Below are 135323 nucleotides of genomic sequence, written 5' to 3' on the forward strand. Positions count from 1 at the left end.
TTTTTTTCTTCTTTGTTATCTGTTTTCTTTGCTAGATTGGCTGCTTCTATTAATTTAGGGAATTCTTTAAATACTTCTCTTAGTTCTTTTAGGATTTCCAGGGTTTCTAGGATGGAGGGGAATTCTTCATTAGCTGTCAAAGTAGGGTCCGTATTCTGTTTACGAGGTGCGGAGACGGGTTGGGGTTCTTGATTTCTTTGATGTTTTCTGGTTATCTCTGCGTAGGAGGGTCTTCCATTTATTGTTGTTAGCTTGGGGAATTTACTGCAACCTTTCCATGCAGCTGTGTGACCTGTTTCTTTGCAGTTTACACAAACTGGGTCTTGAAATTTTTCTGTAATACTGCAGCTCCTGGTTGGGTGTGTAACACCGCATTTAATACATTTTGGTGCTAATCTACAGTTCCTGGCGGAATGATGAAATCCTGCACAGTTGTAGCAAATTGTTGCAGTTGTTTTTCTTCTGTAGCTTTCTATTGTGATTTTTAGATGGAGGAGGGTTTTTTCGTTGTAGATGTTGAGATAACTTCTTGATCTCAAGTAGGAAAATTGTATACAGGGTTTTCAGCTTGTAGTTTCTAAGTTGAGATATTCTTATTATGCTGTAGTTTCTTTCTTCAAGTTCTTTAGTGATTTCTTCCTTATCTGTATCTATGGGGAGTCCTTTCAGTATTACTTTTATTGACCTTTCTTCATAATTTTCGGATAGCGAATTCTTATTCTCTGTTAATAGTTCAATGACCTTATTTCTCTCTTCTTCATTAGCTGGTTGGATTGCAATCATATTTCTAATCAGTTTATTTTCTGTCTGGGGGGATTTTCTGTGGATTTCTTGAAGTGTGATGTTGTAGTTACTTGTGAATTTTAGGGTGATAGTAGCAGGTCTATTGTTGGTTATTTCTTGGCTATCTTGGTTTTAGCTCAGGATTTCATACCTATTTCAAGTGTTCATGCTTTCAGATTTTTCTTCGGTTTTCCTAATTTCAGCAGCTTTTTTCGGGTTTACTGGTTGGAAGTTTTCATTGTTGGTATCATATTTCTTGTGGTTTGCTTGAGATGGGTTGTCAATATCCATTTGTTTACTTTCAGTTATAGCTAGGTCTATTTCAAAGTTGGGGTATTTGTCGCTGGTGTTTTTGCTTAATTTGTATTTTTACATCCATGTTTCTACTTTCTTTGCATATTTGGTAGGAATTATTTTAGAGGAATTCTGTTTGGTTTTTTTCTTTGTAGTTAGAATAGCTACTTGCCCTGGAATATGCAATAGTACTTGGTCTGCTGTCTATTCCCGATGGTACTGTGTGGCTATATGAGTAGTTACTTCCCCTTGGGGAGCGGTCCTCATTGTTTTTAAATCCTATACTTTTGATTGACGGTCGAGCGCCTTTACTGCTCATAGAGTCCCTAGGGAAGGCACCTCGAAGTGAGGATGAGATTCTTCCGGCATGGTGGTTGGATCTCGCCACCCTGGAGGGTACACTAATAGGTGGGAGATCTGGCTCCTCCCATCGATGACGGGACGTACTTCCTTCGGGGAGGGTTGTACCGTGGCCGGTGGCGGCCCTTAGGACTCAACCACAGTTCCCGCCAATGTTGCTGTTGCGGAGGTCCGGTCATTCAGTTTTATGGTTTAAATCCGTGTGCCTTCGGGCGGGTCGGAGAGTTAGATGGTTGACTTACTGCTCATAGAAAAATTACTTGAGCAACTGCTCTCGCAACGTCCGTCCCCTTCCATGACTGGAGATGGAATATGAATGTGTCACGACTTCCGACTTGAGAGTGCATGTCTTTTATAGTTCCGGGAGGCGGGGCTAGAATCTTCCAGACCAATCAGGGCATATATGGGTGTATCGCGGTTCCTAGTGGATGGATCATGAAAATTTTCAAACTTTAAAGTTGCCAAATTCATCGCCAAGTTGCCAAATGGTCGCCACGTTCGTCGCCAAGCTCTGAGGTCATTGACACTGCACCCGCTCAGGACACACAGGACAGATCGTACAACGGTTTTTCTTACGATGACACCAGTCGTACTGGGAAGCAAAATTACAGGTTTGTAGCATTATATATAAAAATTCCGAATTGAAGGCATATGGCTTGACAAAATCTAACCATTATAACTTTCTTCTTCCTCTAGAAATTGCAATACTCCATTAAGACACTGGATATTACATAAAAAAATTTTAGTTTGATTTTCTAGGGAATTCTTTTCAAACAATATAAGCTTTGAATGCTGTCCATATCTTCTTTATCCTACTTTTCCCTTGTTCTACTGAATGATTCATTGTAATGTTGGTCTCTCTCTACATATGTAATTATACTTTATATATCGGTAAATATTATTTCTAGAACTCTAGATTTCTTTTCTTGAATGCAATGTTGATATGCAATATAATTTCGAACGTAATATCGCCAAAATATATAATCTGTTTATTATTATTAATTGGTTTATCATGAAGTCTTGAATATCTAGCATTACAACTTCTATTAATACATATGTTTAAATATTTTAGAAACCATAATACATTGATTAATGACGTCCAGGTTAATGATTAGTCCCTGATTATTAAACTTGAAATTTCAATTAAATAAGTTTGTGTTCAATAAGTAATCATATTTCAAAAAACTAAACTCTTCCGTTTAGACATTTTCAAAACTCAGCAAAAAATGCTTTCATTCATATGATATTATTTTCATAGCATTGCTTAAAATTAGCAATGCAATTAGTCTGAAAAGTGCTTATCTTTTTCAGTAAGCATTAAATCTAAAAATGATTTAAAATTATCCAATAATGGGGGATTATATGAGCTATTCTTAAAGTAGTAAAATTCAAATTTCTGTATCAGTTTTAATGATTATTTATTTGTTTCTCTTTTAAAAAGTTTTAGAATTTGTCTTAATTAAAAATTAAATTTTGTTAAAAATGTTTAAATTAAAGAAATTGTGATTTTTTCACATGATTCCCTTAAAATTAAGCTCGCTTTTTTTCTTTTGAAAAATTGCAATATTATTTTTATTTTGGTTTAGCTAATTAACTTTTATTTAAAAGATTTTATCTATTCGTTTCTCACCTCCATGTATTTTTTCATGCTCTTTTGCTCTTTTAAATATGTAAAATACAATTGAGAATTATTTAAACTACAATATATATATAAAGTTTCAACAAATCTCATAACAATTGCAAATAAGTCAAAATTTTCAAAAAAATATGTGTCTGAAGTGCAATCAAGAGTTAAAAAATTGTTATTAAAAGTAAGTTAATGAAAATTTTATAGTGGAAGAAGTAAATTCAATTTAAAAAATAAATAAGAGAGTGAATAATCTAAACTACTACCAATATTTTTCTGGAAGATTTCTAGAAATTAACTGAATGGAAAATTGTTATTATAAATATCGACAACCTTAATGCTCAAAGTTATGCATCTGAGGAATTTTATCAATCAATTCAAAAGAATCAATTTTTACTTTATTGAAGTTCGTATAATTTGGTTTCTTTTATGTAAAAGGCATTAAAGGATTGTCTTGATAAATGTTTATTTAAAATATTTGCTAACAAATCAAAATCAGTTGAACTCAAATTTGAAATTCATAGATTATATATTTTAATGGAACAAAGAGAGGTCAAATTCCCCAAAAACATAAGGATACATTTTGTATGAATTGTGATGTGCTGAAATGACTAGTCTTTTACGCAATTAAATTAAAACTGTTTTTTTATTTAAACACTTGTTAAGCCCAGACTATGTCTCAGTTTAAATTTATTTTTTGTTCTGCCTTGACGATAAATTTGTACTATTTTAACTTTCGCATACTTTCGAAGAGTGTCGATTAATAATTCATTATCAAAGTCGAAAACTAAAATTTTGATCTTATATATAATCACTCTAAAAAAAATCTTATTTTCTGTCTACATGATTTAAGTTATATGCTGCAATAGGTGCTTTTTGCAAGATACATCTGACAAGATAAATGAATTTCATTTCAAATTTGTGAATGAATTTCTAAAATAGAGATCAAAATGATTTCTAAAATACGTTTCTTTCAGTTATATGATGACCTCTAAAAAAGTGCTATCTTTGCGATGAGAATAATATGTAGAATGCTTTTATTGTATTATGGAAAAATAAAATATTATTTATAAAAATAATCATCTTTTAAATATATTTTTAAATTTGAAAATAAAGACATGGCAGATAAAAAAGGGGCATTTGATCTGACAGATCGTCTTACTGAATATAAGGCAATTAGTAGTCATTCTAATGAAATTTAAAATGTAGATAGAATTACATAACATTTCTTTCCTAGTCTAATTTCAATCTAGAAAATCTACTTATTTCAAAATTTCAATATTTTTTCTATCAAAGTATTTATTTGTTATTTATGTACCGATATTTGGCAAACCTTATCAAAAAGAATCGCTTATTTCCAAAAGATTCTAGAAATTTTGCAATGATGTTAAATGACACTGAAAATAAACTAAAGATAAAGCCATATTTTAGTTTGAATCCAATACTTTTCCATTGCCTTATTCAAATATCAACAAAATTTTAATGTTTAAAAGTCCTTATTTCCTGTTCCTTAAATCATAAATTAACTTCATTGTGTTTCCTTATAGTGGCAATAAGGCAATTTTAGGAATTCTTAAGTTTAACTTAAATAACATTTTTGCATTCTACCCATTAAATAACATTTTTGCATTCTACCCATTAAATAACATTTTTGCATTCTGCCCATTAAACTTACCGCTACCGGATATTTGTGTATCTGTTTCCAGAGGAAGCGAGGAAGCCCATTAAGGAAAAGATTTTCATTTTACTCTTCATTTTAGAACATCTCCTTCTGGAATTCCTTCTAGTAATTGGATAGGAAAATTTTATTTGGGTACTTCCGTTTTCATAGACACGGGGTTGTTTGCACGTGATTTTTAATTTTATGATATTTTACGCAAAGAAATTTTTGTTATTTATGTTAAATTCTTAATAATAAGTAATTTATATAAGAGAACGAAAGAAGATGATGACCAATTATAGAACATATCCCTAATATGAGATATTATTGTATATTTTTTCAGTACTAGCTGCCTTCGAAAACCAGTTGGTTCGCACGGATTAATGACTGCTAAAAACTTCAATTAAATATTTTTTTTGTAATTGGGTCTTAATAGCATTCTTGGCAAAACATTTTTGCAATTCATATTTTAAAAGTCATAAAAATCATACTGTTTTAGATGCCTTATACTATTGCGTTCCTCGGATTAAATAAGAAAAGAGTATTTTCTTTGATTTCATATTGTCTTACCTAAAATTTGAGTTTTAATTTTATTTCATTTTTAGCTTAATTAAAACTTGAGCTATTTTTTTTTTTTACCAAAGCTTAAATAAATTTTGTCTAAAATTTATATCACAAAATAAATTTTAGGCAAAAGCAAAACGAAAGGAAATTCTAAATATTTATTACAATCAATCCTGAAACCAATTTTGAATATTTATTACAATCAATCCTGAAACCAATTCTGAATATTTATTAAAATCAATCCTGAAACCAATTCTGAATATTTATTACAATCAATCCTGTACTAAAATTCGTATTAGCAAAAATGAACCAAATCTTTTAAATTTGATCATCATCAAATTTGATCAATTGAAAAAAGCTAAATGAAATATTAAAAAAAACATTGAAAATGATTTTAGTTTCACTTTGACAATTGAATAAATTCTTTTAAAATATTCTTAAAATACAAAAAAAGTAAATAAAAGTAGACAAATTATGCGGCAAAAATAAAGTGGTATCACGGAAAAAATAATTTTTGAATTTTCGGATGATGTAAAAATCATCTTTACGCTACAATACTTTCAAAAATCACACATCAGCACTAAAATTTCGCAAAACTTTTAATTAACTAAAATTATAATAAACATTTCAAAAAGCTCGAATTGCATATTTTCACCATTTAAAGATAGATATATATCAATTTTAATACTTTAAATCACATTATATAGCATGTTGAACGCAAACATACACATTCATATTTATTATTAGAAATAGAGTCAGAATCGCCACCTGTTGATATTAGCATTGGATTCTGCCTGCTTATTGTATACGTAGCATGATCTATAGCAAAATTATCCGCTTCCAGTAATAAATATATTTTTACTCTCCATATGGTAAAGATACAGATATATCTCGTACTAGTTACTTTCCTTTTTTACGGTTTCTTAATTTAACTATTTAATTACACCCTAAAATTCATGAAAATTCTTCAAGAATTATTATATAAATAAATTTATGCTCTGAAAAGTGATAATAAGATGAGATGAATGTACATAAAACTTTAGTCCAATATTGGGAGAATATGTATCAAAATACTATTTCTGAATATGAAAGCATAAAATGAAATAATAATGTTTGCTGTAACCAACGTTTTAAAGTGCAATTACAAAAGACATTTCTCTAGAAACAGTTCTTGAGTAAGGTTTTGTTGATGGAAATATTATTAATGTAATTAATATAAATAACATTTCATTTAAAATTACTCTTAAAATTCTTCATGATTGAGTAGCTGAAAAGGTTTCATTCATAGAAATAATAAAAATTAAAGCATGCAGTTAAAATATGTTTGTAATATATATCTTAATTGAGGAAAACTTGACTACAAATAGAATATTTATAGCAATGTATAAGAGTCAATTCATGGTAATGTAATAAAGTCGAAACAGATCAAATATCATTCCAATTTATTTCTTCAAGCTTCTGTCAATCTGTAGCAGCAAATAGAATGTGATATTTAAACAAAAGCCAATGTAAACATGCTCATTTACTTTATTACCGAGTATCTTTATTTACTGAGTTTATTTACTTAATTGCAAAGTATATTTATAACTGCAGAATTTATGTATAATTTTACTTGTAGTTATTTTAATGCAAATTTAGTTTCATAAATATTAATTTTCGAATTTATATATACAAGGCTATCAAATGTATGTTGAAAAAATGCATGTTAATATCAATAATTTTATATTTTTGTTTTTAAGAATTAAATATATAGCTCATAGACGCTTTTTCAATTTTGTTGATTTTTTTTTTTTTTTTTTGTACTTTACTTGGAATACTAAGAAATATATTTCTATTTTTGAAGTTCAATGTAATTGTAACATTTGGTTTCCGGTATTTAATATCTGATTTGTTTACATTTTTTTCGATGTTTTATATGAAGTTTGTTTGTGTTTTGTTAGATATATTTCTTTTTTTAATTGGTTCTCCTCGTAAAGTTAAAATTCCTGTAAAATTCTCCCTTTCTTTTCAAAAACTTACAGTTTTTTGTAACCATTTATTAGATGTTTCTTTAGTATATTTGCTTTAATAATTATCTCTTTGAATATTTTAAAATTGTCAAACTATGTTAAATACTAAGCGTTCGACAACTTTACTTTTCCTGATTTCCTTACAAAATGATTATAATTTCTTCAATACTGTTGTGAATTTTGTTTATTTTATTCCAATGCCACTTTTCTGGCCTAATGTTATTGAATTATTCACCCCTATGAGGGCCAATTAATGCTTGAAACGTAAAAGGTTCATTTGACACATAGATTTTATATGAATGAATAAACAGACTTGTTTGCATACACATAATGCGAAATGGATAAATGAATGATATTCTATTTAAAATTTAATATTTATAATAATTTTTGTCATTGTCGGTCGAATGGAAAAGGATAATTATTGAAAATTGGCAGAATAAAATGCTTATATAATGGAGAGATATTTTGAAAATCAAATAAATTTTTAGCAAATACGTTTATTTTCCAAATAATCTCTGAATGGCCTACTGACGAAGTCTCGGTTTTGGAATAGAAGGGTAGCAAATATTCATGCAAAATTCACATTTTTTTTCCGACAGATATTCGTGTAAAATTAACATTTTCTTTCCGGCAGATATTTTAGTAAAATTCGCATTTTCTTTGTTGCAGACATTCCTGTAAAATACACATTTTCTTTCAGGAGTCTTATTGTTTCTTTCTGGATCTTTTCAAAGAAATTCGAGACCCAATTTCAAAAGCATATCTATTACGTAGACAGGTTAAATCCGTCCCTGATTTAACGTCTTTTTGTTGATGTATAAAGAAAAATATACCGGTGTCTTTATCGCCTGATTACCACTTAAAATTGCGACATTTCTTCCAAAATCTACTTCATGTGGCATCAAAATAAAACGATTATTTAAATACAAATAATTAAATAATTAAATTTTTTCATTAATCGTTTGGCGAAACTTTCAAAAATATATAAGAGTAATAACTTTGTAATATAAATCGGTTCAAATAATTATCTGTAAGGCCGCAGATTTCTATTGTGAGCACATACATATGCAAAACATAAATTATTGTATATTTGTTGAATTATTAAATAGTTTTCAACCAAAAACAGTGTTTTACTTATTACCATGATCTGTGTGCTATAATAAATTACAGAAATCAGGAAATTTCAAAATGTCAGATTCATTTAAGCAAATTTCGGAATAAATACCTTCTAAAACATTTACTTTGAATATTTCACTTTAAAAGTCCGATTGATAATTTACTCCAAAGTATAACTGGAGAAAGAAGTTATTTTATTGACAGATTTGGCTTCGGGTTGTTTAACGAGAAGGCAAATCCAACCTGGAATCCTCTCACTTCGATATCCTTCTGAAAAGAGAAGATTAATATCTATTCATTTCAATCAAAATTAAACTTCTCATCTAAAAGTTTCACTTCCTTCTGGGGTTTAAGAATGTAATCCTTGATGGAGGTTTGAAAATATTTCAGACATGAAAGCGATTATTGACTAAAGAGTACTTAACGCTCCGATTCATTCAAGAGTTTGAATGCTCATTTTTCGATATTTTCTTTAATGGTATTTATTGAGGAATGTTTCAATGACTCTTGATGTATTCCATCATGTAATTTACTTCAGTTGGATCGAGTTTTTAAAATTCCTGTAGTTCCTCTTAATCCTATTTTAGATGTGTTACATTTTGAAAATAAGATTCAGTTTCCTTATATCTGCTAAAAATAAATTCACAGATTTTTGACAATTTTCATCACAAAACATTTACCTGTTAAAATAATATCTTAAATGTGGTATAAAATTAATTATATATTATATCATGATTATCAAATTGCAACAATAATTTATAAAGAATTTCCAGATTTACTCTATAAGTAGTCTATACATGACCCTTTAGGCTATTGTTTTCTGATATAATGATCTATAATCTTGTAGTAATAATAGCAAGTAATGAACCAATCTCTACCGTTAACTTCAGTAGCTGTTGAAGTAAACTACTTTGTGAACACACATGATCCAAAACTACATAAGTTATCATCAAATGATGAATTGAACAACCTGGTAGTATAAATCCAGGAATATTTTGATATACCTACGTATGCTGATTATCTTCAACAAACACAGAAATTGAAAACATATATGAAGTATTATAACTGTGGGTATCAATGTATCACTACCCACAATGCAATCTGGCCGGCAAGAACTTAATATTTCTTTCTCAACTCGAGAGTGAAATAACTTCAACTTCGCCTGTTATTCTTTTTAATTCTTATTTTTGTTGTATGAATAAATATGTTGTTCCTTGTTAAAAAGGCCGTTGCGTCGTTTCTTGAAGCTCTGAACATTTTAAGTGGAGTAATCATTCCCATACCCCACAAGTGGTGACCCGGACGTGATATGAACACGCAACCTTCTGATCTGTTTCGATAGGCCATGAATAAGCCATGGTCATAAGATAAGAAGTTTTTGGAATAGATCATTCCTATATTTGGGTTGCGGCTATTAGTTTTCAATAAATATAACTATATGTGTATTCAAAAGGAACATATAGATTAATAGCTTTTATAGTTCCTTACATTTGTCTCTAATTTAATAAATGATGATGAGTTTAACCGCCAAACGTTTTGGTTAACTTTCCAGGAGAGACAAATTAAGCAATTAGAACTAATTTCTTAATTTAAAAAATAATTGCATTCTAGAAAATTAAAGATTTTAAGCCAATAAACTGAAATAGAGAATTTGTTTCCAAAATAATATATCTGTGCTCAATTTTTCGGCAATGTTGTTCTTTTAATTTATTTTTCTTAATGAGTTATTATATATTTTATATGTTTAACATTTAATAATGTCTGTTCCTTCCATGTATACTAGTGAGTAATTGACAAAATAGATATCTTTGTCGATGTCAATAATGTATAACAGTAATAAAATTCATAATTACTTATTTTATTTCAGAGAAATTGATTTTTTATAACCCAGTTGTAATTGTTTTGATCCAGTACATATGTTGTTCTAATACAATTGCTCTTGAACATACAATTCTAATAATTTCTCCAATGATAGGATTCTGCAATGGTATAAATATTCTCTACTAAAACTTTTCATTCTTACTGAAAGAAATCATTCAATAAATCATGTTAAATCCTATTGGATAAAATAACTAAAAATATTTCTATTCCAACACAGATTGCAGAGAAAATACTTTTACATATCAGAATCCACTTCTTTTTTTCTCTAATTTAAATACTAGTAAACCCATTGAGAACTGAGAGAAAGATTGTCCAGAAATAAATCTGATCTTATCTTTACATGAAGAACTGAATGAAATTTTACTTTTTTTTTATTTTTGTATGCCTAGAAATATTAATTATAAACTCAGCATTGAATAGAGTCATTCATTTGTATAATAGAAAGGCGTATTTGTCTAATTAAATGAAGTAAAAATTCTATTTCTTGTTAATAAGTGTAGTGTCTAATTACACGCTTAAGAGCTTATTTTTATTTATAGTAATGATAAAAATAGGTGCTTTTAAAAATTAAATAAATAAAAATGGTTGCTTCTGTTTTATTTGGTGCTAATTTCAATCAATTTATGAGTTTTCATTAAATCTTTTACATCTTTTTATTACATCTCTCTTTCATTTATTTCCTTCGATTCCATCTTTTTGGAAAGAAACTGAAATTTTTAGGATTCTAATTCAAGAATGCAAATATACAACCGTTAAAAATCATATAAAATATGAATTAAATGACAACTAGCAACCAAGGTATTTATACTTAAATACTCCATCTAAAAATATATATCCTGTTTAAGAATATCCTTTAAATATCATAGCATATATTCATCGAAAAATGTGATTAATATATGCATATCATTTTTCGATTAATATCAAATAATCAAAACAGTGTGCTCATTTTTAGAATTAATTGTTAAAACTGCAATATAAACGTTTTAACATAATTGAATACAAAACAATTTAAGACTGTATAATAAATAATCTAAAGAATAAAACTACAGGCAAGAATACAAAAAGATAAAATTGATCGACAAAGACATTTTGAGATTTTTAAAAAATTAATTAATATGTACATATATGTATGTCAGTTAATAGTTACAGAGTTATTTTATTAAAAAAGGACTCGCATTTTGATATGAACACCAAAGCATATATATTTCAGCTTAACGATTTGCGTTTGTTCTTTCAAAATATTTGAATTGTTCTCATATGTCAATACAATCGTCAGTGGAGTAATAAATTACGCCAATTCTATCTTAAAAGATTTATTTTTATCAAAAAACGCCAATTCTATCTTAAAAAATTTATTTTTATCAATTCATTTATATAACAGTTTCTTCAAATATAAGATTTTATTGTTCTGAAACCAAAATGAATTACCGTTTAAATTAAATTTTTCAGAACAAGCTACATATTAGAAGTTTACTTTGTAAGAATTGATAACTTTTTCTTGGATTCGCTACCTTATAACACATTACTTAACCTTTTCCTTAACTTGAAACAAGTTAATAACCTCCTTCATGCTGTTGATATTTATTAACAACCAATTAAAACGGATATTTAAAGGCTTTGTGTCATAAAATTAAAGATTTACATATTATTACAAGCACTAATAGATTTACTTCAAATACAATTTTGTATTCCTGTCTCTAAATAGATGCATTTTTTTATCTATATACGGAAAAAAAATAATTCCAATTAATCGTATCGCATTTAAATAACTATTAATGTGATAACAGTGAATGCCATACTTTTCAGATTACAGATGTGATAATATAATTCAATATTGTGATAATATTGGTTTAGAATATTTGTTTCCTCGTGATAATTTTTTAAACTTGTTCAACCAAACTTTTTATACATTTTTCTGTTCCGTACACACATGATGGGACATTTCTTCCAACTTTTCTATTTCGAATAGTTGGAGCTAACCTGGCGTCAGTAACCCAACACCAACTAACCAATCGATCCATATCGTCTATAATATTCATATAATTTGGAATAATGATTTTGCCAAGAAATATATAATTTTTCATATGGGTAAAATATTTTGCAGCTTAATAAAATATAATTTTTAAATTTTTTCATGGCCTTTATTTCTATTGGTAATTTCTATAACGATTCTAAACCATTGCGTTGTCTCTTTTGCTCCAAATGCTTAAACGAAAAATTCATTGAAATAACATTCATAAGCATGCAATATGAATACTCAGATCCTTTGAATGAAATTAAAAATTAGATTTTCAATGAAGCCATTTTCATAATAATTGAAAACTTTGTTCCTACTCTTGATCAAAGTTTTCTATTGATATGAAATGCCTTAGTGAAGATAAATATTTTGGGAATAAAGTTATCAATTGAAAACTTTGTTCCCAAAAGATTTTGAAATATTTTCTGCAACTATATTGAGACATTTTGAACAAAAAATATTTTTATGTCATTCACTTTATATCATTTATTTGATTTGACCTTATGATTTCTAGGAAGCACCTCAAAAATGAGATCCGAATCTTCCGGATGGTGCTTGGTTCTAGCTTCTTGGTGGATACAGATATGGGGCGACTCGGCTACCTTCTAAGGATAATTTGAAGTGCTTCCTATGGGAGGGGTTGTACCATGACCCTTAGAACTCGATCGTAGTTCTCGCCAATGCGTTCGCGGCTTTCAATCATTGAATTTATCCTGTTGGAGGGAAGGAATATCCACTTTTGGTTATCATGAAATAATGTTCTGTAATTTATAATTTCTGGAAAAATAGACTCATTATTTGATGCGGGAACTTAAATCTTAAATATCTGTAGAAAATTTGTGCTTCCTTTAGGTATTGTTACAAATTTCTAATATTGTTTCCCTGCGCTTTTAGTCTCATAGTGAGAAAAACAGATTCATAGATATTTTTAATAAATTGCTCAATATATGCCAGATCAATACCCTCAATCCCTGGCAATAAACTTGACGAGCATTTCGCGGATTTGTGATAATTTAGCAGTTTTGATGACATAAATAAAAATTCTAGAAAATACAAGAAATATAGTGATATCTCTATTAGGGACCGGATTCAAGATTCTTCAAGAAAATTCCTTGCCTGTCACGGAGATTGTATAAGCGAGGGAGAAATTCTCTCTTTGGAGTTTTGCGACTCTATAGCTAAACTGTGAGCGTACTGGTGTTGTTGCTGTTGTTTAGTAATGATTTTTTTTGTTTCTTTATGTGCTATTTATTTATGAAAGTGTTATCATTGTGTAAGGTTTGTCTGTGTTTTACTACCTTGTTGCATGTTTTCTTCGGGGATAAGGAGTAATTATCTATTAGAGATCTTGATGTCCCTCAAGACTTATACCCACAGGATGGATTTCCAAAACCGTATTTTATTTTCGCATTTTTACAATATGATCTAAGAAACCTAGTCAGAATCAACTTGGCAATAAAAAATATCAGCTCATTCGTTATCTTATCTGAATTCCTATTATTTAAACTATTTTATTCGAATATCTGATTTTATGAAATGGGAAATAATAAATTATTGGAAATAAAATAACTGTAAAATGTGTTTAGAGCACAATTTACTGATAAACGACCCATAAATTCAATATTAGAATATCTGATGATGTAATATCGCTTAAATAATAAATATAGAGCACTTAAGAAATTTATATACAAAAAGTGGACTTTCTTTAACTAAGAGCTATTAAGCAAATGATAAATGTACGATATATTTTGAGACTTCTCAAGAAATCTGTCTATTCTGTCCTTCAAACCCATCTGCGTGAGCATCTCTAGTGACGAAAGCACATGCCATAGTATTCAATCGATCACACTTAACGAAAGAGGAAAGAATTTCCCAATGATATTCAGGCATCACAGGCTTCCATCGTAGTTTCATTGAACTGGCTTTTAGGGCCTTTCAGTATTGATAGAGTTAATCGTTCACTAATAACTAGTAGCCACTATAAATAGCTACATATTTTAAATTGGGATTTTTTTTTAATTATATGAAAAATTATATTAATACATTGGCTGAATCAATAAATAAAAAAAATTACTAAGTCCACAGGAATTAGAAAAAAAATTTAATTACAAACTTTTTAAGTAATTTTTCCTGTTCTATCAATTATATATAGTAAAATATTTTTGGCACAAGATTCTGAATTTTAAAAAAAAAAATCTTTTTTTTGTAACCAAAATTTACTGAGTTGTGATGCTTCAAAAATCACTACTTTAGACCAATCTAATGGTGAAGAAAATTCCTCTGATCAAACAGCGGTACTTTTGCATAAAGAAATAAAAAAGAAATTCAGAAATAGGTTTAAAATAATGAAATTCAAATTCATTCGAATAATTTATTGTAAAAGGATTTCTTAACGTATATCAGTGTCATGAATATTTTATTAAGTATGATTCATAGGGTGAATGGATATTAAAAACATTTATACAGTATATTTAAAAATCTATATTATAAATTTAAATTCTGTACTGCATATTCTTTAAACAATATAAATGATAAATTCTTTATGACATTTAAAACCCATTTCCAAATCGAAATTTGTACATACCTCTAAATGCTCAGAAATTAGTGATTGGGCCATGGTTAAAGAATGCAAATAACTTTAACCATCGTAATTAAACTGGCATATAGAATTTCCTTTAACTTTTGCAGGAAATGAATAATTCATTATTTTCTTATTAGTCAATCACTAATTTTAGATTCACAATTAACCCAAATTTATAGTTAGTTATTGACTGGTAAGGCAACGAGAGAAAACTCTGAATAATTACAGAATGCACAAATTGATTCATGTGCATGCAATGTTAGTCTAACAAATAAATTTATACGCTTAACCAAAACAAGTACAATAATCAAATAATCACCTCCGGAAGTTTTTGGTATTTATTATGGTAATTTTTCTCAGCCTAAATACAGTGTCGGGTAACCAAATTACCTACTCTCTTTACGAGTTAAGTGAAGTGAACCATTAATGGCTTGAAACGACAGTGAAAGCATTCATACTATCGATTTCAGGGATTGGAATATTGTCTGAAAAGAAAGAAAATGCGGTAGACTTGATGTAAACAGAAAAAAAACGTGAACGCAGTGATTTCTTTATCTATTATCAGCTTAAAAGGTTTCGCTACACTTTTTATTTGATTTATTGCATTAAAATATTCTTTTGAAGTGCATGAGCACTACTAGGTATTGAAAGAACTCTTGAAAAATATATTTAAAGTGAAACTTTTATTCAAACTTTGATAACTCTGGCTCTATATAACGTTGGGAAAAGATTAATATCTAATGGAGTGCTTATATATTTGTGTTTAGATTATTTGGAATGAAAACTTGTATTTTTTTTTCAAATTTTATACCCAAGTATTATATGTATGTGTATGTTTCATAACGATAAATCACTCTGTGGATGTACGGATAAATAAGTCAGACACGCTGCATAAAAGAAAATGGCACTTCATTCCACGAGTATTTTCGAAAACATGGAACATCGATTGTAAAATCGCGGCTAAGGTTTCTTCAAAGAATAACATTTACAGACACTGGCAACAAATCGCTTAATGGAAAACAGTAGTTGCCATAAAGTTAAAATAATTTTTAAAAAACTATCTTTACAATCAAAACTGAAAAGAGAAAAATCAATTGAATCACTTCAGCCTCAAAAATTTATATAGCTTTTTTTTATTGACAGGGCGTGAAATGTTCTAGAAGAATCTTCATATTCCAGTTCCATACCGAGATAGAGTCAAAATTGTGGCATTTTCCAGAGCCTTTATTTTCCTATGCCAGAAAATGGCATCAAATCATTTATTCAGAATTCCATAAGAATCCCTGTAAATGTATCTACCTTATTATGAGATTGGCATGATAGGAAAACTGTATTAGAGAATCATAACAGTATTTAATACTATATTTTATATCATGTAAACAGATTAATCCGTATCTCTCAAAAATAACGTAATTTTAATAAAAAAATGTGCATTCTAATCATTTTATTGAACATCAGAAATAAATATGCAAGCACATTTAACTCATAAATGAACTACATTTGTTGTTTTTTGTTACATTTATTATTCTTTGAACTATTACAAATTTTAAGCTGAAAAAATACTAATGAACGAAAAAAAGCAAGATTCCGGTAATAATAACACTATCTTTAACAATTTATTTTAAAGGAAGTTTTAATAAAATCTTATATTACAATTGATAAAAAAAAACATATTTAAAAAAATTTTCAAGGTAATATAATTTCTCATATAGGCTTGTAATGCTTCCTAATTTGACAACTCTCTTTTTAATTTCTCGTATGTGATGTACAAAGAGAAAATATTCAAACGTCATATTCGAAATTAGTAGAATCTTCATTTTTCAGATCTTTCTAAGTTCGAAAAGCTAAATTTTTGAGCTAGATCCCTCTATTTATTCGTTTACATGTCTGTGAACATATCTCAAAACCGAGTTGCGCTATATAGATGAAATTTGTGTGAGATCCTTAGACCAAATATGTAGATTTCTATCAAATTTTGAACGAAATCCATTTGAAGGAAGTCTCTAAATCCGGATGTCCGTGAAAACATGAACATGATAAATATAAAATTATGAGAAATACATGGATAAAATGTAAAAAATAGATTTAACATTCCAAGTTTTGATCAGCATCAAATATGAATCAAATCCTACAAGCGATTGTCCGTCTATCTGTCTGTATTTTCTCTTGCATGTATGAAAGCATACTTCATTGATTAATAAAGTAGCAATTTAAATAAATAAAATTTTATATCTGATATTGATATTAAAATTTTAATTTTGTGTCAAATTTTTGTTAGTCAATCTGAACAAAGCCATCCAAAATGAAAACTAAGTGCACATATTACGAAGTACAAAACATTCTGTTTTGGAACTTTAAAATTAAAAATGTAACTAATAAACTAGTTCTCTACCTTGTCCAAAGTCCAAGGTTTTATGCGAGACGAATTAGAATAACACCTTTATTGAAGACAGGAGAGAAAGTTCGTGGAAGACTACTCACGCTGGGGGGGGTGGGTCCCCCATCCTATTCTTCTTGCTTCCAACGTTGCACGTTTATTCTTTATTAAACTAGATTGTAGGATTCTCAAGAACTGAATGATAACATTTCAAAAATTATCCTAATCAGAGGCCGTACGGAGAGGACATAATCATGCCGCACAATATTTCATACTCCTCACAAGGCGCAAGCCACACATAAGCATGTAAGATATCAATATACGCTTCAAAAACCTTTAGTAAACACATAAATATCCATCCGTTACCAGCTACAGACTAGACACTCAGACTGTAACATTCCCCGTTTTCCAATACTGATAAGACATTTACAGCCAGCTGTTACTTACTAAACTCGTCGAGATAGACAGATGGTGGATCTTTTCACCTGGGTGGTCTCGCATCTGTTCATTAGCGACTACAATGAGAGACCATATGTGGAATTCCTCGTCCAAGAGGTATTGATAGTACCTTCAAAGAGAAAGGGGTGTCCAAACATCTCGATGCTAGATGTTTATTTTTGTGAAAGGACCTTCCCACGACCCACTTGCTGAACCCCGAATGGCCGAAAGAGAGCGCAAATGACCATTGTAAATTAAGAGGCGGAGACTGTCGCCGAAAAAAAGTGCGGAGATTTTTTTTTAGGGGAGAGAAGAAACGAATTGCAGGAGACTGTTGGACCACGCCCACGAGTTCGGAGTCGTGAACCAACTGAGTTTCAAGAAACCCTTCGACTTTCACTGCTGTATCTCCTACTACAGGTGAAAATAACTATTTATTTAACCAAGATTAGAACAAGTTGTTCTTTTGTATATATAGGGCTGTAAAATAAAGAATTGTCTGGAAATTCTGCTTCGTTATTTGATCAGTCTAGATCAGGACATTACAAGACATACTCGTCTATCAGATTCTCCACCAACAATACAAGCAATTATTTTTTAACATTTTCTTACACTTACAATTATTATTTGAAATATAAATAAATTTAAAAATTAAATAAAAAAACATATCAAGATAGTTCTACGGACAAAAACTGAGTGATAATATTCTTATTTGATTGTTTAGCAGTAAAATTTTGAATTAGAAAGTGAATATCTTTCAATTCCCATCCTTCAAACTGCTTTTGTCTTTCTTTTTTCTTCAGAACATTAACTTGTTTTAATCTCCATAACGAAACACTTGCTTACTAGATTTCAACAATTCAGAAATATATGCAGTAAAAGTAACGTCCATTACTTTCATAAAAATTATTTGCAGTGAATGCAATCAAAAGTCGGGAAAGCCCTGCAAAAGTTGCAGGGACTTCACGACTCTTCTTGAACAAACGCCATTAGTAGAGTAAACGAATGTACTTTGTCTTCCAGCTGAGACACTGCTGTATTCTTCACTTTCATATAAATGCAAATTAGTATAATTAGTACGAATCCACATTTTACATGTTAGTAGCGGAAACTATAGTTGAATCGTAATTTTCAGGAATGAGTTCCTTCATTCTTTTGTTAAATTTATTATAAAATTTGTTTCTTTAATTAATTTCTAAAATGTAGCAATCGCATACGATGGTGCGAATGGTGAAATTAAACACGGTGGTGTGATTAATGGTGAAATTAAACTTATTTATATTTTTGATTCGATTCAAGAGACGAGAACTGCTATTATGTATAACTTTATAGTTTATAATGTTGCATATATTTCTAAATTTGCTGAAAAAGTTTGAGAGAAGAGTGGCTTTAAAGAACTAATTTTTTACCAAGTTACAAAATAGAATGTTTTAGTTATTGACATACATACTTATGCAGGCATCCCTGTACATTAATATGAATAGTGATATGTTGCACATTAATTAAATAAAATAAAATACGTTCAAAATATGTAATATTGTTCTTGTTATATGTAATGCTAAGTATCATCACTGAAAAGAAAGATTTACAGAATTCTTTAATGGATGCCGAATGAAAGACAGGTCAATGATCCTTGTTCTTGTGATAAATTTGACAATCATTCGGTCAACAGTTTGGAGAAAACATAAAGTTTTGGAAAATACAAGAATTATAACAGTACCTCATTTGGGATCCGAGATTTAGGATCCTTTTAGAAAATTATTTACCCTAATGTTAGTCTATATAAGACTAAGTGTTCACACGAGGAGTCATTTCTCTCTTGAATGCCATCGCATTACGAGTGATTGCTCAAGTCAAAGAACATGTTTATCCACTAAAAAAAACTTATGCAAATTTTAGATTATTTGCTTGATGAAATCATCAATGGTGAACATACAAGCGAATATCGCGACAATTTCGCCCACATGTCCCAAATTGAAGAAAACAGATCTTCAGCAGAAACAAATCAGTTTTTGTTGGACATTTATGAACATTCTCCATCAAATACAATTTGCAAAAATTGCATTCAGTAATTTAAAAGATAAGTGATATTTTCAATACACATGGCAAAGTACAAATGGTAATCCACTAAAAAAATCGCAAGATAAAAATTCGAAACCTTTGCTTGATGAAATCAATGGTTGATGGTTGGATGGAATCAATGGAAGCAATAGTTGATCAATTTGAGCGAAGTATTGAAAGGAGAAACATCCAGAATATGGCGAAAGACATTAAAAAGTTGTTTTCCAACGCAACAATGTTCTCACACGTGTTCTAAATTGAAAGAAACTTTAGAATCGCTAAGTTGAATGTTTTGCCCCGGCCACTATATTCACCAGATATTATTTCTTCAGACTTCCCTCCATGCAGAGTGCCATTTCTGAAGTGAAGCTTAATTCCCATGCAGATATCAAAACATGACTTCATTATTGAACTATGACTGAACAGCAACACTTTTACCTGCAAGAATTTCATTTGTTGCCCGAAAGATGGGCAAATATTATAGTTTCCGAGAGAAAATGCAAAAATCGATCTTTAATTTTTATAACAAATAATTTTTATATATTTTTAAATTTTAAAGGGATGGAATCATATCCGCTATTTCGTTTACAGGAAAGTAATAACAAAAGTGTCAAGAGCATTACATAGAAAAAATAACAAAGTATTTAGAATGTAAACAACCGTATAAAAATCGAATAATTAGCTTTCAATCCTGAAAATATAGATTAAAGCTATGCATATACTAGGGAAAAGGGCTTGGGTGCATTTTGGTGCTAAAATATTAAACTTCAACTAATAAGCTCCAGATTGAATCATAAAGCCAAATAATGTTAATTGGGCTTATAAGCTCTGTTTGATGAAACCAGTTCACATTCTGTGAATTAAATTCTAATTAAACGTGCAGAAATAAATAACGCATTCTGGCTACATCAGACTAATTTCTCGATAACGAAGGACCCTAATCTCCTCTAAAGACCATTACATCAGTGTTTCATCATCACTATTAACTATTTAATGAGATAAAATGAAATTCTCTGTTATGAAATAGATTGCAGAATCATTGTTCACAACATAAGCGCTATACAAACTCTAGACTGCATTGCACGTTAATTTTTAATACGAACATAAATATGCAAATCTTATTTCGCTTATGATCGAATATTAGACGATCTAACCAACTTTATGGCTTTATAAACTTGTATAACGTTATTGAATTTGTTTGAAATTTAAGTATTATCTACAGAAATATTGGCAATTCTATTTTATTTCAATATCAATGAATCGTAGAATTTTAGCATTTAATACACGATTTCCTTCATTCCATCCAATGAAGATTCGAGGTGTAAATTTCTATTAGTAATACAGATAAATGTGTGTGTGCATGTTATGTGTAGACTTTCTACAGACAGTTTAGACCAGAATCCCGAATTTGGCACAAATATATATTAGAAAATGAGAATGTGCACCTCAGAGCAATTTTCCCAAATTTTTATTCGAGTTTTAGTTAGTTAAAAATTAAGCAAAATTAAGGTTTGACTGTAGATATATTTTCAGTCGATTTGTTTATCGAAAATTCTTTGTATTTCCATTTCTAATTCTGTATCGGCGTATTTTATAGAAAAATCGAATGCTTGAATTTTTATTTATTACTAGATATAATCATATAAAATTAAAAACATCAGTTCTCATAATTTCGTTTGACAAATATGTTCTGTACTAAGCGGTGTAATCCTGTAAATTTTTGGAACTAACTTATATCTAGTGGCGCATTTTTAGATTTGTTTTCACTTCTTTAAGTTTCCACTATTTTTATATTTTACGCTAATGGCGAATTTCATTAATCCATCTGCTCGACGGAATATTTTAGTGACGAAGATTAAACTAATGATTTCTTTTGAAACTTGCATAAAAAAAACTACACAAATTATTTTAGAATATTAATCCAATATTTCCAGAAACTCTCATTTTGTGAAGGCTTAGGCTTATGACGTCGATGCGAATTATTTACAGAAAGAAAAACATTTTCCGAAAAAAAAAATACATTTCTAGGAACTCTGAAATTGTTTTAAATTAACTTCTGATGTTGTACTCATTTTAAAAGTAGATTTTACTGTTGACAGTCCTGCATAGTGATATCTTGTTAAGATTTGATATTCTATTCTCTGCTCAAATTCATATAGATTTTGAAAGTTTTTCTCACAGGTTGAATTCGACGGCAGAAACTCTATAATGAAATCTATTCTATCACAGAATTCTTAAGCTTTCAATAAAAATATCCAGCCTTTTGACATTTATATATTTATCTTTACACCAATTGTGTACGCTTGAACTGGTTATTGAGCTTTATGCAAATTCAGTAATTTATTATTAAGATCATTTTAACATGTTTTTGTCTCTTTGTTCTTTTTGTTTTAGTATTAATTATCTTTGCAGTCCGCTAGTTCAAAGGTAAGTCAACCATCTAACTTTCCGACCCGCCCGAAGGCACACGGATTTAAACCATAAAAACTGAATGACCGGACCGCCGCAACAGCAACATTGGCGGGAACTGTGGTTGAGTCCTGAGGGTGCCACCGGCCACGGTACAACCCTCCCCGAAGGAAGTACGTCCCGTCATCGATGGGAGGAGCCAGATCCCCCACCTATTAGTGTACCCTCCAGGGTGGCGAGATCCAACCACCATGCCGGAAGCCATCTCATCCTCATTTCGAGGTGCCCCCGGGGGGTCTAGTTCAAAGCGTTTAATTTCAATTAAGTAAAGTGTGTCCCAAAATTAACGCAAAATTTGAATTTGCCACCAATCGCGTAGTGTTGGCAATCCTATAAAAAAAAACATTTGACAGCTGATAGTATAGGATTCGTAAAAAATGGAACGTTACATGATAGAACAACGTGTTAACGAAAGATTTGAATTAAATAAAAAGAACCGTTTTTTTTTTCTTTAAAATGTTTTATTTTTATTGAATTGTAAAGTACGTAGGATAGAGTCATGATTTGGAATAACACGTAGTTCAAATGTCCTCCACGGCTTTGCTGGCACATACGTCCTCTTTTTTCGAAATTTTCATTGACCAGTTTGCAGAAATGTGACTGAATTTCATTGATGCAGCGTTGACCTTCCTTCTTCAATGCGGGCCGCGGTGGCCTGGTGGTAAGGTCTCGGCTTTAGAACCGGAGGGTTTCAAGTTCGAGACCCGATTCCACCGAAGAGCCGTCGTGTAAGGGGGTCTGTTGCACGTTAAATCCGTCCTGACCAAACGTCCTCCCGCTGGTGTGGAGAGGGGGTGCCAGCTCAGGTGTCATCCCCGTCATCTGACTGCGGTTCAAAATTATGAGGTTCGTCCCAAAATAGCCCTAGTGTTGCTTCAAGCTTGACTTTAATATAACTAAACTAACTAAACTAAACCTTCTTCAATGCGTGCTTGCTTAAGGACTTGTTGGCATAGACATTGAATTCAATTACCCTACAAAAAGAAATTCAATGGGGTGAAATCACGTAATCTAGGGAGCCTATGCTCAAATGTTTGAAATGTGGCCGCGAGACTTTCACTACTTTTGAAATATTGTTCAACAATGAAAACACGTTATTCTATCGTGTAACCCTCCATTCTTTACTCACCGTGTGTGTGTGCGCCCGCGTGCGTGTGCATGAACTTTTCTAATGTAGTCGAGTCCCATGGCATAACAATGAAATTAAATACTTAAACAAAACATCTCAAATTGCTCGATATCTTTTTTAAAAATGTAATTTAATTTTTTGATTCCTCATGTAAACATTACCGATAATAAGTAGAAACTTTCCTCCTTTAGCCACTTTCAACGATGAAAGAAAATTACGCGAATATAGTTTAGTTACACAATAAAAATTGTTCAAAATTTTATTGGCGCAATGAAATATTATATTGTAAGTGATCCAAAAAATATTTTAAATTATTAAAATTCAGAAAATATTTAGCTTACGCATAAATAATACTAATTTAAATAATTAATATGAAATGGTATCTTTAAAAAAATTAGATTTAAAATGATAGAAAAATTAATTTTGTGCAATAATATTTTCGAGCATTACAGCGGTAAAACACCCAAATCTTGCATAATTTTCATTAAATATTTTAAAAAAATTACTAAAATTGCAAATTTGGAAGTAGTCTCAAGCCTGTGTGTGTGTGTGTGTGTGTGTGTGTGTGTGTGTGTGTGTGTGTGTGTGTGTGTGTGTGTGTGTGTGTGTGTGTGTGTGTGTGTGTGTGTGTGTGTGTGTGTGTGTGTGTTGGCTGTTTACCAGATTGTAAATGAAAAATGCTCCCGCTTTTTAATTTACAATTTGGTAAATGTAAATTAAAAAGCTGGAGCATGAGCACACATATAGACATCTGTTAAATATCTATATAGACATCTGCTAGACATCTATATAGACATCTGTTTAGAAATCTATTATACATCTATATAGACATCTGTTTAGAAATCTATGATACATCTATATAGACATCTGTTTAGAAATCTATTATACATCTATATAGACATCTGTTTAGAAATCTATTATACATCTATATAGACATCTGTTTAGAAATCTATTATACATCTATATAGACATCTGTTTAGAAATCTATGAGACATCTGTTTAGAAATCTATGAGACATCTGTTTAGACATCTGTTAGACATCTATACAGATATCTGTTTTATGCATCTGTAGATGCATAAATCCTCTACCTTCCTTGTCTAGATTCATTCAAATTTCTGCTCTTAAAGTAGAATAAATAAGAATAAAATGATACAGGTTTCTTCTGGGGATGTAGGGGAGGGTGGAATACATAATTAAATAAATGCAAACAGTTGCCAACTTGGCGAATGTGAATTCCTCATTAAGAATATTGATGCAGTCTGAAAATCTCCAATTAAATTCATTATATTTACTATCTTGGTGTAGTTTGAAAACCGCAAATAAACCCGTAGGCTGTATACATAAACAAGCACTTCTTCTGTCTGTTGTATTTATATTTCTGGCATAACTTTGAATGATACTTATAAGAATTTTAGCCTAAAGTCTATCAGAAAAAATTCCGGCATGCTACAAATAAAAAATATTGTATTTACTAATAGTAAGATCTATTTTAGTTTCAAACTTTTCTGCATTCATTTTCTTGTCATCCAGGAAAATAGTTTGTTGTTCATTCAAGTTGACGTTGATTCCAAGAAGATTTTTTTTGCTGAATTCCAGAATTCTACATCTCTGGCAGAAAAAACTTATAAAAGAAATTTGCGCTAAGGTATATCTTCTACCATTTTATCTTTTTAATATAAGAAATAGCGATTTAAAAAATTCAGACTGTAAAAAACAAGGCATTCATTTCATAATGTTGTAGCTATGTTACTTGATGTTCTGGCTAAAAATAAGACACCAAATATGAATTATTTAAGCAATAGAATATATAAAATACTTTCTTCTCTTTAAATATAAATTTTGTATTTAAACTGTATTGTTTGTATTAAAACATTTAAATACAAAACTTATATTTGCATATAAGGGAAAAACTTTCATGTGCTGAAACAAACGGAGAATCTAGAAGAGGAATCTAAAATATTCATATTGTACCTATTTTATATTCTTAAACCATTCTGAAGTTACATTTTTTTCGTGAGAAAAGGCTGCCAATGTCCCAAATTTTATTTTAATAATTGGATGGCAATCTGCGGAATTTTTCCTGTTAATGGAAATGGAAACATCGAATCTCTTCAAGAAATTGCAAAGTTCATTACCTTTTATCCATTGAATGATCTTATTTGTTGATGCTGATTAAAGAAGCATTATTTTTAGGTAATATGATGGCGAATAAAATCTTATTGAAATAATTTCATTCGAATTCGTTAAATATTCTTTCAGTAAGGTAACTTCAAAACTCAAAGTCATATTTTCTTTAGTTTTTCATTCGGTTAGTTCTCTTTAATAGCTTTTCCACATTTTCATTTACGAAGAATTAAGAACATATTGCGTTCGTCAAAACTCGCGATTTTAACAAATCTAAATGCTTCAGACCTCCTTGAGTCCCAAAAACACATTTTTGGAATTATACCTAAATCTGTTAATAAGTCGGCTCCTCTGTTGAGCTAGACGGCTGAAATTTGGTATATGGACTTAACACCAAATTTTTATGCTTCTATCCAGCTCTGAACGAAATCCTTTTAGAGGAAATCTGTCTGTCTGGTTATTCGAGTAAAAATTAACTCTCTAATTACAAAACATGAAGAGCTACATATATAAAATCCTATGCATTAATTTATCATCTAAAATATAGACACCTATCAATTTTTGAACCAAATCCATCAAACGGTTGACCGTCCGTCAATCTGTACTTTCGCATGCATGTAAACGCAATTAACTCCTAAACGCATGACTTGAATGAATGAAATTTGGTATGCTAATTTGAAGCTACTATTGTAGTTGCGTGTCAAATTTTGGTATTTTTAGGGATTTACTCTTCCGTCGGGATTCTTTTTGATTTGTTGGTCGATGAAATGAGCTGTCCTTTAGTGGCAGACGAAGACTTTTATTAATACGAAGACGACAAATATACAGCCGAGACTAACACGGGAAGTATACAGGAGAGCTCTACAACAAACAGTAGTCCACAAGTAGTAATCGGTAACAATAACACAGTACAAAAAGCAGCCAGATAGAATTCAGCAGGAGGAGGAATTTCACGTAGCTTCACACTACGGCCTTTTCAAACGTCTGCAAATCTCCACTGTCTCCTCGCTTTAGCCGTAGCCAACTGCCGACTCACTGCTACACGACTGGCCATATACGATAAGATGCTGCTTCAACAATAAACAGCAGTACTCGGCACAAAGCTCAATTCGGCAATCGCTTGAGCTCTTCGCTGGACTGATCCAACTAATCGCCGTAGACTCTTTACAGGCTTGAGACTTCCAGTCTTTTATAGTTTCCAAAGGCGGGCCGAGAAGGTTCTAGACCAATCAAGCGTATCTTGGTTCAAATTGGTTGAACCGCTAAAATTTTGAAAGTTTCCAGTAATATCTATTTTGTCACCAAATTCATTGCCAAGTTGCCAAATGGTCGCCAAATTTGTCACCAAGCTTTCAGATCATTGATTCTGCATCGAATTAGCATCCAACGGAGCTGATCGTAAAACGGTCTTTCCAGGGATTAAATCAACCATGCTGGGAAGCAGCATCATAGATTTGTAACAGTATTAATCAGTGTGCAAAAAGGCGTTCAAAATGGTATATTCTCGCCTTAGATTTAGTAAAATTGCCAAATTCACGCCAAAGATTCTATATTTCGTTGCCATCATTCACAAATGCCATGTAAGTTGTTCGCGGCCTTACCGAGGTCCACAGTTTTATGTAGAGAAAGGAGGATTTAACTTTTGTTGGAGAGTATGCGAGAAAGTTTCAGGGAGACCAATCCCGCTTGTTTTAAAGGACATGAATTGACATATGAAATGATATGTAATGTGAGATAATTGCTAAGAATAGTAAATAATTTCATGGCGTGCCTTTCATTTTATTGATATTAAATGGGCAAAATATTACATGCAGATTTGTTTTGCTGTATTTTCCTTTATATATAAGAAAAATGTATCAAAGAAGTTAAAAGACTAAAGTAAAATTATTAGCTTCTTAATATTTTTAATAATAAATAAATATTGTTAAATTATGCAAATTCACATAGAGTCTACCGTATGTGCGAAATTATTTTGCTGATGGCGAATTTAAACAGATAAAAATTATTAACAGAAGAATCATTAACTCCGATGTGTAGTGTGAGACACTCCGAAGACTACGCAGGTCCATCAAGAACAAAAGACCGGAGCTACTCACTGTGGTGGGGTTCTGTTCCATGATAACACACGTCTCCAGGATCACACACGCGGAACTAGCAAAGTTTAAGTGGAAGCAGCTCGACCATCCACCCTACAGCCCGGACATATCGTCCTGCGATTTTCATGTGTTTGGTCCCCCTGAAAAAACATCTGAAAGGGAAGCGCTTCAACTCGGATGATGAACTCAAGGGACGCTGTCAAGGACTGGGTCTCGTTACGCCACAGGAATTCTGGTAACAAGGAATCCTTCGGTTCGTTAATCAATGGGATCGTTGTGCTCAGGCCTATGGTGTATACTTTGAATAACGTTTTCATTTATACCCACAGTGTCGTTTCGTACCTTTTCATTTAAACACCCTTTGTAATAATTGAACATTATTTCTTCTTATAAACAAATTACCATATTGTTTATAACAAATAAACAATGTCTTTTTATAACAATTCTTTTGTAACAAATTAAATAAGTTTATTTCGGTAAATATTGATGAATATTATTTATAATATTCAACCATCTGCTATTAAATTTCTTTTATTTGATGCTTTAAATATTAAGATAATAAATAAGACTAGAATATTCTGCATTTCTTTTAAATAGAACTTTATAAAATCTTTAATTTTAAAAAAAAAATCCGGCGTCCTGGTCTAGGTGTAGCGCGTCTTCGCCGTGATCTGAGCGTCCCGGGTTCGAGTTATGGTTTGGACATGTTTGTTCTTCCCCTGTTTTCTATCTGTGAAGTGTGTGAAAAAGCCCCCCCCCCTTGTAAAAAGGGGTTGTAAAACAAACTTCTGCCTGTGGGTATTCAGGTGCTTTGCCCTCAGAAGCCCTTTCCTCCCTATCCGTGGTAACACGGACATGATATCATCAACAATTCAAAAAAACATTCAAGCACAAATCTGGAATGCTCTGGAATTATACTTTTCAAACGGAGGGAAAACAATATTTTAGTAAATTGTTTTCGAATGCAAGAAATTACGAGAACTGATTTTCTAACCCTAATTTATGAGACAATATAAACAGACCACATCGGTCTACAATTCTCATGAAGGAAAATGTGTTGAATGCTTAATTTGTAATATATGACTACACGATGTTTGCGATAGGAAGCTATCTATCATTTGCTGGCGATTACTGCAATTCTGGTGCAAAGTGAGTTTTATGCTTGTTGATTAAATAATTTTCTCCTTATTTTACTGTAAATCACTTGATAACATTTATTATCAGTATGACAAGTGATAATAATTGCTTAAAGTCTTTTTAATTTTAGTTAATAAAATAATAATAGAGAGAAAGTTGTAAATTTTGTTATTTTTATTTTTACAACTTGATCCCATATACGTGGCAAGTTGTAGCAGTTGACACGTTTTGAAAAAATATTTTTGGTGCTAAAATCAACAGTTTTGTTGAATGTTTTTTATTCATGTTAATATATAAATTAAAGAAAATAGTTGTAATCAAGGAATCAAAAGTACAGTTAAAAGTATAAGAGTTTTTCCAAAAAAAATTGTACAACTAGCAACAGACTCCTTTACTAAAGAAATGGGAATTTTCGTTGAGAAAATGATCAAGCAATACAGTGTTAATATTATGTATCCCAGAGTTACAGCAGGAAAAATCCTATTTTTACTTGAGTACCGTTTCTTTTTGTATTCTGGTTTTGAATAAGGAAAAATAGTTTAGATAAAAACTTTAACATTTATATCTAGATTGGAGTTTTCATTGCTTCGATTATTCTCGCATTATTTTATTATCTGTTCAATAAATATTAGAAAAACTTCCGTATCTGTAACAAAGTTTATTTGAGAAACGGGAAAACAAATAGAAACATGGCGATATGCTTTATTATTTTCAATTAGGAAACTCAGTTACTTGCGCAGTTTTGTTGATACACTTACTGATACTTACTGATTGATACAATAAGCTGATACACTTACATAAATTGAAAGATGTATGTATAAATGTCTAAAATATTTTACCAAATTTTATTTTATTTCTTATTAGAAAGAAATGGCCAAATTAGCATGGCCAAATTTAAAGTTTTAATAAAATTTAGATATAAAAAAAGCTTTATTAAAATTGTATTTCATTACTTATAGTTAACTCTTAATAAGTGACCAAATAATAAAACCAAGCCTTTGCTGGAAACCAAATGAAATACTTTTTTTTAATTTAGTTTCAGATAGCATTCAGAAATATTAATAACGAATTTTTTATCAATCTTTTATAAATGCTTCTTCAATCTCTCATTTATTAAGAAAATATGAATAAAAGAAAGTCTGACTTGCAGTTGCATATGTTTGTAGAACATATCTTCTTGTTTTAATCTTTAATCAAGTAAAGAGATAAAACATTTTCTTTTTAATTTCACAAAAGAATATCGCATTATTTTTCACTCGAATGAATATCGCAATATTCGCAGCTTATCGTTTGCGAATTGAAAGATGAAATTAAAGAACGTTCTTCCAACTTCAGTGATTTTTTTAAAGAGACACGTAAGCATTAAATGCCATTAAAAATCGTTTGGGAAATGAACAAAGATGAAAAGCGAACTTTTTTACTTAATTAATTTTGAGAACTTTGTTATCTTAAATTACTTATTCAAGCATTTAAATGTGCGAGCGAGAAAAATGTGATGCTGAGAGTCAAAGAAAAGGAAAGAGTAATTTTGAAAGAATGAGTTAATAAGTATTCCATTAGAGCAATAAAAATTTCTTAATAATAAATTATGAAATAATTTATAATTTTTAATGAGATTTTTGATGTAAAAAAAATGTATCAATTATATAAAAATATCTACCAATCTTAAAGATGAAAGTTGTATTTTACTTTGGAAATGTCGACTTGCAATTAATTTTAGGCCCGATTTATGATATTTTTCGAAATTTTTAGAGCAATTTTTGCAATAAAATATACTAAAACTCAATCTACTAATACATCATAATATTTTCCATGTATTATATTCTGTGACAATTAACTCTAAACCATTACTCCAGAACCATTTTTTAAAGTTAAAAACTTATATTTGTTATCTAAAAATGTTATTTCATAAAATAATGTAGATGCGTTTGTGTGCTATGTGATGAGATTTTATTTATATCAAGATTAAATGACACAATTCTAATAATTTCTTAAAAATTTAAGATGAATTAGAATTATTTTTTGCAGCGAGTCGTTTGGTGCTCATTAAAATCTAGAATAAATAAAGGTCCATATGCTTTACAATATTGCCATAATATCTTCTTAGTATTATAGAAATACAAAAATTATGTAATATAAGATTAAAAACACTGTATAATATCTCTGAACTAATAGAGAAAAAATATCCGTTATCAAAATAGTCATTAGTGCATTCAATAGAAGAAAAGCATTTTAAAGCCAAGTTTATATTTTACGTAGCCAAAACCACTTATATATATTTTATATTAGTTTAATATTTAAATGTTTGTTTCAATTTTCTTTTATAAATAAATATTAATGTCTGAGAAGTTTATTAAAGTTTTTTTTTTTGTTGATTGCTCAACTTAACATATTATTGCCTTTGTTAATATTTGCATGTGAAAAACACGTTAGCTTTTCCGAAATAACTTCCAAAAAAATTGTTCATTTCTGAAATGCCCAAAGGAAATTATGCAGCAATATTGGTTAACATTGATTTTTGAAGCTAATAAGTAAGACCATGTCTTGCTTTGAATCCAATTAAATAGAATTGGATTCCATTTCTTGACAATAGAACAATGCTTTTTTCCAAAGATTAGCAAAATTTTAGTATGCATAATAAATGCTACGAAAATCTCGATATTCTGTTCCTGGTTTAGCATATTAGCATCATTACATTTCCCGCTTACGGAGGAAAGTTAGCAAATTCAAGGATTTTCAGAATTTTTTAAACCTCCAAGCTCCTCAATAATGGATTTTTGCATTTCTTTTTCCAAGAGAAATATGAAGCATCATTAGGAAAATGATCGTTATTTACTTTTCATTATACACGTTTTGCTTCTGGGTAGTGTAGTCAGATATGGAAATTCGTCTTTGTTTTGTTGTTAAAAAAATTCCAGAAATTCGATATGATATATAAATAATTTTCAGTAATAAACTTTTGTAAATACTTGCTAGAATAAGCTAGAACAAGAACAAGCTAGAATTTCAACAATTAACAATTTCTGTATACTAAAGCAATTAAAAAATAACTTTCCTAAATTAATGTTCTCTATGCCTATTTATATTACATCAAAATTTCTAAAAGCTTTTACATTCTTCTCGTGGAATTGTATTTACATTTCATGACAATATAAAGCATGACAAAGTAAGCACCTGAACGCACATTAAAATTTCATGTCTAAAGTTTTCTAAATAGACATTTCATACTCCTTTTATAAAGCCAAAATAAATTATGCGAATGTAAGATTTTTCAAAATATTCAAAATTAAAATCACTAAATAAAAAGTCAAACAATTTCAGAAAATTTTATTGCTGGGGAAAAGGAATCGCTAAAAGTTAAATACATATGCGAAACCCCTTCCATTACTTTTTAGGCTTAACTCGATACTTGTAATATATTTGTAGTCCTGTAACGCTTATTGGTCATACAAACTTAATTTTCAGAAAACGCTTTAAGGATCGTTTGCTGCGCAAGTCATTCGGTGGATTTACAGAAGAAAAAGTCCAAGAAGTTCGAAATTAGAAAACAGCAATTTATAATACCCAAGCATCAAAAATGCAATCGAGGAATACATAAAAAGCAGTACTATTAGGAATCACAAACAAGTTGACAGAAAACTACAGTAACACTCAGCAACTGGCAAGAGAGTTCGCTCTGCGATCAATACTCCAAAGCGAAAATTCGTCAAATTAATTCCCCAAAGTTCTTTATAACTTATATATTTTTCTGAGAAGACAGGAGAGTTTTTAGAAGAATATCCAGATCTTGAGTTCTAATAAAGATTTCAATAGTCCTGCATTTTATAGAACCTACAATTTTGCACGTGAAATTCTTTACTAAGTCACAAAATAATTGTCAAATTTGTCGTCAAGCTCAAGAATAAATGACCTGGTATTCATTTAATATCCGTTCAGAATATATGTTATAGCCTTTCTTCAGTGACGAGACTCATATTTTAGGAAAGCAATGTTACAAATTGGAATAATATTATCTTGATTAAATTATATTTAAATATGTGGGTATAAATATCACATTCATGCTACTCCAGAAGGGTTTCTCGGGCATGAAATAGTTTAATCACTTGAAAATCTAGTTTCATAAGAATTCTTCATTGTTAATAACCATTTAATGAAACAAAATGAAATATTTCTGCCATGAAAATGGTAAACATTTAATTGTTTGCTATATTAATTCGATCGTCTCGGGATTCATTTTATATTACTTAACTTTTGATTTGAACATGATTATGTAAATATATTATCTTTATTTCGCTTTGAGTGCAAAGCGATTTAAATGACTTGGACATAATCCTTTTCTAGACTTAAATAACTGTGGTAATTTCCTTTAGTTTTGTCAAGTATTTTCACTAAATAATTATTCACAGAAAGATTCAGATACCTATTTTTGCTTTAATGATCTTTACAAAAAGGATTTGCCACAATTTTAGAAAACTTAATTTTAGTTCATTTATCAGTTTTAACTTCATCCTTCCCCCACCCCCTTCTGATAAATTCGAGAATGTTATATTTAAAATTGGTTTATTTTATATCATTAATATCAAAATGCCAGAAAATTTGCTAAAATATATTTTGCTACATTCAAAATCAGTATTTTAACTTAATTTGCAACTTCTGTTAAAACAATACATATGGAAAATAATTTTGCATTTAAAAACTATTTTCTTATTTTGGTTCTAATAGATAACTTTTTTAAAGTTTTTCACATCTTTAAGGGGTTTCTTTTGGTATATCAAGTAACAACAGGTTGAAAAACGCTAGTTTTCATTTGTTTGTCACAATTATTGACAAAAATGTCTCACTTTGTTTAAGCTTTCTAGGTGTATGACTACTCCAGGAAACACAATTTTTATCTGCTGGGTGCTACTTACCTTTCTTAAAACTTCCCATATACGTTTAATAAAGGTTATAGTTTGGAACTATCAGAGATCAATCTTCCGAAGTATATTCACACTTTGAAAATAATTTTTGCGCAGCCTTGCATAAGCAAACACTACCCTGGCACGTTCCAGTTGGAGAAGAAATGGAAATTCAAACACATGTCGTACAATAATGAAATGCTGCGAAATATAATATTAATTCCACGCTTCTTATATAGTAAAAAGGGTCAATGTTAGGTGTTCTTCTTTGGTAAAGAGACAACACTATCTTTAGGAAAAGTTGTTGCATAGGGATGTTCTGTAAAACAGCGAATTTACAGAACATCCCTAATCATTTGTGATGGATGGTCATTTGTGATGGACGGTTACTTATCTTTTGTAGTTAATTAATAAAAACCAAATGCGCAATGGATATTGATAATGTGCAATGGATATTGAGGAGGGGTGAAATAACAACTCAGGTCTGAACCTAACAGATCTTCAAGTACATCTCGGGGTTTTCAAAATTAAATATTAATTTAACCAATAAATAATTTACGCTAAATTTCTCAAATAACCCATTTAGAATACATAATTTCTAAAAAAAAAATAATTTGTTTCACGAGATATTGAAATCAATAGCAAGGGGGGGGGGGATGAAATATTATTTCAGAAGTAAGAATTCATGAAAGAATGCAGTATATTTTAACAATAATAATAACAATAACGAATAAACATGCAAACAAAAATGTGAAAACTTGTTTCGAATTTATTAACAGAAAGAAAATTAATGTGAATATAAGCCAAAAAAAAAGAGTAATCCTGCTCCAAAAATATGAGGAGATATTGCCCCATCTTCAATAAAATATATCTAAAGATTAAAGCACATTCATGAGAGGTATCGATTTCGGACAGTTTCCCAAAATGTATCCTGGCAACAAACTATTTTAATTAAAGATATTATTAATGATAGTTGACTGAAACGAAATCCTCACTCTCAATTAATCATCATGATCGATAATGCAAGAAAGAACAATGAAACGCATAAATGAATTACTTATTGATATCACCTAAATAAATCATTCAGAATTACATTATTCAGATAGAAATTATTTGAGAAACTAATTAACTAAGTATTAATTAATTACATTTAATTAGCCGATAGTTACTTATTTAAATGATAATTTGTAATTTTCCTTTCGTGATTCCATTAAAGAATTTTGCGAATGCTTTCGAATATATTAGGGAGGAAATATATTTGAATCATATATCTCATAACAAAATGTATGCATATAAAATAGCTCTCATTTCATAACTTGTAATTTACATACTTTCGTTATATCCATGTTAAAGAATAACGTTACATATTGAAGAACAAACGAAGTAGGCTAATAACTCATCATTTATGAAAAATGGGCTGATTTAATCCTTAATATTCGCATTCTCAAAATCATTCGAGTTCAGACATCTCAGAATACTGGAGCGCCCGAATTTTTCTCTCATAGATAAGAAAAATTCTCTATACTCCTCAAAATTTGCAATAACAATCCATTTTCTTTAGCGGTTGATATATAAAAAAGAATTCCGTTTGGTTGATAATTATTCCAGGAAACATTTGCTTGGTCATCTTTCATATATTTAAAAAAAACCTCCCTGTTTCTCAAACCAATTTAAAGGAATATCTCTAAAGAATAAAGCAAGTTCAGTTATTTAATCAATCGCATTTAACAAAAGTGGAGAAATTTTGCGGTGATATTCAGGCATCTCGGGCGCCCGCCGTAATTTCATTGAACGAACATTTGGTCTTTTCAGTATTGATAGATTAAAAATACTATTCCGTGAATTCATGAGAATAAAGTTATGTATAAAGGATTTACTAGAAATTAATCACAATCAATGACATCGTAGAACAAGTTGTCAATATCAAAGGCAGGTAGTATTTATAAATAATTTTACAATGCATTTCCTACGGTTGAATTAGTTTTGACCAGGATTTCAGGAAAATGTCTTGGTTCTGATGCACTGATGCATCCTTTCTCGCCATTTGTCCTGGAATGATAAACTGAGCATCATAAATTTAGACTCAGGTCTTGAAAACGGACTCTTCTTCCTATAAATGTATGTACTATTTTACCACGCTGCTTGTGTAACATTAGCTTGTATGCCCATTAACGGATTGTGTGAGCATTCAACACGAGCTGAATCGTTAGATAATCTTCATTTCTTAAAATGAAACGAAGGAAAATTAAAATGGCTGCTTTTCATCCTCATAAAAGAGATGTTCCGTTGGTAGAATCTTTTAACATATTTTTGGTGCAATTTAACATATTTTTAGGGTGGTGAGGACAATTTTATCAATTTCATATTCGTTAAAATTACACAAAACTATTTCTAAAAACATTTCAACATTCAGCAAAAATTTTTAATGTAATTAAATTGATATTATTAAAAGACAGTGTTTCTTTATAATTTAAAATGGCATAAAAATCAGTTTTGTGCAATAATATTTCCAAAATTAAAATGGAAGGATATCAAAATCTCGCTTAGTTTTTAATCAATTAAGATTTCAAAAACATTTCGTAGAGCTTCACAGCTTTATTCTATATAATATATTTGTGCCATGTTTTCTAACTCTAGGTCAACTGCTTTACTTTATGTAACGTCAACATACGCATCCACATTCTTCATTATTATTGCAGAAGCATAATAATAAAGATTATTTACATTTTAATGAAGAAGCATAATAATGAAGAATTTAGAAGCATAATAATGAAGATTATTTGCATTTTAATGAAGAAGCATAATAATGAAGATGAATTAATGAAGAATTTAGAAGCATAATAATTAAGATTATTTACATTTTAATGAAGAAGCATAATAATGAAGAATTTAGAAGCATAATAATGAAGAATTTAGAAGCATAATAATGAAGATTATTTGCATTTTAATGAAGAAGCATAATAATGAAGATGAATTAATGAAGAATTTAGAAGCATAATAATTAAGATTGTTTGCATTTTAATGAAGAAGCATAATAATGAAGATGAATTAATGAAGAATTTAGAAGCATAATAATGGATTATTTACATTTTAATGAAGAAGCATTATTATGAAGATGAATTAATGAAGAATTATGCTTCTAATGAAGCATAATAATGAAGAATTTAGAAGCATAATAATGAAGAATTTAGAAGCATAATAATGAAGATTATTTGCATTTTAATGAAGAAGCATAATAATAAAGAGGAATTAATGAAGAATTTATAAGCATAATAATGAAGATGAATTAATGAAGAATTTAGAAGCATAATAATGAAGATTATTTGCATTTTAATGAAGAAGCATATTAATGAAGATGAATTAATGAAGAATTTAGAAGCATAATAATGAAGATGATTTGCATTTTCAGGATCCTAAACAATACACGCATTTTAAAGAAATTACTTCATTAAAATAATTGATAAATCCTATGCTTCCCTAATTATTCATTTCAAACATATATCTTTCAATCTAAGCAAGAAAAATTTGACAAAAATCATATAATCCCCAATATATTGACACTAAATATTCTACACCTGAGATTTAAGCTTTAACTGAAAATTTAAAAAAGTTCTAAAATTTTACAAAATATTAGTAGAAAATATTTCATTATTGATGTTATCTTGTATTCCAATTGTTATAATGGAAATGTTGCATTTTCTGTGGTACTCAAAACCATGAAATAATTAACTGCATCATGTGGAACAAAATAAACTAGTTTTTTCGCTTGTTAAATAGTGTGCAAATTACCCTGTGCGCGTGTGAAATATGTTTATGAAGTTTAAACATCCATTCAACTGTTTAGCAGCCTTAGTGGTTACAGACACGGAGGCGTGGGACGGTATTCAATACGTAGTAGCTATTTCCATTAACAAAATTTACATATAATATGCAAGCCAAAAAAAACATCATCATTTTAAAACTATAATCATAAATGAATCATTTTTCCAAAGATTCCCTTTCTGTTTATAAGATGGATAAAACTCAAATCAAACTTCAATTTATTCCACCTATATTCTGTAAAAGATAATTAAATATTGATTTCAGATAAACTTCAGCTACGATTCAACGTCAGTTGAAGGATCAAATCAGACTTGCCTCTAAATTTATGATTAGATAAAGCTACTAGATGACTCATTCAGCAACTGCAATTTTAAACTATTTTTTAATTCCCGAATTTTAATTAAATTTTTTTTCTTTTTTTTTTTTTTTTTTCTGTCATCACATTGTAAAAACTATTTTTTAAGTCTTTCGAAATTCTCCTAAAACGTTCTTTGAATTATTTTGAATCAAATTCTTTTGAAAAGGCGCTTTTTTTGCACAGCACGAAGGTATTTCGCAATTTTGAACTGTGGATGGGTGACGACGATGACGGCTGAACTGGCATCACCCTCTACTCTCCAAACTTTCGCGTCACACCAACATGAGAAAATTTGGCTCTGATGGATTTTGTTCACTAGACCAGTCTAACTGATTATTTTCTATAAAACTGTATTTTTAGCCTGGATTCCTCCGGCATCGACGCAAAAATCAGGCCATAATAGTTAAAAATCTCATTTGTATATCTGAGTTTTGGACTCCATATTTTTACTCATCTATTCTTATTTTAATGTGCTCTTTGTGGAGTCCTAGTTTTTTTTTTTTTTTTTTTTTTTTTTTTTTACTAAACTAATGTTTTACTCGAAAAAAACACAAGGACTATTTCGAATACAATTTTATAATTTTGAACCCAATCAAATGAGAGAATGGTATCTAAGCAGGCACGTTCTTCTCTAGAATTCAGCAAGACGTTTTGCCCATGATGGCAAATGTTCAGTGTACCTGGCTCTCCTACAAGATAGATCTTTAATGAAATCGGGTTTCGAATCATTCAAGCCAGAGCAAGATCGGTCACTTGGGCACAATAGTTTATCTTGTTGGCACATAATAAAAAATTGAAAATTTTCTAATTTCCTCGAAAATTTCTCTTGTTTCCTTTTTATACCTATCCCTTCTTAAGAAAAACCTTTCTATTATTCAGTTTTTGAACCAAAGATATCCCTATCGGCACAAGATATTATATGATATCGCCAGGTTGTTGTTCCATATTTTAAATACTGTAGAATGACATGAAAATCTCATAACGGTATATTAAAGTATCTTGTGCTATTTTGAATCCAAACTATAAAAACGCTTAGAAGAATGCAATTAAATTTGAACCTCGTGATCTTACATGCCTAAAGGCGAGAAGAACTTTCGCAGGGACAAGTAATATAGATTTATCTAAAACTATTTGAACTATAAAATAATAGGAATATTAATTTGTATAAATTTGTAAAATGCTATTTTGTTATATTGATGATTTAATGCATGATTTTATGTATGATTTAATGAGTATTTTATGTCTAAAATATTTAACTGCGTTTGTATTGGCGGGAGGGGCAAAATGCATTGTTTTGCTTCGTATGTTTGATACTGTAAAAGAAACGGCATTTGTATGGCATCTTAGATATCGAAGTAAATATACTGAATCCATTTAAATATCTGAAGTATGATATTTCTCTCCAATAGAGAAATATAATTGAAGGAATTTTAATAAAGAAAAAGCTCTAGAGGTAGGCATTTTGATTTTTTTTTCAACATCGCGTTTAAAATCATTGTTGAAGTGATATCAATGATATTAACATAAAAAGAATAAAAAATATTTTAAAATAGTGAAAAAATTGTATATTTATGTAAATGCTTTTTTTCCCCTTTGTTTATAATTTTGTTTTCTTCGTTTTTTTTTTGGGGGGGGGGAATGAAAATCGTAAATATCAAATCGAGCAGTTTGATTCTTTTGTGATATGAAGTTTTGCTTTTTATATTTAATATTTCTAATTTTAAAATGCCCTTATCTTTACTATTTCGGTGTGATATCTGTCAGCAAAATTAAATTTTATTTTCAAATCCAGATTATCTGATTCTATGCATTTTATATTTAATTATTATGAAAATAAAATTTCATTCCTCTTTACATTGATTACATCAAAGCGTTTCAGGAAATATGATTATTTATTATTAGCGGCAATTTATGTTGATTCAATGACGTTTTAAAGCCATGACAAGAATAATAAAAATATCATTTGATCAAACAATTGTCTAAAATTTATCTATTACCATCTCTTCCAAATCTCGCGGGGAAAAAAAGAAAAAAAAACTTTGGAGGATTCTTTTTTTCCGAATTCATATATTTAAGTATTCTGAAAATAAAATTTCATTCCTCTTTACATTGATTACATCAAAGCGTTTCAGGAAATATGATTATTTATTATTAGTGGCAATTTATGTTGATTCAATGACGTTTTGAAGCCACGACAAGAATAATAAAAATATCATTTGATCAAACAACTGTCTAAAATTTATATATTACCATCTCTTAGAAATCTCGCGGGAAAAAAAAGAAAAAAAAACTTTGGAGGATTCTTTTTTTCCGAATTCATATATTTAAGTATTCTGAAAATAAAATTTCATTCCTCTTTACATTGATTACATCAAAGCGTTTCAGGAAATATGATTATTTATTATTAGTGGCAATTTATGTTGATTCAATGACGTTTTGAAGCCACGACAAGAATAATAAAAATATAATTTGATCAAACAACTGTCTAAAATTTATATATTACCATCTCTTAGGAATCTCGCGGGAAAAAAAAGAAAAAAAAACTTTGGAGGATTCTTTTTTTCCGAATTCATATATTTAAGTATTCTGAAAATAAAATTTCATTCCTCTTTACATTGATTACATCAAAGCGTTTCAGGAAATATGATTATTTATTATTAGTGGCAATTTATGTTGATTCAATGACGTTTTGAAGCCACGACAAGAATAATAAAAATATCATTTGATCAAACAACTGTCTAAAATTTATATATTACCATCTCTTAGAAATCTCGCGGGAAAAAAAAGAAAAAAAAACTTTGGAGGATTCTTTTTTTCCGAATTCATATATTTAAGTATTCTGAAAATAAAATTTCATTCCTCTTTACATTGATTACATCAAAGCGTTTCAGGAAATATGATTATTTATTATTAGTGGCAATTTATGTTGATTCAATGACGTTTTGAAGCCACGACAAGAATAATAAAAATATCATTTGATCAAACAACTGTCTAAAATTTATATATTACCATCTCTTAGGAATCTCGCGGGAAAAAAAAGAAAAAAAAACTTTGGAGGATTCTTTTTTTCCGAATTCATATATTTAAGTATTCTGAAAATAAAATTTCATTCCTCTTTACATTGATTACATCAAAGCGTTTCAGGAAATATGATTATTTATTATTAGCGGCAATTTATGTTGATTCAATGACGTTTTGAAGCCATGACAAGAATAATAAAAATATCATTTGATCAAACAACTGTCTAAAATTTATATATTACCATCTCTTCCAAATCTCGCGGGGAAAAAAAGAAAAAAAAACCTTTGGAGGTTGTTTTTTTTTTCCGAATTCAATTGCCAGGAGCCTATCTCCTTTTTTTTTTTTTTTTTTTTTATTCCGGCTTTAATCTTTTGAGTGATTTCGAGCCAATTCAATCTTTATTTATCTGGTAAATACTAGAAGCATTTTAGAACAGATGAAAATTACCAAACTTGGAACTATTTATCTGAACACTATGTAATCAAAGCTTATTTTTAAAATATAATCTAACAAATAAAACCGCATCCAAGTCTTAATGGGAAATATGTAAACATTATAATACCACTGGCATTCAATATAAATTTCTTTTTAGCTTCCTAAGAATATAAATATCAAAAGTCAATATTTGTATAAATTCTGTACATTAATTCATTGTTTTTATTTTATTTGCCTTTGAGCATTAAAAGTTGTTTTGAAATCGATATTCTTTCATGTAACAAAAAGAATTATAATGTAGTAAATATAAGAGTATATTCGATTATTTGATTCATTTTGCCAAAGGAAAATTACAGGGTTCAAAATTAAATTACTTATACGCACTGCAATGTAGTCGCTAGATTATGTATCTTTTTTGCCAAAAATGTCAATATGCAAAATTTCAATGGCAGTCCTTCTAAGCAAAAATTGAATGTTTCTCTAACGATTTTTGCCGCTACTTAAAATAGCATCTATTTGGCCTATATTAAATGGTTAGTAAACGATTCCAAAGTCTGGTTATTAAACAGTCCTATAGTCTTGGGTCATCCTCATCCCAATCATTTTGGCTGAAAAGGGTTAAAATTGGGGGGGAAAATTCAAAAATAATGGTTTAAAGTTAATTTTTTGTTTCAAACTACTATTCCTTCTTATTTTCTATTTCTTTTATTTTAATAAGAAAATGGCCCATAAATAATACTAATTACTTTAACGCATGTAAGGCTCCTTTTAATGTGCATATATCAAGAATGAAATGTTTAAGTAGCAGTCAAATTGGTATTTTTTAATCAAATTTATTCAATATGTTAACTTTTTGTTCATAAAAAAAATATATCGTTTCTGTTTAAAGCAAAGACTAGGCTTCTAAATTTGAGAGTGATCAGTCAAGGATCTGTTTCTAATAAGACTCAAAAATAGTTGAACCTCATCATATATCGTCTTTTTAGTGTCATGTCAAAGTGTGAGATGACTAGCTAAAATATCCTCCTAATGCTGTGACTATTATTCATAACTGTAAACCCTGTTCGGAAATTTGTGCAACTTCCTTTATTGAACAATATATCAAAAAATCACTTTACCTGCTAAAAAAACTTTTCTGTACTTTTGGAATTCCTTTTTAATTTCTATAGCGGTGTGTTTCCGAAATTTTTATTTAATATCCATAGATTTGCTTATTTCGGCTTTAATTAAATATAATCAAAAACTAGATTTGATTATATTTAAAATTCTAGCGCTTCAATTTAATCTCTCTGAATTTGCTTTATATAAAACAAAGTCATTTGTCAGATTTTTCAGTTCTTTTGAAATCGTAGAATCTAAATAATTGCCATAAAATAATGTCCTCTATTTGGATACATCTACAACTAAAATTATTGAATTAAATGGAGCCAAATTTCAAACACAGACTATGAAAATAGAGTGAAATGATTGCCACAAAAGTGATAAAATTTGATAACATAATCTAAATTTCCTGTTCAGCATCACCACTGATTCCCTTTGAAGAAGGATGAAAACTAAAATTCAATAAGCAATTCATTGATTATTTTTTATCCGTCCTTCATATACATCCAACATTAATTTAATTTTCTATGCACTTGGGAATATAATACTGTCAAGCTGTTAAAAAATTTAGAAATTTCATACCTATATAAAGATCTAATATCTACTGCGACGCTAATTGTATGATTAAAAAATTCAAAAAAGTCTGATTTCAAAGAAAAGACAAACTTGAGACAATGTCAGAGACAATGCAATGCCAGAAATTATTACAAATATCCAAATTGGCGTTTCACAAATATCAAATGCCGCATGTCGGTTGCAATATCGTATTTTCAGAAAAGAATACATACTGAACGTGATCTAGGAAAATTTAATTTTAAATAAAAACAAATTATTTTCTGTAAATTTTATATTATATCACATTTTTTGTATGGGAATTTTTTTTATTGAATGAACATTAATAAAATTTTGCATGATTCACTTTCTGCATGTTAATAATAACACCAAGAGTCCTTCAATACCATTTGGTTCACAAATTAAACACATTATGTTAAGTAATAATGGCTACCTTATATAAATATCTTTCAGCTTCAAATTTTGATAAATGTATCTCATAATATTTTAAAGCTTTACGCTGTATTGTTCACTTAGTTACGCATTTCCCTATTTTTTTTTTTTATATATATATTTCTATACATCCAAATAGATCACAGAAAATTCAGAAGTGTTTAAAAGTGTCAACACTTCAAAAAAATTAACATTCATTTATTCTAAGAATAAATTTTAATTGTAAGAATGAAAAAAAAATGTAATCTTATTAAAAGCTTGTCTTATACTAAAACTTGTTAAAAAAATGGAAAAATAAACCGGATTTTAATTTAAACTTTTAAGTCATGGTGGAATAATAGTAGTAGCAACAAAAACGATTTGAGTACCACATCGGCAGTTAGATGCATTCTTCTAAAATATGCTTGAAAGATTTTTTAATTTTAAAAAATTTAAATTATGCCACAAAAAAAGGAATTATTGAAAAGATATTTTTTAAACATAATATTTTTCAGATGTTATTGCGGAAAAACGCCAAGTCTGGCTTAATTATTGTTCAATTTTTTAAACTAAATTTTTTTTAAATCAATTCTCTAAAGTATATATATGTGTGTCAAATGACGCTATCTGGGCTGCACTTTCCCAACACACAAATACAGTCCCAAATACACATTTATCTTTATTACTATTAGAGATTAATCTGTTTTCGATTCTGACAGCGCCAAAACCTCTTCTGTAGGAGCTTTTTATTGGCATTCTATTACCCATACGTGCCACGATCTACATATGAAATTTTGTTCCATTTCATTTGCTAGTTTTAACTGAAGTTGTCTTCGAATAAGAAAACATGCTTTATGGCCACCCTGTCTTATTAAGAGTGTAATTTATTACTTGCTCTTTATTTTAATTGTTTTTCTCTGTAACAGAGGATTATGTTAATGTGCCCTGTGATTCGGAGAATACTGGCATTAAAAATCATTCACATTTTTATTAAATATGAACAGTCTCCTCTTCCGTAAATAAATAGATTCATGTCATATTTGTGTAGCATGCATTTGTCAAACGTCTCAAGCTATTTTAGTGCATTTATCTGATACCATTGCATGCTAAGGGAGGTTTGCACTTATGACGTTCGAAACGCGTGACATCTTATACTCAGGAAAACATTTTCCCAAAATCAATTTCTGGGATTTCTAAAGTTCTTTTCGAGGAAAACAACATTGACTCAGGCAGACGATAGATTTTTTTTTCTGTGTAGATATTTCTTGTGAACACTGGATATCCTGCCGCTTGTTCAAGTTCGAATCGATTGTGTGAGCTTTTCAGCCGGATCGCTGAATTCTGAGAATAGTTCTTCTAGAAAACCTATACTAACGTCTTTTTCTGTTAAAATAAATAAATTTTGCCCTTTTATTTGCCATATGCACGAAAAAGCTGTTTCAGAAATTTAGGCTCAGAAATGTTATCTGTAAATATACTTTCAACATTTTATGGATTTCTTTTCAAACATTCAGGTCAATGTACAGCTGTTCTTTGTTATTTTGGAATAATAAATATTTTGTAAATACATTTTTATGTATGAATTAAATGTTAGATATTAGTCTTTAATCGAAATAAAAAAGTAATATAATGAAGCATTTAGAAATATCTTTAAATATATTATTATTCTAATCACATTCATGATATATTTTAACTCCCATTAAATCAGTTATTTAATAAAATCAATGTTGGGCTATCTTCTCCAGTTTTTTTTCGCATAATCCCATATAAAGAAATTGACTACCCCCCCCCCTCTTTCCTTCTTTTGCGTAAAATTATGAGCTTTGGACGGAAACTATGATAGCCGCAAGTGACCATGTTTTTATTTTCAGTTATATTTGTGAGTTTTTTGCTTTATAAAATAGTAAATCCCACGGGGCGGCACATCGTAATTGAGGATGACAAGCTTCCAGCTTGGTGGTTGGTTCTCGCCACCCTTGTAGGTACACGAAAAGATAGAAATCTGGCTCCTCCCATCGATGACGGAACGTTCTTCCTTAGGGAAAAGTTGTATCGAGGTCGGTGATGGTCCTTAGGATTCAACTTCAGTTCCCGCCAGTGTTGCCGTTGCGGCTGTCCGTTCATTCAAGTTTTTCTATGGGCCTTCAGGCGGGTTAGAGTAGTCAGTTTGTGATTTATAAAACAATAAAAAAAAAGACATGCATTTTTTTTTTTTTTTTTTGACTGATTGGAAATCAAAATTTAGCATAGATCTATAATTATGGTAACAAGATCATATACAGAATTTTATTTATTCAATTCATTGCGTTTTTGAATTGTCGCATTTATACAAAAGATGAAAGTGCTAACCTATATACAGTCAATCCCTTGACGAATTTAATTAAAAAAATAAGACAATAAACCTGAGAAACAAATGACATTGATCTTGCCTTTTAATATTTTTAGTTCTTTTCGCTTATAGGTGGACAGGCGGGCATCCTCTAAATCTGGGTTTTGTCCAAATTTGATAAATAAATCTACTACTTATAAATACTACGTACAAATTTTTTTCCGTCACCCTTAAGGCATTTTTATGAGGTAAAGTCAAAAAGTAAAGAGACATTTGAGAAAAGGTGCATTTATTCTAAATAGAAAACTGAATTTGATAGAAAACTGAAACATACATTATTTCTCTATATAACCACCCTGGACTGCAACGTACTTTTCCAAACGTTTCACAATTTTTTTTATTCAGTCGGAAGAGTTTTTCGATTGTGTATCTGTAACCAATTTTGCATCACATGTATGACTTCTTCAAAATTTCTTCCCTTAAAGCTTTCTTCATTGGTCCAAACATATGAATATCGCTTGAAGCCTGGTTTGGACTGTATGGTAGATGTTCCAGCACTCTAAATCCCAGCTCCTTTATTGTTTTGGCAGTCCGTTGAGCAGACCCACTTTGAGCACACTTTCCGAAATATTAGCCTGGGCCGCGGTGGTCTGGTGGTAAGGTCTCGGCTTCGGAACCGGAGGGTTTTAGGTTCGTGACCCGATTCCACCGAAGAACCGTCGTTTAAGGGGGTCTGTTGCACGTTAAATCCGTCATGACCAAACGTCCTCCCGCTGGTGTGGTGTGGTGTGGTGTGGAGAGGGGGGTGCCAGCTCAGGTGTCGTCCTCGTCATCTGACCGCGGTTCAAAATGACGAGGTCCGTCCCAAAATAGCCCTAGTGTTGCTTCAAACGGGACGTTAATATAACCAAACCAAACCAAACCGAAATATTAGCCTGTCAATACCAATTAGATGCAATACGCTGTATTGTAAAGTATTGGGGATTTCGTCCATTTTGTTTCGTCTCTTTTCCATCGTTATACTCTCAACGACTTCCAAATTATCTTCAGTGGTTGACATCGATGGCTTGTACGATTTTTTTTTTTTGTCACATAAAGAAGTTCTTCCATTATCCATTCGTAGATCTTTCTTTGCGATAAACAGCTGGCACCATACTATGCTGGCATGTGACGAAAATTATTCGTTCGAAAACAAGAAGCGGATCATTGCCCTCATTTCCTCCTTTGTGCAGATCGACAATGGAGCTGCCCTGATTAACAATCTGCTACACTCCAACGACTAATGCAAAAATAAAAGTTACAGTTCAATAGAATTGTTTCCGACAACATTCATTCAGCGCTAGACTCTTGCAGTGTTACCAAACCCTGGAAAGAGAAATTGAAAAATTTCCTATACTTTTTCGCTTACCTTAGTAGATGCATGTTCTCACACAGACATTATTCCAAAAATGTGTTTTTGGACTCAGAATGGTTTAAGCTGAAATTGTGCACCACTTCCACCTATCCAGTCGTTGCATTTGTGAGTTGTTGCGCTTGTATGCATGTGAAAATACAAACGTCAACCCCCTTGCTAGATTTTTTTCAAATTTGATGCGCGTCTACTATATTTTAAATGCTAACTTTGTACAACAAATTTTATTTATTTATCTCTTAAAGATTTTAAAATATCTTATTTACTTGCACGCGAATACTCGGACAGAGACTTCGATTGAATGGATTTCATTTAAAATTTGAAATAAATCTAAAAATTTGATGTTAGTTGCGATAGCAAATTTCATTTGTCTAGTTCAAAGCATTTTCGAGTTGGTGTATTTATTCAAAGACAGAATTCTAACTAGCGGGAATATCACTCCGATATTTTCTCGTAAAGTCTTTAATAAACGCTCTAATGTGTTATTAGCCACTGGAAAATAATCGTTACGAAAATGTCTACTGAGGCTATTTTCTATCTTTAGCGGATTTTTTTTCTTTTTGGAAATTAATATTTGTTACAAGTCTCAGACAATCGAATATGCATTTGGATGATTTTTTACCACTGAGAAAAACTGGAATTTGGCGCAGAATTATAATTGTAACTATACTATAATGCACTATACATTGGGTAAAAAAAGTATTGGCAATTGACTTAATTTATTCATATTGACAAATACATAAAATGTTATGCAATTTTAGCTGTCGTAATTAAATACGAGACATCTTAGATATATAAAAATAGTAAAACTTTTATTTTAATTTGAATTTTCTACGATTTTTTCTTTCAAAATCGAAAATTTGCATGTCAAAAAAATATTGGCAAAGTTTTAACTGCTATGCAAATTTTGTTACATTGAAGTCACGTGTTTCGACTGATAAGAAACTCTACAGGTATAAGGTCTGCAAAACTACTCCAAAAGTGTCTATGCATTATTTTGAGATTACTGCAGTAAAATGACTTCGAAATCAAAGGAGTTGGACGTTAGTGTTAAAAACATGATTATTAGGCTCAGAAATGAAGGTTTAACTTATCGTGCTATAAGAGTGTAGTTGAATATAAGTTTATTTACTGTCAGAAGTGTTGTAAAAAAGTTCAAGGAAACAGGATCAACGGAAAATAAGACTAGAAGTGGACGACCTCGAATATTTTCTACAAGAGAAAAACGTGCCATTATTAACAAGGTTAAGAAAAACCCTAAAACAAGGGCACCCCAGATAACTAGAGATGTTGCTTTCACTTCGCAAAGGATTTTCAGCGTACAGACTGTGCGGAATGTTTTACACGAGGGACGTTATTATGGAAAGGCAGCTAGAAAGGAACCATTCATCTCGCAAATAAATAGGAGAAAGAGGTTAGATTTCGCAAAATCCCAAGTTGATTTATCCGAAGAGTTTTGGAACACAGTTATTTTTTCCGACGAATCAAAGTTTAACATTTTCGGCAGTGATGGACGGCGATATGTGTGGAGGAGGCCAAATACTGAATTGGAAGAGTAACATTAAACTGCTACTGTAAAACATGGTGGAGGCAGCGTCTTAGTTTGGGGCTGAATGGCAGCTAATGTAGTTGGCAACCTGTATTTTATTGATGGTATTATGACAGGACGTACATACATTGACATTTTGCGCCATAACTTAAAAATCAGTGCCCAGAATCTTGGCTTGGGAACATCATTCGCTTTTCAACAAGACAATGACTCCAAGCATACAGCGAATCTCACCCGTGAATATTTACTCTGCAGTGCTCCTCACCAGTTAAAAACCCCACCACAATCGCCTGACATCAATCCAATTGAAAATTTATGGCACCTGCTGGATCTAGAAATCAGGAAACATAAAATTTCAAGTAAAGACGACCTCAAACGTTTACTTTTTCAAGAGTGGCACAAAATTCCCAACAGTACAAAAAAGATTTTAGTTTCCTCTATGAGAAATAGATTACAAGCTGTTATAGATGCAGAAGGTATGCATACAGAGTACTAAGCATATACTGATTTTGTTTTCGCTCATAATTTTGTCAATTTCATAATTTTGCAATTACTTCTTTTATCATGTAAATTTTGGATTTTCTCGTAGATTTTGACTAAAAAAATATTTAAATGAAAATTTCGTTATATTTGTTTGTCTTTTCTCCTTCTGTAATCGCGATGTTAAAATAAAATTTGTAAACATACTTTGTTAGCAAATATGATCATTTATAGGCAATTGCCAATACTTTTTTTATCCACTGTAATTGTATATACTAAAATCGTGGTAATTTCGAGTCATCTAATTTACATGCTTATAAAAGTGCAGACTGGCAGATATTTCATCCCATTACGAATTTGTCTTTATATACAGGGTGTTTATAAAGTCCCGGACCCATTTTGATGTTTAATAACTCATAAAATAATAAAGATAGATTAAAATTAATAACATAAATGGTTAAATAGACTCAAAAAGTTTCATGACCCTTGTCAATGAACTTCCACGTGTGCCCCCTTCGTCGCACGGAGAATATCAAGTCGATAGTCAATTTCACGCCAGGTAGCGACAAGCATGTCGGCATCCACAGAGCCATTTGCGCACTTTATGGCGATTAACAATGCCAGAAACATGAAAGGATGCTTCATCGGAGAACATTATGCTCTTCAGAAAATCAGCAGCATCTTCTATCCTCCTTAGCATATCTGTTGCAAAGGCCATCCTCCTAGGCCTATCATTCGGTTCCAAAACTTGAACAATTTGAACTTTGTATGCATGCAGTCTTAATTTTTTCTTAATAACCTTGTACACCGTCGAAATTGGCATATCCAATTCTGTTGCCGCTGATCTCACAGATATTCTAGGATTGTGTAAAAATGTCTCTCTGACACGCTCAACATCAAAATCACTTGTGCAAGGACGTCTGGAACGTTTCTTATCTTCGATAATTTCAATTTCTAGAAAATTGTTTTTCCACCGCAAGATGCTGTTTTTGGATGGAGGATCTTTTTGGTAAATTCTTCTGAAATTTCTCTGTGCTTGCACTATCGATTTCATTTCTATGAACCACCATAAAATCTGTCCTTTCTCTTGTGGTGTACGCATTCTCCTTAATATCCACTCGAATAAAACATCACATACAAAAGTACTACATAGAACAAACACATCAAAAGTAAACATAACATAGCAATAGTTGCCAAAAACAAAAGAGAGAAAAATGCAATTAATAAGCAGACGATATTTAGAAAAGTACAGATATTTAGACTGGAAAATGAAATTATCTGAAATTAACCGCACGCGCAGACGATATTTACAAAAGTAAAAATATTCAAACCTGAAAAGGAAAATATATGAGTTATTCCATCAATAAATGCCATAAGTTTGTTTATATCTTTATTATTTTACGAGTTATTAAACATCAAAATGGGTCCGGGACTTTATAAACACCCTGTATATTCTTAAGATATGAAATATGTGCACCAAATGTTACTCATCTACTTTATTTATTATTATTATCATATTAACTTATACCCGGACAGCCGGCAGATAGACTTCCTTTGAACAGATTTCTTTTAAACGTGGATCTACAAATTTGAAGTAGAAATCGTATACCAATTTTCACCTACCTAGCTCAAAGCGTTTGAGTTGTTGTGTTTACAGCAGACAATGACTATTCCAAATAGAATTTTTCGAATTTAGAGAGGTCTGAAACATAGAAATTGATCAAAATTTCGATATCATTTTTTTTTAAGATTTCGGTACTTTTTTTTGTGTACTTCGTATATGAGAAAGGGAAGATATGATTCAATCAAATAATTCAGTGTAAGAAGGTCTTATTTTTCAAATGTTTAACAAATCACAAATCAGTTCATTTTTTAAGAGAAATTATCTATCCTCCCGGTATCGAGCAAATTAATCCTTATCGCTCGTAAAATTCACTTGAATGCTTCAATAAATAATTTAAAGAAACAGAATTCTCGAACTAAACAAATAAAAAATTCCTCTTTTAATCTTTGCTCGTTTTCCAAATGATCTTTTAATTGGATTAAATGCTTGCTCGTCTCCTTAAAAAAATCTCTAATTGGAAGAGCGGTATTTTATTTCAACTTTCAATTCCTTAACGAATCCTGACATCAATTTGTGATATTTATTCAAGTGGAAAGTAATGTGACATTCTTTCGTATAATTGAAAAGTTGTCTTGTCTCCTTGTTTAAGAGAAGATTTGAAGAAATGTGTCTAATAGACAGGAAATTGCGCAGCAGATTCAAGTTAAATTGTTTGTTATTTGTATTTGGACCTTAATAAAATATTTGATTTATAAAAACTATCATGAAGAACTCCATTTACTGATAGAACTTTAAAAAATTATTAAAGAAACTTGCAAACAACATCCTTTTTTTCCATATTGTTTATAGGATATTGATTCAGATTTTAGATGAATTTTATGAAGGGTGTCCCAAAATTAACGCAAGATTTGAATGTGTCATCATTCATGCAGTAAAGCGTTGGCAACATTATTAATGAAAACCATTTGATAGCTGATAGTTCAGGGTTAGTGAAAATGGAGCGATACACGATGAAACAACGTGTTAACGCAAGATTTGAATTAATATAAAAAATGATTTTTGTTTTGTTAAATTGTTTGTTTTCTTTAAATTTTTATATTTTTATTGAATCGTAAAGTATTCAGGATAGGATATGGAATAACATATAGGGTAAATGACCTCCACGACTTTGGTGCCACTATACAATCTTTTGACCATTCCCTGATCATTTTGCACAAACATGACTGAATTCAATTGATGCAGTGTTGAATTTTTTACTTCAACTCACGCTGCTTGTTTCCTTGTTGGAATAGACATTTGACTTCAAATAACCCCATAAAAAATCCAATAGTGTTAAATCAAACGATCTAGGGGGCCAATTCTCAAATTTTCGAACTGGGGCTGCCAGACTTTCATTATTTTTCAAATATTGTTCAACAATGAAAACATGTTTTATCGTGTAATGCACCATTTTTACTACTTTTAACTATCAGCTCTCAAATGGTTTTTTAATAGGGTTGCCAACATTTTACTGCGCAAATGGTGGTAAATTCATATCTTGAGTTAATTTTGGGTTTAATTTTTAACCACTTAATTGCTTATTTTCTAAACAAATATATATATATATATGAAACAAATACATATTATCTATGAAACTTCAAAAAAATATTCTGAAATATTTAAATTTATAAAATTTAAATATTTGGTGTACTTTTATATAAAAATGTCAAAATACATTTTTTACTTAAATTTAGCATTTTGGTCATTACTTTGCGCTTCATAAAATATAAACATTACGAAAATAAGCACAGAAGAAAAATTTCAGTTCAAATGCTTCATAATCGTTTAATAATATAAAAGAGCTATCAAAAAATTGGTCTAATATTTTATATTTTAAAATATATCTCTTTGATAAAAAAAAACTTGCTATGAGTCAATGAAGAATAGATGTAGAATTATGTAGATATAGAAAATTTTGTTTCAATCGCAATCTCGCTTTAGGACCACCAACTAATTAAATATTACAATGGAAAGCGAAGAATATGCAGATGACCTAGTACGGTTAAACCTTAGCACTCATTGGCGCCACTGCAGCGATATTGGATTACACACACTCTTATTTACTTTCTTTATTTGTGATCTCTGTCTACCTACGGAGACAAATTTTTGAAAACTCCCTTTAATGAGGTATTTCAGTTCATTTTCTAGATTAATGTGATTGCAAAAAATGAAAAATATTTATCGGAAAATTCTGCGCCAATTGAAATTCTGTAAAATGTGTCAATTTGGTTAAAAAAAAATAGTGAAATTTGCAACAAAAAGCAAAACACTCTACAAGAAATTCTATTGCACATATTCCAATTATTTTTGTATACAAAATACTTACAACTACGGTGAAGAGAATAAACTAGAATCTAAGAAATGTGTGCTAAAAGTTATAGCTAATAGAGTATTTCTATATTGAAAATTTCACAAAATTCATTGTTGGAAATTACATTAGGCAGCTTTAAAAGAAAAACTACTCAGTTCAAAGTTCTATCCCTAGTTTAATGCCTTTGGCACACTAAGGATAACATATATGCAATATTTCATGGTAATATATTAATAAGATATCATGTTTTACGTTTAAAACTTTTTACAAAATCTAAGTTTTTCAAAAACTTTAAATGAAGTTTTCATTCGTCTTGTACTAAAAATGCTTTGTAAACATAAACAATGTTCCAAAGCAGATGCAACTGACATAACGGCATAAAAACTACTCAAAACGTATTCTAATACGCGTAGCTTGCTGATAGAATATATAATAAAATAAATTATAATTCAGGGAGTCATGTACTTGATAAAATATTGGGAAACATTCAACTTCTTCCAAATTCATTTTCAGCTACTGTGGTTTATAAAACATCACATATTGCGGTTTCTATTTATCGTAGAATTAAAACAAACACAGATTTGTTAACCCAAATGAATGGGTTTTAAAATAAAACAATAAAAAAAATTTGTTAATTTTTACCAAAATCTGCCTTTTAAAAGCAGACAGATACCTTAAACAATATAGATAAACATTAACCGAGATTACAGTTACTAATTTTGGTTGCTAATCAAAATAACTTTATTCTGATCATGAACAAAAGAACTAGAAATTTACTTATTTTAAATCAAAAGCATGCACGCAACCCACTGTAACAGAAGAGCTGGAGACTTTTGTCAGTTTCACTTCAATTAACTAATTTTGTTTCTATTATTCTGTAGAATTTCCTCTGGTTAAAAGCATATTTACAAACTTAGGAATTTAATTTTTCACAAATGATACTAATAATAACCGTGTGTGTGTGTGTGTGTGTGTGTGTGTGTGTGTGTGTGTGTGTGTGTGTGTGTGTGTGTGTGTGTGTGTGTGTTTAAACTGTCTCATTTATGGTGCGCGAATAAACTAGACTAGGAATAAATCAAGCATGAATAAATAGCCAAGATAAATGAGCTGAGGTCTGTAGTATTTAAATCATTATATTCTTCCTTCACAGATATAATTGAAGTTTATTAATAGTATTTTCTAGCATCATTTTTTATTAAGTATTCGGCGTTGTATTTTTTTTTTTTCTATTCGTAAATATTTTTTGGTTCAATTTTAGTGATTAATTTTATGTGTTCATGAACATTATGGATTGAAAAGATCCCATTGCAAGTTAACAGGACAGTTGACCTTGATTAAAAATTTAATACAAATAACATTCAAAAAATTTAAACATTTTGCCAATGCACATATGAAAATTAGCTCAGAAATACTGTTAATAGGAAAACAGCCCGTCTAGACAGGCACATATTCTAGTTAAATAAAAATCCATAATTTTAGTTTTAAGAACACATGCTGAAATCTGTTGATTTCTTTTTTTGGGGAGCATGGAGGGGAGATATCGTGTTCACAGTGGACAGAAATAATTCAAAACAATTTTTTTAATCAGTAAGATCTGAAATGTTTTGTTCCCCTTTGTTTAAGAGAAAATAAAAAGCGAAATGTGTCTGATATCTTTAAATACAATACCACAAAAATGGCAACTAATGAAAATCCAAATCAAACTTACTGGAAACAATATTTATCATTTTGCAATCCCGATCTAGCTTCCAGACTTCCAATTAACATCAATTTGAAGTTAGATTTTGAAAATAACTTCGAGTAAAGAAGTCATGACATCGCAGGTTTCTTAAAAGCTGCAACATCACTTAATTATTTGACACACAACGTACCTGAAACCTTATCAGTCATCTCATTTTAGATGCTTTTTATATCATTCTTTTTACAAATTAATTTGCAGTCGCTATATAATTTTCTTTATATAATCAGTGCTTGTTGTACATAAATTATACCAGTCTAGACCAAAATTAAAGTGTCTGCATTTTTTTATGTGATAATATTCTGAAACTATTTCCAGGATGATTTATTTCACCCCTAAATTGCTACAATGTAAGCGAATGTATTGCCTAAGTGTGTATTTTTCTATGCACATGTCACTTTGTTTGCTGTTTTCTGTTTTATAAAATTTTTCTTTATTTTTAGAACACTTCCTTATCTGAATTTTATATTCGTAAAATAATTGAGAATTTATGTGACTACTAAAACCGCATCATCCGGAAAAATTTACAGATAGCTGAAATACAATATATTTTTATTCTTGTTCATTTTATTATTCTGTAAAACTATTGCAGGTCAAAACTTTGAATAGGACTATTAAATGGGTAAAAGTACTACTAAAGCATATTTGCAAATATAAGAATTTTAGTGAATGTCAATTGTTAATCAAGAATAAAGTGTGTGTGTGTGTGTGTGTGTGTGTGTGTGTGTGTGTGTGTGTGTGTGTGTGTGTGTGTGTGTGTGTGTGTGTGTGTGTGTGTGTGTGTGTGTGTGTGTGTTGGCTGTTTACCAGATTGTAAATTAAAAATGCTCCCGCTTTTTAATTTACAATTTGGTAAATGTAAATTAAAAAGCTGTAAACATTACCGATAATAAGTAGAAACTTTCCTCCTTTAGCCACTTTCAACGATGAAAGAAAATTACGCGAATATAGTTTAGTTACACAATAAAAATTGTTCAAAATTTTATTGGCGCAATGAAATGTTATATTGTAAGTGATCCAAAAACTATTTTAAATTATTAAAATTCAGAAAATATTTAGCTTACGCATAAATAATACTAATTTAAATAATTAATATTAAATGGTATCTTTAAAAAAATTAGATTTAAAATGATAGAAAAATTAATTTTGTGCAATAATATTTTCGAGCATTACAGCGGTAAAACACCCAAATCTTGCATAATTTTCATTAAATATTTAAAAAAAATTACTATAATTGCAAATTTGGAAGTAGTTTCAAGCCTGTGTGTGTGTGTGTGTGTGTGTGTGTGTGTGTGTGTGTGTGTGTGTGTGTGTGTGTGTGTGTGTGTGTGTGTGTGTGTGTGTGTGTGTGTGTGTGTGTGTGTGTGTGTGTGTGTGTGTGTGTGTGTGTGTGTGTGTGTGTGTGTGTGTGTGTGTGTGTGTGTGTGTGTGTGTGTGTGTGTGTGTGTGTGTGTGTGTGTGTGTGTGATGCTTCACATAAGACTGATAGATCTTATGTACCTAAAGTTTTTTTTTGTTGTCGTTGTTTCTGATTCCAGGTGCTATAGCTGCTCTATACCACCTCCATGGAACTAAAGATCTCTAAAAAGTCTAAAAACAATACATTTACTAAATCAATCATGGATGTTTACTTTCTTTTGATTCTTTCTATATATGTTTCTAATTAAACCGGCAGATCTTTCATTGAAATAAAAAAATCAAAACATACTGTGTTATTGTTTGCGGAAACAATTGTAAGCAACAGTATTTACTCGCAAACTCTCACTATGTCTCTGTTATAACAAAAAATGAGATTGCTTTTGTTTCCAGTTGAGAAAAGGATTCGATTTCAATTGATTGAATTGCCTGTAAAGGAAAAACTTTTCTCATAAGGAAGTGAAATAATATCTTTTGTGTGTAACTTTTCAAATGAATATAAGAGACATTGTTTGTCATCAAAGAAACCTTGACCTTGCTCCAATTTAAAAATAGGAAGTTAAATATTTTCCAATTATAACTTTCTCCTCTTCTCTATTTCGAACACAATGGCAACTTCGAAGTGCATCTGATAGTTTAATACGATTGTACGGTACTTGAAACTGATTAATTAACTAGCCTTCTCGATTAATACTGTCGGAACTCTTGTTTTGTTCTATTCAAAACTAGTTTCGAATTCCATTGAGACATGTTTGTGTATTTAAGGAGTGTGGCTACACAGAGGACTTCCAAATTTAATTAACACTAGTTACACTAGAACGCCTTATTGCTATAATCAATTGTTCAAGCAGGCATTCGTATCAATTGTCTAATTGTAACATGTGATTTTTATTCAAATTCATAACTAATTTTGAAAACCCACACAGAATGCATGCCTTTTTTTTAATTCAAATACTTTTTTTCTGTCTCTGACTCGCAAGTAATTTGGGGGGGGGGCGCGGGGAATGAGGGGATTGTTATAAAGTCATCCATTTTTTTTTTAAGCATGTTTATGGTGGTGAAATTTTCAAGCTATGAGAAATATTTCTAACCAGTTTATAATGATTCCTTGATGTTCACACAAATTAATCTTTAACCCGATTAAATTTTAGTAGTAATCATTTTCTAGTAAACTCTTTTAAACGCAGAAATTTAATGCTTTTAAACTAAACTAAAACATGGTAAATAATTGCACCTACTTCGGTAAGACTCTTTATAAATATTAATGGTGGGTTTCAAAGTGTTGCTAAAGTTCCAGTTAAATGAGATACTTTTCTCACGCATGCGTTTTTCTTTTGATAACAATAAAAATATGAAACATATTATTTCTCTCTTCCTGCTTCTATGTTTACCCGAGAGAAATGGAGCGACAAATACTTGAATGAGAAGTTCTTGGTTTTCGATTTTCCTATGAGTATACTAGAGATATGAGGTTGACTTACCGCTACTTATGTTGAAATGAACTTCCTGAGGAAGAGATTTAACTGAGATGGCGTTTAGAACTCCACCCTCTGTTTCAGGGCCGCGGTGGCTTGATGGTAAGATCTCGGTTTCGGAACCAGAGAGTTTCAAGTTCGAGACCCGATTCTACCGAAGAACCGTTGTGTAAGCGGGTTTGGTACACGTTAAATCCGTCGAAGCCAAACGTCCTCGGGTAAGTGTGGCATGGAAGTTTGGCGAAAGGGGTGTCAGCTCATGTGTAGTCCTACATCATCTGACGTCGGTTCAAAATTACGAGTTAGTCTCAAAACAGCCCTAGCTTTGCTTAAACGGGACCTTAATATAACTGAAACTAAACCCTCCGTTTCCATTGTTGAGACAAAAATTATTCTTTTCTCACTGGATGCCTAAAAAGGATTTCAGTATCTCATTTATTATTGCCTCTTCTTGCTGAAACCGTTGCCATTGTTTAATAATTAATTGCCATTAAAATTAAAACAACCCTAGCATCATTAACTTGTCATTAAAAGAATATTTAATAAGAATAGAAGTATACATTATTGTTTACCATAAATATTTCACGAATCTTTAATAATATATTGAATAAAATATTTTAATAAAATATTAAAATCAACCTGGAAATTCTTTTAATCGTTTTCTGGATAAATATTTGCCTGAATTGTCCTATTTAAATATTCAAACTTTACTAAAAACTCTTAAGATTATATTGAATTATGTTTCCAAGACAGAGCCAAGAGGACACATGTACCTTTTCAATGAAACTATTAAGAAAGAAAAGCTAAAAAATAGAAAGAAGCTTAGAAAAATCGGAAAAATAGAAAACTATTCGTATTTAAGTGAAAACAACAAATTGTTATCTCTATGAAATTGATTTTAAAAGAAACAACTCATTAATTAGCGTTTTCAAACATTGTAATTAAGTGTTGTTTAACATTCTGCGACATTTATTGGTAATTTACAAACCAGATAAAGGTCATTAGTACTAACTTATGGATTATAGAAATAGCTAACTCAAAGATATATAGAAATATGTTGTCAATTTTTAATAAACCATTTTCTTAACTAAAACCAGTGGAGTGCTCACTCCAAAACTTTCTAATAAATTTGTCATGCCAAACATGACATTGGCGTACAATAGTTACAAAATAGTAACTTTCGGCTTGAAATTGGCATTTTTATTGAATCTGCCGTGCCAATCTAGGCGAATTATTTGGCGATTAGTCCGAGGCCGTGCGCGAAAAAGACAAGAGCGCTACTTAGAGGAGGCCATCAACATGAGAAATTTAGCTGCTGTGACGTCACAGCGTAAAGCCTCCATTTGAGTGCTTGCGATTGGAATGCGCGCGTGATTTAAGGAAATACATACCGAAATTCCGGTGTATTCTTGGATTAACTCATTCTAAAGTAAGTTTTTTAAATTTATGTTAGTTGCATACAAAAATATAATCTAGTTATATTTTAGAGTTAACTTTGATTGCAATATTTTTAGATTTAAAGTTGTTTTTGTATTTAATCACGTGGTGACAAGTCTAATTTGATGCTTTAATTGTTGATTATATTATCTCTACATTATCGTTTATTTCATTATGTAATTTAAGCATTTCTTAGGTTCTTCTAAAGCTTAGAAATTTCAATAGCTTCTTTTAAATGTAAGCATTTCATAATGGTTAGAAATTAGTGTTACTCTCCGAGATCGGCTAAGCCTAAAGTACGGACAAAATCAACTCGCTTGTGCGGGCCGAGCAAAACGAAATTGTTCGGCTGAAAATTAACGGACTTTTTCTCTTTATGTAAAGTATGCATAATTTTTAAAATTCAATCGTGGACTAAAGAAAATTATAGGTTTTTGGAGGAAATCGCTAGAAAATTGTTCAGAAACACAGTTATTTTTTAAACATACAGAATGAAGAATTTTAATTTGAAATAGTTTAATGAAATATTTCCTATATTATTTTTATTACAGGTAATAATTTAAATTTGTCGAGATCCTTGAACTTAATGCTAATTTAGCTTTTTTTAATTTTAGTTAGCTTTAATCTTACATTTTTTGTAGAACCTGTGCCCCATTATTAAGAATGACCAGCTTAGAGCTGAAAATTTGAAAAGAAAACTGTCAACTTTTTCTTAGTAGGATAAACTTTAGCAAACGAAGGAAATAGACCTTCTGAAAAGGGGTAGTGCATCTGGAAACAGTACCCCCAGGGTGATGTGGAAAGCTGTTTCTAACAATTTAATTAGAAATTTATGTAAATAAAATTAAATAATTTATCGTTTTTGTATATTTTTTCTCAAAACACTGGATTACCCATCATCAAAATTTCCTGCTTTGAGCTAATCTTTTTAAAATTGATTTTTTAATGAAATATCAGTTTTTTGCATATGCTATTCTATGAATATGAAAAAAAAATGTTTTTTGGTTTCTGGTACTTTTTCTCTAAACAATGGGTAATCTACTATCAAAATTCCTTTCTTGCAATTGCAATTTGTGTCAAAGCCTTTTTAAAAGTGTTTTATTTTACTTGTACTATTCTTTCAAATATTTACTTTAATTGATCGTCGATGTTAAAAATTCTTTCAGTAATAAGTAACTGCCAAAAACTTTGTACTTCTGTTGCGTTTCTGTAATTTGAAAGGAAACTTATGGATTTAAAGATACAAATCTCCTATTCATTTCAAAGGTCTTCTTAATCAGCAAGAAAATAAATGTTTAGTTAAAGAGGTTTTATGAATTCTTAGTTTTTATCGGCTATTCATTCCGAGGTTAGTTTGAATCCGTAAAAAAAGATGGAAAAATTACTATCGAAAGACGAAATAGTTAGTTTCTGCATAGGAATAGCGTTTCCTACATCACTAACAGAGCTAAGCAGAGGCTTTCGGCTGTGACGTCACGAATTCAACCTTTCGGCCTCCTGCATAGCTACTTCTGTTTATCTTTTTCGCGCACGGCCTCGATTAGTCCCTGGTTTGCGTTAAAAGAATATCCAAAAATCGAATTTATATTTTAGACATGTTTCTCTTAACCGATTTAAACAAAGATTCGACATAAAACTTCACTTGTAGTTCTCTTCAAAATCTCATACCAAATTTGATATATTTAAGTCATGGCGTTTACATGTTTCTGAAAATACAGACCAACCGACAGTCAACCTGTTGTTGGATTTGGCATAAAATTTGGCAGGTGTCTTCTATCCTGTAAATGTTGAATTTGTATGCTGAATTTCATTAAATTAACTCTCTTCGTTTTGTGATTATCTTGTTAATTTATAATCGAACAGACGGACAGACGGAATTTCTCTGTATAGATTTAGCTCAAAATTTGATAGAAATTTGGAGTGAAGACCATAAACCAAATTTCAACTGTCTAGCCCCAAGCGTTTTAAATTATCTTTGTCACAGACATACAGACGGACATTTTCTAAAAATTTGCTTTTTGAAATGAGGGAGGTTCGGATTGTTTGATGATTACTATACTTTCTCTATAATACGTATAAGAGAAAGTAAAAATCAAATTCTCACTCAAAAATGGACAAGAATATTAGATCACATTATTGAAATTTTGGAATAAAATTGTTCAAATCCGTCAAAATGATTTTTTTTCACTTTGGTCATCGGGATTTAAAATCTCTGTCAAATAAGTTTAAAATCTTAAAAGAATTATTAGGAAAGCTATTGCAACCATAGCGAATGCTTCAAATTTCTCGCCATTTTATAAAATACCCATTTTTTTATATTATTAAAATTTTAATCGTTGGCATTTATATTTTTTATCTCAATCTTTAAGTATTTATATCTCAATGGGAAAATATCCAAATTGTTTGTTTTTTCTATAAACATGCAGCAATACGCAAATTATATCAAAATATTGGAAGTAAACCAAGGAAAAAAAATAATAAAAAAAGTAGAAACGAACTCGAATATACACCCTTAAAATATAGCATATAAACTATATATGTTTTCAAATGCACTTCCTAAATATCTCCTTCCCCAAATTAAATCCTCTAGTGTTTTAGGATTTTATTTTTGATCAGTATAGAAAGTTTTTAATAGCATTGTATTTTCATGTTGTGTTTTTTTTAATAAAAATTTGCTTATATTCATTTCTACCTGTTAGGTCCAAGGCATTTAATTATAAACTGTCTGATAACTTTAATATAAAAAAAATTCCTTGTCTAATAACTTGCAATGACGGATCATACTTTAAGTGCTGCAAATGAGTAAAAAAATGCTGTGATAAAAATGTGTAAATAAGTAAGATATGAAGTTTAAAACTGATAGGATTTGCTTACATGCAGTATTGTGTATTTGGACGACTGCGTCTCATAAAACCAGCGAAAGATGTCTCACTAAAATTTTCTCGCGTACATCTAACTTGTCATTCCAGAGAACGTCTTATATAGCAATGGCATATAATAGTTACGAAATATTAACTTTTAATTTACTAAATTTTAACTTTTGAATTTAACATCTTTACTGAATCTATCATTTAATCCTTTCAATCCATCCTGTCAGTTTTTATTTTTTCCCTGGCATGCGTTAATAGTATCCGAAAATAGAATTTGTGCTTAAGACACATTTTTCTCAATCGTTGAAACAAAGATGTGACATAAAACTGTTTTGTAGTCACAAAATCCCATATTTAATTTGATATTGCGTTTTTTGAAATATTGCATGAACATGTTTCTTCTGAAAGTACAGACCGACAACCAGTCAACCCGTTGTCGGTTTTGTCTGAAACTATGCCAAATGACTACACTATAAATGTTAAATCTGTACACGGAGTCTTATCTATCTTGCACTCTTAGTTTTGTAGTTATAGGTTTAATTATAGACGGACAGACGGATTTCCTCTGAGCATATTTTGCACAAAATTTGATAAAAATCTGCAAATTTGGTATACTGAGACCGTATACCAAATTCTATCCGTCTAGATTAAATCGTTTTTGAATTATCTTTGTCACAGATTCAAAATCTGGATATTTTCCAAAAATAGGTTTTTCGAACCGAGAGAGACCTAAAACAAAGGAAATCCGTCAAAATCTCAAGTTTGAATTTTTTCAATGATTACTATTATTTCACTATACTACGTATGCGAGAAAACAAAAAGGTTTATGCATTCCAAATAAGACTGATATAGAAATTTAATTCTAAACATATAATAAATATTATAAAAAATTATCTTGATTAATTATTTAAAGTTCTTGAATACATTAGAAGCGGATAAAATTGTATAAACTGATCACGGATAAATCTGATATAAAAAAACTAACAAAATATTAACAACCATTATATTTATTACAGTAAGTCTTGGAAAAAAAATGATTTAGGTAAATTATGATCAGAAAAATGAGTCTAAAGACTGGGATTTATGCTTATATTGGTAGGCTGTATTAGTGATAAGTAACAACGCCAACCCCGATTAAGCATTTGGAGTAAACTGAATTGTAGTCTCATACCATCAATACAGGAACTGAAGATGGGTTATTATACCCCCAGAAAACGTACAATCCATTTATTGATGGTGCCACATGTATCTGGTAGTGCCCCCTAATGTGAAGAAACAAGTTAGTAATAAAATCACAATTATAAAATAAAAATATTGTTACGAATCTGTGAGGTGGCTTCCCAGCATAGTTGGTTCCATAGGAGGTCCCAGAGCTTGGCGACAAACTTGGTGACCATTTGGCGACTTGGCGACGAATTTGGCGACTTTGGCGCCAAAATAGATTATACCCGAAACATCGAGAATTTTCCCGAACCGTCCAGTAGAAACGGAAATACGCCTCGAACGTTCCTGATTGGTTGAGAGGCTTCTAGCCCCGCATCCTGATGCCTATAAAAGGAAGCAGTCCTGCCGCTGCCGAGTAATCGTGACCCAGTAGCGGTGAGTCGAGTGGGGAATTGAGTAGTCGGAAGCGACAGAGAAGAGTGGTCGTGGACCAGTGGAGTCGTCGCAGTGGTGAATTGAGTCGTGGACCAGTGGAGTCGAAGAGTAGTCGGAAGCGACGGTGAAGAACTCGTCTTCCAGGGACTAGCGGAGCAGCGACGGAGTAGAGCTGCTGTGTATACTGTTGTATGCTGCACGTCTCGGCTGAAGATAATCGTCTTCTGTGCTGTATATAGTTGTCGTCTTTGTGCTGTCCTGTGTGTCTTCGTGTAAATAAACGTCGTTGTTTTATTTTCTACTGTGGACTGCTGATTGCGCGTTCTCCACACTATATAACCCCCACTATCCAAACGAACCCCGGAAATTTCGTAACAATATCATTTAATGGGATTTCGAGCCGAATTAAAAGCTGAATCTTCCTTCTTGAATATACCATCGTAACTTAAGAAAAAATTAAAATTAATTTATTAAAATTGTTATCAAAAAATAAATAAAGCAGGGCAGTCTAGAGTCTAAAGCTTGAATCATTCCTATTATTGATGCTGTAACGATGCTACTAACATTCTGAAAACATAAAGATACCCCCCCCATAAACTTTTTAAAACGTTCTCTAATTAAATGTTTTGTTTTTAAATGAGGATTTTTTGATTTATAAATATGCTAATCTCTTTAACTGATTTTCTCAGAATATTGGTTGTAATTAATTTCCATAAAATCCTTTTTTGCATAACTTTATCTTTCGTGATACCCTCGAAACAAATATTTTTAACCCGTTGCACTCGACAAGTGAAACATGATCAAAATTCGAGGCAGTGCATCATTTTGACGTTTTATTTATTTATTTATTTTTCAATTTTTATTGTTAAAAATTCTTACAGAATGGTAAAAAAAATGTAAATCAACTTTTCGGGGAAATTCAATTTGAAACAATTATATATTGGAATAATAAACAAGCCCTTGTATTAGGTGAATAATTTTGCGTCGAATTACTTTTCTGAGTGTAAAGGTTTAAGCTAAAATTGTGATAAATATTAGGTCATAACTTATTCTGTTTATTCTATAAATGGATATGATGGTATTATAATACCATTAAGAAGGTATATGTATTAATTAATCTATCTTTTAATATCCCACTCTCTTGCATGATATTGTAACTTCACTATCTAATACCTCATGTAAACTGAAAAGATATCTTTATTTATCATTATCTTTAGAGATAATGATGTATCTCTAAAATAATTTATCTTTCGCTTTCAACAATGAAAGAAAGTGTTAAATATTTAATGAAATAATGAAAGCGGCTTGAATTTCACTGCAAAAACGATATGGATTGTTCAAAGCATTTCAAAAAAAATAATTTTAAAATTTTTGACACTCATGAAATTTATGGGAATTAAATTGTCATCATTAATACTAAAACGAAAGCGAGTGGTCAAATGAATATGTTCCAATGTATCGGTGAATGCTGGTACATTTAGCTTTAAAAATTAAAATCTATTTTAAAATTTTGTAAAATTATCTTCGAGTAATAAATCCTACAGTTATTAAGACAAAATCTCACTTAATTTTTTATTAATAAAATTTCTTAAAATATCGTTCAGATGTGTATATTTCCTTCTTTCAAAGTATATTTGTACTAATTTTGGTACAAATATATTTTGAAAGAGTATTGGTATATCTTCAAACAATCAAGAGTACAAATGCAATCAATTGTACAAATATATTATTGATTGTTCTAGGTCAAACGACTTGACTTGTACAGCGTCAACGCACGCAGAGAGATAAATAGACATATACATAACTAGAGATGGATTACATTGTTTTCGGTAAGGATACAATTCATAGACTCATAGAAAATGCAAATTATTTTATCTTTTGTTTAACCAAAACAATTTATTTCCTAAGTACAAAATAATTTCTTACGCCATTTATTCAACATTCCAAAAAAAGTGAACTAACGATACTTGTCGCTTTACAATTTATTTCTTAATCATTCACCAAATTTCGTCTCGCACGAGATACTTATAAACTCTATAGATTCCTGAGAAATGGCGATTTGCTTTTAAAGAAAACAATCAATTACCTCTCACTTTCCCCCTGCTGACCTATTTATCTCAGATGGCCGCTACAAAAGTTCGATAAAATTGCATTTGCGAAACGAAGTTAAAACAAATGAAAGCAAACAGTCGCTTTCGTATATTTTCTTTTTCACTTAGAAGTAATTGAGCAACAGCGCCGAGCTTCCATTGAAACTAACGTTCAGCTTAACAGGATCATATTTCAGACGATAAGTTTTCCTTTCCAGATCGATAAAGTTTAACAAATGTGTTCTTTCTCGAAATTGGACATGACGTGAAACATGACAGTTTAGAAGAACATTGTCAAAAAATTTCCTAAGCTAAAAGGCAGCGAAATTCTTCGACAACTTCATTATTTCTGCTTTAGTTATATAATATTATATTCATTGTTCGTTTCTCAGAAAAAAGGATGTTAGAACTATAAAAGTTTTTATTAAAAATCGAATAAAGCAGTTTATATCTTATCATTTTAAACGTACAATTCTTGTATAACAATTCTTATACACATAAATTTATTTATTTTGTGCATCTCGGAAAAGGCTTGTAGTTTAATTATGTACAGCTCATTACGATCGGTTATTCATATGGATTATATTTCCGGAATGTTTAATGCAGATTATATTTGAAATTAAAATAAGCGAAACTATATCAAGTCGACATATTTTTTATTCCATTCACAAGCAACTGATGTTGCCACTTTTAAAAAAGACAAACTGGCAAAAACAAAGATAATAAAATAAAGATATAGCTGCTACAGGCTAAAACTATTTAGGTCAAATTTTATATTTGGATAAGGTTTTGATTTTTAGGTTTATTTATATAGGTGTCTTTCTTGAAAAAACACGATTTTACACACAAAAATAAAACATTTTTTTAATAACTATTAGGAAACGTATATTCAACTTCAACTTTGAAATGTGGAAGTGCAGTATAGTGGTCAGAACAACATGAAAGATGCATGTGTTGCGGGTCTCGGCTCGAGTCGCGCTTTTTGCTTCATTTTTTTACTTATGTATTTATATTTAATATTTTTGCTTTTTAAATTAATCTATATAGATATCTGTACTGAAAAAACGCAATTTTACGCACAAAAATAACTTTTTTATGTTATATAGTGGCATTTCGGATCCGATTTCACCGTGGTAAAACTGAGTGCAAGCTCAAAGATATGAGTAATGACAGATAAACTATAAAATGAGTACTGTAATGTAGCAGATTGTTTCAAATAACGTATTAACCTAAGTGCATTCATTTGTGGTGAATAGCATATAAGCCAGTAACATCTCTTCCACCAAGAACAGCTGTTTTGGTATAATCGGTTAGTTACTGGACTGCTAACCAAAAGGTTCCAGGTTCTATCCTCGCATATCTCATACCGCCAAACATTCAAACGAGACATTAACAAACAAAACATTCTGTTTCCAGGTCTTTTAGACATGTATTGGGGGCTACCACGATAGATTGGAAATAATATCCGAGTTTCATGATTGGAAAGTTTCAAACCATAAGCAAACTAAATGATCCGCCTTATATATGGGTTGCATATATATTTAATAATTAATAATACATATTTAAATCGGATATTCTTTTGCTGGTACGATGTGTAAGAAGGTAGAAGGTGAATTTCTGGTAACAGTACAAATTCACAAATCATACCACTGTCGCTTTCGTTTAATTTTTTTTTAAAAATAGAACGAATAAAAAAACTTGAACTTAAATTCTAATTAAATTAATCTAACCCAAGTCTTCAGCATTTTCAGAATTCTTTCATCTTATAATTTTAAATGAGTCATTCTTGAATGTATATAAATTTATTTATTTCATGTATCTCGAAAACGGCTCTAACGATTTGGACCAAATTTTATGTTTAGATAAGGTTTTGCTTTTTAAATTTATCTATATATGTATTTTTCCTGAAAAAACGTAATTCTACACACGGAAAAAAAATTTAAAAAAAAATTTTAATATTTTTTTTAATTAACTATTAGAATAGGTATAGTGATCAGAACAACATGAATGTTGCGAGTGTTTCGGACTCTTGGTTCGAATCGCGCTTTCTGCTTAATCTAAATAGGTGCCTTTCTGACAAAACGCAATTTTATACAAAAAAACCATTTTTATAACTAATTAATAGAGTCTTTTCCTATCTGCTTCCATGCTGACAATGTCATAAAGCGCCATCTAGGATCCGATTCCACCATGATAAAACAGTGTAAGTTCAAAAGTATAAATAATGACAGATAAACTGTAAAAAAAAAAAAATGTAATTTAGCAGATTGTTTCGAATAACATGTTAAACTAAGTGCCTTCATGATTTTTTTATTTAAATGACCAGTTCATAAGTATTTAAGATTGAAAAATATTCATTTGTAATCAGTATGTGATTATAACCTAAATATTTTCTCCAAAACAACATGATTTTGCAAAAGAAAAAAAAAACCTACCAAGCAGTCTTTTAAATATTTATATTAAGAAAGAGCTATTATCTTAAATTGTTCTTCTTAAAAAACGGCTCAAGCCTTGACATGGGTCAGCCGTTAATTTTTATTTATATTTCTGAAAGAAATGTCATTAACAGGAGTATTGGTTTATCTTACGTGTTTTGCTTGGTAAGACATTATCAATTTATTACAGTTATTTATTTAATAATATAAAGTTCTCGAATCTTGTATAAAGTAAGTGATATTTTGATATAAAAATGATCAGGGGTTCACGGTTTTGATGACCTAATCAATTTCATCAATAAGCCTGGCAACCAGAAAACTTCTAAAAACGTTTTTTTTTCTGATGATTTTTTCTCATAATTCCTTAAAAGAAAAAAAACTCTGATGCATCGCCAAAAGATTACCTGTAAGCTTTAGAATTTGTAAGTTTTAGTAATACGTTTTTATTTTTTAAAACGAAAATATTTCCTTTTTATGTGCTGTTAATGCGCTTTCCCGTTCCACAAGCGAAAGATTCCATTACTAGCCATTAAATTCTACACATTAACTCGAGAAATAAATGTTTAATCCATGTGATGTTTTGAATAACATTTTTTCAACTTTATTTAATTTTTTGGTAAATTATTTGACTCCAAATTCTTTGCAGTACAAATTCTGAATAATGATCCCTTGACGATATCCTTGGTACCGAATTAACCATAAGTTGAACAATAAAATTCGGCTTTATTATCAAGATTCATTCATGGAATGAAAGAATGTTTTTATTTTCTCTACGTAGTGTAGAGAAAATATAGTAATTGTCAAAAATTTCGAACTCGAGATTTTGACGAATCTCCACTTTTTACACCTTCCTGATTTCGAAAAATACCTTTTGAAAAATGCCTGACTGTCTGTGACAAATATAACTTAAAAAAGCTTTGAAATACGGTCTTTACACCAAATTTGCAGATTTTTGTCAAATTAAAAAAAAAATTGTTCAGAGGTAGTCCGTATGTTGGACTGTTTGAATATAAGTTAACTCAAAATAATAATACAAAATTGCACAATAAAGAAAGCTAAATAAAATTGGATTCACAAATTTAACATCCATGATATAAACACCTGTCAAATTTGGAACCAAATCCAACAAAGGGTTGACTATCTGTTCAGTCTGTTATTTCAGAAACATATAAATGCGATAGTTAAAAAACACCATGACTTAAATATATCAAATTTGATATGGTAATTTATGAACTGCAATTGCAGTTTTGGATCAAATTTTTGTTTCAATCGGTTGAGGAAAACGTGTCTAAAACACAAATTTGATTTTTGGATATTATTAACGCATACCAAGGATTAATCGCCAAATAACTCGCCAAGGATGACGCGATAGATTCAGTTAAAAAGACCAAATTCATGCCAAAGGTTAAATTTTCTTAACTATCGTATGCCATTGTAATAATGCAAGAAAGCGAAAAACTCCGTCTCAAAATATACGAAACCAATGTTTTAAGTTCAAAAGTGTAAATTTCGAATACTCAAATCTCTTATAAAAATCAAGTTATAAAATACCATTTTTAAAACCAACTCTATATCTGTTCTCTTAATGAGGTACTCTCCCAATCCGATTAGGACATCAGTGCTATTATAATCTGTCAAAGCAGACTTGGCTGTAGATAATAATTTGGAGGACAGAATGGTTCATCTTATGATGGATTATCTTCAAACATTAAATTGATATTTGTTGATATAATTTCAGCTTTCATTGAATAACAAATGAGACCACAACTGGTCTTATTTGTAATCTTTTATGTGGTCAGAGCTTCCACATTAGAATATCAATAAATATTCAAGCAATATACGAGGGAGAGTCAGAAAGTAAAGGGACATTTCAGAAAAGGTGCATTTATTCTAATGATAGAAAATGAAACATACATTATTTTTTTACAGAACAACCCTGAACTTCAACTCACTTTTCCTAATGTATCGCAAATTTTTTTGGTTCCGTGGGGGAAAAGTTTTTTGGTAGTAACTATTATTACAATTTTTACATGAAATAGTTCTTTTCATAGCTGAGGCAGGATGTTTTCAATAAAAATATGTAAACACTTTTTCACCGCATCAATGATTTCTTCATCGACTGCAAATCTTCTTCTCCTTGGCGCTTTCTTCAGTGGTCCAAACATATGAAAATCGCTTGGAACCAGGTCTGGACTGTATGGCGAGTGTTCCAGTGCTTCAAAACCCACCTCCTTTATAGTTTTGGCCAACCTTTTTGAAGAATGAGGCCGAGTGTTATCTTGCTGCAAGATGGCACCTTTTCGCAGTTTTTCACTACTTATATTTTCGACTATTTTCCATCACTATACTTTCAATGATATTCAAAATATCCTCAGTGGCTGATGTTGATGGCCCGCCCGATCTTTCGACTTCACATAAAGGAATTCTTCCCTGTTTAAAGCGTTCTTTCCATTCTCAGATCTTGCTTTGCGATAAACAGCTGTCATCGTACAGTGCTTGCATTCGACAAATAATTTCCGCAGGTTTAACACTTTCTGCGAACAAAAATACGAATCACTGCTCTTATTTCCTCCGCTCAGAACTTTAATAAGATGTCTGTGCACAATCTTGGTAAATTATGTTAATAAATTTTTGGGTTAAAATCTAATTAACACTGCATTTAAGCCCAAGATTAAGATTTAAATAGTTCATATGTTTGGATATTTTATCTTTTGCGTAATTCACATTAAACGTTCCGATATTTCTGTGTAAAAGAGGTTCAAATCTATTAAAAACTTATTATTATGGCAACAAGATTCGAATATGGAGTACTATTATTACAATTTTTACATGAAATAGTTCTTTTCATAGCTGAGGCAGGATGTTTTCAATAAAAATATATAGGCCAAGAAAATAAAGCATTATCTATTGACCAATTTTGATTAAAATAAATTACGGAGATAACTTACTTTAACAATGAAGTCAGCAGAAAGAGTGGGAGAATCACACAGACATGCTACGTAATTATTTATCTCTTAGATATTTTTTTAAAAATTAAGCCAACCATCTATATAAATAAAACGCTAACATATGTGACATAGAAATCGAGCTCATTATAAATCGTCGAATGGCAATAATCAAATATCAACAAACTATCAGACGAATCTCAGACTGTTTTGTTCATTAAATATTTTTATAGCTCTACTGAATTAAACGCTTCGCTTAGCTGATTAATGGAGCTGCAAAATATTGTTAGAAGTATTCTGGAGATAGTTCGCTATTCTCCAAAGAGGATATTCAGTAAGAGGAAAAACGATATAAAAGAAATCAAGAATTAGGCTTCAAATAAGGAGGTCAATCAAGCGCAAGTAGAGGCTTAGCCGCTGCCAGAAGAATCGTGGTAAGACTTAAGATTAATGTACGGTTTCTTGCCAAGCACCTCAAAATCATGCCAATCGTCCAAAAACTCTCTAAATGCAATCCTGAATGTATACCAGAAATGCTAACAAATGGCTTTTAAAATTGCAATAAAAAATTGTCACTATTATATTTGGCGAGAAATCGCTCCAAAAGTCTAATCTTAAGTTTAGCCATAATCGTAATGACTTGCCTACGGAAACTGATACTCATATCTTTTAAAACAATTATCTTATAACATATCTTATTTGTTATTATCTTAAGACTAAAAAAATACCTTTTAATTGTATAAATTTCATTTTTGTACAATTTTGCATTTAATTTTAATAATATTTTTTAATTTAATTTGATATACTCTCAAAAACAATGTTTTCAAATACTATGATGGAATTCAAACTCTCCATCAAAATATTCAAGCGCGTTCTTTTGCCAATCATTAAATCAATAGTAGTACTTTCACTTCCGTTTTTATTTAGTAATATATACACTTTGTAATTTGAAGTAAATTACTTCAATTAAATGTTATGTGTCTTAGTCGTATCAAATTACAAGGAGAAATACACCCCATATTAATAATTAACAGCCTAAAATCTAATAATCTAGGCGAACAAACAGGTCGACAAAGGCGGCTAGTTCTATATAAACAACTAACTTCGAAAAACTGCTGAAAATAATCAGTTCAGTCAACGAATCAAATCTTTTATTTTCTTTTGTTCCTGAAATAATTTTCGTAAGTATTGCAATTATTTGTTTTGATTCTTTTCTCTCTCTCTCTCTCTCTCTCTCTCTTGCTGCTTTCATTTTCAGTAACATTAAGATTATTATAATTATTTGTTCTGCTCTTTTTTCCACACGGCAAACAAAAAATTTCATTTTTATTGAAACATTCAGTTAATAAAAATCATTTTGCTGATAAAAGAAATAAGCCATATATGCCAAATGTTATGTTTTTTTTTTCTATCACACGAAACAACTTTCGAAGTTTAAAAACCATCATTTATGGCAAATTAAACAGAATTGATAACTATCCGTTAAAAAATAAAGATAACTGCTATTTATTGCTTTAAATTTTCTTGTAAAAAATACCCTCCATGAATTAAGTTTTTTTTTAAATCTGAACTAAAATGCTTTCGTCGCAAATGTAAGCAATTTTTTTCTTCTTGGTAAATAAAGCTGATATCTAGCTTTTCATTGACTGGTTATGATTTACAATTCTGAGGGCTAGAATTAAAATTAATAAACTAAATTATTTTTAAATAGTTAACTTATAACACTATAAACAAAATACAAGCTGAAATATTTTTTTAAAAAAATCCTCAAGCGGATTCAAGACTTAACAATAAAATATTATTTTGAAGATATAATTGCATTATTTGAATGGCAATTGAAATTTTAAAACTCTTAATTCGATTTAATAAAAATATTTTCCAACTGCCTGAGAATTTCCTTTTAATAAGTAAAAGATGTCATTTTTTAGAAAGAGAAAAGATATTGTTTCTAATCAGAGAAATCAATACTTTCAAAAATAATAAAATAACTTTACTCTAACACCAAAAAATAAAACATTTCAATTTTGAAACAAATTTGTTGGAAGAAGGCTGTAACAAAATTAGAGAAGCATCTACAGTTACTTCAAATAAATAGTTTTACTTTCGAACACAAAATTTGAAATTAGATAAAGAAATTCAAATCCCATTTTCTTTTTCTCTTTTGAGTTGGGGCATTACTTAGTCGGATTTTAGAAAGAGTATTATTTTTCTCTCTTACATTGATAAGCTTTTGACTTTTCTTTTGGGGATTCTAAGTGAAAACATTTAATCATTTGTTCAGATCTTAATACTTTTATACAAATTTATCTTGTTATTATCATGTGAGAACATGATGCTGTTTTGGATTGAGGTTTTTGAACCCACAAAACGCACAGGCAGAAAATTGGCAATTTATCGCTTTTGAGACATCAATTTTTCGCTTTTAGGTTTATTAGAAAAATGATAAAGAAGGTTGCAACATTTGTCGATTTATCGCCAACAAAAAGTTACATCTTGGCGCGAATGTCCACCATCCACCTAATTCTCCTGTCTGGCCAATAATAAGATAATAAACAGCTGGGTCAGAAGAAGTTATCCCCTAAGAAGCATAGAGAAAAAAATAGGAATCAACGCAAAACAACGAGGTGAGGTATAGAAAGTTATATATATTTCTAATTATCAGGTTTGTAGCTGGCAAAAAAAAAAGTTTTGGAGCTAAGTGATTTTAAGGTGAAAAAAAAACAAAAAAAGACTAAAAGACTTTTCTAAAAATTGACGACTAAGCTATACAATAATCACGTGATCATTCTAAACCAGTTTAACCCGGAATTTCAAAAAAAAAAAAAGATAAAGTTTTGGAATTGGATGTACTTTAGGAGGTGTTGATTCTACGCACCTGCTTGCTCGCAGTCTGCACATTATTCGTCAGACTTCTTCGTATGACTCATCCACTCGCATTTCAGCCAGAGCTGAGGCATTGTACTTCAGGAAGTGTTGGCTAGAACAATTTTGAGATGGGGGTAAAAAAAAAAAAAAACGATTTATGAGTATCGACGCATGCATAATCTGATAGTCACTTGATTCTTTAAAACCGGTTTAAACTGGTTTTCCACGAAAAAAAATTCTGGCTTCGAAAAAATTTTAGAATTTGATTGAGTTTGAGATGGTCAAAAACTATTGTTTTTCTAAATATTGATGATTGCGAAATATGAATCATGTGAGAGCATCATGTTTTTCAGTTCTATTGATACCACGTGACTTAAAAAAATTAAAGTTCTCACATAATAACTTGAAATTTGCGATAGCAGATTGAAATTTTTTTTTCTTTTATCTTTATTCCCAATTGTATTAATTTGACAAAAGATTGACAAATTAACTGAATTACATACTCTAAATGCAAACTAAAGGAGGATAACGAAGTTTTTTCGTATATATTATAATTTAATTGACCCCAAAATCTATACAGTGTATAAAAAGCATATTTATTAAATGCCTTTCTTGACCATTTAACGAAATGCTGCACTTTTCAACATATTTTATTTCTTTCACCAGTATACAAAACATTATTTCTCATCAAGAAAATAAAAATGTTTTTTTTTAAATAATTACAAAAATAATTGTCTTTGTAAAAAACTTAACGTGTATTATTTTCTCTCATTATTTATAGGTATGTGGTCTAAATGGCTGGACTTTTCAATTTTCTGGGATCAGGTGAGTTTAGTTCTCTTTCTTCACATAAAAATTTAGAAAGAAGAATTTAAAAAAAAAATAACTAGAATAATTTTGTTCTTTTTTCCAAATTTTTTCAACATAATATGGGTAAAATGTTATACACACATATATTAACTTTTGAACTGGATGAGGGTTGTTCTAGAGACCAAGATCGATGAAGATCTGCAAATTTTCACAAAATCGAGTCATGAGAACCATTGCAATAAGTAGTTTCCTATGAGGAGAGCACCAAAATATATGTAGTGTCCCAGTAACAGAAACATGTTAAATAATAATTTATTTCAGCCAATATTCGTGGTTTAAACCGATACAGAAAAAAAATTAGGCGCATAATTTCAATTTTAAATAAATGGAGACCAGTGTTAAGCAATTATTTAGTCAATTAACTGTAATCCAACTCAAAATCAACTCTTTTCAAAAAGAGAATTTCAATGCATGAAAGAAGAAACACGATCAAGAGGAAATTCAACTTTTATTCGATCGATAAAAAGAGTAACGAGAGTTAGTTAGCAAATGAAAAGAAAAACTAAATAAATGATTTTAAAGGGAACATTTAGAACAAACTAGACATTTTCTCATTTAAATTGGATTAAGTGCAGTTTTAAGGAATGTTTTTTTCAGACATACCTGCCGTAGATACTAGTGTGTGTGTGTGTGTGTGTGTGTGTGTGTGTGTGTGTGTGTGTGTGTGTGTGTGTGTGTGTGTGTGTGTGTGTGTGTGTGTGTGTGTGTGTGTGTGTGTGTCAGGTACCCTCTAAAGGACAGGCCATTTCACTAAAACGGCCGATTTGGTACAAAGACAAAGGATAAAATTGAGCATCTTGGATTGAGATGTTTTTCCTCAGTTTAATTAGAAATTGAATTGAATTGATCGATCTTTTCGGCTATAATTGCCGAAAATGCTACTCCACAAATGTGATTTTTACATCATTTATAGAAATGTCTTTTTTATTTTCTTATACCCAAAGCACGCAAGGAAAAAAGTCAAAAAAATTCGAACCGTAAATTCCAATGAATCTGCATGTTTCAAAACTCCTTCAAATAGAAAAACACATTTTTGAAATTCTATCTATCTATCTGTGAACAAGATAATTCAAAAATGCTTTGAGCTAAAGGGATGAAATTTGGGATATGAAATTTAAACCAAATACATCCATTGAGGAATGTTCCTGTACACAATAAACAGAACATGTGTAAGGCTATTAACACAATTTTAATATCTGTCACAATTTGAAATCAAGTTATGCATAGAAGATTTAATTTAAATTAAATACAACCGACGTTCTCAATAAAGAAACTGCTGGATGCCGATGGTAGTTAATATAAAGAAATTTAAAGAATTTATAATAAAGTTAAACATGGCAGGTTTTAAAAATTAAATCGTAAAATATTTTTAATTCTCACAATCATTTAAAAAACTTTTTATCGAATGCACTTTGAGTTGAATGCAGCCATACACTAACTTGCTAACTCATAAGAAATTCTTCATTACTCTGATAAATTATTGATGATAAGCATACACGCTATAAGAAGTCATATTAGGTTTATTCAGTTGAAGAAAGTACACGTTGCAATGACTCTCATAATAGGACTTCTAGGAATCACCTGTATATCTTCTGTGATCACGGTCCATAGTACCTTAAATCCATCCTTCCATTCAAAAGTTTAAACATATAAAAATGTGCACTGAAAATAAATCGAATATAAATTTAAAAAATAAAAAGTTAAAAGGTGGGAATACAACCCCACTACCCAAAAAATTTTCGCACTGTACCAGTAGCGTCGCATTTATACCAAATCAATGCGACGGTAACAATTGCATAAGATCACTAACCCTTTGATATGGATTCAATTTACTTCGCTGCAAATATAACAGGATATAATCCCAAGCAAACCGCATCAATAAAACATCATAGTTCCTAATTATGAATATAAGCCAATGGGAATGGTCTGTCCGAAACCATCTCGAATGTTCTCTGATGGAAGTTTATCCCCCTCTTCTCTCTGACCGTGGAGGCCTGGTGGTAGGGTCTCGGCTTGTGAGCCGTAGGGTTTCAGGTTTTAGACTCCATTCCACCGAAGAACCGACGTGTAAGAGGGTCTGTTGCACGATAAATCCGTCCGGGCCAAACGTTCTCCCTTTGGTGTGGTGTGGTGTGGAGAGGGGGGGTGCCAGCTCAGGTGTCGTCCTCGTCATCTGACCGTGATTCAAAATTACGAGATCCGTTCCAAAATAGTCCTAGTGTTGCTTTAAACGGGACGTTAATATAACTGACTAACACTAACCCCCTCTTCTCTCCCTGCATAAAATTATGAGCTTTAGGGCAGGCAGTGAGTGCATCGAGCGCCTAAATTTTTATTTTCACAGTCCCGCGAATGAATATCGCAGGCTGCAGAGTATAGTAAGGAAAATCGAGTATGCATTTTTACTTTCTCGTATAGGTAATATAGAGAAAGTATAATAATCGTCAAAAAATTCGAACTCGAGATTTTGACGAAGCTCTGCTTTTCGGAGCTCCCTGAGTTCGAAAAACACATTTTTGGAAAATGTCTGTCTATGACAACGATAACACAAAAATATTTTCATTTCGACGGATGAAAATTGGTGTACTGATTTTTATACCAAATTTGTAAATTATTATCAAGTTATGAGCAAATTCTGGTCAGAGGCAGCCAGTCTATCCAGCTATTCGAATATAATTTAACACGATAGCTACAAAACGAAGAGAGCTAGATCAATAAAATTCGATACACGGAATGAACGTCTAGACACCTATCAAATATTGAACCAAATCTATCCCCGGATCGATCGTCTATCGGTCTGTCTATTTAGAAACATGTAAAGAGGATAACTTGAAGTCGTAATGATTTAAGTATGAAATTTAGTATGTGGTTTTGTGACTACATGTGTCAAATTTTTATTTATATCGGGTAGGGAAAACGGACACAAATTTGATTTCCGGATAGTATTAACCACATGCCAAGGAGTAATCGCCAAATAACTCGCCAAGGATGGTAAGATAAATTCAATAAAAGCACTAAATGCGCGTCTAAGATTTGTAACTACTGTATGCCAATATCATGCAAAGCGTTCTCCGAGACAATACCTTTATAAAAGAGTATGCGAGAATATTTTGGGAAGATCAGTCCCGCTGAAACAGAATGAAACCAAAATTTGGCACAGAACCACAATTGCAGTTACAGGATCATATGCCAGGTGGCATTTATTTAAGTCTTAGCGTTTTTGAGTTTTTGCATTTACACAAATACTACGAAAGTACAGACTGTCAGAGGGTTAGTCATACATCCGACCTGCCACGAAGGCACACGGAAAAATGACTGGATGACCGGACCGCCGCAACAGCAACACTGGCGGGAACTGTGATTGAGTTCTAAGGGTCATCACCGGTCACGATACAACCCTCCACGAAGGAAGTACGCCCCGTCATGGATGGCAGGAGCCAGATCCCCCACCTTTTTGTGCACCTTCAGGGTGGCGAGATCCAACCACCATACCGGTGACATCTCATCCTCATTCCGAAGCGCCCCCAGGGGGGAATATACTCAAAAAGTAAAACTTCTGAATTGGTTTCTTTCAACATTTGATAAAATTTATAAAAATTTTGATGCGAAGACTGTTTACCTAATTTCATTCATCGAGCCCAAAACGTTTTCCTGTTCAGCTGTTAGGTTCTTGTTCGCTTTCAGGGTTATTAGAAATTGATAAAGAAGGTTGTCACATTTGGTCACTTATAGCCAAAAAAAAGTTACAACTTGGCCGGAATGTCCGCCATTTACCCGATTCTCTTGTCTGGCCAATTAAGAGCAGCGTCATAAAAAGTTATCGCCCGATGAAGCACCGATAATAAAAGAGAAATGAAAGCGAAACAGCGAGAGAAAGTATGGAAAGTTATATAGTTTTCAACTTTTTTAGCTGACAAAATCACTTTTTTACTAATAATATTTAATATTTTTCAAAGTCGTAGTTTTATTTTAGAAGCGTAAAATAAGTACGTGTTATATGATAAACACAGCTCAAGAAAATAATTCTTTCAAAACGATATTTAGCAGAAATATGAAACATCATAATCATTAAATTTTTATGTAATACCTAGACATTATTATGAAATTGTAAAAAAAATAAAAAATCTAATATGGTTTTGATATTCCCCTAATTAAATTCTTAATTTAATATTTTATATCGTATAAAATAATTACAAAATATATCTAAATACTATTTTTAATCGCCAGCAAAAAGTTACAACTTGACGCGAATGCCAGCCATGTACCCAATTACCTTATCTGGCCAATAAAGGGCAAGGCCATAAGAAGCTATCGCCCGAAGAAGAACATGGAAGAAAATGGGAATGAAAGCAAACAGCAAGGCGGGAGGGGGGGTATTGAAGTTATATATTCATTTTTAATTTTTCCAGCTGGAAAAAAAAGTTTGGGAGCTCGAACGATTTTGAGATGGGGCGGGGGAGAGAAATCATAGTTTTCTAAATACCAATGCATGCGTAATCTGATAGTCACATGACTGTTTGAAACCGGTTTAAACTGACTTTTCGCGAAAAAAATTCTAGACTCGAGAAAAAAAATTTTAGAACTCGATTGATTTTGAGATGGCTAAAAACCATCGCTTTTTTAAATGTTGCTGATTGCGAATTGTGAATCATGTGGGAACATGTTTTTCTGTTGGATTGATACCACGTGATTTTTTTTTTTTTTAAATTATTTTCTCACATGATAAATTGAAATTTGCGATAAAAATTTCATTTTTTTTTTTTCCCCTTCTTTAGTTTAGCAGGTCTTCTAGGAGAGAAACTCTTTAAAACTGAAAATAAAAAGGAGTGATTTCTAAGTTGATATAGTAATATTCAAAGAATGTTTTCATTTTTAAAGTAAAAAAAAAAGTTATTATGAAATGTCCTAAATTTCCAACTCAAAATAAATCTAAAAGCATTGAAAATAAATTGAAAATGAAACGCTCATCATAGCGATAAAGAAGATGCTTTAATATTAATTTGCTTCCATCGCAATTCGACGCCCATTTCGAAAAGAAATCTGAAGTCTAAACTTATAATTCTAATTTGAAGCGAGCGAGTATTAGGGTTACATGGTAATTTAATAGATTAAGTGTAAACGAACTTGAAATCGACTCTCTTCTAACTTGAACAAAAGAACAAACATGAATACGGAGGAATTCGACTTTTATTTCCCATTTTAACCAATAAAGGGTTACCGGAATAAGAGAGCGGTTGCAGTCAGCAAACAGAAAGAAAAAAAAAGTTAAATGTACGATTTAAATTAAGTCGCGATCTAAGAGACCAATGTCTCATTTAAAGTGGGTAATGTGAAGCTTCAAAGTAATGTTTATACTCCAAGCGACATCCTTTCATTAGATATTGGTAACCGATTTGATTTGAGACGAAAACCTGCAATGCAGCATTTTACGTTAGGGCAATAAATATATGAACAGTCTTAGAGCGTATGCTCAAATTAATTGCTTTTAATTAGCTATCATATTTTTAAAGCAAATATTTACATTCGGAACTTAATTTCTAAACGTGTAACTATCATCCAAAAACACTTCGTAATAAGAATTCCAAATGAAATTATTTCTTTTTACTTTCTCGTAAACAAAATACATAAAAAGAAAAAAAATTTAAAAATTGAAATCTGCTGTCGCAAATTTCAAGTTCCTGTCAGAACATTATTTTTTCAAGTCACGTGGTATCAGTAAGACAGAAAAACATCATGTTTTCACATGACTCATGTTTCGCAATCACCAAAATTTAAAAAAACGATAGTTTTCAAAGATCAATCAAGTTCTAATTTTTTTTTCTCTCGATAGCAATTTTTTTCAATGGAAAAACCAGTTTAAACCGGTTTTAAACAGTCACGTGACTGTCAGAATATGCATGCATCGATACTTAAGAAATGATTGGGATTTTCTTTCCCCCATCTCACAATCGTTCGAACTCCAAAACTTTATTTCATAGTCAGATTTTTTTTTCAACAATCCGGTTTAAACCGGTTTGGAATGATCACGTGACTATTAGAAATTAACTTTTAAAAAGTGATGATTGTTTCCCCCCAGTTCAAAACTGTGCGAACTCCAATTTTCTTTGCCAGCTAGGAAAACTGAAAACTTTTTAAAAATTATACATGTAACTTTCGACACCTTGACCTCGCTGTTTCGCATTCATTCCTATTTTCTTAGTGCTTTTTCGAGTGATAACTTCTTACCACCCTGCCCTTTATTGGTCAGACAGGAAACATGGTAACATCGGTAACATGGTGAACATTCGCGCCAAGTTGTGACACTTTTGTTGGTGACAAGTCGCCAAATGTATCAACCTTCATTAGCATTTTCTACTAACGCTGAAAGCGAAAAACTGATGTCCCAAAGGCAATAAATGGCTAATTTTCTTCCCGTGTATTTTGAGGCTTCAAAAACCCCAAATCAAAACATCATGTTCTCACATGATAATCTAAGAAGACTGACGACGGGAATTGGATGTTGACAAACATATTGGTGCATCTACTAAGTTTAGATATCCTTGAAAATACATATTTGGAATTATATATGCCTACGTCTGTAAAAATGATAATTAAAAAACGCTTTCTTGTAGACGGACGAAATTTGATAAGTGATCTTCACCCGACATGCATAAATTTCTATTCAATTTTGAACAAAATCCAATTACAGGAAAAATTGCTTGTATGACTTTTGCGTACCAGTCATAAAACAGTCAATCAATAGTCTCTTTTACAATGTGGTTGTGTTACTGATAAGGGTCAGTTCTAGAAGAGGTTATAACAATTTAAACTTTATCTAAAAGTGTCATATTTGGTAAGAGTTAACATGATGTTTGACAAAATTTCGAATACTTAACGATACGTTCATTAATGCAGTTTCATGCGTTTTAATACTATCTAAATAATTTCCACTTTGCCTTTTATGAAAGATGAATTGCTTTTAATGTATTTATTCAAAAATGTATGATAAAAATCATTGAGGAATGATATTTCTTCTCATATAAATAGTGCATCCGCTTCGAAATAATAATCATTTCTTCTAGATTTTAGATATAAATGCATTACTTTATATAAATATATAGTTTTGCATTAAGCGAAAGAGTTTGTGTTTCATTAGTTTTTGCATTATTTCTTCTTGATTCAATAAGTTCGAACATTAAAATATGTTATTTAAATATAGGCACTTAAAAAAATTGTTTCTTAAATTTAAAGTACAATTAAATAAGGTCAGTGGTATTGGAATGATTTCTAAGGAGGGAAAAGTTGCAAAAGCAATTCTTGAAACGCCGTAAGTAGTAAGAAAAGCTTCCAACTACGGATGTTAAGTTTCTATGCTATATCCGTTTTTTAAAAAATCAATTTCCAGAGTAGAACGCCATTACAGATTTTAAACTTTTCTGTTTATCATAGTAGATTTAATTTAAATGCTGTTACATTTTTTTTTAAATCTGTACGCTGATAAAGATAAATTATTTTTACATTAATACATGTAGTATATGTTCTTCAGAAACTTTAATTTTATTAAAGATCGTTCTTATATGTACAATAAGTCATTAAAAATAGTGTTGAATGAAGTTTTGGTAATACACACTTCAACAATATACATCTACACCTTTATTGAAATGTTTACTGATAAGCTATGCGTTTTTTTCCATATTTTAAAATATATAATTATTTCTAATTTAGAAGAATTCATGGCCGTTTCAAACTTCCAGGGGCCCCGAGTTAATGCAAATCACGAAGCCCCTTTTTCCCTCCAAATTTTTTATTGATTTTAATTTAATTTTTATTCAGTAATTTTAAATAGTAAATTTTGAAAACTGAAGTCGCAAGTCCCTTTCTAAAAAGTCCATTTCAATATTGTATAAATAAAAAAAAGTGCACAGTTAAAACGTAAAATTAATTTTAAGCAAAATATGGAAAACAAAGGACAACTTTCTATAACTCTAAACAATATTGTAAATAGAGGGAATATATTTTTTTAAACTTTAAAGCTCCATATTTTTTAGAATTATAAAATAGCATAACGAATAACTTGTAAATGGTAATTAGGAATATTACTAGAATAAAGTTCCAAAATTAATTTAGTCAATACTTGTTTATGACTTGAATAAATTCGACTGCAGGGCCTTCTGTCATTAAATGAAATTATAAAACTAAATACCTTTCTACAACTACTAAATATTATCAAGAGCTGAGGGTATTTTTTGTTGCTTTTTTTAACTAATCACTCTTTGTTAAGATCATTAATCATTGTCATTTAATCAGACTCGTCATATTTAAATACTTCTTCATCCAACTAGAATATTATGTTAGCGTACCTGCATATGCATTTTGCGATTAATATTTATCATAAGTATTCTTTATAAGCTTCTTATGCATTCAAAATTTACATCATCAGGGGAAAAATAAGAGAATACAGCGTTTCAAAATTACTTAAATTTGAAACAATGTCACAAAAGACAAAAGATATCAACTGAGAATATTTTAAAATAATATTCAATACATTGCAATGTTATAAAAATCAAATAAATAGTAAATGCGGGATAAGTTTAAAAAATAGTAAGAAATGCTTTCTTACGTATTATTATTCCATTTTCAGATGTAATGTTCCATTAAAATATCCCGGATTTTATTTTTAATTCATAAAATAAAATAAGTACTGTTTTGGGAACTTAAATAACAAAATACCTGATAACATACGCGCACACACACACAAAGGAGAGGGGGAGGGAATGAAAAAAATTGACTTTTAACACGGAAGCATATACTTTAAGTTACACAGATATCTCCAAATTTTTCATTTAAAATTATTCAAAAATTAAAGTGAGGAATATTCAGGCTTTTATTTAAAAGTTTTAATTAACAAAATAAGATTTTCTTCCGAGAATAAAAGGGAATGTATATATGCGTCTATCTGTCTATTTAAAATATATACCATTGTACGTAGAGATACTAAATTTAACACACCTATATTTGGGAGAAAGAAATATGCAATTCAGTGCATTTAAAAATATTAATACAAAAAATAATGTTATCTCTAACGTAAATTATCTTAATTTTTTTTTAAAAAAAAAATTCATTAATTTTATTGGTTTATCAGTCTTTGCATATTTTTATTCTGTAAAAAGAATACAAGTCTTAGATAGCATGTATATTTTATAGTCAAGATCTTCCGTTTATATTTACGTATGAAAAGATAAAATTTTCATATAAACGAGAATATTAGATTTTTAAATATAAGATAAGATGCATTTTTATAACTATATCATGCTTGTTAAATTTATTTCATGTGTATATGAATTATTTATTTGATTACCAGAAATTCAAAAGCTTTGAACAGATTTAATTTCAAATAGTAGGAAATTTATCAACTGTTAAATTCTCTTATTTACTTGTGTGTTATTAATTAACTGAAATGCACATTTAAATGATCCACTTATCTTAAAAGAATTGGAATCGTTTGTGATGGTAATAGTCAAGTCCAGCTGTAATTTTTTAGAATGTAATTTCTATTTCAGATTTTCTTTTAAAGTTTATTGATTTTCATTTGAGGACTATATTTAGCATACTTTGACTGTGAATGAATAATGCAGAGAATTGATATGATTTGTAAGTTAAAAACTATTTTTTACTGTAAATTTTTAGAAAGTTATCACGGAAAAAAGTCAATATTTCTCTTTATTTCTGATTAATTAAAATTCTAATTAAAAATTCAAAAAATCACTTTCCTACCCTCCAAAGTATATATTTGCCAAATTTGATAGGCAGACGGCCTGGTGTGTACAGAGCTAGCATATACACATAGAGACAGAAGTTTTCCCCTTATGTTTAAGCAATTATGTTAAATTTAGTTAAAATACCAATGCATTTTTTCACCAAATATTTTTGCCAACAGACAACATATATTTTAGCAAAATTAGACTAATCATTCCCTACCCCCCTTTTTTCAAAGTGCTCGTATGATTTATTGGCCTTTTATGACCCGTACGCATCTGTCCCACTACCGAAAAATGTGCCGAGGTCAAGTGACACGGTAACAATAAAACATAAAGAACTAGATGGATAAAATTTCTCACAACGCAATTAAAAAAGTAATTAAAGCGTAGATTCATAATCAAGCGTAGAATCAAATCCAGAAGATTTGTCATTTGTCAGTCTGTACAATCTCAAATACGTAAATGAGATAGCTAAATAACCTCAACAAATTAGTATACGATATAATTACCGAAATTGTAAGTTTTCTTTTCTTTCCTTTAATGGCAAATTTTGGTTTCATTTGGCTTAAGAAAAAGGGCCCAAAATGCATATGAGGATCGTGGTGGCCTGGTGGTAAGGTCTCAGCTTTGAAACCAGAGGGTTTCAGATTCAAGGCTGGATAAAAGCGAAAAAACGTCGTGTAGGAGGATCGGGTGCACATTAAAACCGTCGGGGTTACATGTCCTCCCGCTGGTGTAATGTGAAAGTTTGGAGAGGGGATGCCAGATTAGTTGTCGTCCTCGTCATCTGACCGCGGTTCAAAATCACGAAGTTCGTCTCAAAATAGCCCTAGTGTTGTTTTAAAACGAGATGTTAATGTGACTAAACTAAACCCAATACGCGCATTTGGTTTTTCTATTTTATTACACAAAGTACCGAAGGCTTTTGCATGGGACACTGAAATTAAAAATAATAGCATTCATAACTTAATCGACTTTGTTGTAGGTTCACAATTTTATGCGGGGGGGGGGGATTATTGCGCTTTTATAAGGAACTATGCGAGAATGCTTCAGGGAGACCATTTTAGCTGGTTACTCTATCATGCTCGAAGTATATATATTTAATGACCGAAAGCTCCGATTTCTTGATTTCAATTAATCTCTTCGTATTTAGACGTGTCGAAGCCAGAAAATAAAATGCGCATTTTGGAACTTAGTCCCTCTGACTGAGAACACGATAAGTTAAAGAAGAAATGAGATACACAAATAAAATCTGATTTGTAGTTTCAGCATTTAAAATTGTAGATATTTCACAAATTTTAAGTATTTCCAAAGAAATTCAATCTATCCTCCCATCCCTGTGAAATATATAAGCATGACAGTGGAAAATGCAAATCTCAAAGAATGAATTATCATATGATTTTGACACCAAAAATACTGTACAGTTGTAAAATTTGGACTAAATTTTTCAAAAATTTAAATTGTTGGTCTGTGTCAAAACCAGCGAAAGAAGTTTCCCCAAAACTTTCCCGCATCTGTAAAAAATTTGTCGTGCTGAGAACACCTCACATGGCATTGGCAAACAATAGTTACGAAATATTAACTTTTGACGTGAATTTAGCATTTTTGTAGCATCTATCATGTCATCCTTGGCGAGTTGTTTGGCGATTAATCCCTGGCATGCGGTCGAAAATATACTAAATTCGATTTGTGATTTAGATAGGTTTTTCCCAACCGATTGAAACAAAGATTTGACAAAAATTGCACTTATAGTCACAAATTTGATTATTTCAGTCATTGCGTTTTTGAATTATTGCGTTTATATGTTTCTGCAAATACAGACCGACAGACAATCAACCTTTGATTGGATCTGACTCAAATTATTAGAGGTGTGTACACTATAGATGCTAAATCTGTGTACCGAATCTTATCTATATAGCTCTCTTCATTTTGTAATCATCGTGTTAACTTATATTCGGACAGACGGACTTCCTCTCAATAGAATTTACTCAAAATATTGATATAAATCTGCAGATTTGGTGTTAAGACCATGTACCAAATTTCAAACGTCTAGTTCAACCCGTTTTTCAGTTATCATTATTACAGATGTATGGACATTTTCCAAAAATGTGTTTTTCGAACTCAGGAAAGTCTAAAAACGTGGATATTCCTCAAAATCTCGAGTTCGAATTTTTTAAAGATTATTATACTTTCTCTACATTATGTGTACGAGAAAGTAAAAAGGAATATATATACTAGATTATCCAGAAAACCTGCCATATTAGGGAAGTATAAGAGAAAGTCGAGGAGAGAGCACGCCCACTGATTATTCTTATGAGTTGCCTTTAATACTTATTATTACATCCTCCAAAAATCTCTATCTCTAATAAAAATAAAGGTGAATGTATGTATTGGAGCTCTAAAGGCTAATCTTGATATTATATTTCTTCAATAATATACCTACTAATTTTAATAAAATAAGAATCTAAATACTTAACAATATAACTGACAGAATTAAAATGCCAAAATCGATCTAATGCAAATGTAAAAATATTGATAAAACATATATATAATGTGTTTCCATTAGTGTATGGAAACACATTATATATATATATATATATATATATATATATATATATATATATATATATATATATATATATATATATATGTTAAGGGCTATGATTCGTTTTATATGAATTTCAAGAGACAAAAAAAGGCAACAATATCAAAATAAAACGTCAACTCTAGTTATAAACGTTTATTGAATACTATGTAAACAATATCAATAATGGCACAAAATACAATATAAACAAAACACGTCATTAATAAACAAAATTAATGTTTCAAAACTTGGCAATTGTAAATAATGGATATAGAGAGTTAGTTACATTTCAAACAGAAAACAGATATTTGAAATTGTTCAACTGATTTATATAAACAAAAAAGAAACTGGAACCTGCCATTTAAAGATGGAAATAGTTTATAAAAAAAAAGAAAAATATTAAGAATAAATTTGTAAGTATACTTCTCATATTGATTATTTTCTTAACATGAATAATAGAAATAGTCTTTACAAAATAGTAGCTAGCAAATTCTTATACACAAATTATGCATAAATGGTTATAGTACAATTTTAATCTAATCTGGAAACATAATCAAGATACTATTTTGAAAATAAAAATTTGTATGCTGTCCCAAAGGAAGAGATCAAATAAATAATTTAATGTGGAAAACATGCTGCCTAAGGTCTAAAGCAATAACATACAGCAAATTATGTAATGTCAATTTAGTATACTCTTTGCATACCAATATCAAGCATAAAAACAAATTCACAAAAGTTTTTATTTTTAGTTAACAGTGAACATTTTTATGGCTTATTAAGATATGACAATCTCTATTTTTTTAAAAAGAATAAAAACATATAAAACTGATGATGAATTTCAGAAAATGTGCTCTAAATATTAATTGACTTATGTTTTTAATTTAAGTGTCACATGTCCGTATTAAAAAAAAATATCCGTAAGGCAGTTAAATAATAAAAATTTATACTTTAGGGGAAAAAAATCAACTTAATGTTATTATATTTATTATTTTAAGAAATAAAACATGCCTTCATATTAATGAATAATTGTTCATCTAATTAATTTTCCAAGTGCAAAGGGTTAAAACTTTTGTTATCATGTAATAAAAAAATTGCAAATCAATATTTAACTAATCCAACTTTTTTCATAAAGTTATATAGCTAATAAATCAAACTTTAGGTCTAACTTCATCTTTTATCAACTGCATTATTATTCTAAATGTATTTTAATATTTGTTATGATCAGTTGTCATTTATCATAAAAGTGTTTTTATATTATTGTAGCAGTAGCACTGTGGAATATTTTCATATAAATTGTGATTTCAAAAAGCTTTTCCTTTTGACAGATTAGAGAAAGGGCCATAGAAAAAATACTCCATTCTTCTCATTCACAGCTTGAATAGAAAGCAATATAATTCCTTTAAATAATAAATATGAGCCCTTAAATTCAATGAAAGATGCTAAACTTTCTTTAATGTGATATTGATTTATAGTTTAATTTCCAGTTGCTACTGAATGTCATAATAATAAATGAACAATTTGAAATGAGTTTTGCTAACTGATTCAGCATTAGGGACTGGTACTCAGAATAATTTTTAAGGCAAACATATATTATATATATATATATATATATATATATATATATATATATATATATATATATATATATATATATATATATATTGTTAAAGACTAAATAATAAAATTTTAAAAAGGTAATTTTTTTTTTTTTTTTTTGCAGGCATAAAGAAATTGTAAGTAAAATTATAATTTTTATTGTAATAATACTCATAATTTCTTTATTTGTATCCTTATTATCCTTATCCTTAATTACCTCCCTTTATTTATAAAATGAAGCATATTTGTAAAATATTTATTACAAAAATCGTGTGTTGGAACTCCTTAAATAAGAACTAAACTAAATCAGGTGCTTATATAGTAGGTTATTAATTAAAAAGCAACTGTTCATAGGATATTTATAAATATTAAGAGTTTAGTACTAGGATAAATGTTATATAAAAGAAAAAAATAATTGAAGATTATTTGCATTATACCTTTTTTTTAGCATTTTTAATAACAGGTTCTTTTGAGGAATCAGCATTTAAAAAAATGCAACTAAAGAAATTAAGTAACTACCAACTTTAGGCTTAAAAGATAACAATTATTTTATATAAAAGCAAGAAAATATTGTTTTTAAAAACTTTTCTATATCTATTTGATATGACCCACCTTTAACAGATTGAAGCAGCAGATACTAAAATCTTTAATATGATTTTTTTTCTATGGTTCAACTTATATTTTTTTCTAAAAAAATTAAAGTTTGCTTTCTTTATATGGCTAAATTATCAAAAAATTGCTTTTACTTAATATTAGGCAAAATAAAAATCTTGATCTTTAATTGAAATAAAGAGGAATATTCTTAATCCACTTTTACCATCGATACCAATAAAGCAATTATTGATTCAGACTTGTTTGAACATTAGTAAAGAAATTCACATTATTCTCATGATTTGTTTGAATTCATTATGATATTAGTTTTAAGTGCAGGCATCCATTTAACAAGCAATGTTGAATTTGTTTTCGAGAGAATAGATACATTTTGAAGTGGATCAGATGAACCTAAAAAAAAATATTAATTAGCGATTTAAAAATTATTTTAATGAAATTTCTTTAATCTGAAAATTAAAAAAAAATATACCTAGGTCTTTTCTTTGAAAACAATTCATACATTAAGAACAGTTCCTCAATATTTAAGAGGAATAGATAATATTGCACCTATAAAAAAAAAAATTAAACAATCACCTCTAGATAGAGTAGTTTGAAACATTCCATCATATCTTCACTGGGTTTGTTCTTTTTGTTAAAAGCTCGTAGTTTGACACTGTAGTTGGAAGATGGATGTAAATTTTTCAGAATGTAACCCTGAACATTAGGTTCTGCTACAGCATCTAAAAGCCAAAAAATAGCATTTCTTTCTAATATAATGTAAAGAATATTCTCAAAATAATAATAAATGAATATATTCTATTAAATATGAAAGGAACAATATATTAAATATGAAAGGTAAAAAAGAATATAAATTTTGTTCTACAAAATATCAAAAATATTTACAAATACCGGTTTAAGTTCTATGCCTAACTTTTTTCAATTTATTTTTCTTATTCTATTTCATTTCAGATATACACAAGTTAATCACAAAACTGATGAACCATTATGAGTAAAAGAAGAAAAAATAAGAATTTGGCCAATTTTGTTCAATTTCTTGTAGAATCAGATAATAAAATAGTATCTAAAAATTCTGAATAGCATTTCTTTATTGCTTAATATTCTAACAATGTCTACACATTTTGAACAATTATATTAAATTACTGATATCCAGTCAATAATTCTATAAAAATTACTGATATCAAGTTCAATTCTATAAAAGTAAAATAGTTATTTTAAGAATTAATTTAAACAAACAAAAAAAATTACAGCTCACTGTTTTTATAGATGTAATGCAAAAAAATTATCGATACTGAACTATTTCTTGATTCATAGGATAAAAAGTATTACAAAAAAAAGTTACATTTCTCATAGGAATAAAAGTATCAATAAATTACATGTGTGTGTGTGTGCATGTTCCAATTTTTTTAAAAATGCAACTCATGAAATGCACATTGTTTTAATCTTTTTTATACCATGCATTGCAATTCAAAGTAAACAAGAACTTTTCAGACATATAGCTATGAAATAAGTGAATAATTTTCTCGATTCTCTGTGCACAAAAATAATATTGGATAATGAACATTTCTGGAAAGGTAATGTTTTTGATTTTTGCATATGAATTTCAATAATTTATGTAATAGATCTGAAAGGGCTAAACCAAAAAGAATTTCCTCAGATAATAAAAATCTTTTATCAACATTGGTTAAAATTAATAGATTTAAATCATAATTTTTTTTTTTAATCTGATTCATTTTCTTATTTTGCATCATATTGTGAGACAATAAATTAACTTTATTTGAAAATAAGCTTTTACGAGAAAACTAACATTGTTTAAGATGAGAAAATAAATCAAAATAGAAAACATCCTTTCAAAACTTTTGTTTTCTCTGCGATAAGTAATTATATATTTATGAATAACAGATTTCTGTGTATTTTAATCCATGTTTCATATGACTCATTATGTAATTGAAATTAGTTCTATGTTCCTCTGTAAAAATGCACTTACTATTTAAAATTGTACACTGAAATACATGAAAATAAAAACATAAAAGATGCATGTTTATCTTTACTTACGAGCTTTAAAGTTGTTACAGCAAACTGAAAATATGGCATTGCATCTGCTACTTCAAAGGCAAAGATTGGTTCCATTAAAACTGATTTAGATCACTGAATTGGTCAATCATAATAACACAGTTTTCTATCAGCACACCAAAATAAAGTATAATTGCCATCCTTGAATCAGTCTTTGACCAAGTCAGGTTATAAAATCCAAATTCAAAAGAAATAAGACTTAATATCTCTGGAAGTATGTGGGACTGTAAGATCATAATATAATATAAATGTGAAATAAATTATAAAATATTGAAGGCATCACAAAGCAATAAAATCAGAACAGTGATTGGCTCTCAGTACTTGCAAAAGAAAAAAAAAACAATTCATTCATTACAGAAGATGCGAGTTAAAAGCAATTAGAATATTTTTGTCACCATTTATTTATAAATTTCTTATGAAAAAAAATTATAAAAGTCACTTACTGAATTTCAATCAATCAAAAGAACAATTAAAATAACTATAAATGTGTCAAATATATTTATTTGGTTCTATAAATAGATTCTTATATTTCATTCATAAATAAATTCTTATATGATTACATTCTTATTTCATGAAGAAAAACAAAAATTTTCCATTTTCTTTTCATTAATAATCTTGCATTACAATTTCTTCTAGAATTATTCATGGATCTGATTATACATAAAACAAACACTTATAAAAAAATTAATTTAAAGCAAGTTTTTTAAAAATATAACTTCTATTTCTTTTATCAATAAAAATTGTTTCATAATTCGATACACCTTCTTTATTAGCAGAATGAATGTGAAAACCGTATGATGTGTTGTTTCGAAAATGTTCTGTTCTAACATAAGAAATATTTCCTGTAATATATTCTGTTATTTTACCAAAATGATGATATTTAATACATTTAATATAATAATAGAAGTCATTATCAATGCAAATTTTACTGGAAATAAGTGGAAAAGAATTGAATAAATTGTTAAAAATTGAAATGTTGCTAAGGAAAAAAATTAATTTCATTTCAATATCTTTAAAAACACTTATTATTGAACATATGTTTGCAAAATTATGACTAAGCATTCATTCATTTTCAATGCATTCTTATTTTAAATTTAAGTATACTAATGGTGCAAAGGAAGTATGTGACTTACATTCTAATAAAGTGTCACTGAATATGAATATGGAATGCTTCATGGTTCATTTCATGAATAAATGAGACACTGAAATACATGCAAAATATGTATGATTATTTTATTCGTCATATAAAAATTTTCTAAGATATATTTACTTTGCAATGATGTATATATAAAGTTAGGTCTCAACCAAAAAAAATAATTTCTAAAAAGCACATCATTATTATTAACACAAATTATTTTCTTCTAGTGAAAAATGCATTCATTATCAACAATTATCTTAACACAAATTATGCCTGAATAATCTTTATTTAAATCTTCATGATAGTCTGAATACGAAAAAGAATTACTTCAAATAATTTTCTTGCTTTGAAAATGCTTATAATAGCAAACCAGGGCAAAATATGATGAAAGTTATAAGTATCTGTATATGATAAAACTATAATTTTAGATGTTTTTAAATTATAATTCTGAAACAATTATTTTAACAATGTACTTTAGTACTTATATAATGAAGTAATTATTTTTCTATTTTGATAAACTGTAGAGCATTTTTATTTTGGTAATTATTATGCTTTGGTAAACTTTTTATTTAAAAATACTTTTATAATACAAAAACTAAGCAGATAATTTGACAAAAATGATTTTTTATATTCCTTTTTTTAACAATTATATTAACATAAATTATGTTTGAATAATCTTTATTTAAATCTTCATGATGGTCTGAATGCCAAAGAGAATTACTTCAAACAATTGTCTCACTTCAAAAATGCTTGTAACGGCAAACTGGGGCAAAATATGATCAAAGTTATAAATATCGCTATATGATAAAACTATAATTTTAAAATATTTAAATTTAAAAATCTGCATTAATTATATTTTTTTCCTTTAATTTTGAGCCAAAGTAAGAGCTACTAAAAGAAGTCAATGTTATATGCTCAGAATTTTTCTCAAATGAAAATATTTCTGAGAAATGTACAATTCTGTGCAATTTAAATGGCGAAAATTATTTTGTTTACATCTGACACAGGGAATGCACATATGGATATTTTCTTCCCAATACTCATAGGTAAGATAATTCTTCAGGAAAAGGTTACTGTTTTTTTAATTCTGTGAGATTACCCTATTTTGCAACTGCAAATTGCAATGAGAACAACAAATCTTGCACCAAAGCTGAGTAAAATTAAAATATTCTGATTAGAATGATGATGTACAGATAAAAATAAATACCCTAATAAACTAATAGAAAATAGAAAATTTAAAGTAAGAAAAATTTTATGATTAGATATGGGGACAACTTATTGGGATAAAGAGATAAAAGCAACATAGAATCAAATGGTCACTAACCAACTCTCAGCTTTCTTGCTTTACTAGTGAAGGATTAGTCATCCAACATGGAGTGAACACCCAATTTGATACCATAGCCAGATGATGAAGAGAATCTTTATCTGTGATTCGTCCAAGTGAGAGCAAACCAATATGTGGAGATCTGAAAGGTGGTTAAATCCTGGACTGATAACTTCCAGATATGCCACTGAGTCCAGCACAGCAAAGACCAGCATCTTTCTGTCAAGATAACCAATCCACTGCCAAGACTGAAAAGCATGCTGCAGCTCTACACACCACCTTTAGCTGAAATATCAGACTTACCAGCAAAGAACTGTCCTGATGTTCGACACCTTACCAGAGATATCTTAAGCTGGCTCTCACATCTCTCTGCTATGATTCGTCAGCCCATTCATGGTATTTGAATGACTCAATATCTCAAAACATATGATAACGACCAACACCAATGAGAAAATGTTCATATATATATGTAATTCCTACCTCTCCACAGACTAAAGACTTGTACCATGTCTTACCTTGTTTTCCAGGAAAGTCATAGATAAGTAAAGTAATGACTTAAAGTATTACTTTTATTCCTTCAGAATTTTACTTTTAAATTTGAATTTTTTTTAAGCGAATTGTTAACAATAAGGTCTAATATTTATTCTGCATCAGAAACTTTTATATTTCATTCACCAATGCTTGTAACTGCATAATATTATAAAATATTATTTTGATTTATGAGTAGTTGTTGTGAGTGTAAAGTGTCAAGTTCTACATACTGCAATAATTAAATATTCATAACATAAACTCTCAAATGCTATAATGTAATAGGATCATAAAGTTGTGTTACAAAGTAGATGAATTGAATATGAAGAGTAGAGGTTTACATATAGAAGTACTTGAATTTCTAAATCATAAATATTTTAAATGCTGTAATAGAAAATTTTGTCAATATTGTGACATTAAATAAATGTATTGTGTATAATGAAAAGAGTTTTATCAAAACACAGCCTAGCAAATTCTTCGATGTTATATATTGTTTTTTTAATATCAATTTATATTTTCTTCATTTCTCTTTCCTTAGTGATAAATAAGCCTTTAAATAAATATATCTTAATAATAATAAATAAGCTTTAAAAATTGTAACAACATTTTTATCTATTGTTTCTACATTCACAGAGTCTTGTTGAATATTTATACTTCTGAATACCTTACTCAGTTTATTAATTAATGTTATATGAGGTTTTTATTATACCTGAATTAGTTGTTCAATTGTGTACTTTTTGTATAATTACAAATTAATCAGTTTAGTAGTTAGTTCAACATAGTATCATATTATAAAATTACAAACAAACCTAAAGGGTACATATTTGTCTCAATCAATAAAATCACTTTTCCCGATTCTTTCTTTTTTAATTTACACACTGTATCCAGATATGATAGAAGTTCAGAAAGATGAATTATTACTCATAATTATAATAAAATTGTATACATATAAAAAATAATTTACACACGCAATATTTTGAATGTTTACAAATCTTATAACTGACTTCAAGATGAAGTTCAATTTTTAATTCCTTTAATAGTTTTATATAATCAAAAATTACCATGACTAGTTCATATTTGTGATACATTTAAAATTGTTATATCTCATGAAAAACTTGCATATCCATTTTGGATTGGTCATGATTGTCTATATGAGATACCTCATATAAAATAACACATAACTTCTGGAAAGAATGCTAATATAGTAAAAACTTCATTTGATAAAACATTTATGGCATTGAGGAAAAGACACAATTATTTGCAATATGAAATTAGTTTTGCAAAGAATCTATTAAGATAAAAATAACATTTGATATTCTGATTATGTTAAAGATCTACTTTAAATATAAATTTAAATTAACATTTATTTTCTAAAACTAATATTGATATATATATTTTTCAATATAGATTTTTCTCCTTACCATATGGATAAGTTTTTATTACAGTTGATATAAATGGACTCCACATATCTTCATCAAAAGTATAATTTGATCTGCATCGCACAGACACATTGTATTTAGAGACAGGAAGCAAATTCTCAAATGTGAAATTTAATTTTTCTGCTCCTACGTCAATAACCTAAAATAAAATTATACAGTAATTATGCTTTGTACTGATCAATAAACAGTACATAACATTATATAAAACATTATAATAAAGATAAAATACTAATAATATGAAAAGGATTCCCTCCTCCAAAGTTGAAGAGAAAAATTTAACTATAAATGAATCGTTTATAAGGTTTATTGAAGTAACTGGTGTAACTGGAGTAAGACTGGCAAAAATTCCATTGAAATGATTGAGTGAGCTTGATTTGGATATTGTAGAAGAAAGAATTGCAGAGAACAGGTATACTATAATGGTTGGAATATAAAAGGAAAATATAAAGGTGTACAATCTAGAATAATTGCTCTAAATTTTCATATAATTTTTGTGCCTTGCCTATCACCTTCTTTTAATTTATTAATTTGTGATGGCACTTCTAGCAGAATATACTGTAATTAATTTTGATATTGCAATGTTTATATTGCTTATTTTCTGCATCTACAAAAATATGAGAAAATTTACAAAAATATTAAATATTCCCCTTAAAACATCATAGGACACTCATTGAGAAGCCAAAATAGATTAAACTATTTCAAACAAAAACAATTGTTCTTGATTGGTTTAATTTAATTTGGTCAATAAAATTAAACTAGAATCCAAAATTTGACACAGCTTTACAGGGAACAAAAGAGAGAGCACATAATTTGAATGTTTCAGAACATTTTCCTGAAAACGAAAAATTATATTCCGAAATAGCTGAAGATAAAGTTAGAGAAAACCTGGTAGAAGACGTTGCAGCGGCCAAACAGGCGATAAATGACTGTTTGTTTCACCAGATGGCGATAAACATCAATCATACCTATGGAGATGAACTTTGCTCTCCAACGAATACGCGTGACTCACTTCCTAGCTTCGCCGGCTTGCTCCGAACTTCTGCCTCGTGCTGGTCGATGGAATTACGGCCAATGTATCATGTTCTGTATTTGTTAATTTAATTTGTAATTAAAATTTATTTTTGTTATCTACATGGCTGGCAGTTTTCATTAAGTAAAAATGTTTTAATACTTTAATTTAAAGTAAATTTGGCAATGTGTGTTAAGCCACGCACCAAAACGTTATATTTAGCACTGTAATTGATACTGCTATTGTACAGATAGAAAATAGAATAAAAAGTATTTCAACTAAATAACTGATTAAAAAAAAACTTTAGAAAAACAGGAATTAGAAAAATGTTCCAAAAACTTTACATTTTCATCGCTGTTATAAAGCTTTAAACCTAATCCAAGAAATTGGTTTGCTATGGGATTTGTTTTGAATAAAAGGGATATAATTAAGAAACAAGACATACAAGATTACCTAATAAATAATAAATATAATGAATGATTTCTAAATATATAAACTGTGTTAAAACTTCTCTTTTCTTTGCCAGTTACTATGGCATGTGCCAAGCACTCTTTCAGCAAATTAAAATTAATAAAGAATTGTTTTCGGTCAAGCATGTGTGCAGAACGTTTAAATGCACTTGCTGCATTAAGCACCGAAAATGAAATTGCAAAATAATTCTAATTTCTCTGAAGTAATGAATAGCAAAAATAAAATCATGCATTAAATAAACATGCAGTAGTAATATATGTTCGCAATTGTATTTTTTTTTTTTTTTTTTTTGCTTTATCAAAAATTTAGAGTTTTAAATGATTTTTCACATTCATGCCCCTTTATAAAGAAGGCTGGCTCTGGTTCTACAAGCCAAACCATCTGACTTAGAGCAATCAAATTTGGCCCAAATATAATTTGGAGTGTAGAAATGTGCAACTCGGAGCAATTTTTTTCAAATTTTAATTAATTATAAATAAGCTAAATCTTGGCAATTCTGCTATAACTTCAAAAATATTATTGCAAAAAAATAAATTTTATACTGTTTCAAAATTAAATATATATACTTTTTTCATGAAACTAATTTCATAGTCACATGAGATTTTGCTAAATTTTAATCAAAAATAATTAATTGTGAAGTTTTTACATGAGAACTACCAAAAAAGATTCCTGCCAAAAATAATTTGTACACCATTTACCAGTTCAAAATTTATCTTTTGAATGATGTCAATTTAGTTGCTTTAAATTTCTTCAATCTACATTTAACTAACTTCTGAACATTTTTTTAAGTATATTTCACAATATTTTCATTCTGAATGAAACCTAAATCATATTTATTGTTTCATCAATTATTCGATCCTGTGATTTTTCTTCCAATGTTGACAGATAAAGAAGGGTTCTATTTAATATTTGTATAGTTTATAAGAGAAATAAGAAAGTGCAGTTACAATACCATTGAAGATACATAAACAGAACATTTACGTTTTTAATTATGCTATAATGTCATGAGATTGATCTCCATCAGAAATGTTTGCATATGCAATAAACAAATCACATTCAAACAATTAAAATATGACTTTAATGTCTGACAATTTGACAGAATCACAAACATAAGATGATTTCAAAGCAATCTAACTGAAATTACATATAAATAATATCTCTGACAAACCTGATGGTCATCAGAGGCAACTAGTTTCAAATAAAATATTTTGTTTGAATATTTTTTTAATTTTATTTTTTAACATCATTATTGATTGAGGAACATGCTCATTGTCTAAAACGAATTCATTTCTTTTTTTATAGCGCACAAAATTTCTTAATCAGAAATCATTCGATTACAAAATGATCCTTATGATAATATGATAAAAGATAATATCCTTAGTTTTTAAATTTATTTAAACTTTTTAACAGTATTTCAAAATGTATCATCAATACTTAAAGCAATTTTCCACATCAAGAATAAACATTAGTAAAATTCTTTCACAGACTTCTATTGATGAGCAAATGTTCCAGCATCATTAAATTATTTACAATTATTTCTTCTATCAAAACACTAATATTGCAATTAGCCCATATATTTCCTATTAGAATGAACTAAAGGAACTGTGTAGGTGGCACAGCTAAGAAGATCAGCAAAGTATAAAGATTCTATTATCATTTTTGTGTTTATACATAGTTTTGTTAGATAGTTTTATCATGTATCAGAAATGATATCCATTTATATCATATTTAAAAAAAATATATAAAATGTATACAAGTTCATTTCTTAATTTATCAAATATATATTATATAAATATTAATGAAAAAAATTTACATATATTACCCTTGGACATTAAACGGAAACTCTGAATATTGAAATAAAACCTTAGTTAACCCATATAATATCATTCAAAAGTCTTGGTATTTAGTTTTAATAATATGCAGAATATTTCATGTTTATCATTATATTTATTTATAAAAATTTACAATGAATAATGTCAAATAATATATCTAATATCCTGTGATAAAGTTAAAATGCATGAAATAAAAAGAAACAATTACTCAAATTCAAGAAGATTCAAAGAAGAATTAAAATTAAAAATATGTTAATTTGGCCATGACATGTAAAATTCCAATTTAGAAAAAATTATTTTTACACATATAAAAAAGATACATTATTTCTGAACAAGTTTGAAGATTAAGTATTTGAAATGTCATAAATTCGTGTTCCATATTTTTATCAACATAAAAGTGATTACGATTTTGATGAAGCCAGTTCATTTTCTAAAGAACTAAATCACGCCTTTTTATGTTATACTGAAACTATGAGATCTGAAAATAAAAATTTTAGTTAACTAAAAGATTTTTCCCAGCTTGTAATTGATACTGCTATGGTCAAAATTATCAGCAGACCTGTCTCAATTAATTTAAGAGAAAAGGAATAAATTCATGAACATGTGAGTGTGGTAAAAATATCCAATTCCTTTAGGTTATTATACCTACATCATTTCAAATCCTAGTATGAATTTTTGTTGCTTATAATTCTTGTGATAGATTCTTTAATTTTTAATGAAATTATTCCCAGGGCTTTGTTTTTTTTTCACACTCAAAAACATTAGTCTAATTTCCAAAAGATCAATTATTTAGAATACTATGGATCTTTTTCTGCTGATTAACAGAAGATAAAATTAATGAAAATGAATGTGATCTTCTTGTCTGATACACCGCAATTTTTCTTAGTCTTCTTTTGATGCTCCAAACTACAAAAGCTGGGAAATTAATTAGTTTCAATATCAATCCGAATAAATGTTTCATAATCCTTTCTTATAAAACTTAACAAAGCCTTTATTAATTAATTTTATGGTTTATTTTATTTTCTAATTATGGAATATAAATCTTACAATTTGATGATTATAGCAGCCAAAATTTCAAAGCCTTTTCTCACAGATTTTATTACTTAATAAAACTTAAATCAAAAACTTACTTAAAATTTTTTTAAATAAACTAAACAACATTAAACAATTTATACCACATTATTTTACTTAAATAGTACAAGAGAATATTGCTAAATGTAGTACATTAATATAAAATTGCAAAAAAGAAAACTTACAGTTTTATTTCCAGGATTGGGTTCAAGTTCTTCAAGCCACACTTGATAAAATAAAGCAGGCTTTTCAAAACTACGAGGAATATTGGGTGGTGACCATTCAACAGTAAACGATTTCTGTCCAACATCTATTGCAGTTAATTTTTCAGGACTATTAGGAATCACTAGAAAATAATTGTTAAATTAGAATTTGAATCATAATAGTATTTTATATATATTTTCTATTTACTTTCTAAGAAACGATTCAGTTTAGAAATGCAAAAAGAAATGGGTTGATGTAACTAACAATATATACCTAAATAAAAACAATTTTATGCATTAAAAACTTTTCAAATCCATTTGATAAAAGAACAATAATGTTTCCTAAATAATCTTTAAAATTTTAGTGATCCACATAAAAGGGAAAATTTAGCAAGACACAATTAAGAATAATGTAATATAGAAAAATATCAGAACAAATTTAAAACTAACGAAGCAATCCTGAGATCTGAAAGAGTAATGTAATATTATATATATATAGTGTAAAATATATATTATAAAGCAGTTTCAAGATCAAAGACAGAGAACACACTTTGAAAATATAAAAACTTCGCTTTTATTCCATCCCGGGAGACATTAAGATAACTCAATTAAATTAAGATAAAATTTAGGAAATTAATTAGGATTAAATTTAATTTAGATCTAGATATATTTATATTTCACATATGTTCAAATTATCAGGCATCATTATTCTTCAACATACATTTGCATAGAATAAACTTTTTAAAAAATATCTTTACTACTGCCCCACCAAAAAAAGGTTTTATTATGTAATCAAGCTAAATATTTTTTGACAGAAATTAATTTGAACACATACTAAAATCAAATACAGATTTTACTTAGCAGGAAGAAATTAAAAAGAAATATTCTTTAAAAGTGGTAACTCAATAACAACTTGACAATCTAGAATAAATTATAAAACACACACACACAACAGAGAATTGACAATTAATATAATACAAAAATATGGAAAAACCTATTGCAAAATGGTCAAATTTGAATATATTCTCTATAGTACCCAAACTGTTATTCCCATTAATAACAAATGTAAGATTTCTTATCATAGTAAAATAAGGTGGATTCGTATCCTCTGTCCACTGACAGAATGTATCATTGTTGGGTTCAGGACAGTGCATACTAATACTAAAAATAAACAAAGAATGCATAAAAAATCAGACTTCCGTGATATTTCCAAAATTACTTATGAATATACAATTATTAATAAATAAGGAGTAATAATACATGATGAGACATATAAGAAATGTAAGCACACAAATATATTATCCAGAATTTAATCATTATACTAAAAAAAAAATTAAATACAGTAAAATATTAGTTTATTTTTCAAAAGCTAGAGGAAAAAATTCTCATCAAGCTGACATGTTGTGGATAAATAACATTTTCTCATTAGTCTGTCAGTTACTAAAAAAATATTCAAATATTTCAAGGAAAGCAATCTAGTTCTGAGAATTTGATAACATAAATCAGTTTAATGGCTTTTGTTGTATTTAGTGAATTTCATATTAGTTTTGGCTGCTGTAAAATTATTCGTGTTTTTCAATTTTTAGTTTTTCAATTTTAGAAAATTAGTTTTAACACTATATACATTAATAATTGGCAGGGCATTCATATTTAAATAGAAAATATTCAGCTTACATTTTTTTCTCTGCAAATTGATTAAATACAGAACTATTGGATATATTCTGGTCAGCAAATATTTTAAAGATACAGTAGACTTCTGATTATCCGCGGAGCGGATTATCCGCGCCTGCCGCACTAAGTTCTTTTTTTTTGCTTCCAAGCAAAGAGAAAATGCTTCCAAACCAAAAAGCAAACGCAAATGACTGATTTCTTCAAAAAGGTATAGTTTTACAGTTATGCTTTTGTAATTACATAATACATTACAGTATTAAAACAGTACATATGTATTAATTTTTCTGTGTATCCTTGACGCCTCTCGTAAGTACAAAGCCCTTTTCTGTTTTCATTAACAAAATGCATTTTAGGTTAGTTTTGAGTGATATACTAAAATATTAAGCGTGAGTTAAACATTTCCTGCTGTTTATTTTACGTTTTATTGTACATAAAACGATTTTTCAAAGTTGGAATGACTGTTTTCTCTTTTGCTATACCCGTTTTTAGCTTTTTTCGAATTATCCGCGAATTTTTGTTATCCACGGCGGCCGCGCCACCCAATTCCGCGGATAATCGGGAGTGTACTGTATCTCTTTTGCTTTTTTTTCAATAGTTAATATAACTTCTTTTTTATGATTTTGAAAATTTGTACACTAATCTATCTCATGAAAAATTAATAGATGTCTGTATTTTATATATATATATATATATATATATATATATATATATATATATATATATATATATATATATATATATATGGTGAATATTTAAATAGAGATATTATTACAAAAAGTAACTGGCCTGAATTATGTAAATTTAATATTTCTGAAAACTATGCTTTTAATGGAATTAATTTTTATAAACAAGTACAGGGAATTCCAGTGGTAACAGGTTTCTCAAGTGCTTTAGCCAATATTTTCCTACAATATTATGAGAAAAAAATAATTCAACACAATTTAATAAACAGTTGGAGATTTATTAATGACTTACTTTTGAAAAACTTAGATAATGCTAATGTTGTTATTGATAGTTACGCAAAAGACTTAGTTTAAACTAAAACTAACGAAAATCAACATAAAGCTACCTATCTAGATTTAAAAATAAACATTTCTAATGGGAAAACTTTAGTAGGTATTTATGATAAAAGGGATAAATTTAACTTTAAAGTAATTAAACTTAGTAATTACCATTCTAATTTAAACTCTAAAGTTTTCAAAAATTTGATTTTCACACAATTTAATAGGATTTAAAAAAAATGTAATAACAAAATCTCTTATATTGAAGCAACAAAAAATCTCATTAAAACTTAACTACAAATGATTTTTCCAAAAGCTTTAGCAATATAGAAGTTTTAATAAGAGAGGGTTTATCTATTTTCTTTTTATCTGTTTACTATTTCTTTTTCACAGCTAAGCTTTCAAGATAAGCTTTCTAGTTTATTCACTTTGATTTTTAAATCAATAGATGGTTCTGAGATCATTCAATTATTTCTTATAATGACGAGGCACTTTGACCAAGCGTGATAGGTGAATGTAGTTTTAAAAATGGGAAAATTAAATTTAGTTTAATTCTGAGTGTCTGCACTGAAAGGTTTATTTTCTTCTCAAAGTTTTTTGGGTTTTACTTTCAACTGGTATGTGCTTTGCTTTCATATTTTAATGATGTCTTTTGGTTTTATGATTAAATAGTCTTTTTGTAGTTTTATTTTATTCAATTTTGCAGTGGTCTTGCTTCAATTTTTAAAAAAATTTTGAAATAATATTTTGTTTGTTATTGTACAATTTATTGTCTTTGATTTTGTGATACTAACTATTATCAAACCTCAATTTCTTGGGATTTTCAGGTCACGAGGGGTCAATATTTTGGACGAAGGCCAGACCCCTCACAGAAAAAAAATCCCTGGTTTGAACCCTTACCAGAAGGTGACCCTTGAAAAAGTCTTCAGGCTGGATTCGTCTTTTTTTTTTTGGTTCCCTTTTTTTACATTTAAAATTAACATTTACTTCTATTTTGGTTAAGTTCATATCTGTTTTAGTTGTAGCAGCATTAACACTCTCTAAATACAATGTATCTAATATTAGTTTGGCTTAGGATATATTTATATTTTATTGTTCATAATGATTCCTTTCAGATTGATAGTTTCTTATTCCATTGATGCCTTATTTATCACTCTCTTTGAACTATTTTGCATACTAACAGCATACAATTTTGAATATTAATCACAAAAATAAAAACACACAAAAAAATTTGCAAAAGATTTACAGAAATCTATCTCCATAAAACTGGCAGATAATAAAAAGCCATCTCAGTATATATTCATCACACAAATGAAACATTACGATAATTAATATAATTAGTTTTAGAATAGAAAGTATATTAACAATTGTAGTATGAAAATTCATAAAAAAAATAGAAAAATAAATTACACTAAAGAAAACAAATTCCTTTTCTCAGAAAAACAAAATAAAAAATTACAGTTATAAGAAGTTCTTTAATATGCATCTCAGAAAAAGAAAATCAAAATAAAATTTTACTTTTCAGGTCAAAAAACATTACATTTTTATGATTAATTTTAAATCATTCCAAGGTTAAGTAATTTCAGAGTGCAAAGAGTTAAATAATTCGAACTATATGCAATATGGAAGATCTATGAAATATTGAATACCAAAATAACTTAAGTAATATTTAAAACTAGACACACAAAAATACAAAATTGTAATAATTGTTAAATAAAATATAACAAAAAGATATAATTATTTCAATAAAAAAATTGATTTTCTTTCAAACTAATTTTTACACAAGAGAAGTCCATTTTCTGATATAGCTTTTATATAAAAAAAATAATGTTAAGCTTACATTTAGAAACTTATCAATACTTGTTAAGTTCACAGTTTAAATACCAATTTTTTTTATCATTAATGTAAAAGAAAATTAGAACTATAAAATCTAATCATCTATAACTGACAATGTATAATTAATTTTCATAAATTATTAGTCTTTCAATTGTCATAATTACTAGAAAAACAAATAATTAGCACAAACTCACTCATCAGAAAGTAGATTAACTGTCAATGTATAAGTAGTTTTTATATAGCTCGATTCAATCTCCCATGTACAAGTCAAATTGTCAAAATTTCTGCTGATGCACTTGAAGTTACTCACGTTTTTGGGGGGATCTGGAAAATTATTAATTCATTCAAAAATATTGATTGCACACTCAAAATAATTTGGTTAGAAATATAGGGCTAGACAATAAAGATATACTTTTATACAAATTAATTTCAGGTGACAAGCTTTGATACATATATATATCAAAGATTTTAAATTAAATTAATATGGGTGTGTATAAGATTTAGATAGAAAGTTTTTCAGTTGAGTGGTTGAAAAGAAGAAAAATTTGAAATTTTCAATTATTTTATCTATATGATCTGTCCATGGGAAGAGTGATGAAATGCATCTGTCTACAATCAGACATAAGAGAAAAGTGTGAAAAATTTTTCTCTAAGTGCCTGTACTTGGGATTTAAGGATTTCTTTGACATGTTGATTTAGAAAAGAGAATCTTGGGTATGTTTGTCAATTATACAGTGACAATAAGTATTTTTATCCCTTCACTTAGAGCAAGAGAAGTAGCCATTTCTTAGACCCCATGTTAGAAATAACTAAATAAGAAAAAGTGAAAATTGGATCAGAAATAAAAAGAAGTAGAATAAATTACTGTGAACTAATTTGAGATAAAAATTAAGAAATTCATTAGGATTTAATTTCGATTAAGAGATATCAAGATACACCTATATATACCCATACACACGTGTGTATATTGGTAGCTTTTAACTAAGGCAAACAGCAATCCATGAGCAAGATGTAACAATTAAAAAATTGCATAATTAGTAGATCCTGGTTGACACTAGATTACTTGACACTTGACTGATGAGCTTTTAGATATGCAACAATAGCTCCATTTATTGCATTATTAATAAATGTTTAAAGCAACATTTATTTTTTTCAATTTTTATAGAGTTTTATAATAAATTAACTAGCACGTCTTTTTTTTCCCCTTGCATTTTCTTTTTGCTCATTTATAAGAAAAGTTTCTATAAATTATTTATGTACCAATTATTCAGAATTAGTATACATTTCTGGACATTTTGTATTTGAAAATAAAGTAAAAAAATAAGTAAACACATAATTTTTCTACAGCAGAATATGCTAGTTATTTTTTAAATGTTATGTTATATTTAAAATTTAAAAAGATGTAAAACCATCCTTTAACATTGTTTTATAAAATTAATAGTAAAATTAAGCCATATATTCTCAAAAATTTTGTGCAATACTTTTTAACTTAATGCATGTAAAATATTTTCTAAATATTTACAAATTTATATGTAGCGAAATATTACCTGAATTTTGAATAATATATTATCTTTCATATATTAAACATACAAAATACAATAATACATTACAAGTTTTTATACAATACAAATACAATAATACATTATAAGTAGTTTGAAGAGAAAAAAATGTTTTTAAGTGACATAATGAATGCATTTTAAATAATAGTATTTTGAAATTAAAAACATCAAAGTTTAAAATCTGATATCAATACAGGAATACATCTCCCCTCATCAAGTTGAAACCTTAATTCATAATTTTTATCCATATGAAAAATTAAACTTACATCCAACAAAAACCTTTGTGCTGCATACAAGATGTTTGCTGTTGTCAGGAAAAACAATTTGACAATGATACAATCCAGAATCACTCACATTAGCATTGGGTATTCTCAACTGTGATGTAAGCTTATCTATTTGATGAGTATAACTGGAAAATATCTGGTGATTACTATCTCTTTGGAATATCAAGTATGATGAATTTACAGAAACATTGATGTTTGGAAGAATTCCAGATTCGAGAATGCAGTCAACAATCAAATCAGAGCCAACATTGAGATCATAATCTGAAGTTGTGTCTAGAAAAAGATTTTTAATAAGTAATTAAAAATACAATTTTTGGCAATATATAGATCAAATGAATTGGATATTTCTCTCATGCAATTTATTAAATGGTATATTAAAGGAACATTTTTTTAATGAATATTTAAAAGCAAAGAAACATGAATACTTTATAGCAAGAATGCATGAGTGTTAGAGCAAGAATATAAGAGTTTTTAAGATAAAATAAACATAAGATCTCAAAACAAAATATTAAACTGCTAAAAACCAAAAATATACAAGTACTAAATATAAAGTTTTTTAGTTACGGATGCAATAGAATACAATATACTCAAAATGTAAATATTTGAGTTGTAAAAAAACATGAATTTTTGAGTTAGAAAAAGAGTATGACCTACAAGTAGAAAATGATTGAGTGTGTATTCACTTTACATATCAAACAATTCATTCTTTTTTGGAAAATTTTTAAATTCTGAAAATATTACAAATTAATTAAACTTTTATACAAGTGGCCTTTCAACACAAGATATAAAATGCTATTTCTACAATATTTCTCAGGATTCCGAACACAATGCATCATAATGATATCAAAAGATTGCTGATGAGAATAAAGTTTGTACCGCCACTGGTGTTACATAAGTGAAAAATTCATTTGGAAATAATTCACGATTTAGAAAATATCTTAACAATATTTATAAGAATTTTATACATATAGAGAATAATAAAATGCATTTACTACATAAATATTGCAGCAATAAAAAATATTGAAACATATAAAATGCACCTAGGATACACTTCAGTTAAAGTGCAAATTCAGATTATGCTTGGCGCGATTTTCAAAATCGTCAACATGGCGTGCTTTCACATTTTTTATCCTGGATTCGCGACCTCTCCAAAAGATAATAAACTATACAAGTGCTAAGTATATTATCGAAAAAGAGCTAAATAAGTGGACAATTCAACACCTTAATCTATATTTTGTCATCGATCTTCGATAGAAATCGAACTACCTCGCTTGAATATGCACTACGTAATTCGATTTGGAAACAAATAGTAATTTTGATTTGAAAGCCTTATGAAAATGAAGATGTTGACTTTTATTTGAAACAATAACATGTCTTGGTTAGCTCAAATCTTACAATTTAAAAAGATTCATTCACAAGATACAATATCATTAGCTCTGTTGCTATAGAAACAAAACAAATCTGTTTTAGATAGTTGGAAATGTTGAAAAGTTTATAACAAAAGTGAAGCTAGGCATTTTTTTCTTTTTTTTTTTTTTTTCTGTTTGTATGGAATTATTCTGCACAGTTTCATCCAAGAAAAGATTCCAAATTAAGGCAAAATGCTGCTTTCGCTACTTGAATACTTTAGCTGCTTTCGCTACTTGAATTAAAACAAGTAATATATATTAAAAAATTTAAGTCAATTCCTACTTAGGTCAAAAAAAAATTTATTTCAGTTACTTTTCATTAAATAATTACAATTAATGTAAATATGTATATAAAAATGACAGAATTACAATATTAAGTAGCAAAATAGAGCTTGTCGAATACTTGGTGACATGGCAACAGATTTGACGAGTTTGGCGACCAAATAGAAATTACTGGACAAATTTAATTAATTAATTAATATTTGAAAAAAACTGTATTAATATCAATTGTCATCCACTACAAGTTTTAAAAAATGTATCTGAACGTGAGTGGATGAATAAAAAGTACTTTATTAACGATTGAAAATTTGAACAAGATATATAAATATATATAGGGAGAGTGTGAGCTAATAATAGAACTTCAACACATATTTACAATCATGACCCTAAATAAAGAAAATTAATTACAACCATTGAGGTTTAAAAGACCTGAGAAAGTTACAATATAAAAGAATACCTTTAAAAATGAGGTAAATTAAGAAAATAATCATTTTTATTAATCATGAAAAGTTTATCACTTTTAAATTATAATTTACTAATTTTCACCAGATAAATTTCTTCCACTCCAGGCCAATGGTGGAGTGGAACTCCACCAAGCAACAAGCAATAAACTATATTACACAAAGAGCTTCTAAAGTTTTAATTTAGTGTTGAACCCAGGTGTACAGCACTTTGCATAATATTATACAATACGATATTATACTATTCATAGTTCAACAATATCATTCATTATCGTGAGTATGGATTAAAAACATTGAATATATGTGTGCTACTAATGAGGAGGGATGGTTATATTAAATTAACGTCGGGCTCCAAAGATGATAAGCCACACTTTTTTACAGGATATCGGGATTTTGTTCCGTCATTTCATGGCAAAATATATCTTGATTGTATCCTCACTACAGACTCACCCCGACTTCCACATTAATCAATGAGAGAATGTCTGACCTTCGACAGAAAATTTAGAGCACTATGATATGTCGATTCTAAAATCGAAACCTAATCATTAGATCACAATATCTTTTACTCAATCACACAAAACTAATTCGTTTTATAGTGCCAGACAAAACTAAGAAGGAAGAGAGAATACACGTAGCTATTTACTAAGGTCTATCCAAAAGCCTGCTATCCTCTACTGTCTCCTCACTTTAGCTGTACCCAATTGCCGATTCACTACTGTACAACTGGCTACTCGACACACTACTAGATGCTGCTTCAATATTGTCTCCAAGCCTAGGCATATGGCTCAGTTCTCAGTCCACTAATTACTTGAGCTCCACTCATCGCGTGCAATTCTTTGATTATCTATACGACTCAACACACGCTCGTTACACGACAGACTCCGTCTTGGTCTGCCGGGCTTTTATAGTTTCCGGAGAAGGGCATAGAAGATTGTCGAAGAATCATGAAAATTCATCTCCTATTGATCCTATCACCAAAATTTTTGACGATTCTAGTATCATCCATTTTGTCGTCAAAGTCGCTAAGCCAGAAGATCACTGATCCGGCATCCGATCAGCATGCAACAGAGCTGACCGTAAATCCATCTTTCCTACGATGGAACTAAATGTGCTGGGAAGCAACATTATAGATTCGTAACAATATCATTGAATACCTAATGATAGCTACATTAATATCATTGCAATAATTCTTCTTCAATAATCTAACAAATATTTCTTCTTTGAATTTTTATCACCAAGGTAACCAATTTAATTGCATGCCAATTACTGATTTCTAAACCGTTATAGATAGGTGGGTATTTCCATTTGGAAAAATATGCCCTTAACGAAGAAAAGAAGTTATTCTATTTGGGTCAGTAAATTCGCAATGTTGAAAAAGTAACTAAGTATAAATTTTATATAATCATATCTAATAAAATATTCTTGAACACGCAAATATTTTAATCAAAACAATTCTATTCTTCTATGATTAAAACTCTTTGAATTATGACACTTTATCAATATTTTAAACTACTTTAGATCTTTCAATGGCCACCTCGATGAAGATACGCTAGTTAAAGGGCGAATCTTACTCAAGAGTAGTAGTTGATTGATTTAAAAATAAAATTAAAAGTTTCAGAATAATCTCACTTTTTTATTTAATACATTAGTAGATAAAGAATTTTTTACTAAATGTGAATATAAGGAGAGGAGAACTATAAAAACATTATATTTCATTATTAAAATATAAAGTGTATATTAGACTGTTTGAAAATTTATATTTCATTATCTTTTTTTAGCAATAAATTTATTGATTAGAACAATTTTAAATACATACTTTTATGTAATTTAAAGACTTTTTTTATTGAACCTTATGTTTATCTCTAATAGTTTTGAATTTACCTATTGGGCCGGGATTAAAGTAAACACTCTTTTCCTTCTCATTATTAAATAGATCGAATTATCTTTGATAATTTTATTACAATAAGCTAAAATTACCTTTGCAATAATCCTTCTGGATTTTCCTTTTCTTTTAAGGATCTTGCAAAGGAAATTCCCAATTTTCACTTTCGTTTTGAATATATATATATATATATGTATAACTGCTACTACATAAAGATTTTTTATTTATAGAAATTAGTGAAGTCAAAGTAAAACAAAGGACTTTTGAGAACGATGTATTGAAGAAGAATATGATCATTTTAATTTTGATAATAATAAAAATAAAAAAGTTTCAAAAAGTCTGTTTTATGAATGCAATGTAGAAGAAAATGTAATTTTTAAAAATTAAAAACATAAATGTCAAAATAAATTCATAAGAGCATCCGTCACCTCTAAAATACTGTAAGAAAATTGGAAATTTAACCACATTTATAATTCATTTTGATTTTCAATGAAATTAAATTTTCTTTCGTACGATTATTTATTGTATAATGGTTAAATTTCTTTATAGTATTATTTTCAACGCACCACATTCTTATAATTTTGCTTTAATGTTTTTATTTTTTATTTTTAAAAAGTTTCTTTTTTCGTTTAGTACACTAATAATCTAGTGTTTTATTTATATTATATTTTTTTTTTCTTTTTACTATTTATTTATTATTATTATTTTTACTTTTGAGCCTTTAATAAGCAGAGTGATTCCAAAGACTTTCTTTAATTACAAGAAATTGAGAGAAAAAAAACCTTTTATAATTTGGTTAATGGTTGTTTCGATATGATGTAAAGACATTTAAAAAGTTTTTAATAAAACCACTTCATTGGTTACTTTTGTTGATCAAAGAATGCCAATTAGGTATTCCAGTTGTCACCAACTATGTACATCATTTCAACATCAGTACGTACTATAACTATCGCACTAGACACGACATCTGTAATCCTAACCTTGAGTGTATCAATATCTGCAATTCGTATTGCAAATATTCTGCCTTTTATGTAACTCCACAATTGTCAGTGAACAGAAACATCTGTTTTGAATTCATAGAAGCAAAGAACACATTGAACCTTTCCCTTCCAAACCTTGAGTGTATCAATATCTGCAATTCGTATTGCAAATATTCTGCCTTTTATGTAACTCCACAATTGTCAGTGAACAGTAACGTCTGTTTTGAATTCATAGAAGCAAAGAACACATTGAACCTTTCCCTTCCTAACCTTGAGTGTATCAATATCTGCAATTCGTATTGCAAATATTCTGCCTTTTATGTAACTCCACAATTGTCAGTGAACAGTAACGTCTGTTTTGAATACATAGAAGCAAAGAACACATTGAACCTTTCCCTTCGTAGAAAGAATTTTGATAACAATCGAAAGTAAAATCACTATTTGAGCCTTATTTGCGCTATCTGCTAAGCTAAAAAATTATGAAGATTATTTCATAGTAGAAATAATCTTCATAATTGGAATAAATTATATAAACAATTATTTTTTTTATATAATCAGGAAAAGACTTTATGGGTACCCTATATTTTATAATACATCATTATAAATTTTTTGTAACATTTATAAATAATATTTTCTCTGATTCCTTAAAAGATAGCACCACTTTCATGGATTCAAATTTACTTAAAATCAATTACTTACTGATAATTATGTAATGAAAACATCAAAATATTGTATAATTATTAAAAAGGTGCCACTAAATAAAAAAAAATTAATAATCTAGAAATAGAAATTACGTAAGCATTGATTGTACATTTATCACATTTTTATAAGATGGAACAAATCGACTTAAAGTGTGTGAAAATTTTATATATATAATCATTCTTACATCCATACTGCAAAGATCCAGGACCCCAGCAAGATCTCGAAGTTTGTACAAAAGCAAAAAAGAAGAGAATCGCCCATATTACATCGAGACTTCGCAGACAATTCATTCCAACGTGCAATTTTATACAGAGAAGAAGAGCTTATGTTATAGATTTCAACTGTATAATACAAAACCTGTTACGTATCTCCTATTTAACAAGCTAATGAGATGTTCCAAAATCAGAAATATTAGGATGCTCCATCATTTTTTCATGAAGTCGTTCAATATGCTTCGAATTCATTTCTGAAAAGGAAAAGTGACAAGATTTCATTTTTTTAACAGAACAAGGGACCAAACAAATATATGTCATATAAATTAAATATTCGAGGACTTTCCCACTAAGTATGAGCAATAAAAATTTTCTATCAGAGGACCAATACAAAATTATTTTCGATTTAAAGTTGTTTAATAGATTTAGTTTCAAAATTTTCAGTAGAAAGTTATTAATCATTGGAATAAAAGATAACATTCTTTTTCTTTCCTCTTTAAAAAGATATTGTTTAAAATTAAGCTGCATTCTATATTTTTAATAAAACGAATTGAAGGTAACCCAAAATCTTTTTTACCAAGTTTTTTAATCAGACGGATTTAAAAATTTGATTGTTAAGTCTGATTTAAATATTTGTCTGAAGTAATATTCTGATGCTTATAGTCCTTGTTCATGTTCAAATTCATTTACAATTCTCACTGATATTACCTAAAAAAAATTAAAAAAATGTTTCCTATTTTATTCATCGGAAATTTATTCAATATTAGACAATAATATAAATTCAACTATTATTACAGCAGAAGTATATCAATAACTCACGCCTTGGAGCATTCAGTTGATGTTTAAACTTACATGAAGCTATCGTTAACCCTCTTCTTATTATGGAAGAAATTGATAATAGAAAACGAAAAAGTATAAATAGACGAATATTCAGTAAATGTACAAATGTTGAAAAAAAATAAAAACTAATGCTTTCAAATGCTTTTAATTAATCTGATATATAATTTTTGAGTTACTCCTTTTTTTTAACAAAGGACAATATTTGTTATACTAATTCCTTTATAAATGGATCAAAATAAAATATTCTTAAGATTAACATACTTGTATCGCTATAATTAAAAATACATTTTCCACATTTCGTATGCAAATCTTTGTAACTCTTTTCACACATTACCGGATATTACAAAAAAGAAATTATTGCCTTTAGTTTAAAGATATTGTACGATATTTTTGCATTATTATTCTATATTTCGTATGATTCAGAGTACCGTGAAGATATTGTACAAATATTGTCGAACATCTTGTGCTATTTAAAGTTTTATATTCTGAGAACTGTAATCAATATAGTTCTGTATAAATATGAACCGGTACTATTTGAACGAGAATTAAAAGAATTCCCATAGTATCCAAGTAGCATAGAAGTGCAGTGGACTTTTTTTATAGCCAGGAGTTCACATATATTGTACAAAACTGTATAATATTAAACAACATTCGCAATATTATATAACGTTGTTGAATATTGTATAATATTATATCACACAATATTGTACAATTTTGGGGAATATGTTAGCTATGTAGGATGTTTATATATAAATCCTTTTTTGAATACAGAAATATTTATACATGGCATTTTCACCAATGTTAATTCACTGATACAAATATTTTAATACTTAAAACATAAATTATAGTACATAACACATAAATTCCAAAAGCTTACTTAGTTCACATTCATGACTTTATTCATAATTTTTTTATAGTGGATGAATGTAAAAACTGCGGACTCGAACTTTTAAACACAATACAATATTGTTTTGAAATATATATATATATATATATATATATATATATATATATATATATATATATATATATATATATATATATATATATATATATATATATATATATATATATATATATATATATATATATATAACGGGCCAATTCTTACTAGTTTTTATTTATTTTTAATCAACTAATTTCTCGCAAAGAATAATTGACAAAGTATTTTAAAGCAATTCTTACTTCTTATCCGAGATGATAATCACTGCCATCCAATTTTAGTTTACGAACTTTAATATGCGATGGCGTTTTAAAATCCAGGCCTCCGTTTTTAAATCGTGTCCAATGTAAATATGAATACTTATGATCTAGAGCTTTTCAGCGGTCACTGAAACATTATTTTACGTATAAAACAGAGGAAATACTAAAAAATGGAGTCCAAAACAAAAGAAAACAGAAACAAATTGTCACGATAAAAACACTTTTACAAGGAAGAGTTTAGTTATGGAGTTCCTGGATCAAAGCAGGAAATACGTTCAAATAAAGTTGTTGAAATTTTGATAATCTGATAGGAAGTGCTTACTTATGCAAAGGAAGCTCAGCTTTGCAAATTCTATCACTATCCTTCACTAGAAAAGAGAGCATTTTGTTGATAGAAAAGATACTACCTTCCTAATTAACTGCTTATTCAGGAGAACTAAATGAAAAAATTATATTCACAACTATTTGATAAATAAATTTATTATCAGAATTTATTAGTGATTTGTGAAAAACTTACATCTTTAAAATTTTCACTAATAGAAATGGAAACATTTAGGGTTTTCAAAGGAAATTCATTCTTTTTTTTGTTGTTGTTATTTTTGTTTCTTTCCTTTTCTAATTAGTTTCTTTTTTTCGTCAGAAATAAGGAAAAAATATAGGCATAATTATTTGATAAAATAATTAATAGCAAAACTTACCAAAAATTAGTATTAAAAAAAACCTGCATCTTTAAACCTTGTTATAATAGAAACAGAACTAAAAACATTAATTTTTAAGATGAAGTTGATTCAATAAGGATGATTCACTTATATTCCATTATAATTATTCTACAATTATCTTTCTTACCTTTTTTAAATAATAATTCTGTAATTATCATACATTCAACATTTTATGTATTTTAAATTGAATTTTAACATCTATAATATAAGTTATATCATTATACAAAAAATATTTAAATGCTATCTGAATATTGCTATTTTTATATTTAATAAAAATACTATTTCATTGTTATTTTATTTTATCTTGTTATTAAAATGAATTTGTAAGTATGATTGAAAAAAAAGTAACGTATGAATGATTTATACAATCAAAGAATAAATCTGACAATACACTTTATTTAATGTTAAAAATACCAAAAAAATTCTTAAAAATAAGTACAAAAATTAAGAATTAAATAATATCTATAAAAAAACTTCACTTTGAAAGGATTCGAATATTATTTTAATATTTTGCTACAGATCCAGATATATCATTGACCGTAATATTTTCTGTAATATCAAGGCATTGTATGCATGTATATTGTTGTATGTTTTCGAAAATACTTGTAATTTGGAAGAAGAGAAATTTGCAATAACTTTCAACATTTAATATTGATTTTCAAGAAATAAGAGAAAACTGTGCAATATGAAAAACGAACATCTGAGTATATATTTTACATTTAAAATACCTTTTCGGCATTTTCGATTTCCCGCTTATTTGGTTGAATTTATTATAACAATAAGGCTGTTGAAATATTCCATCTTATAAATTGATCATTATAAAGGCTCCTTACAGAAAAACGAACGTAAAGCATTTTTTTTTTATCCAGAGAAACTACGAAATTTCCTTGACTCGAAAAGACCGAATAGGAAGCAAAACTATTTTCCAGCAGCCTTTCTCTACAGCTGGTACTTTATAACAAATAATTCTTAAACATTTTCTTTTGCCTATGATATCAACGAAATCATAACAAATAAATAAAGTAACAATAATAATTTTTTAAACATTTTGAAATCAATGAGCATTTGAAATTTTATAATATTTTCTCAATGCTCCATAATCTAAAGACTGAAAATGAATAACACATACTAGGATCGGTAACACTCAAACAGAATCCAGTGCATTCAGTCAAATAAGAATCAACAGTCATCCTATCAATTTAAAATTGAAAGGCTGATTTTAATTACAAAAACAAAATATTCTAAAGACACATTTTCCGAAATGAAATGCTCCAACATCCAAAGCTGCCGCTGAGAAGCGAAAAGATCAAACAATATGTAATTAAGAATATTTGCATATGAACGAGTAAAAAAAATTAAGAGGGATTACAGATGAAAAAAATATTTTATGCCTAATCTTTCTAATAATAATATAAACCGCATTGTTTTTCTTACCCACTATATAATCGTTTCCGAATATGTTAGAATTCACCTAAGCAGCATAGCAATAAACTAAAAAAATAATAAATCCCAGGCTCGATTTGACTAAGTACACTCTTTTGAAATGTAAATTTAATTATTAAGATAAAGACGTTATTAATATTCCAAAAGTATCCCAGAGCCCAGTAGTATTAAAATATTGTATAATATTTAAGAAATGTTCAGAAATATTGAGAATTTCGAGGAAGGCCAAATAATATTGTACAATAATGTGCAATATTGTTTATAATGTAAAATATAAACAATATTTTACAATACGGGGCAGTATTGGCTCTAGCATTTTTAAAAGAATTATCACAGTAAAGGCTTTATCAGACGTACAAATACCGTTTACACTTTCATGGACAAACGCGCGTATGTAGTGACGTCACGTGGGCATTAGCTGTATGTAGAGATTCATAATCCACGATTTTTTGAATAACAAATAATTTTGCTATTGTTATTTTTAAATATTTGTTCCAAATATCTGTTATTTCAATCATATATTATTCATTAAAAATTATTACTTAGTATTAAATATAAAATTTATTAATTGTAATTAATACTTAATTTACTAATTTAAGGAGCGTATGATTGAATTAATTTATGTATTTCAGCTTACTTCTTAAATTTGATTTTTTTTTCAAAACTATTTATTTGATTTCTTTATTGGAGTAAACCATTTTCTGAAAAATTTGAATTATATATATATATGTCATTTCTTTAAAAGGTTTACTTTAGTTCTATGTTCAACCAATAGATGGCGCCAGCAGTAAACAGAATATATGTAAAGTCATATCACAAGCAATTAAGTTTTAGTTATATTAACGTCCCGTTTAAAGCAACACTAGGGCTATTTTGGGATGGACCTCGTAATTTTGAACCTCGGTCAGATGACGAGGATGACACCTGAGCTGGCACCCCCTCTCCACACCAAGCCACACCAGCGGGAGGACGTTTGGTCACGACGAATTTAACGTGCAACTGACCCTCTTACACGACGGTTCTTCGGTGGAATCGAGGCACGAACCTGAAACCCTCCGGTTCCGAAACCGAGTCCTTACCACCAGGCCACCGCGGCCCACAAGCAATTAAAAATGATTTGTATGGAAGAGTGCATCATCAAATACGAATATCGGAAAGTCAAGATCACTCTCATGAAGTGGAGCGGCGATTTCACACTTTCCAGTGAAGTCACCGTTCCGATAAATTTCAGTGATATGCAATTCAATGATACGATAATTCCAAGAATAACCGGTCCGCTCACTTTTCAAGCTATTCACACATTTCTCCTTTCCTGTTTTGTTCGAGAGCTTCCATTGGACAGATCGTATCGATGGTTACTTTCTAGTGAAGTCACCATTCCAATAAATTTCAGTGATATGCAATTCAATGATACAATAATTCCAAGAATAATCGGTCCGTTGACTTTTCAACCCCTTCACAGATTTCTCCTTTTCTGTTTCGTTCGAGAACTTCCATTGGACAGATCGTATCGATTGTTACTTTCTATCGTGATCCAAAACCTGTAATCGAAATATCACAGTAAGATCGTGTGTTGTGAATATCTGTAGTTTATTCATTTCGTTAGTGCGATTCTTGTTCAAGGCCGGCCATCTGGGGGGGGGGGTGCGGCGAATACTATGCACCCCCCCCCCGATTGAGGGGGCCCCCAACTTGATCAAGAACTAAAATAATGTTCTGAATGGTAATAGCGGGATGGAACGAAGAGAGGACGAAATTTAACTGGAAAAATCGAGGGGTTTTGAAATATACGAAGTTTACAGATATATTACAGTTTAGTGCAAGTATGCAGCATACTATAAGCATAAAGTACGATCCTTTACCCTACCTATTAAATTAAATTGCATATATTACTTGATAATTCATACTTTAAAATGTTTAATATTATTAAATTTAATCATGTCCATGCCAAGGAAGTATCCCTCTGGTTGTCAAGACTTGGTTTCAAAAAAGAAAAAGAAAGAAAAGAAAAAAGCTATATTTCAAAAAGTTATAAGTAGATCTGTTTTCTTGTCAACGAAGTAATTCTGGCAATGAAATTGCTAAGACTTCAGAAATTAAAATTCAAGCTTCAACTGGTACAGAAAGTTCCGCACAAACCACACAATCTTGCAATGAAAGTGTAGAAAATGTGAAAATCTTTGAAGAACCATATTTTTATACAAATACTAACTGACCTGGCAAACGTTGTTCTGCCTTATATATATATGCCTATTGAATATTTTGGTTGTTAACGAATGCATTGTAAGTGTGTGGGGTTGGGATCTATGACAGAAAGAGGAATGGAGCGCTGTAGATGATGATCGCCGATAAAAACAAAAAAAACCAACCATTCATTTTTTGAATCCAATGTATTTCATTAACATAACGAACATATACATTGTTTGATCTCTTAAAAGTTAAACGTAAAGTGAAAAAAGTGACATTTTTTGTCCTAAAGTATAAAAATGAAATAAAGAAAATCAATATTCATTTCGAAGAGCAATTGAATATACGATATTTTTTCTCAGTCCGTCTTTAGCCAACACAAATAAGCTCGATAGTTTGCCCACGCGAGAACATGCCACGTGTGAAAAACGTGGGGTGCCCAAATCTAAGCCTCAAACAGACATCGTTTGGCCTTGCGACTTATTGATTGTCATTGCGAATGCGAATCTATAGGAAATTGAACGCATTTGAATTCGATTGCCACGTCTGTGAGAATCATTGGAATTCGTGGCAGCAAAACATTTTCGGCTCGGATTTTACCATTCAAAATGGTAGCTTCGATTACGTTGTTCATCAATTTTTTAATGACCAATCGCGTGTTATTGCACAGCCATAGTGGGTTCAAATTCCGAAGTAAAATAACCGGAGATCCAACTTTCAGTCGTAGAAGGTTTGGTGGCATGCCTGGCAAATCCAGTGAGTTCAAAAACTCTGTTGGATAATTTACAGCTTCGTTAGCATCGCAAACTGTATCGATCAATTTGTATGATACCAAGTAGCCTGGCAATGACTGCTGTATCCAAAAGTTTAAATCGTCGACGTCCACATTTTTTGCTGCCAAAAATGGCTCTTTCTGCCAGCCACGCATGATTTATGTATTATGTGCGTACATCGGGAAATATGCGGTCATTGACAGCATTTTGCGAATCAACGATAGTGCAGAAATTGGTGGGCAATTTTATGCATCCAGTATTTTATTAGACCGCAACTTTTCCATCCCGATATCTAACAATTGGTCCGAGAATGTGTCAGCAGACGGATCTTGTAGCATTTGGACGCGCGTGTTTATTTTTAGATGGACTGTTTCAACGTTACGTCACAGTGGCGATGATTTCAAGCAAGCGTTTATCTCCTCAGCGTACGGTGAACGTGGATAGGAAACACCCTAATTACCTAGCGTTATGAAATATACTTTACGACCTATTCTCATACCTACCAAATACACATAAAAAATTTCATGAAAATCGGTCGAGCCGTTTCGGTGGAGTACGAACATAAACACCGTAACATGAGATTTTTATATATTAGATGATTGAATCAGAAAGTAATGGCAATAACAAAGTGATCAAGAACATATAGGTGATTCAGGTTTATGACCAAGCATTATGAATAATGATAAGTTTAAAATGTTTTATGTTAAAAACAGACTTGTCAATACAAAGGAGTTTTTGCTAAGAATGCTGAAGATAGATCATTTTCCTCCACTTACTACTTTTTTTTAAAAAAAAAAAGTGCCAATTGGTGAAAAGCAACTTCGCAGCTGACTGATTTAATCAAAAACGCAAGACTTGGTATTTTGTTTTAGTTGTATATTATCTTCCAGAAGAAATGAAAAATCTACGTGATTCATGGGTGTTTATAATAACTGGAGAAAGTTATCAACTGTAATTCAAGATCATGAACGTTCTATCTGTCACTTAATTCATTTATTGCTTGGAAAGATTGACTATTGATAAACAAATCGAGTTAATATAAATAGGGAAATGGAATGACTTAAATTACTATTTCTAAGAATTGTAGATGTGATTCTATTTTTAGCATGTAATAATCTTTGAGGAAACCATGAAATAATAAAAAAGTCTAATAATGCGAATTTTTTAAAATTTAATCGAATTATTAAGTAAATACGATATTGTACTAAAGGATCATATAAATAGAATAAAAAATTCCAAAATTAGGATTGTATATGATGTAGCACATACACCACAAGAGCAAATTATTTCTGCGTTAGGAAATGAAGTTCTTAACAAAATTAAAGACGATACAAAAGTAGCCACGCATTACAGTATCCAAATGGATTCTACTTCTTATATTTCTCATATAAAACAAATTTCAGTCTTTATTAGGCATGTAAATTTTGAAGAGAAAAGATTAAGTATAGATGAGTCATTTATAGGGTTTATTGTTGTGACTGGCCTTGCAAAAGCTCTACTGGAAATATTAGGTGAGCTTGATTTAGACATTATGGATTGTAGTGGACAGGCATACGACAACGGTAGTAACATGAAAGGGAAATATAAAGGTGTAGAATCTACAATAATTGCCCTAAACCCTCATGCAATTTATGTACTTAACCTATGACAATCTTTTAAGTTATTTATTTATGGTGCTGCTTCCATTAATATGTATTGCTTTTTTTTTTTTTTTGGATATTGCAACGTTTATATTGCTTATTTTATGCATCTACAAAAAGATGGGAAATTCTACAAAAGCATTTTAACATTACTTTTAAACCATTATATGACACTCTTTGAGAAACCAAAATAGGTACGATTAAAGCAGTGCAAATACAGTTCGAACAAACTTGAAATGCCATAGAAGAATTTGTTGATGCAAATAATAATATAGCGGTATTTGAAGCTAAAAGTCTATTGGATTCAATACCAGAAATGATATTTATTTTATGTTTAATAGATTAGTAATATTATTAATTATTTTATGTTTAATATTGTCCAAAATTAGCACTATCAATAAACTATTTCAAGTAAAAACCATTGTTCTCGACTGCGCTTTTAATTTAGTCAATAAATTTAAAACCGAAATCCAAAATTTAAGAACAAAATTTAACTCATAATAAAAGTGATTGCGCGTAATTTGAATCTTTCAGAACATTTTCCTGAAAAACGAATTCGAAACGAATGCGGAATTTAGATGTTATTTATGTTCTGATGTTCTGTAACTGATACTGTTATTGTACAGATAGAAGATAAATTTAAAAGTATTTCAAATTAATCACTGATATAAAAACTTTAGAAAGACATGAATTTGAAAAATGTTCCCAAAACTTTGTAACGTTTTATAATAACGATGCAGATGAAAACCTAATCAAATAATTGCTTTGCTACGGGATTTGAATTGGAATGAAAGGGATGTAAATATATATTGCAATATATATTAATTAATAATTATAATGATTTATTTCTATATGTATTAACTGTGTTAAAACTTTTCTTTACATTACCAGTTTCTATACCAAATGCTGAGCGCTCTTTCAGCAAATTAAAATTAATAAAGTATTGTCTTCGGTCAAACAAGTGTGCATAACGCTTAAATGCACTTGCTATACTAATGTAAGCATCAAAAAAAGAAATTGCAAAAAATTGTAATTTTCCTGAAGTAATTAATAGCATCACGCTTTAATAAACGTGCAGTAGTAATTTATGTTCGTACTTGTATATTTTTCAACTTTGCAAAATATGTATGTTGCAATTGCTTTCTTGCACCCGGGCCCCTTCATAGAGAAGGCCGGCTCTGTTTCTATTCATACATTCCATATATTACAGCTTATAACGGAGTTTTATTGCTATTTTTAGTTTTTTTTCTTGCTATACTTATTTTTAGTAACAGTTTTGTTTTTTGTTGTTAATCCTGGAATATATTGCTGCCCCATCAATTTTGTTAATTTTTCAATAATAATGGTAGGTTTACCATTGTTATTGAATCTACAAAAAAAAATCTAATAAATGCATAAGGTGTCTATTCTGGTATTTTATAGATTAAATTGTGAATATCAAATTTAACATAGAAATATGTTAAAAAAAACTATTTTGTGGGTGGATGTGCAATCAACTTTAAAAATAAAAATTTCACTATTATTTTTTTTAAATTAAAACATCGAACAGCAACGGAATCATTCATATTTTACAATTCCCTCAAATGCCACTATATAATTTGCTGAACTCTATTTCAATGGTTTGAAAATGAAATGATCCTTATTATCTTTCACTCAACATAGGAGTTAAAAAAATTTTTAATTGTATGGAAAATGTTAATTACATATTTTAGAAATTCAAAGTATAAAATTAAAAATTCTACCATTATTTTAAAAAAATTAAAGATTCAATCTTATCAAATAAATTTCACAAAAAGGAGACAGTTCATATAAACATTAATATATTTTTTTAATTCTTAAAATATTTTATTTTTAATGACAGTCTACTGGTGTTAGTATAACTTCATCTTCTGATAATTTTATCACAAATTTCTTCGTATAACATTTTTTTTTAATAATGAATATTCAAGGAATTCAAAACAGCCGGCTTTTCATGAATAAAGCCAATCAAAACCGACTTTTTACCGCACAACCATATAAGTTTTTTTTTGTCGTCTTTTTAAAGCGGAGAGTGATTCGGAAATATTTTTACAAATTAGTTTTATGTTGGCGTCAATCGCGCTATTCTTGGCAACTATGTCACTACCAAAGCCATGTATGATTAGTTGAATTTCGTTTGCAAACAAACTTTCCATCACTATCTTCAACACTTTCAAGCTGGTTGTAATCAGCTCACGAGGACTAAAATCTTGCTTGATCAGTTGTCTGCTAGCGTAAACAGAAAACTGAAAAACGGACGGCAGACGGTGTTTGCCCGCCTGATAAGGCATTAAAATATCTGTTGAAAAATATTAGTTATTGCTTAATAATTCCTTCAGTTTGAAATTTCATTGCAAAATTTTAACCAAAACAATTTTTTTTTTATGAAAGATGAATACTATGCAATATTGTACAATAGCGTGAAAACATAAGGAAAGTCCCACATTGAACAACGTTGAACAATGCTGTGAAAACTATATTGTAAATTCTATATTTATTTAAATATGGTCATCAAAATAATAGAAACAGATTAGATTTATAACCTCTTCAGTCCCGAGGTACACATATGTGTACCTTCAACTTTTCTCATTTTTCTTATCTGATAAAGTTAAATTTTGATGAAATAATGCATGAATTTCAACATTTATGAATGTAGCTTCCATTTTGCATCAACAAATAGCGCTACAGTTCGATATTTTTTTCATTTCCATCGCTATTAATTAGAAACATAACGAAAATGGCGTTGAACAGAAAATACAGCAAATATAAGTGCATTTTTTAATATTTATTATTAAAATAAAAGCTTGTATATTTTTTTATAAAATACTAAGTGTCTGGTTAAAGTCATTACCAAATTATATCTTGTTATCTATAATAGATTCGGTGAAAATACAAATTTAACTAAGGTACACATATGTGTACCTCGGGCGTTATCGCACCCGTTTCCTGACTGCTTGCGATCCATTGCGCTGCTTATCTTTTGAGCGCTTGTTTCCATATTGTCATTTTTGTCCTTGAATATATTGTATATCTTTTATATTATGAAGAATTCTTATGTTCTGTAATGTAATAAAATATAAATTTAAAAATATTTATTTTTTAACTTTAGTAAAAAAATTAATTTTATAGCTGTCCTGTAGTCAGTAATTGATATTTCGAACCGACATCATGTATAGAATATACAGAATTTTATAAGCTAATAATATTTTTTTTCCACGTCAAGTGGCTTTAACTCAAAAGGAGGTCATTGAACTTTTAGGAAAAAGTGATTTTAGGGGAAGCAGTAGAATATCTCATGTATCAAAAATAATGAAACCTGGCAAATAGGATGAATGGGTCACAGACGATAGTCAAATGTACCTTGTCATTATTCTGCATATTACCAGTATGCAATTGGTATGGGCTAGGATAGAACCTGGGACCTTTTGGTTCGCAGACGAGTAACATGACCACAATACAAAAGCAATTGCCCATGTAGCGTAGCTGTTAACTGGCTTATAAGTTTTCAAAGGGTCATCAGATGATGGAAATGCAACTACAAGACCATTGGAGATTTCATTACCACCATCTGGTGAAAATACCTATAAAAGAGCAAGAAAAATTGCCCCTGCCCAATTAAAAAGAAATAAGGCTAGATATGTCAAGCCATCTACAACATTACATGGACTATAAGTATCAAAATGCAGGTATCCAGGATGTAACTCTAGGAGAAATGTCAAGTGCTCAAAATTCAATATCTGCTACATTAAAATAATATATAAAATATTATTAAAAATAATAATATTTAATATTTAAAAAATGAAATTTCGTTCAAAATAAGGTTTAATAGATTATTAATATAGTAAATTTTATATTTTTTTTCATTTATAAGGCCTTAGAATTAAGAAAAGTATAGCTATTAAGCAACAAGGAAAATTAAATATTTTTTTTTTGTCGAGGATGCTTTGGCTTAATTAAGACCCGAGGTACACATTAAAATTATGGGACTTAAAATTGTTTGATCAGCAAATATTTTTTGCTACAAACTATTGAGATGTAATAAAGGTAAAAGATCTAGAAATCACATTTTTAAACCAGTTTAAAAAAAGTCAGGACTGAAGAGGATAAAGAATCTTTTATTAGTATGGTGTAGGGACACCTGTGGCATGTAATACAGGTTGGATTCGCCGAGGAATCGATTCATACAAGTGTTGAATTGTGTTTAGAGGAATGTTGTACCATTTTTCTTGGAGATATTGTGAAAGTTCTGGGAGAGATGCCGGTGGAGGATATCAATTCTATATTGAACTCTTTAAAATAGACCATAACGGTTCAATTATATTGAGTTCGGGTGACTGCGCGGGCCAAGACAGATTTTTAACTTCATCCTCGTGTTCATCAAACCATGATAGGACAAGTCTCCTGCATGGATAGGTGCATTTTCATCTTGGAAAATTCCCTCTGTTGCAGGAAACAAAGTGCGCACCATAGGATGGACATGGGCAGCTAAAATTTCTTTATACTTCTCCCCAGTGATCCTTTCTTTCAAAGTAACGATTGGTTTAGCAGAAAACCACGACATGGCTGCCCATATCCTGACAGATCCACCTCCATGCTTGACAGTTGGAAGGAGACAGTCACGATCATAAGCTTATGTAGGTGTCTCCAAATGGGCACCCGTCCTGTTGTAAGGAAAAGTGTGAAACACGAATCGTCAGACCATATAACTTTCTTCTATTTATCAATCGACCGGGCTTTGTGAGTTTGATACTATTGTAGATGACGCTTACCATTAATATCTGTGACAAGTGACTTAGGAATTGCTGTTCTGCCATAAATGTGCTGTTTATGAAGATGCCTTCTAACTGTAATCACTGGCACTGGAGAATCCAGATAGATATTGAGCTCTGCGGTAACTTTTTCTGCAGTTGTTCGCTTTTTAGACATTACAATCCGCTTCAATACCCGTCGGTGTCTTTCACTGAACTTCTTTTTCCGCCCACTACTTTGCTTTGCCGAGCTTTTCTTGACGCGCTCTGTATATGCTGTCATGAATTTATACACTGTACCTTTAGAAATGCTTAAAAGTTGGGATCTTTCAGTCATACTTGCTTCAGCTAGACGGGCTCCTACAATTTGGCCTCTTTAAAAATCTGAGAGGTCCGACATTTTACACTTTTGAAAAAAATTCAAGAATTACAGAACTTTAATAAAGCTAACACATACTACCAGAATATATACCTTGCTATTTATTAAAAAAACTGGTGGCTATTATTATATTTTAATGCTTACGAAGCGCATTCAAAAATGTCATTTTTATTCACAGGTGTTTCCATTATTTTGATAAGCACTTGTATGTTGATAAATGGTGTAATGAAGCTGCCATAAATTGTGTATTTAGCAATAAATTAATTGCAAGAAATGAAAGAAAAAGAAATAAAAGAAATTAAAAAGTAAAATAAAAATAAATAATAGCATATTAAAAAACGTTTTTGAAAAATTATACATGCAACTTTTGCAATAAATAGAAGAGAGCAAATTATTAATAATTTTTAATTAATAATTTGGCCAATGTGTGGTCAATGATAAATCAGTAAATTTCCAGCACATTTGTATGTATTTGCAAATATCTCAATTTCCAGCACATGTACATGGAAATTGAGATATTTGCAAATGCATACAAAAACTACCAACAATAATAAAAAATTACAGTTGTTTAATGTTTTGTTTTGAAAGCGAGGAGATCCGGATTCATAATGCTTTATTGTAAAACATTCAATCAAAACAACATTGTAATAGCGAATCAAATAAAAAATAATTAAAATATGGAACTTCCTTCGAAATTGCAGTCAAATTTTTAACATGACAAATATTTTCTAGTTTCAACGAAGAAATAAAAATAACAATGAGTATTTGATAATTCTCTGCCAATGTGTTGTCACATAAATTTAACAGAATATCAAACACATATGCATGGAAAGTTTTAGACACTTGATATTCTACAAAGAAAAAAAAAAGATAGCATCAACGATAAAGAAATAAAATCAATCCAAAACCTTACATTTTAGTTCTGAAACCCTCACGATTCAAGTTCATAATCTTGATGGATTTTATTTAAATCACGCATGACAATACTTTATTAGTAAATAAAAGATAAAATAATTAAAACTTGGAACCTCATACAAAATTACTATCAGATTGTTAACATGACCAATTTCTTACCTTCTTCTGCAAAGACTATAAAATGATTTTACGATACATTTAAGGGCTAACTGCCATTGTAACATCGTTGCAACGTGATTAAATTTCCTGCCCACAAGCACGCAAATTTTGAGACAGTATTCCACAAAAAAGAATAAGAGACAAGACAAAAACAGAAATCAATTCCAATGCTTAAATTTCATTTCTGAATGCCACATGATCCAAATTCATGACCTTCAGGTTGGAAAGCATTCGGCCAAAACCACGAAATAATTTGCAAGCAGCTATTAAAAACAAATAAAACTGGTCGTATGGGTTTTAGATCAATGGTTCAATTGCTTGAATTCAAGAATCGATCAAATTGTGGCAAAATGAAATGAAAGCTATTTATTTTGACGGTAGTGCCAGTCTCGCTGTTATTTTCGAGATCAGTTGGCCATTCCTGAAAGATGTCTAATCATTCCTATATGCATACTGAGATCATGTAGCAAACATAACGTAAGTACGTAAATTATTTACATTGGAAGTAAAAAAAATTTAAATCTTCAATTTAATTTTATTGAGACTTTGATTTCCCTTTCCATTTTTTGATTTACGATTTGCATCAATCTTGGGATTAATATAAAACAGACCGTTGGCCTTTTTTGCTGTAAATACTTGTAGTCATCTTCAGCGTATAAATTAGTTTGATCTTCCCTACGTGTGAAAGTCAAATCTGAACTACTAGAAATTAGATTTCGCCTTAATTTAACCGAATATAATAGATTCAAAAGATCGGTACGTCCGGAGTTTAACCCCCCCCCCTGCTTGGTGCAATTTTCAAAAATCGCCAACTCGCCGACAACGATCTTGCGCCGTGTTTTGCGAAATCTTCAAAAGCGAGGGAGCAATGTCCAATCATAATAAAGGCAAAAGATAATAGGTTTGCCAGTCTGGAGGTTGCCAGCTTTGGCGCGTTATCGTAATTTGGCGAAGAAGGAGGTTAAACACCGGTTCAATCAAAAAAGGATCTAATTTCCAATTCACCGTTATTTTTAAAAATATTTCTGAGTGTTCCAGTTTTTTTTAATGCCACAGCGCACTTCAATAGCTATATTGTTGTATTCTTGATTGGACGATAATTCCCCAAATGATTTCTGTTCTCACTCAAGTGAGATATGGCAATTGCGTCCAAATCCAGAAATCCTTTTCACATTCTGGGTTCAATTTGGATTCAGATATGAAGGGTCAAAAGTTGATATTAGTCTTGTAGGATATCGGTTTGGATTTGTTTCTTGGGCACTTCAGGATGTTAGTTTCAGTCTACTGGGAGGCCAAGGTTTCTTGTAGATTCTTAAATTGAAAAACTTGATGCCATTCTCCTAGCGATTCGCAAACATCTTTTAGTTGATCAACAGTGCTTCGGATCCGAACTGTATACATTCTAATTTCTTAAAGTGGATTGTTGTGGTACAAGAGTGAGAAAGTGTAGTTTAAAATTTTCTTCTAGATGTTTTCAGACTATTATAGGATCTCCTATGCCATTTATGATGCATTTCTAAGTCTTTGATATGTTCAAATATATTGACGTGCTATAGGGTTTAACTTTCCAATAATTGAATTCTCTTAATTCTTTGCCTTTTTCAGCTTTCCATTATGTTTCAATTCTCGTTAATTTCTACCAACATTTCTCCGTTTAAAACATTTTAATACCATTGCGCTAGGAGGAGGAGTTGCCGGTTTCTAAATGTTCGATAGAGGATTTCTTTTAAAAACAAGAACACCAGTCTGCTGTGTTAATGGATCTTAATTATTAACAATCTTGCTGTTCTGTCTACATCAGCACGTCTCGGGGCTTATTCATCACAGACAGCCCTAATAGCCCACGATATTGTGTGATATCCCTACGATATTGTTTGGTATTCAGAATGCCGGCCAATATCGTGAAGATATCGTAATAATGCTGTTGGGCCTTTAGTGTTAATAGGGGGCTCCCAATTGCAAGAAGTATGCTGTCCAATAATTCTTGTTGATTGGTAGTAATTGGGGATAGAGTCCATGAATCCTTGTTGTGGTTAGGAAAGGAAGCAAGATGGACTAGATGAATTGGAAAATTTTCCTTTCCAGCTCCGGGTCTTTAATGAGTAGAGATGGAGTGATCACGGGAAACAGAAGAATTGGTACTTTAGAACCACATTTATTAAGACCACCACATTAGAACATATTTACATCCAGATATTACTATTACAAATAAAATAGAGTGAGTTATGCAATTTTGAATATTACTATCTTATGAGAACATGTGAATTTAAATTACTAAATCGAGTGTTCAAAGAAGATATGCCAATCGGCGCCCAGAATTGTAAAGTAAACGGAATATGCATTTTGGATGTTTTCTTTTTAACCTGTTGGAGTCCAAAATTTCTCAGAGAATAATTATTGTAATTACAAGACGACATGCCAAATTTTATTTACTTAAATTATTCGAAATTTTAGTGAACGGATGGACAATTGCTTGGCGTATTCGGTTGGAAATATGATACGAATTAACATTTTATATGCTAAAGCTGTGTACCAAATGTTATTTATCTAACTCTTAAAATTTTGTAGTTATAATATTCCATTGCGCTGAGACAATCAGACTGTCTTTCACCAAACGAGCTTCATTCAAAATTTGATATAAATCTAACATTCTCATGTAAATACCATTTACCTAATTTCATTCACCTAGCTCAAAGCTTAGCATTTTTGAGATATCATGTGCTCAGACAGATAAACCGGGTTATCAACAAGCATAATTTTATCATGTGAGAACATGATGTTGCTTTGAAGCTCGAAATCACGTAGGCAAATGAATAGCACATAAATGGCAATTTTCATCATCATCTTTTAATCGCATATATTTTTTTCCCTGCTTTTACCAGTATTGCATTATTATTATGTATGCTTCTTTGAAAGCAGATGCGTTTTTAAAAGGTTGACCTGCTTTTACCAGTATTCCTTTATTATTACGTATGCTCCTTTGACAGCAGATGCGCTTTTAAAAGGTTGACGTAGAACTATGACATTATAGCTGTTATTTCATCTCAAAATCGGTCGAGTTCGAATAATTTAGCGAATATTTTGGTCAAATATTCGCCAAAATCACGATCTCGGATTTTTCGACGATAACAGTATTTTCCCTTTGTATATTTTGTATATCAGAAGATAACAATAAAGAATCTCCTGGGTTTGAAAGTTTGATTTATAAATTACATAAATTTCGCGAGACTTTATTTATTTCAATGTAAATATATGTTTAATGAAACCTTAATTTTTTTTTTTTTACTTTCTTTACTATCTAACTTAGGGAATGTGTCACTCTGCTGATTTAACAAATAATTTGTAATATACTTGAGGTGTTTGTGATTTGTATGTTATTTTTTTGTTAAATTATTTCAGTTTATAGTGACATCATTTTTTACTTATAAGTTTAAGAAGCGATAGTTCAAAACACATATAACATAGCGTGCACGACAGTTAAAAAGTTAAAACTCACAAAAAAGCTTTATTAAATTTTTGTTATCCATAATCATTATATCCATCTAAATATTATTATGAGAAAATAATAGGGATTTTTTTTTCTAATTTCATTAAAATTACTCATGGAGTTTTAAAATTTTTCCGAGAGTTTTTAAAATTATAAAGTAAAATCTACATTGTATAAGAAAATAGAAATCATTATGGGAATCATTCATGTATGACAGCACAATCTAAGTGGGCACAAGCTGCTTTTTTTTACTGTGCTTCATTGAATGATTCGTTCTACCATTGTCTCAACTTCATACTGTTTCGGATTCGCTTCCTCATCCGTGGGGGTTCTTTTACGATTTGATAGTCGATGCAGAAATAAACAGTCCTTTAGTAGAAAAGACGACGACTGTTATTACACACGAAGAGACGAATACACAGAGACGACGAACACACAGATGATAAATATGTACAGCCGAGACGAAGACAGGCAACAGATAGCAGCACATTACAACAAACAGTAGCTTACAAGTAGTAAACGGTAGTAATAACAACCACAGTACACAAAGCGGCCAGACAGAATTCAGCAGGAAGATGATCCTCGGAGTTTCGTTCTATGGTCTCTCCAAACGGCTGACATTCTCCACTGTCTCCTCGCTTTAGTTGTAGCCAGCTGCCGACACACTACTACTCGACTGCCCACTCTTTATCGGACTCGATGGTGCTCCCACAATAAACAACAGGACTCGGCACACAGCTTAGTTCAGCAATAGCTTTAACTCCACACAACGTTTCCACTTCGTCGGACATTACCGCCTTTGCTTCGTTTCCTCTCGACGACTCGTTTCTTGTCTTCGACTCCAACTCGGATTCTGGTTCACGATTCCTTGCAGCTTGAGCCAGCTGGCCTTTTATAGTTCCGGGAGGCGGGCCGAGAAGTTTCTGGAATAATCAGGAGTAACTCAGTCCCTATTGGATAGATCGTTAAAATGTTCGAAGTTTCCAGCAATATTTATTTTATTGCCAAATTCATCGCAAAGTCGCCAAGCTCTGAGATGACTGATGCGGCATCCAACAGGCTCACCGTAAAACGGTCTTTCTTATGATGAAACTATTCATGCTGGGAAGCAACATTACAGGTTTGTAATAATACTGATTTATCAATACATTTTGATTTTGCATTGCATTGGCCTTTGAATGAATACTAACCTTTTTGCTGTTGGATACATATCTTGAAACGAGAATTATACCTTCTACATTTTAAATTTTATTACAATTTATTGTTTTCTTCTTTATTTTAGTAGGTTTTCTAGCAGACTGACTCTTTAAAATTGAAAATAAAAAAAAAGAGAAATTTCGAAGCTGGCAGTGTTATTTAAAGTATATTTTGACTCTTTAAATGTAAAACGAAATACTCGTCGCAGCGAATAAACGAAGATACTTAAATAGTGATGAACTTCCTTCGCAATTCGACGCCCATTCCGAAAAAAAATTGGAAATCTAGACTCATAATCTAATTTGAAACAAGCGAGAAGCAGGATTAAATGATAGCTTAGTAAATTAAGTGTAAAAGAACTCGAAATCGAGTCTTTTCGAACTTGAACACTGGAACTAACAAGAACGCGGAGGAATGTAATGTTCCTTTCATATTTTAACCAACAATGATTATCGAAAAAAGTCCAGCTCAGTTCAGTTATATTAATGTCTCGTTTTAAGACAACATTTGGACGAACTATTATTTTGGGACGGACTGCCTAATTTTGAACCGCTATCAGATGACGAGGACGACATCTGAGTTGGCAACCTTCTCTCCAAACTTTCGCATCCCACCAGCGGGAGGACGTTTGGCCCCAACGGATTTAATGTGCGCCATACCTGTTACGTAAGCATGTTGCCCCGCCTCTCACTTGTAACGCCCTCTAGCGGTATATGTAAAAAACGATGAGTCTTTGTAACATCATCGACGTAGCAGCAACGCCGAAAGGCAAGGCTCAATCCAACTCCCGAAAGCGGAGAAACAATAAAATCTTTAAAATACAAAAAAGGTCCGTCATCATTATCGAACCTCTCCAATACCCGTTTACATGATGGCTCTTAGGTGGAAATGGGCCTTGAACCTGAAATTCTCTGATTTTGAAACCGAGATCTCAGCACCAGACCACCATGGCACCATCGGAAAAAAAGTGGATAAATTTAGCAAAAATAAAGAAAAAAAATTAAATGGACGGTTTCAATTATGTCGCGATCTAAGTGGCCATTTTTTCACTTAGAATAGATCAGCCTCGATTGCATGAGCAGGAACTAAAGTGAGTCCAAAGGGCCATCACCTGCCAAAGTACAACCCTTCCCGTAGGAGGAACATCCGTCATCAAGAGAGGGTAGCAACCCAATGATATTTCTATACCCACCGGGATGGCAATCATTCCGGAAGCTTCTCATCTTTTTGTCTGAAGTGTCTGCCAGGGGTGAGCGGTTAGAATAGGTATAGCAAATACCTAACTCTCCCTTGCCGGGGCAATCCGGAGATAACGATGGGTAATCATAAAGCAACTCCATCCATCCCGGAGTCGCATTACGATTTGTCGACACCGGAAGGTTTAGAAAAAATGATGTTCGTATTTCAAATGTAGCTTTTCAGCAAATATCAGTAACCGATTTGAGTTGAAAAGAAAAACTGTAATACAGCATTTTACATTAGGACAAATAAATGAGCAGTTTTTAATTAGCTATCACCTTTTAAGAGACATTTTTCTGTTTAGAGCGTTATTTCTAGATGTAGGGCCACCGTCTTAAAAACGTATCATAGAAAAGGATTTCTTAAATTATTTCGTTTTTTACTTTTACGTTAACGAAATTATACAAAGAGAAAGCATAATACTCGTGAAAATATATTTGTTATAGATGAATGTATTGACAAGATATTAACGAATCTCCAAATTTCAGATCATTCCGAGTCCGAAAAACGCATTATTGGTTATATCTGCTAATGTCTCTGAAAACGATAACTCAAAAACACTTTCAGAGAGATTTGATATGTCCCTTTCCTTCTAGGACTTGATTATTTAGAGAAATTAGGTTTTATCCAATAAAATTAGCATTTGGATATCAAAGAAATTATATGCATCAATGCATGGGTCAACATTCTGATGTTACTAGTAAACTGGAATTTAAATTTATACGGAGTATAAATTTATTTAAAGTTCAGGAGAGTTCTTACTAGAGGCCTGTCACTCGATTGATCTACTTGAAGCGGTATGTGAAGCGAAGGATAGAACCTTGGACCTTCTGGTTAGCAGTCCAGTAACTAAACCATTATACCAAAACGATCGTTCGGGTAGAAGAGTTGTTAACTGGCTTATATGCTATTCAACACAGTACTCTCCCTCCAGTGAGTCGGAGGAGAGACGAACGATATGACTGTGGAGTGGTAATATATATATTAAGCTGTTGTCTTAATGGGCCTGTACCCAGTTTGAATAGCGCCAAGTGTTATGGCGAGCGTGTGTGGGTGCTGATGCGCCAAGTGAGTCTGACGGCTTTGGGTTGCTGCGTCACGTGAGTCTGACGACTTTTGGGTTTGCTGCGTCAAGTGAGTCTGACGGCTTTGGTTGCGGGTAGATGGCGCCACAACAGCTGTTACGAAGGTTGAAGGTTCATTGTCCGAGGTCACCAATGAAGCGGTATGTGAATGCGCGAAAGATAGAACCTGGGGCTTTATGGTTAGCAGTCCAGTAACTAAACCATTATACCAAAACGATCGTTCGGGTAGAAGAGTTGTTAACTGGCTTATATGCTATTCACCACAGACTTCAGAAAGCAGAGAAAGAATGTGATCTTGATTTTATTTTGTATACTTCCATAACATACTTCCGTTTCGTGTTCAACCCATAGCATAGGGAGAAAATAAAATCTTAGGGGAAAATCAAAACTTAAGAATGCGCTAAAATTCATCCATCTAACCTTATTCGACTTTCGAGCTATCGGAATTCATAATCAAACTTATAATTGATATGGACACAAATTTTAAACTTCCGGTAATTAAACTTTGTACTACATTTCATCCATCCAGCTTAGTGATGAGCAAACTACACCTGTGGTCTAGATGTAGAAGGTTATATCTGGTTCGTCTATCTATATCTAAGATATAACCCAGATATAGAAGGTTATATCTTAGC

At 29.9% G+C, this 135323-nt stretch overlaps 1 protein-coding gene and 1 long non-coding RNA gene across 2 annotated transcripts; one reads left to right on the forward strand and one right to left on the reverse strand.

Moving 5' to 3' along the window:
- Positions 1-39147: 39147 nt before the first annotated feature.
- Positions 39148-90307, forward strand: LOC129963795 (uncharacterized). Its single transcript, XR_008784018.1, has 3 exons — positions 39148-39255; positions 74678-74721; positions 90244-90307. It is a non-coding gene; the product is annotated as an uncharacterized LOC129963795 (long non-coding RNA).
- Positions 88854-114902, reverse strand: LOC129963794 (leukemia inhibitory factor receptor-like). The gene is made up of 11 exons (XM_056078355.1): positions 114682-114902; positions 112629-112910; positions 106714-107004; positions 105083-105212; positions 101375-101541; positions 100363-100523; positions 95777-95933; positions 92499-92567; positions 91348-91589; positions 89869-90014; positions 88854-89685 (listed from the first exon to the last, which is right to left on the reverse strand). The coding sequence occupies exons 2-8, from the start codon at positions 112732-112734 to the stop codon at positions 92545-92547; spliced, it is 1035 nt and encodes a 344-aa protein (XP_055934330.1). The 5' UTR covers positions 112735-112910; positions 114682-114902; the 3' UTR covers positions 88854-89685; positions 89869-90014; positions 91348-91589; positions 92499-92544.
- Between the last annotated feature and the right edge of the window lie 20421 nt (positions 114903-135323).

This window comes from Argiope bruennichi, chromosome 3 (genome assembly GCF_947563725.1).
Source record: "Argiope bruennichi chromosome 3, qqArgBrue1.1, whole genome shotgun sequence".
Classification (NCBI taxonomy): Eukaryota; Metazoa; Arthropoda; class Arachnida; order Araneae; family Araneidae; genus Argiope; species Argiope bruennichi.

Bases quoted from the DNA above. Each gene is read 5' to 3' on its own strand.
- LOC129963794 (XM_056078355.1), bottom strand. From the start codon at position 112,734: ATGAATTGTCTGCGAAGTCTCGATGTAATATGGGCGATTCTCTTCTTT. The intron at 107,005-112,628 runs GTAAGAATGATT...ATCTTTTTCTAG, and splicing joins TGGATCTTTGCAGTATGGAT to ACACAACTTCAGATTATGAT. The intron at 92,568-95,776 runs GTAAGGAGAAAA...CATGTATTTCAG, and splicing joins AATAAAAACTTATCCATATG to TGTCTCATTTATTCATGAAA.